The sequence below is a fragment of the Pithys albifrons genome, chromosome Z, assembly GCF_047495875.1.
Source record: "Pithys albifrons albifrons isolate INPA30051 chromosome Z, PitAlb_v1, whole genome shotgun sequence".
Classification (NCBI taxonomy): domain Eukaryota; kingdom Metazoa; phylum Chordata; class Aves; order Passeriformes; family Thamnophilidae; genus Pithys; species Pithys albifrons.
In genome coordinates, this window is record NC_092497.1 from 41267759 (window position 1) to 41389654 (window position 121896).

Below are 121896 nucleotides of genomic sequence, written 5' to 3' on the forward strand. Positions count from 1 at the left end.
GCAGCAGTATAGGTTTAACAGTGATACATTCCCTTCATCAGCAGATGCAAACTATGATAATGAGAATAGAGCCAGGTTGGATGGGGCTGTGAGCAACTTGGGATAGTGGAAGGTGTCCACTGGGGTTGGAACTAGATGATTTTTAGGGTCTCTTCCAACCCAAACCATTCTGTGTTTCTATGAGAATAGTTCAAAAATCAGAAATCATATCTCAAAATAGAATACACTTACTTTAAATGTGTAATCTGAAAAAGCTGTACGAGTGGATGGTCTTTGCTGTATTCTCTGCAAGTTCATATTACAGACTAAGGTGAGCTTTTAGCTTCCTCTGCAGTCATGAGAGAAATCCATGTCTATTTTTTTAACATGGGAGATGACAATCTCATGTACTTGATGTCAAGGGCTGGAACTTCAAAAAGACAGAAGATAAAACATTTTTAAGACTTGCATTTGACATTAGAGTTAGGGGCAAATTCTTGCACCTTCATTAGAACTAGTGACACATTAGCAATGGAGATAATAAAGAACTCAAAATTTTTCTGCATGAAATGAAACAGAAAAAAAAAAAGGTATGCTATGTAGCTGACTTCTTGTAGGAATTGTTTTCTACATACAAATAGAAAACCTCTACTAATTGACAGGAAGCTGAACATGAGCCAACAGTGTGCCCAGGTGGCCAAGAAGGCCAATGGGAACCTGTTGATGCCTAAGAATGTGATTTAATGCAATTTTAGAAAGGTTTAGAATCATAGAGTCTTTGCTGAGTTGCCCTGATCTTAAGTCTGAATATTAAAGTGTCTTTCCCACCAGGTAGCAGGTTTTGTCAAGGCCGAGCTGTTTTTCTGCAGTCACCTGCAAGATCATCATGGCTAGGCTTTGCGAACGAAGATTTGAGAAGGGCGCTACCCACGCTTGCTGCAAGTGTGCTGGTGGCTAAAAAGGTCGATACGGGATAGGCAGGTCCGGTCACAAAAGGCACAGTGGAACGTCTCCCTAGGTGACATTGGCAAGGAACGGTTCTTTCTGCGTTGTCTTTTCTCCTCCAGACTGACTCTCCGTGCATTCTCAAAGGAAGCAGCAGCGTCGTGAACGGTGTGTCTCCATGAATCCCGATTTGAGGCCAGAGTGGACCATTGATAACAGTCAATATGGCCAAGGCTGAGGTGTTGTTTCAGGGAGTCCTTGTATCTCTTCTTCGGGGCTCTTCTCTTGCAGCAGCCGGTGGCGAGTTCACCATAGAGCACAATCTTCGGAAGGCGGTGATCCTCCATCCTGGAGATGTGCCCTGCCCAGCGCAGCTGCGTTCTCATCAGCATGGCCTCGATACTGCTGACCCCTGCCTGTTCAAGAACAGACACATTGGTCATGTAATCAGACCAGTGGATGTTTAGGATTGAACGAAGGCAGCGCTGATGGAAGCATTTGAGAAGCCGCAGGTGGTGGTGGTAGATGACCCAGGATTCAGACCCATATAAAAGAGTAGACAGTACAATGGCTCTGTAGACACTGATCTTTGTACTTTTCTTCAGGTGTTTATTGGACCAGACTCTTTTATGGAGTTTTCTGAAGGCTCTGTATGCCTTTGCCAGCCTGTTGTCTATCTCTTTGTCGATCTTACCGTCTAAGGAAATGATACTTCCCAGATAGGTGAACTGCTGGACTGACTTAAGCTCTGAATTGCCTATGGTGATGTGAGGATGATGGAAGACTTCATGAGGTGCAGGTTGGTAGAGAACTTCCGTCTTCCTCAGTCTGACTTCCAGCCCAAAAAGCTCAGCAGCCTCTGCAAAGCAGGATGTTAAGCGCTGCAGAGCTGCTTCTGTGTGAGCAACGAGGGTGGCATCATCAGCAAAAAGCAGCTTGCGGACAAGGTGATTCAAGGTCTTGGTGTGGGCCTTCAGTCGCCTTAGGTTGAATAGGCTTCCATCAGTACGATATCGGATGTAGGTGCCGTTTTCTTCATCGAGGTCTGCTGTGGCTCTTTGGAGCATCATGCTGAAGAAGATTGTGAATAGAGTTGGTGCAAGAACGCAACCTTGTTTCACACCATTAGTTATTGGAAAGGGCTCAGAGAGTGCATCGCCATATCTGACTTGTCCACGCTGATCCTCATGTAGCAGAATGATCATTTTGAGGAACTTGGGGGGACATCCTAAACGTTCCAAGATCTGCCACAGGCCTTTTCTGCTCACAGTGTCAAAAGCTTTGGTGAGGTCAACAATGGTTACATAGAGACCTTTGTTCTGTTCCCTACACTTCTCTTGCAGTTGTCTGAGAACAAACACCATGTCTGTGGTGCTCCTATTGGCTCTGAAACCACACTGGCTTTCAGGTAGAAGATCTTCTGCAATAGTGGGTACTAATCTGTTCAGAAGTATTCTTGCAAGGATTTTACCAGCAATGGAGAGCAAAGTAATACCTCGGTAATTTGAGCAGTCTGATTTTTCTCCTTTCTTCTTGTACAGGGTGATAATGACTGCATCACGGAGATCTGTGGTAGTTCCCCTTGTTCCCAGCAACGCACAACAAGCTTGTGGAATTTGGCGTGGAGTGCTTGACCTCCATGCTTCCAGATTTCAGGTGGAATTCCATCGACCCCAGCTGCCTTGCCAGTTTTCATCTGTTGTATGGCCTGGAGTATCTCTCCCATAGTAGGGGCTGCATCCAATTCATGTTTCACCGGTTGTTGTGTAATGTGCTGAATTGCTGAGCCTTGGACTACACGGTTGGCACTGAAGAGAGTCTGAAAGTGCTGAGACCATCGGTTCAGGATGGAGGTTTTATCTGTTAGAAGCAGTTGACCCTCTGCACTGAGTAGGGGGCTTTGAACCTGGTGAGCGGGTCCGTACACTGCTTTCAGGGCCTCATAGAATCCTCTTTGGTCACCCAAATCTGTGCATAGTTGTGTCTTTTCTGCTAGGTCGAGCCACCATTTGTTCTGGATGTCTCGAAGTTTCTGTTGGAGCTTACTGCATGCAAGACGAAAGGCGGCTTTTTTTATATGGCAAGATGGCTGAGCAAGGTGTGCTTGGTGAGCAGTTCTCTTCTTCTTCAGCAATTCCTGGATCTCTTGATTGTTCTCATCAAACCAGTCTTTGTTTTTCTTGGAAGAGAACCCTAGGGACTCTTCAGAGGACTGCAAGATGCAACTTTTAATATGCCAAAGCGCTTCAGGAGAGGGATCTATGGGATTATCTTTAAGTCTAGTTTGAAGGTTTCCCTGGAAGCTGTCTCTCACTGTGGCTGCTTGAAGATTGCTGACTTGGAGCTTCCTCCTCGGAATGCCGCCTCTCTTAGGTTTGGGCTTGAAGTGGAGGTTAAGTTTGCAGCGCACAAGGCGGTGGTCTGTTTGACATTCTGCACTCGGCATCACTCGAGTATGACAGACATCACTGACATTTCTCTGTTGTACTAAGATATAGTCAATGAGGTGCCAGTGCTTGGATCGAGGATGCATCCAGGTTGTCTTCAGGCTGTCTTTCTGTTGAAGGATAGCGTTGGTGATGGTGAGCTGCCGTTCTGCACAAAACTCTAGCAGGAGGCGTCCGTTGTTGTTTCAGTTTCCAACGCCATGCTTGCCCAGGACTCCTTTCCAGGCTTCAGAATTCTTACCTACTCTGGTGTTGAAGTCACCAAGGATTATGATCTTATCATCTGCAGGAACATTTTGGGTGAGGCGGCACAGGTCTGTGTAGAATTTGTCATTTTCCACTGGGTCAGCTTGGAGGCTTGGGGCATATACGCTAAAGAGAAGAACATGTTGCTTGTTGTGTAGAGGGAGGCGTAAGGACATAATGCGATCGGAATGACCTGTCGGCAGATTTTCAAGTTTGGAGGCAATGGAGTTTTTAATCATGAAGCCAACTCCTGAAAGGTGTCTTTCGGTTTTGGGTTTGCCTGACCAGTAGAGTGTGTAGCCAGCTCCATGTTCTTTAAGGCTGCCTTCCTCATGAAGACGAACTTCACTGAGAGCAGCAATGTCAATCTTGAGCCATGACAGTTCGTGGGCAATTAGAGCAGAACGACGCTCAGGACGTCCACTATCCCCAGTATCAAGCATGGTTCTGATGTTCCAACATGCGAATGTTAGTTTGAGCACACCTTTGCAGGCAGGTGTATGCCTTTGAAATCTCTTTGTTTTTGTTTGACCGCATGGAAGATGCCGGTTGGCCGCGGTTATCCAACCAGGTGTGGAGATGAGCTTTGTTTAGGCCACCTTTGCTAGGCCCCTCTCTGTGTGGAGCAAGCAGTGCTGTCCCTAGAAAAGGCTGCTTGGTCATTCAGGATGCTGCCACAAGAGACTGTCATCTCCGGGGTCAAGTCTCTAATGGCCAATATCCTGAACCGCCTGCATGCAGGGTTGGGTCTGCGGCTTCCAGCTGCTTCCTATCACCTGCCGTTTTCGACCCTCACCTGTCGCTACAGGGCTTTGCAATGTGGGTGAACCCTTCGAGCCTGCGCAATGGATTTTTTAGGTGAGGCACAGCATGCGCAGAACTGGCCCCACCCTTTACTCCTGAGGTTCATCTAGCAAGCTTGGACGGTGACAGCGAATACCTCAGGACGTAGGTTTGGTTAGAGTATCCTTCTCTTAGATGGATGGCCTTACAGGGCTAAACGAGCTCCATCTGCCCGGGTTTGGGGTTGGAGTTGTCCTTCTCCTAGGATGGTTGCCAGACGGCTAGCGAGCCCATCCTGCCCGTGGACACACTTTGTCTGACCCTTCAGCTGAGACCTGTCTGGCATGGGAGACCCTACCGGCGGCACAAACCACCTCCAGCATAGCTCTCAACCTCATGAGGGCACGCAAGCTTCTCCCCCGCGACAAGGGGGTGTCCCCGGAGAAGCACCTGCAAGATAACAGAAGGCAAACAACAGAAGAAGGCCTAACTGCCCCCCCGCCCCATCACGAAGGGGGTAGATTGGCAGGACTTTTGGGTGGGCATTAGAGAGAAATGGGAACTTCTGATCGGATGTCCGTGAGGGGTAAAAAACCCTGTGACTTCCTGACCATAGGGTCAGACCTGGGGTCAAACCCCCTTGGGTTTGATCGTGGAAGGTCCTTCTAATAAAACCCTATATCTTTCTCCATTAACTTGTCTGCAGTGTGTCTCTGTTCACAGGGATACGCAATCTACAGGCATCAGTTTCCCCCCTTTAGAGACTTGACAAATTTTCTATTTCGTCCAGTCTCTTCTATTTAATCTATCTCATTCTACATCTCTAACAAAATATGTACTAATTGGATTACACACACACTACTACATATTACTATTGATTACACAATTTCTGGAACTTAAACCTTATCTCTTTTCTAGTCTTGGCAATGCGTCTTTGGCCCAACACCATAGAAGAGCATAGCAATGGTAAGCTTAAGTGGTACAGTGGGACCAATCACGACTGGAACTAAAATACACAGCCATTTTAGCCAGATCCAGCTTGGCAACCAGGAAGTAAGTGCATTCAAGATGTTCTCAAGATCCCAGGATTTAGCATCAAGAGTTACCTGGTGTATGATTTGTTTCGAGATTTCTTTTAGGTCTGTATTGACCCTCCCACTCTGGTCTGTGTAGAGCAGCAGTTGCTTCAGCTGCCAAAAATTTGAGTGGTACATGGGTCTGTAGCCTCTACTAAGGCTCATCTCATTCATTAAGACGCCAATTAAAAGCCAATTGTTTTCCCTGTCAACCGTTGGTATTTTGAGTACAAATCCAACAGTGACTCTTGTTGAGGATTGTGGATATATTTTGGACTAAAGCCACATGCAAATTCTGGTCCCAAATTTGGATCCCGGCTACTAGCTGTGTAAGCAGCAAACACAGGAAAAACAATTTACACCACATTTTCATCTGCATGAGTTTCAGTCTCTTTGTCTATTTCAGGCGGAGAGGCTTTCTTGACTCTGGAATAATGGATCCAAGGTCCTTTGTCAGCTACTTTGACTGCAGTGAGGGTAGTCAACAGGACTTGGTAGGGGCCTCTCCACTTAGCTGTAAGGGGGTCTCCATCCCACCATCGGATATAGACCCAGTCTCCGGGTTGGAACAGATGTGCAGGGGTATCCAATCCCTAGGGTCTGGACAACATGACAAATCTCTGGAGTTTCTGCAAAGTAGAACTCAAAGACATTAAGTATTTCTGCAAATCTACTTTTCCTCTCATATGTATGTCTCCCGGAATGTGTGGAATTTGGTATGGCCTGCCGTACAATATTTCATAGGGACTCAAATTGTCTCTCCGTCTGGGTTGTATACAGATTCTCAATAAGGCAATTGGCAAGTCCTGCACCCATGTCGTAGATGTCTCTTGACAGATTTTAGTTATTTGAGTCTTAAGAGTACAGTTCATACGTTCTACTTTACCACTCGCCTGAGGTCTATATGCTGTATGCAAGTCCCATTCAATCCCCAGGATTCGACTGACTTCCCCCACCACTGTGGCCACAAAATGCTGCCCCCTATCCGAGGACATTCCCAATGGAACCCCAAACCTTGGAATGATTATGATTGAGCAAAACTTTTACCACCTCCTTTGGTGTATTGGTGTGACAGGGGAAAGCCTCAGGCCATCCGCTGAAAGTATCAACCAAGACCAGTATATACCGGTACCATTCTTTACGTGGCAACTCAGCATAATCTCTCTGCCAGCAATCTTCCGGAAGGTCTCCAACCTTCGTCACTCCTAGCACTACCCTTTTGGTGGTATCAGGATTGTTTCAGCCACAGATTTCGCATTTTTGTACTATGGATTGTACAATTTCAGTCATTTTTACCCCTATCACTATTTTCTTTAAGAGTTTTACAAGATTTTCAATCCCTAAATGGGTAGTCTCATGTCCTCTCAGAGCTATTTCACGTAGAACTTGGGATGGAACTACAACCTGTCCTATAGGGGTAACAGCCCATCCACTTTCTTTCATTTCAGCCTTAAGAGATTCAATTAACTGATGCTCTTTTCTACTATAATTTGGGATGTACCCTGATAAGTCAACCTCCTTTTGTGGTATTATTGCCAAGATACATTTCTCTGCAATCCCCCTCGCCGTACGATCAGCAAAATGATTTCCCAATTCTGGAGTTGTTTTCTCTTTCTGATGGGCTTTGCAGTGCATAATCGCCACCTCTGCGGGTTTCCAAATGCTTTGCAGGAGAGCAAGTATTTCTTCAGCATGTTTGATCCCACTTCCTTGGGCTGTTAACAGCCCTCTCTCCTTCCAGATAGCTGCATGGGCTTGCACGACGCTGAATACATACTTGGAATCAGTCCAAATATTCACTCTCCGACCTTTGCTTAATTCTAATGCTCTTGTTAATGCAATCAATTCAGCTTTCTGCGATGACACATTTGAAGGGAGGGCCTTTGCTTCAATTACTTTGTCTGTAGTAGTCACTGCATACCCTGTCATTCTTTTGCCATCTCGAAAGAAACTGCTTCCATCGGTATACAGTTTCCAATCTGGATTTTCTAAGGGTTTGTCCTTTAGGTCTGGTCTGCTGGAGAACGTCTCCTCAATGGTCTGCATGCAGTCGTGCTCGAGAGCACGATCAGTTGCAGATATTGAGGACAAAAACATGGCAGAGTTGACTATAGATGTTGTTTTCAGAACAACATCATTCTGTTCTAGCAATATAGCGTGATACTTAAGCATTCTGCTAGGCGACAACCAATGACCCCCCTTTTGTTCAAGGACTGTTAGAACTGCATGGGGTACATACACCACCATCTGTTGTCCCAGGGTGAGTTTTCGGGCCTCTTGGATCAACATAACAGTCGCTGCTACAGCCCTCAAACACCCTGGCCACCCTTGGCTAGCAGTGTCCAGCTGCTTTGAGAAGTACGCGACAGGTCTTCGGTGATTGCCAAGGAATTGTGATAGTACCCCTACAGTGAAAGTCAGTCGCTCATAGGTAAACAACTCAAATGGTTTGGTTAGGTCTGGTAACCCTAGTGCTGGAGCCGTCATAAGAGCATGTTTCAATTGTTTGAATGTTGCTCTGATATTATCTGTCCATACCAGATGTCCTTTCTCTGTGGTTTTGAGCGCTCCATCTAAGGGTCTCGCAAACAACCCATAGTCAGGTATCCAAAGACAACACCAGTTTACCATTCCTAGGAAAGCTTGCATTTCTCTTACTGTGCGTGGCTCTGGAAGATCACAGATGACTTTCTTCCGTTCTGTGCTGAGACGTCTATGTCCACGGAAGATTTCAAGTCCCAAATAGACTACTGTCTCTTTAGTAGTTTGCACTTTCCCTTTTGTGACTCTGTATCCACTCTGTCCTAAGAAGTTCAACAGACTTGTAGTTAGCTGGATTGCTAACTGATCTCCAAATATGGTTGGACTACTTTTGAAGCCCTGGGGTAAAACACTCCAGGTCAGTTGGACTTTGCGTTCAGTATCAGGATTGTCCCATTCAAAAGCAAAAAGCTCTTGACTATCGTTGTGCACAGGGATGCGGGAAAAGGCATCTTTAAGATCTAGTACAGTAAACCACCTTAGATTATCTGTCAGTCTAGTCAGGAGGGTGTAGGGATTGGCCACTACTGGGTAAATATTCTCTGTGATTTTATTGATGGCCCTTAAATCCTGTACTAATCGGTAACTCTTACCATCAGCCTTTTTCATTGACAATATTGGGGTATTATACCTCGATTCACATTCAACCAGTAATACGAATTTGAGGAATTTTTCAATTATAGGTACAAGCCCCATACGACTCTCCAATTTCAGAGGATATTGTTTCAACCTCACGAGTTTTGCACCTGGTTTCAGCACTATGCTTACTGGCTCTGCTTGCTTTGATCTCCTGGGACAATCACTGGCCCACACAGCAGAATCAACAGCTTTCTCTACCTCAATGGGGATTTCACTGCGACTTTCCTGTACAAAGAGGGTAGCTGCCTCCATATATTTAGTTTCTGGAATTATAACTTTTATTTCTCCCCCCTTGGTGAATTTAATTTCGGCTTCCAATTTTTCCAATTGGTCTCTACCTAATAAAGATTTGGGAGAGTTTGGCATATAGAGAAATTGGTGAGTCACCCAGTGTTTGCCCAATTTAAATTTTAGAGGTTGAAAGAAAGGCCTTGTTTCTGTCACTCCTGTAGCACCAACTACCCGTACAGTATCATGACTCAGTTTCCCCTTCAAAGTATTCAATACAGAATATGTTGCCCCTGTGTCCACCAGAAATTCAATATTGTCTTTTCCCAGCTTATCTATAACCAAAGGTTTTCCTGGAGAGATATCCTCTGCTCCCTGACATTCTCCATCCACATGCATCTGGAAAACTAGTTCTGGAAACTTGCTTGGAAGTCTCTCTTTCTTGAGAAAGTCTCTTTCCCCGGTGTCCTTCCTTCTCACGAAAGGCACATTGATGCTGTTCCAAAGATGGGCCCTTCTTAGGTGGGCCTGGGCCTTGAGCACTTGCAGCTTGCTTTAGTGAAGCTTGTGTAGCTGGGTCTGGCTTCTTTTCTGTTTGGAGCTGTACAGCACCTGGAACTTGAGCTACACCTGTTTCTTTAAGAGTAGTTACTCCCTTCTTGGGACATCATAATGCATTGCAGCCTGCGGGCTAGCAGTACTAATTATCCTCACCTCAGCCCCCAATGGTCCAGGGTCCTGAGTGACAGGGGCTACAGGAACTCCTGTTCGTGTGCTATCACCTATACCAAGTGATCTGCTTTGCATAATGGCAGCACCTTGGGAGGGATAGGCAGCTTGATAGCTCTGGCCTATCGTTCCTGTCTCTTTACCCACCACAATGCCTCCTCCAACAGATCCCTGTAGGGAACCAGTAACTGCCTGCACTATGGCAGGGGGCGCTTGGGTAGTAGGGGGCGCTTGGGTAGCACTGGCAGGAGCAGCGCAGGTTGCAGGGCACCCTATTTCCGTCCCCACAGGGCCAGCAGCCGCCTGCCCGGCGCCCGCTAAACCCTCCTCTTGTTTCACGGCCATAGCAGGGGAGTCAGAGGCAGTAACTGAAGCTGCCCCGGCCTCGGGCGCTTCCGCCTTTACACGGACTGCGGCAGGTGCCCCGGGGGGGCAGCAGCGCCGCCGGGGCCGGCGTGGCCGAGCGAACAGCGGCGACCCCTCCTCCCTCCCCAACGGCGCCAGCGGCGCCGGCGGGAGCGGGGGCAACTGCCGCAGGAACGCCCGCGGCAGTCCCGGCCCCGGGACCTCCGGCCCCAGCGGTCCAGTCCGCAGTGGCACCGGCGGCAGCGGGGGCAGAAACGGCTGTGGTGGTTCCGCCCCCGGCCCCGGGATCGCGGGCCATAGCGGCCCCAGCCCCAGCGGGGCCGGCGGCATCCCGCACCGCGGCTGTAATGCCGGCGTTGGTATGGGCAAGGGCAGGAACGGCGACGGCCGCAACAGGGATACCCACAGCCCCGGCTGGGACGACCCCACCCGCTTAGACAGTAGTGGCACCGGCCCCAGCCCCACCCGCCTCTCCTTTAACAAAGGCGGGGGCGGGAACGATGGCCTCAGAGACCCGCCCCTGGGCGTGAGCCTCTCGGGCGGCAGGGGTGGGGACTGGGGTAGCAGGACCCACCCCCTGGGAGGGGCCAGCACCACGACAGAGAGGGGTGTCCCACCCACGGTGGGGGAGGGATCGAGGAGGCAGGACCCATCCCCTGGGAGGGGCCAACGGGGGTCCGAGCGACAGGAGCGGCCCCCCGAGACGCGCCTTGGACTGCCCCCCCCGCAACTCCCCCTAAAGCCGCTCCGCCAGCCGGAGCCGGGAGCTGGGCGGGGCCAGCTGCCACAGCGGGCACAGCGAGGGCCCCTCCCACTCCCCTCGGCCCCCCCGCTCCCATAGCTGGGGAATGTCCCCAGAGCAGACTGGGAGAAATTAATAAATCCAAATCCTCCACAGTTTCTGCAGGAGGGATCTTTGGGATATATATATTTTTCTTCCTTTGCTTCCCACTTCTTCCTAGTGCCATTATTGGCACGTCCCCTGGTGTGGTAAGTGGTTCAGCCACTAAATTAGTTTCAGAACCACCATTTTTCCTTTGATTTTGCCGCTCTATCAGCATCAGAAATAAATCTGCATATCTTGCCTCTGTCCATTTCTGATCTCTGTGTAAGCACGATAACAACTGGAGCACCAAACTGCTCCTCAGAGATCCATATTTTGGCCAATCTATATAATTTTTCTTAGCATAACTTGGCCAAACCTCCGTGCTTAATTCTGTAAGTTCTTGTCTCGTTAGCTCCCTCTGAGAACCAACCAGATCATACCAATTTCTTCAAATATGTCCCAGAGGTGTATCGTCAGGGACTTCACTACGTAAGGAATATAGGACACACATCTTCTGGGCAAGCCCCTGCTATTAAGGGAGAACAGATATCTTCCCCCCCCCCCCCCCCCTTTCCCTTTCCGTAGAACTTTTAACAGTTCTTAGGGCGTTGCCCCTCTGCAAACGGAGTGGTCTTGTTGGGCTCATACTAGTTCTGGACTCTTTCCAGAACTCCTGGGCAAGGCAATTTTGGACAGCTGCCACTTTGTACCAATTACGAGCGACTTGAGAGAAAAAAAGAAGAAGAATGCAGATACAGGAAAGCAAATAGGGGAAGAGAAATTCAATGACCTAGGTCTTTTCGCTGGTTCCACAATCGGGAGGTCCGCCCAACTCAGACCTCCGTCTCTTGCCCCTTACGAGGCTTATATATTTGCCCAGGTGTTTCAATAGCTAGCTATACAAACATCCTCTATCTTACCTCCTATAAACAGTCCGTTGGAGCCGCAGGGGCGGTGCCTCCTGGCCGAGATGGAAAGGAAACCTCCCGATGTTCATGCCGGCAGGTGGGGGGTCCTCCTTTTGGTAGTAATCTATCGATCAGGTGTAAATCGCCCCAGGCGTCTCTCTGTCCCGGCGGAGTCGCCAAAATTGATGCCTGTAGATTGCGTACCCCTGTGAACAGAGACACACTGCAGACAAGTTACTGGAGAAAGATACAGGGTTTTATTAGAAGGACCTTCCACGATCAAACCCAAGGGGGCTTGACCCCAGGTCTGACCCTATGGTCAGGACGTCACAGGGTTTTTTACGCCTCACGGACATCCAATCAGAAGTTCCCATTTCTCTCTAATGCCCACCCAAAAGTCCTGCCAATCTACCCCCTTCGTGATGGGGGGGGGGCAGTTAGGCCTTCTTCTGTTGTTTGTCGTCTGTTATCTTGCAGGTGACTGCTGAAAAACAGCTCGGCCTTGACAAAGCCTGCTAGCTGGTGGGAAAGACACTTTAATATTCAGACTTAAGATCAGGGCAACTCAGCAAAGACTCCATGATTCTAAAAACTTTCTAAAATTACATTAAATCACATCTTAGGCACCACTGTCCTGTATCAAAAATAGCGTGGCCAGCAGGACTAGGGCAGTGATCCTTCCTCTGTACTCTGTATTGGTGAGGCCACACCTTGAGTATTGTGTTCAGTTCTGGGCCCTTCAGTTCAGAAAGAATATTGAGGTGCTGGAGCGGGTCTGGAGCACAAGCCCTATGGGGAGAGGCTGAGGGAGCTGGGGTTGTTTAGCATGGAGAAGAGGAGGCTTAGAGGTGACCTCATCACCATCTATAGCTACCTGAAGGGAAGTTCTAGCCAGGTGGGGGCTGGTCTCTTCTCCCAGGCACTCAGCAATAGGACAAGGGGGCACAGGCTCAAGCTCTGCCAGGGGAAATTTAAGTTGGATATCAGAAAAAAATTCTTTCCAGAGACAGTAATCAGGCATTGGAATGGGCTGCCCAGAGAGGTGGTGGCTTCACCCATCCCTGGAGATTTTTAAATGGAGATTGGACGTGGCATTGAGTGCCATGATCTGGTAAATGGAGTTGGATCAAGGGTTGGACTTGATGATCTCGGAGGTCTTTTCCAACCCAATCAATTCTGTGATTCTGTGATTCTGTGAAATGCATCAACATCTGGGTCATCTGGCTCCAACACCAGGCCCAAGAGGTACAGCCAAAAACTGAGGGAGGAAAGATCCACAGGTCACCTGTAGGAAAACCTATTTACAAATTAAAAGGCAGCACTTGTCTTGTACTGCTCTTCTGATATGGAGTGCCAGTTACTCCAATAACACCACTCAGGATGCTTTTATAATGGCAGATGGCTTTGTAAGTGCTTAGTGTGAGCCCGAAAAGGACTCTCAGTTGTTCATTCACATTCTCTTCATAATGCATCTTCATCTTCTTGTTCAGATAATGAGACATAAAATGGCAATAGGGTTTACAATGAATATCAGGAGGCTAACTTCAGATTGTGTTTATTTACAAGACCAGATGATGTGTAAAACCCTCCTGCTTTTCATCAGCTATTCTATTTAAAGCCTAAATTCTAGGATTCTTCTCTATAGCACAATACAAACAGTGCAAACAACAAGGTAGGCTGAATGACACTACAATCATACTGTCAAGCTTGGCTGGTTTGCCACGTCAAGGTCAGTAAAAGCTTTTTTCCCCCACTGTCAACAGCCTCTCCTCAACCTCTTTATCTTTTCCCTGCTGTGGTCTACCTTGGACAGGATGTTTGTGTCTGTCTGCACATGGGCACATGGAAACTAATATGGAACAAGACCACTCTAGAGGATGTAAAAAAAAATAAAACTCAGCTGCCTTTTGGAAAAGGTCCTTCCTTCCATATACTACTAGAGCTCATGTTTTGTAGTGCAGAGATTGAAGAGGGCAAGCTTTTGACCCAACCTCTTATGCATGCACTCATTGACTCTCTGCAGAGGTGGGATCAGTTTCAAGTCAACACCACACAACACATGACCATTCAAGGACATGTGTATGCTAATGGATAAGCTTTTGTTGCTATCAAAAGCCTTCAAAGCTGTCAGGTTTGATGGGGATGCAGTGAACAAGATTGTGGGAACATAGGGCACTTGTGATAGAAAGCAAAAGTCCATGCCAAATGTCTATCAAAGCAAAAATCAAAAATCCAATCAAGGAGAAAGACTGTAACTATGGATGGATACACTTTCTTTAGACAATCGGATATAAAACTGTAACACAACTAAAATCTTTAACGACTCTTCAAAATGTTCTACTTTGTTTGCATTTGGGGGGTTTTTGTGACAAACCATGACAACAATAAATAGAGAAATAAAAGGCAGTGTTTAGGATGGATCTGTATGAGTAGCTCTGCAAGCTGGAAATAAGAGTGGTATTCTGGAATATCTTGGCTCATGCGAAGGAGACATCCTGCACATACTATATTTGCTGGGGGGGAGGTGGAACAACAAGTAAATCACTATTTTACTTCAGCCTGTGGTGAATAGAACTGCCCGTGGCCATTCTGAATACTGAAATTTATGACGATTCAGTGTCACATCCAATTTAACACAGCTTTTTTAAAATATGAGATACACACCTTCCTCTACTCCAAGATGATAACAGCTAGCCTGAAAAACAGCATTGTATTGCCTCAAGCATGGCCAGAATTGTGAGGCAATGTTCAAAACCAGCCTTTTTAAACTGAAGATTTTGTAATGAGATTACAAGATTTTGTAGTTACAGTATAGATGCTATATTTTATATTTTTTTGTTTGATTATGGTGAACAAGAAGGAGGAATTTCAAGGAAAATGAAAATATTCTGAAACATCCTTTCAAGGGCTACATTTCTTCATGTTTCTGCAGCCCAAGGAAGAAATTAATTGATATTATATTGATACCAAACTCCTCCCAAAGCCAAAGGATCATTTGACTTGAGCCAGGACTATTGCCTTGTGTGCTGCTCTGGTCTTCACTCACAATTCTTCTCAGCAGTTAAGGATAACAAACAAGATGTCTAGATAAAATGGACTGCAGATCACCCAAGAGAGAATAATTAAAAGGGGAAAAAATAGCACATATGACAGTACTCATGGTACAATGAGAAATTACATAATGAAACAAAACAAAAGACAAAAAACAGAAAGAGGGAAGGTGCTCAGTGAACTGTACATGCAAAGAGAATTATTCAAAATAATACTCATATGTGGGAATGGCTGTAATGTTTGCTTTCCACAGTATTAACATGGATTTAAAGCAAACAGAAAACTCCCTGAGATTGTCTGCTGGTTTGAGCACACACCCGCACACACGGTCTGGTTTTACCAGGCCAACAATCCAGACAACTAAATTCTACACCTGGTACATACAAGTTTCCAGACATACATTTGTTCAGATTTACAAATTTCACACTTAGAGAGTCTTTAGTTGGTAGAATAGTGCCTGTCTCACATACTAAAACACACTACGTAAGACAAATTAATCAATTAATAAAGATGCTGACAGGATGTTTATACATTCTGTACACTTTCAGAAACAATTTCTTTCTTCACCATCTAGTATAACTAGCTAAAGCACATCTTAAGAAGTTGTTCATTGCCTTCAACATCTATGTACATACTTGGATGTACAAGCTAATGGACTAGTTCAGCATTTACCACCATGTACACCCTGTGTATGCTCTTATCAATATAAATAATTCCATCATAACTAAACCAACAGTTTTTAATAAGCCCTTTTCCCACTTCACACCTAAAGAGTGATGAAGTTATGGACTTCTAATACTTGATGAAAGAGGAAACAGATGGAATTAAATACCCTGCAGTGTACAGAAGTTTTGACTACCACATCAAATATCAGCCTTGCACAAAAAAGTGTCATTCATTCAGAAATGCCTGTTACATATCCCATCAAAACCTTAGAGATTTAATATGCCTCAGTAAAAGTGTGTCTACGTAGAGCCACTTTGAACTAAGTAATAATGATAATAATAAAGTAACTGATTTCCTGTAAATGATTTCCTGTACTTATCTTTAAATTACATTTTTAAAAAAAGTGTTTAATGAAAAAGTCACAGTTTGCTGTTACAAGACAAAGGCTTATCTTCCAGGTAAAACCAGATCACTCAGTTAAAAATACTCTCTTTTATAAACCTGTTACTTCATGTTTCAGAAGCAAAGCTTGCATTAGTTCCATAAACAAACCTTTCTGAAATTCACCCCCAATATTCCTGCTGTGTTTAAACCCAGACTGTGTGACCTTGATACAAAAAAGATGGGGGGTGTGGGGGCTAGAGGCGCTGGGGTTGCTTAACCTGGACGAGGCTCAGGGGAGAACTGATCACCCTTTACAGCCCCCTGAAAGCAAAGGGGGGGTCGGTCTTTGCTCCCTGGTAACCACCAACAGCGTGAGAGCTTCACCAGGGGACGTTCAGATTGGACATTGGGATGAATTTATTCTCAGAAATTAGTTAAGAAACAACCAAATCCAACAGAATAGAACAAAATCCTTCCTTTTATTCAGCCCTGGGAACACGGGAGGTTAACTCCAACAAAGAAATGCTAAACGAGACATTTCCAGGTTTCTATACTTAGTCACAACTGATAGCCCCTCCCCAGCGTTAAGCAGTATGTTTTGGGTGACATTTAACAGCTCCAATGGGCTTCTCTTATCTCTGCAGCCCTATATTTCCTTTTAACTAAACAATGTTACACCGTCAAGCCTCTAATCTAGACAGGTTTTCTGATTTATTTCTTAAAGTTTAGCCTCCAATCTAAACAAAGTTTTGCTTTATTTTTTAAAGTTCATATTATAGCTACAGGGTTAAATTCCTCTTTATCTAAATCTATGCATAGTTAAGGTAACTGACACACCAAGGTACAAGCTAAAATCCAAAATTAATGTAAAATACAAAGTTAGTACAGGTCTGATTAAAAATTAGTACAGGCCATTACGATTTTATGGAGAAGGGTATCAGATTGGAGTGGGCTGCGCAGGGAGGTGGTGGAGTCCCTGTCCCTTGGGGTGTTTAAGGACAAACTGACAGTGGCACTTGGTGATGAAAGATGGTATTGGGTCAAAGGTCGGGCTCAGTCTCACAGGTCTTTTCGAACCAAACTGATTCTGTGATTTTGTGATTCCTTCCCTTCCACTTGTATTTTTTTCCCGTTTACCAGTGCTGCTGCCTGGAGACCCCGCACTGCGACCGAGGACCAGACCCTCGCACTCGCTCCCATATCCAGGCGGGTTTCCCTGGCAGGAGCCGAGGCTGGAAAGCAGCGCCTAAACGCTGCGAGGACTGCGCCCTCAAGCACGGCCGGGCCCCTCCGCGTCGCTCCGAGCCCTTCCTGGGGAGGTGCCCGGGGAGGGCAGCGGGAGGTACCGGGCGGTGCCGGGGGAGGGCGGCGGGCGGTGCCGGGGGAGGTACCGGGGGGCGTACCGGGCGGTGCCGGGGGAGGGCGGTGGGTGGCACCGTGGGGGCTGCCGGGGAGGTGCCGCGGGAGGTGCCGGGGGAGGTGCCGGGGGAGGTGCCGGGGGAGGTGCCGGGGGAGGTGCCGGGGGAGGTGCCGGGGGAGGTGCCGGGGGAGGTGCCGGGGGAGGTGCCGGGGGAGGTGCCGGGGAGGGCGGGCCCCGTCGCGCAGGGAGCGCGTCAGCCCCACGTGGGATCGGCGCTGGCGGGGGCGGAGGGCGGAGGGCGGAGGGCGGTGCGGAGAAGGGAGCGGAGCGCCGAGCCTCGGGCAGGGCAGGTGGGTGTCGGAGAGCAGATGCCAGGCCGCGGATCGCATCCCCGCCCTCCCGGGGCGGGACGGGACAGGCCGTCCATCCCTTGTGGCCGGGGGAGAGAGCGGCGAGCAGAGGGCCCATTCCCGAGGGGCGTGGGGTGGGCAGGCAGGGCGGGAGTGGGTCAGGCCATCCAGGGCTTTCGGGGAAGCGCGTCCCGCCCGTGTCGCTGCGCTTGGTTAATGCTTTTCTTGGGGTACTTCCCCCCAGGACTGGCCGCTGCCCCGGGGTCCGCAGGTCCATGGCGTCACAGCGCCCTGGTTTCCTGTGGAAGTCTGACTGAGACTCCTGGTTCCGTTTCCCGCAGGATTCAACGCTCCCGTCCCTTCCGCCTGGCTGAGCCGGAGCTCTTCGCCGCCACACTTCCCAGCCGGGCACCTGGATGGAAGCAGAAGTTGGTGGTGGCTCGAGGTGACGTGTGGCTGAGGAACAGGCTCCTTTTTTTGCTTTGCCAGATCTGCAGCCGCCCTCGGCTGGCCTTGTATCTGTATCTGCGTTTTAAATGGCCTCTTTTCAACAAGCTTTTCTTGAGTTAGAGCCTAAACCGTGGTCTTCAAAGGCTTTATTTAGCATTTAAGGACTGCAGTGGTTTCATGTGGTTCTTAGGTGTAGCGTGACATATCTTGACAGGAAGAAGTTCAGTCGAGAAAATGTGTGTGTAACTCCAGAATGACTCTAAAGGTTGTTCTCACTAGAACAGAAATTACTGTTACTACTAATAGAAATTACTAGAATTTGAAGAACTGATCACGACTTGTGGTATTTCAAGCTAAAGATTTTAATCAGAATAATATGAACTGCGTAATAGATTTTAAGCCATGTGCATGCTGTGTTCGGGTTATGCTTTATAACTCTTGCCATGTTTATGAGATCTTTAACAGAATGAAATCCAAGCTCTTCTTTTACAGGAATATATTTAACTTATACTGTACCTGTTTTGCAGATATTTGTGGGGGTTAAAAGATTTGAACTTCCGTTGAATAAAACAAGGGCCGAAAGTTGAAGGATGGCAGCAAATCCTTCAGGACAAGGTAGGTTTTAATTTAAGTAGTCAAGGGAGAAATCTGTGTGCAAAATGTCAGTAAAGTCACCATAGCTTTAAGTTTATTTTATGGAAGGATCAAGACAGAGAAGAGAGGTGGGGCGGAAAGCAGCAGAATGGCAGCAGTCCGTCTGGGAGAAGGCACACACACATTAAATTACTGAAAAAGACCACTGATAGCTGGGAAGCTCTCAATATACCCTCATGCTTGGGTTAGGAAGTATCTGCCATGCCTGTGATGCTGTAATCATTTCCTGATGCTTATTTCAGATGCTTACAATGCTGGGCATGGAACATGCAGTCAACATCAGGGAACAGCCAGAAGTCAAATGTATTCCATGTAATGATGGGAACAGCAAGACTCAGGCAATAATATCTAATATCTCTCAAACACAGACAAAGTGGCCAGGCCTAGGAGGAAAAGCCCATTAAAATCATAATGCTAACTGCGATGAAATGTTTCTGTGTACAGAGATGCATCTGAATTGCATCCTTAAAATTGTGAGAAACACATGTACCCATCTACCCAGCCAAGGCACTTGTGTTAGAGGGAGCTGAGGGTCTGGGGTTTTGCATGGTAGATTGAAGGAGAGTCTTAAATCATCCTCTAGAGGTGTTTTCTGGAAACCTTAGTGGAACTCTGAGGCTTGTCTTCTATGGAAGAGCTGAGGAAGAAGGAACTTATCAGATATGGCTCTCCAGTTATTTGGTTAGAAGAAATGAATTCTGGGTTCAGTATACCAGCAACCAGAGACTTCGTGCACATCTATATGTGAATCCTTATCTCGAAAAGCAGTCCTGTAAAACTAGGTGTTGATGGATGATACTTTGACGGGTACCGGATGACTTGTGTGGGTACAAAAGACACATTTGACTTGCTTCTTGACAAAAAGAAGGTAGTTTTTTGAATCCTTATTTATCTTCTGTGAAGTGGTGGAATAGGAGTACTGCAGATTGCAGACAGATATCTGTTTGCAGATTTTAACTCCAAGAAGTTTTTAGTACATACTGGTAAATCTTGCTTTATTCTGTGAACAAGTCAGTGTCAAGTCACAATCATTGCAAGGAATAGAATGTTGTTACAGATAATTAAAAGCGGCTTTATCTTAAATATGTTGATTTACTGAGAAGTAGGATGGAATTTTAGTCTCAGCATACCTTTGCTTCTCTCCACATTCCACAGTCTTAAAATTTAATGTAGCCTTGGAATCTGTTTTTATATTTGAGATATCCTTTAGAGGCTCACTAAAGGAACTCTGTAATTATCATATGAAAATTGTTTTTACTAAGTAGGTAGGAAGCACTATCGAGTTTAATTACCAAAGAAGCCAAATTATGAAATAGTACAACCAGGAAAATTATAAAGGAACAGGTAAATGTAAACAACAGTTCAGGTCTTCTGTCTTGGCCAGATGCAGTCTAGTAGTAAAAATGATTAATACTAACATGGCATTTTTAGTTTGCTTCATGGCATATATGTTAGCATTGTTCAGGCAATTCATTCTGCCTTTTCTCTCTTCTTGGCCAAAAGGAATAGAGATTTACTGAAACATTCACTGGAAGGGTTATGAATGGAAGCACTTACTCAGGCAGAACTGTAGGGATGAATTAAACATTACCTTTCTGGACAGGTACACTGTGTTGGTAATTTTTTGTGCCAAGTTACTGTTTTCCCTTTAATCAGTACTGGCTGTTTTCTTGGGAGTTACTTTGAGTTTTCTGTTGATTACAGGCTTGGACTATAATGTTTTGTGGACTGGACATTCTTTTATTCATTGTCCTCTTAGGAAAGCATTCTTGAGGAGGGGCTGGATATGAGTGCAGCAAAACCAAGGAGAATGGAATGAAAAACCTTACTTCAGGCCGTTAGTGCCACATGGCACTGATTGCATGAGACTAAGTACAGCATTTGAAAGAAATGGAAAAGTTTCTAGGTTGCTGTGTGCTGTTCAGGCCGGAGCTCATAGACCAGAGTGGTACACTTTGCAGAGTGAAAGTCAGCTTCTAAATTACAGAAATCCCTTGGAGGTGCTCAGGAGTACTCTGCTTCTGCAGCAATACTTTGCAGGATTTGTGCTGTTACATGTCTGTGCCCAAATGATAAATAATGCACCTTAGAGAAAACTTACACATACTGTAAATTTGAAGCAACTAGTAGATCAAGGAAAAGATAAGCAATGAAAAACAAAATAAAGGTGATACTGTTTCTTGCCATGTAGAGTTCCGTTAGTAGAACTAACTGACATAGATATCAGTGAGATAGGGTGGTAAGAGTACGTGTTAGGATTAGGTTAAAGAGTGAAGCTTGTTGTGAGCTCTTAAAGCTGCCGTTATCACTCAGCAGGGCTTCAGCTTCCTGATTTTATGCTGTTTGTGTGCAGAACTTCGGTGCAAGGAATCTTGGCTCCTGTAGAGATCCAAGGCTTGATGTCAGAAATAGAGGTGTCAGAAAGGATTAAATTTTAAAGGACCTGATTTGTTTACCTTAGAAAGTAATTTGGGGATGTAGGGCAGTTTGACGTCTTACACTGCCAGTGTGTCTATTTAGCTGCCTTGAACGGGTCATTTTGTGTCAGGACTCTCGTGTCTGCAAAGCAGAGAAGAATATTGATGAACTGCAATATTGATTAACTGTTCAAACTCAAAATAGTGTGCAACAGAGCCCAGTCAAGGGAAATCAAAACTGGAAGATTTTTTTTAGAAGTTCCTGTGTTTTAAAATCTACACTTCCTTTCATGGATTAGAATCTGGTCTGTACTAGGGATGGATGTTGTTTTTTGCATGTCCACATTTTTAGTACTAGAAAACAGAACAGACATACCAAATCTACACATGAAACATTACTCTGTTTGTAATTGAAGTAGGAAACTTCTGTAGGTGTTTCAAGTTGGTCTTTATGAAAGCACTTTGGGTTCCTGGGAAGGGAAGAATCAAAGTCTTGCTTATATATTGCCCGATATGATGAATTACTTTGTAAGGATGCCAGATTTTCTCTGTTAAATGGCTTTTTCATGTTCGTCCCCTCTGTTGTTAACTTGTAAATCAACAGACTTTGCTTTGCACTTTGAAAAAATTTAAAATACCTGTAGAAACCTGATGTTGCTGACCTGAGAAGCACTAACATGTACATGTTCAATGTGTTTCTCCACTTTCTTAAGCAGGCTTTTTTCTCCCTGCCACTTACAAATTCTTTTAAACAAGTGACTTTTTCAGGACAGCAGGTTGCTGATGGTCACTGTCTGAATTCTAGAGCAAAATACCACTTTAAAAAAAACCCAATCAAATCAAAAAACCCACCACAAAGCTTTCAGTAGAGAGGTTAGGAAAGGAAGAAAACATACACGTGTTTGTTTCTTCTGACTCCCTCTGGAATTTCTGCCATAAGGTATAAGACTTGTATTAAAATAGAAGACAGTGAGAATCTTCTACACTTTCAGATTGCAGTTTAAAAACAGCAATTAAAATATCTCAAGCCTTTCTGAATCATACTATCTGTTTCTTGATAAATTTAAGCACATTTAGCCTTTCTTTTTTTAGCTCACAGCAACTTATATTAAAAAGTTGTCTGCTTTTTCTTTCCTCAGTCGCTATCATCTGAATTTCAACCTTTAGATTCATACAGTTCAGGATAAGCAAGCAGTAGCAGAAGGCTGCTGAGTAGTATGTCAGGTGTTTAGCTTTTTGGTTGAAAACTATGTAGAATGTGCTTATAGACATGATTGCGTCTTTGAGGTGCTTCAGTCATCTTATCAAGGCATTGTCTCCAGAATTTACAAGAAGGTAAAATCTGGGCTAGCTGCAGCTCAGATTGTTGACTCCTAGCTTTTTAGCAAGATTTCTTAGCCTTTTTATGTCTTAGACCACATATTCAGTTGTGTTTTAATGTTTCAGATTTATTGCAAGTGCAACGTGTTCAGAAAGAGACAATGTACAATACCTGAAGAACAGAGAAACACCGAACACCTGAATCAATACACTTAGAAAATAGTTTAAGTGAAGTTAGTGGCATGTGGGAAGGAGAGATTAATGGACAGAAAAAATAGCAATTAATTAAACATAATTAAAAAAATCTATTAACAAATGTAAAGATGATTATGGGTGACCTCGTATAAAACCACTGTAACATGTAATCAAAAGACTACTCCCTTTAAGAACTCTTGAGACCCTGGGGCTCACAGGTGTATGTTAGGCATGGTAAAAGAAAAATGTCAGGGTTTGATTGCAAGGCAGTATGGATGCAAATTGTTATTTAGAGTTAAAGGTTTCTGTGTGGTAAATGTCTCCTTCATTGAGCTATTCAAATGAAAGGAATACTGTGTTATGTAATGGAACAGAAGGTCTCTCAAAGGGAATGAACTTCAAGTGCAGCTACTGAAAATAAATTACCTTGACATGCCAATGCTCTCCTTACGTGTCTGGCCTTCCTAACAGCTTGTGCACTGTTTTAGTGCTGGCCCTAAAACAGTACTCAGGGCAGGGGCACAACACACAGCAGTTTCCAGTGGAAATGACTTTGACTTCTTGTATGGAGAAGATAAAGGACAAAACTTGACTGCAATGCGATCCTTTATTATGTAAGAGTCCTATGTAAGTACAGCAGTTTTGCCATGTTTTAATTTAGAAGGCAACTTTGAAAAATCCATAGATGGCAGCAATTTGGGGCTGTCTTGAATGCTCTACGTCCTGACCCCTTCTGTAGTATACAAGATCCCTTTGGGAGAATGATATAGAAAGTAAATGAAGGTCACATTCTTGTATTGTGTACAGATAGTTTAATTTTGCTTCTTTATTCCAGCATTATGATTGTTCTCAGAAAAAGGGTAGTGTGTATATCAGTATATTTATATTAAAACCTTTCTGCATAGATTGAATGACAGTAACTGTATAAGCACATGTGCAACCTTAGTGATGGGCCCATTCTTACCTGCTGCATACGTAGTATTTGTGTTACAGTTTGAGTTCACTGACATGAGAAATTGGGCCCCATGAGTATGTTACTCCATTGTTATCACTGAGTTGAACATTCAGTGACTGCATTTTAAGTCTAGAACCTGGTAAGTTTACCTTTTTGTGATTGTGTACCTTGATTTTAGCTCCAGATCTGGCTTGGGAAAGGCTAGGATCCACCTTGAGTTAGAAGCCTCTATTTTAAAATGTGTTCATGTGTATGATAGCGTATGGAAGCTATTGCATGTTGAAAATGAGAAAAGAAAAAATGAAGCCATTTTATTAATAACCTTTTCAAAAGGGTACAAAGCTTTGAGGATTAGTGTATTCATCTTGAAGTAATTTTGTAGAGGGGCTTTTAATTCCTCAAGGTTAGAGCTGGGCCACAGAAATAAAATAAATATCTCTAATATTTTTTTGTCATTCCCACCAGGTTTCCAGAATAAAAATAGGGTTGCAATCCTGGCAGAACTAGACAAGGAGAAGAGAAAGTTACTTATGCAAAACCAGTCTTCCACAAATCACCCTGGAGCCAGGTATTTTATGTTCTTAGATCTGCTTGGACATCATTTATTACATCACAGGAAAAGACTCAAACAGCAAGTGAGCTGTAAACTTAGAGAAACACTTATCAGAAGTGTTTTCTGACCATCCTTAATAGAGGGACATCGCTCTTCTTTAGAAACATATTAGTATTTTAAATTGTTTACACTCCCTAAATTGTAGTTTACATAATTTCCATTTGAGAATGGGAGAAGCAGATAGCTTACTCGAGTGTACTAAGGTCTACAATAAAGCAAAATCAGGACGCAAGCACTGAGACAGCATTTAATTATTAAGCTAAAATGCTCTAGGAAATGGAAGTAGCAGATCATTGAGTTCAGTATACTGTGTGTTTAGAGAAGAACAATTACAGCAGGACCGAGTTATTCTTGAAACTCCCTATGTGCAAGACAAAGCCAGTTTATGTTACTGCAGGTAATCTCATAAAGGATGCCATGTTGTAAGGATCATTCTACACCATAAGGTTTATTAATCTAATCCGAGTTTAAAGGATATTACTGGGATTTCTCCCATACAAGGCAAAGAGATCAGATTTTTGTCATAAATCAGTAACTGGAAAATCAGTAATTTATGTAGAGAAATTGAGATACTTCTGGGTGAGCATGAACTGAGTGCAGTGCCCTATTCTAGACACCATGTAATAAGCAACATCTGTGCAAGAATCAAATACTCTGAATACAATCTGAGTGCTACTGTATCTTTTTTTTCTAAAAGTTTCTCAGTCACTTAATTCCTTCATAATGTCAAAAAGAGTGCAGAATACTTGAAATCGCCTCAGTTAGATCTCTTGAGTGAGATAGGCAGTTAATAACTATGTAGTTATTATTCAAGCCAAATTGTTGGTATGAAAGTGGGAATTTCATGCTGTTAGATACAACCTCTCATTCCCGTCAATTGTGTTTCTGTACTTCATTACAAGTCTGACACGGTTTCAGGGAATGCTTGTTTATTTTCTTTTTTCTTTAGGAAAAAATAACATTATATTCTAGTAAGCATAGTTAGAATTTACTAATTTTGAAGGTGGGGATGGGGGGAATCTACAAGGCAGCAGTCAAACTCTATGCTTTGACATGGTGGGCTGATGTGTGATTTTTGAGAAGCTGACAGTTTTTTGATGTTGTGCCAAAAGTTGTCACAAAGTGAGACCATAAAATTTCTGTAGACTTGACTGAAAGAGCTTGATGTACCTAAAGCATCACAGGGGCATGGACAGCATAAGGGTGAATGAATTAATTTGACTTCTGGCCTTGACATGAGAATCCTGTATTCAAGAACAGAAGACCTCTCTTGAAAAGTGTCAACTTATGATGAAGCCTTAAGACTATCTACTGCAATCATATTGAAAAGAGGGTATAGATTAAATGCAAAATAAATACCTTCAAAATAACTGAAAATATTGTTTTAAATAAACTGAGTAGTAGTTTCTTCCATCAGTGAAGCTTATCTTAATATTTGTCATAAGCAATAATCCTCTGAATAGTTTAGCTTTTGTAATGCATTGAGGAGTAGATTTGGCTAAATATCTATTCAAAAACATAGCTGCTTTTCAAAAACTGATTTACTAAATCAGCTGTTGACATTTTTGCTGCTGGGAAAGTTCAGTCGATGAGTTTGCTGGGATCCCTTGTCATTTGTATTTTTTAGTTTATGACTGAGGAGAGCTGGATTTTCAGAACCAGTCTCCAGAGGTAGTTGTGAATTGTCTTACAATAAAGTCTTAATGACAATCCTCACTGATTTCCATCCGTTACTTAAATATAGTTGGGGATGCTTTTTGTGTCTTCTTTATTTGATTAAGAAGGTGGACAGTTCTAAAGATCTAAATTACAAGAAAAGCCATTCATAAATTCAATTTTGAAACTTTATGTATGCTGTGCTGAGATAGGTTAAGCTAAATCAGTGTCAGGTACTCCAAGCTATCATCAGGGGATCATTATTAATGTCAACAGGAAACTCCTTTACCATAAGTAATAAACTGGTGCCCACCTGCTGAAGAGCTACTCTTTTACTCTTTACTGAAGTCTGCTGAACTTTTTTTAGTGCTTCTGTTTATCACAGTTTTTTAGTACAGTCACACAGTGACTGAGTAGTGGTGAAAGCACTGAGGTGTTGTTTTAAAAATTGGTGACATTGTCTAACACTGCGCCCTCGCAGTTTCCCTGACTTAAGTGGGGCTCAAGCCATGAGCAAAGTCCACAATAGGTTTCAGGTGAGTTGTTTATGATGATGCAAATGATACAGATATAGTCACTCCATTTACCTTTTCATCTCTTATATTAACAAATGGTAATTTGAAATAGTAATTAAAAATTTTCAAGCCATGAGTCAAATAAACCAGGAATTGAGGAAGTCATGGCAATCTGTGACTAGAATGTTTTGTTTGTGTTCTGTATCATACCATCTTGTTCTTTTTTGCAGCATTGCACTTGCAAGATCACCTCTAAACAAGGATTTCCGTGACCACGCTGAGCAACAGCACATCGCAGCACAGCAGAAGGCTGCACTGCAGGTAAGCCAATACAGTCAGTTAGGATTTAGCTTGGCTCTGTTTCAAATGTGCAGCCTGGCACCTGGTTATTGAAAAACCCCTTTTAAAGATGAAGTTTCACACATTTCTGTATTTGCCATAAGTGAAGTCTCATTTTTTGTTATGATGACACATCTCCTTGGATACCAAGAACTCCATCCAGCCTCACAGCCGTCTCTTGGTGTCTCTGTTGAACTCCTTCCAGTTTATACCTTAAACTGAACTCAAAAACTTCTCTTGGTCTGCTGGCTGTGCTGTAGCTGATGCAGCCCACTGTGCAGGTTAGCCTTGATCACTGCAAGAGCACACTGCTGGCTAGAGCTAAACTTGATATCCAGTGGGGCTTTTCCCCAGTGGTGGAAGGAAGGAATAGGCAGGCCATTTAACTTGTCCAGCAAACTAGCAAGCTAACTGGAAATGAGTATGTAGAATTTCACAAGGGTTGTCCAGAGCCATACACAGCAGTTGCCTCCTTCAGGTGAACAAGCATATGTGCATCACATGAGCAGAATGCTGCTGTCCCATGTTCTACAGGAGTGTGTCTGGTCACATGTAATTTGTACATGCAGCCTCAGGTTGTAGGATAGTCATGCACAGTTCTGGTAATTTCTGTGGTAGCTGTCACAAACCAAGATATCTAAGCTTATTGTAGATGGGAATTAGAAACATGGGGGCTAGGCAGAAGAGAGAAATCAGGAGTTGATTTTCTGCTTGCCCTATCTCCGTGGGATTTGCTGAAAAAAACAGCAGGGGATGTCCGAGTTAATTGCCTTAATGGGTCCTGTTTAGATCACCTTGATGTGGCTGATCTAAAATGCTGGGTTTGAAATTGACTATCAGAACTGAGGAGCAGACTGGGAGAAATAAATAATTAATGCTGCAGAAGCCATGAAGTTTTAAATTACGTCAGTGCTGCAGGGAGTTATGCATTAACAAATGCTTTTCTCTTTCCAGCATGCACACGCACATTCCTCAGGATACTTCATAACTCAAGACTCTGCATTTGGAAATCTTATTCTTCCTGTCTTACCTCGACTTGAGGCAGAATGAGGAATGTTGTTTTTCAGAACTTCAGGGTCTGATTTTTATTCATAGCAGAAACTGTCTGACCTTTCAATTCCATTTCATATCTTAAAATCTAGTTTTTTTCTGTATTTTTGCAGTTAGCTTTCCAGAGTATGAGGTCTAATGATGGGGAAGTAGTGTTGTTGAACAACAGTTTCTATCCTGTCTTTCTGTTCCTCTGTCAGGTCAAAGTCAAATGTAAGACTTCCTTTGTGTTCGAAGTGCACAGGGCTTGCTCCTCCCTGTTTCAGTGCTTCCTTTAAATAAATGTGCAAACCAGAGTCACCAAGAGATGCACACTTTGTCAGCATTTGTGGTTTTTTTTCATTGTGCACATGTACAATATTTGACTGTAATGAAAGACAAGTTACTTTTGTCTGTCAAAACAGACATGAATTTATCAAATGCATCAGTCAGTCTTCCTTTGCCCCCCCCTCCTGTCATATGCAGGAACATTTCTAGTGTGCTGTTTGCTGTTGTTGTATCATCTAGTCGCAAGTCCTTAGTTACAGTGTGCCTGCGTCTTACCTTGCTTTGTGAAATATGAAGTGGGAAAAAGGCAACTGCTTGAGTCTTTTTGCAGACAAAGTTGTAACATCTCAGATGGAAGGTGTTGTCTTTAAAGACAATTCAGTTTAAAAGGTCAAATTTTTCTAATCATGCCTTTTTCAATGCTTGGTGTGTTTCATTTTTGTTACCTTTTGTTACCTTTTTTCCTTGGTGTTTTTATCTGTTTCAGCTTCCTGCTGAAAGAAAGATGGAAGGTAAATGATTTTGAAATTGTGGTCATACTACCATAACTTAGAGTAAAAATAGTCCTCACATAGATGTTCTTACATGCCTTATATAAGCTTTACTTACACAATTATGTTAGTACTTTAATTACTTTACCTCTCTGGAGGCAAGTTTTAGAAAAAAAAAGAAAAGAAAACTTCTGTGAGAATGAGAAATCAGAAAGTGTCTGTTAAATTGGTGCCCATTTGAAGCAGCTCCAAGCTTTGCAGAAACTTTTCCATGAAGTTTCCAGGGTTATAGTGTACACATTTCCTTAGGGACATCTAGAGTATCCTGTTTCCATTTGTAGGGGGTTGCCTGAACCCAATAAGCACTACTGAACTATGAGCACTGTTACATTTCTATTACTCATGATTACAGAATAAGTACCAAGAGAGGGTGCAGGTATGAGGAAAATGCCACTGTTTTCATATACCACAGCTGAGTTTTATAGACCTTGCAGAAACTGGAGTTTACTGAAGCATTTTAAAGAAGGAGAATCTTGTGGAGCTGGTCTGATAGAGCTTAAAGATGTACAATTTTAATATAAACTGTTCATACCATGTTCTGATGTGGTGAGTTAGGGGAACAGTGATGGGTTTTGTGGGCAGTGGAGAAGGAAGTCCCTGGTTTCAGTGGTTGGCCCTGTGTAGTGTTTTCTTTTTAATTACAAAGAGTAACTACTCTATGAAATCGTCCTGACTACTCATTATTCTGTAGTGTGACCTGAATGTCTTAGATGTTTTGAAGAAAAAGATCTGCAAAGCTCAGTGTAGAAGAGGCAGCTGTGAATCAGTCCAAGCCTGGAAATACAGAAAGGCAAGGAAGTTAAAGCAGATACAGCAGAAAGTTTGGATTTTATATCTTAGTTGAATTTAACATTAAAGGAGCTCTGTGCTAACAATATAAACTGTCGAATCTGTCACTGTTGCTGTACAGACTGCATAGGATCCAGGCAAGGAAATAGTAAAGGCCCTTCTTTGGGAAGTTTTATAGTTGCCCCACTGAAGGAGTTAACACTTGTTGTCTATGTTATTTTCACTTTGGGTATTGAAGGATCTGCTTTTGGAATTCAGGGCCTGGGCTTAAGGATGAAGGAGGGAGAAAATTGACACAGTAGTTATATTTTTCAGTTACAATGCTTGAAATTATGCTGTGTAATTGTGAGGGTGTTGGTGGTACATATAGATATAATTAACTGTCAATTACACAATATATGTATATGGAAGCTTCTATCTGAGAAACTTCAAACTCTAGCCTTTAGTGTCAGATGGATCAATTTGTCTTGCCATTTTTATTTTCTCTTTTCCACTATTAATCAGTATTAAACCCATTAATCTATCCCTATGTAGTAATTCCAGCAAAACTTTTTCTCCTGTTGAAATCAGCTGTTCAAATCATTATTAGTTAGAATATGAGTGAACTAAGAAGGGTCTGGGATGTCTTGCTTTTGGCAGTAACCATTCACTTGATCATGTAAAAACAGAAGGCTTGTGATCTAGTGCTGACCTGTGTACTTAAAGGTATCTTAACACACATGACTCAAGAGTCATTTTAGTTCATTTGATAGAGTAGTAATTGGCCTTTCCACTCAACACAGGTGCTTGGAATAGAGTCTATATGAGAGCTATATCAGAGTAGAGTTTATATCAGGACAGTGGGGTGGGAGCCCATCACAGTCCTAGGCTGTCAGTGAGGTCAGGTTTTCTAAGTGATGGCAGAGTCATTATCTGTCAAGAACAGATGACATGAAGAGGTCAAAGATGTTGCAGTGAAGCACTGAAAGAATGAAACCACAGTTCTCTGTGCTCCCTTTCTTCCAGTAGATAACTTTTCTTTCCCCATCCTTGTTTTTCAAAGTCACATACCATTTCCCCACCACTTAAGGCTCTGGAAAATGCTCTGATTTAACTCTGATTGGCCTTTAGAACCATGTGTGTTTCCCAGCACTACAGGCTTTTAGTCTCCATTTTTCCTTAATCTTTTCATTCTCCAGAGGTAGTTGAAGCACTGGTATGACATTGATCTGATGTAGCATTTGCACTTTACATCAGAACTCAAAACACTCCATGAAACTCACTACTGGAAAGAAATCACACCCCCTGATGTCAGGTACCTAAAACTCTCTAATTGCTTTTATGTGTTCAATCAGTTAAAGTTGATAAATGCTGCTTTTGGCTTCACATACTGTCAGCACTGGACAAGGCAGCTGTAATTTGCACATCGTGGTAACACAGCTGGGTAGCACTGTTCATGGCAAGGATTCCTGTCTGAGGCAGACACTTTGGATGGCTCTAGTCTTTTATTAGATCACCTTTGTCACTTAAAGGCTGCAGGTCATTTATCTTGCTGTGTAGCAGAGAAGTTAGTGCTCTAACTTCAGCCTTGTAGAAATGCATGAAGAGGCTGGGCTTTTCCCAGGGGAAGAAGGGGAAGGTACCGATTATCAACCAGTAATGGAGAACATGAGATTGAACTGATGGATTAAAATTCAAACAACGATATCTTAAGAATGGACAACTTTTTATGGCTTCACTTAAAGAATTTGCAGCATTTCAGGGTCAGAGTGCAAGGGCTGAAGGAAGGCAGTGAGCCTCAAATAGGGTGGCGTGTGCACTCACAGACATGTGAGTAGGCAATGACTCTCTCGAAGCATCCTCTTAAGTGTTAGGATAGTTAAAACAGGCTTGGCATATTCACCAGGAAGAAGTATTGCTAAGAATAGTTGTCTTATGCAGGTGATGTTCTTTCACCTTGAGTCTATTTAAACTTACATTCAGAATCAGGAGGATACTTGAGAAAGCAGCTGGATGATTCCTGTTAGTCAAACCTGCAGCAGTGGTGATTCCCCCTGACAAATCAACTCTAGCAAGTTTTCTTGGACAGTCCATCAGTCCTTTTCTTGAAAGGACTTCTCTGAAACTGAAGCTGTTTGAGGGAATATATGGTAATCAAAAAGACAAATGAATCCTAAGGGAAAAGCTAAGAGAAGGCAGCTACTCTGCTGGGTGATCTGTGTGTACAGACACCTGTCTGGCACCCAGATAGAAGAGTCTGCCCATCCAGAGCTTTACGTGCCTGATTATGTTTTACAAACACACACGGAAAAATCCTATAGCACTTGTTAGTAACACCCATGTGTCTGGAAAGCCTGGTACAGTGTGTTCTGAAACACTTTTGGAGGCTGTAGGGAATTCTTCTTGGGCTCAAGTATGCTGTACTGAGCTTTCTGTAGTGACCAGTAACTTTCAAGACTAGTCAGCAAAGTGGATTTCATGTGCTGTTGTATTAAAAGCTTTTCCTGTGAGTTTCAGCATTTCTTGGAACCACAGAGCTTGGCCCAGGCATTTTACAAGGACAACACCTTCTCATTGTTTCCTAGTTCTTGCTCTTCATAGAAGGAACAAAATGACATATGTTCCTGCAGAAATTGTCTTTACAATTCTTCCTTGAAAACAGGTTTTTCAGAGAGGAAGAGAGGTTAAATGCACTAAACATAGAAAGTTTGATTAGTGGAGTGGAACATAATGAAAAATTATAGTTAAAGACTGGTGAGGAAATTACTCTCCGCAGTTATGCCACTCTGCAAATTTGCTGATGATGGACTCAATCCCCTCATCTAAATCATCAATAAAGATGTTAAACAGGACTGGACCCAACACAGACCCCCTGGGGAACACCACTGGTGACTGGCCGCCAGCTGGATGCAGCTCCGTTCACCAGCACTCTCTGGGCCCGACCCTCCAGCCAGCTCCTAATCCAGGAGAGGGTACACTTTTCCAAGCCATGGGCTACGAGCTTTTCCAGGAGTGTATTATGGAAGACAGTGTCAAAGGCCTTGCTGAAGTCCAGATAGACCACATCCACAGCCTTCCCCTCATCCACCAGGTGGGTCACCTGATCGTAAAAAGAGATCAAGTTGGTCAGACAGGACCTGCCCCTCCTAAACCCATGCTGGCTGGGTCTAATCCCTTGTCCATCCTGAAGGTGCTGTGTGATGGCACTCAGGATGATCTGCTTCATAACTCTCCCAGGCACGGAGGTCAGGCTGACAGGCCTGTAGTTGCCAGGGTCAGCCTAGCAGCCCTTTTTGTGGATTGGGGTGACATTTGCCAACTGCCAATCGCCTGGGACCTCCCCAGAGAGCCAGGACTGTTGGAAGATGATGAAGAGCAGCTTGGCAAGCTCTTTTGCCAGCTCCCTCATCACCCTGGGATGGATCCCGTCTAGTCCCATAGACTTGTGAGGATCCAGCTGGCTCAGTAAGTCACTATTTATTTCCTCCTGAAATACAGGAGGACTATTCAGCTCCGTCTCTTTGTCTACCAGCTCCAGAGGCCAGTTGTCTTGAGGGCCACCTGTCTTACTGGTGAAAACTTTTGGCAAAGTAGGTGTTAAGTACCTCAGCCTTCACCTCATCTTTGGTAACTGTATTTTCCTCCAAGTCCAACAGAGAATGGAGGTTTTCCTTGCCCCTCCTTTTGTTATTAATGTATTTATAAAAGGACTTTTTGTTATCCCTAACTGAATTAGCCAAATTAACTTCAAATTGCACTTTTCTTTCTCTGATTTTTTTTCTGCATGACCTAGCTATCTTCATAAATTCTTCATAAGTAGCCAGCCCTTTTTTCCCCAGTCTGTAAACTTTCTTTTTATCCCTAATTTCCTTCAGAATCTCCCTATTTAACCAAGCTGGCCGTCTTCCCCTCCGGCTGGCCTTTCGGCACACTGGTATAGCCTGTTGTTGTGCACTCAAAATTTCCTGCTTGAAACATGTCCATCCCTCCTGGACCCCCTTGTTTTTAAGGTTCATTTCCCAGGGTATGCTCTGAGTTAGTCTTTTGATTAGGCCAAAATCTGCCCTCTGAAAGTCCAGTGTAGAGGTTTTAATGATGGTTGTCCTTGCATCTCTGAGTATTGAAAATTCTATTATTTCATGGTCACTGTGCCCCATAGCCGAGGTCTTCAGCATGTCTGGAAATCCTGAAAATCCTCTGCCTCCTTCAGCACAGGCTGTCAAGATTTTTCAGGATCAGACTCTTAAATAGAACACTGACTGTATGAAATAATGGCCACAGCCTTTGATGGTTGTAGGTAGCAGCTTTTCCTAGCAGATGTTTCCCCTCCTATTGATGCTACTCAATGTTTTGATATCCAGTTAATTGCTTTTTAAAAATTCAAATAATGCTGGGGAAAATCATTCAAAAGACAGAAGCAATACCACATACAACATACAGAGCCTGCAAATCAAATTAATTTTAAATAAAGAGCCTTCAAGGAAATAGGGAAGGAAAAGCTGTCTTTCAAAAAAAAAGGTACAACTAAATGGCATTATTTCATCTTTGCATTTTCATACCTGTTGGACTGAAGCTGTTATTTCAAGGTATTATACAGTACTAGAAAAATTAATGTATATATAGTGGGCTTGGTAAACCTCATCAATCCTCTCACAGCATTGCAACACAGTAGGAAAAAACAGCGATAACTTCCCATTAGAATAGAAGCTGATGGCACATCATCAAATTTCACATCTCCAACTCTGTTTCAAGTCTTCCAGGTTTTCTTTGTTTGTGGCTTAAAGGCTTGTCACAGCTCCAGATGAAATGAAGTTTTCCTTTAAACAGGAATGAAGCCATAGCTGTAAAATTTGAAGGCAATTATTTTTGCAACTGGTCACTGATTTTTGCAAATTACATAATTTGGGTGCCAGATTTGAGGCACTTTAGAGTGCTTTCATTTTCATAAGATGGCTGAGCAGTTATCTTTTCATATAAGCCCCTTTTAATATATCTCAAAACCTGGTCAGCCCCTAACTGGTGATTTTTGATTTACGTGCTCACCATTTATAAATGTCTGACTGAAAATTGTCCTTTGGGGATGCTATTTGTTAATTAATTTAATCTGTTTATCTGTAAGGCCAATAGTAATTTCTAGCAGTACCTACAGATCCAGTGTAAATGACCAGGTATTGAAAAATACATATATTTACAATACACCAAAGAAGTGGACAAAGCTATGAATCATTAAAAAATATGATTCACAATGAAGGAGCTTTTGTACAGTAGCTCGGAAAGCATAGGCACTTGTGCTTCAGAAGTTCTTTGTCCCCAAAACTTAGTGTCCTTTCTCCTAGCTGTGCTTGCTGAGGAGGAAAATTCATCATATATGTGTTACTGCCTCCAGTGAGAAAAAAGCTCTCCACCACCACTTTACTTGGAAGACTTGGTAGGGGTGAAGCAAACCATTTCCCTGTTGTATTCACTCATAAAATGGGACCACACCATGTTCAGTCCTCCTAAGGAAGTATATAATGTCCCATCACTCTTTGCTCTTGTTTGAAAGCAGCTCAACTTTTTCACATTGTAATAGACTGACTGGACAAAACACTTCTTGGGATGCTGCCCAAGAGAGCAGACAGAGGACAGAGTTGCTCTGTCTTAAATGCTAAGAGGGATGAAAGTCTTGAAAGCCTGAGTGAAGGAAAAGTAAAATTTTCACAATGTTCCAGCTTCACTTCCTTCACCAGCTTGGGGACGTCACCCCTGAGGGTGCAGATCTCCACCCTTCGCTCCTTGTACCAGATGTTCTTGTGCCACTGACCTGCTTCCAAGCCATCAGGTCTAAGGGAGACTTGGCCTCCATTTATGTCAGGGGCCAGTGGATGTACCTGTACTTGTGGAGAAGGCAGTATGGGCACAGCTTGTGCCCTTCCGAGTGTTCATGCCCATGTGTTTCCTTCGTGGTGATGTAAAAATCTTCCAGGAGTTCACTGAGCTTCACTGCCAGGATCTGAAACAAGAGGAAGAGAAAAGGTATGTCAAGGCACTTACTGGAAGGAAGTGTATTCAGATGGGGAAAACACATGCTTCTCCATGCTTGCTCTGAAGAAACCTGCAGTGGCTTGCATGCTTCCCTAGAAGTTTGTTTCTTGGCAGCCTTAGTTTTGGGAAGAGGTGGCATGTTTATCTAAGCAAAAGAGATCCAATGAAACCCCTTGGTGTAAGGGGTGCTCAGACAGACCAGTTGCCTTTTACTTGCTGGCACCGCTTTAGCATCAGCTGTAGAAATCCAGATTCAGAAGAAAGGAGCCAGATTCCTGGCTTTTTGAAGTGAATGAATGTTCCAGTCACACTGAAGTGTGACTGTGTGCAGATGCATTACCTACCACTTGGATGTAATGCTCTGTACCTTCTCGCAGTAACATCATACATGCCAAAATGGATACTTTTCAGGTGAAGAAGTAGGCAAAGGAGGAGTAGGAGAAAAAGTAGAAGCAGTAGCAGCTGCTTCTTTTAGCCATGAGATGTCAGTATTGCAATCAGGCTGGCAATCAGGCTGCTTTTTTGCCAAATCTAACAAAGAAAATGAATAATAAAAATATGAGTGAAGGTTTTATACTTTGGACCTTAGCCATAGTCCTTATTTTTGGGATGGGGTGAGCACTGATGTTTCCAGGAGTTCATTTTTGGAGAAAAGTCCTCAAATGCTCTATAAGCAGAAATCATGCAAACACTATGACCCTTAGAGTAACAGCGGGAAATTTTGTCACATGAAGCGTAACACCAAGTTTGTGCAGAGTGTTATGTACAAGGAAATCTTTGGCATCACCTTGGGCTTCCAAGGTACTGGCTCAACCATAAAGGAACAGGATGTTAATTAGAAAAGGTTACAGCTTTATTAAGAGAAATTTGGAAAGTCCCCAGGACCACAAGGACATAAAGGAGGCTGAAATCCCATCTCTTTTTAAATTTCATTGGACCAGAGAGGCTGACTCCCAGCACTGAAAACCCCAACATTTTGCTAAGTTTTCTGACCTTGGTGATGTCCATGTAATCTTTGAGTCCTTCGGTCATGCACCAGTATCTCTGCACATTGAGAGCGTAGCCAGTGGCCTGGGTGGTGTTGGGGCTCAGAGCACTGATACACAGGAAGCTGAAGCCATCATCAAAATTAAAGACAGGAAACTTGTTTAGTTGAATACTCTAGAAAACAAATAAAGAAGATAAAAATAGCTTGTGCTAATGACAGGTTGCCACCAGTTCTAATAGCAGCTTCTGTGTTTCTCACAAAATATGAAGAACTTAAGGAAGATGAACTTCCCTCATGATTTCTCATGAATTGGTGCTGAAAACTCAGATATAGCTGAAGGGGCACCATCACAAAGTCACCATCAGGTTGCCACAAAGCTAAAAATGTATGGTCACACAGAGCCAGTAATAGAGAGGGAGTAACACAGCGTCTTTTGCCTTGTAGAAACAGTGGGAGGATGGCAAAGGCAAAGGTTTTTCCTTTGTTAATTGACCGGGGCCGGGGTAAAACTCACTCTACACAGCCTGACACGGTGCTGCCAGCACATTTCTCCACTACAAGTGTCTGCATAAGCTGGACAGACAATGCTAGTCAAGTAGGATTTTAAACACTTTCTCTTCCCAGTCAGCCACAACAGAACCAGGCCCTGTTGCTTCAGTGGACCAAAGGCAGGTGCATCTTGATGAATACTGGGAATTAAGTGAAGATATGCAGTGTGCATTTCCTAAAAGGAGAGCTGCAGCCCTGAGGCAGGAACTGAAAGTAGAGGATTGATGGAGCATCTTTTTATAGATGTTCAGACATTTAATATCCTTTTTGAAAGAGTAATGCATTTTTATGATAGCCCTATAATTTTATTGTACCTACTATGCTTTAGGTCTACATTTTACAGGCATAAAGCTAATAGGATTTTGCAGCCCAATGAATTTACTTGTGAAAGGTTGTTTTGAACATCCATGCACTGAGGCAGTGATCCCCTCAGTGACCATTTCAGTGTGGCAGGAAAGGGAAGAGGTGATACACTTGAGAGTCAAGGGAACGGAGATGTTGGATTTCTCCTTGTAACCTTCTATTTTTTAGCCACTGTTGACTGTTACTGCAGCCCCAGAGGTGTAAATCTGAGAAGAAGTGATTTTAAAAAGAAGTTTCTATTATTGCAGATTTTGCCCAGCCCATGGATTAGTAACATTCAGGACCACATTTATCTACAAGCTGCTTGCCATCTCATAACCTCTGTCTGGTTTGACAGTAAGTGGACACAGAGCACATCTCCATGGGAGACATATAAGTGAATCGTTTATTGAAATGCTCATACATACCTGGGGGTGGGGGCATTGACATAGGCAGGAACCCACACAATCCCAACCAGTGATTTCAGAGTTCCTTCCTGGTGCATGCACAGTAGGGCATTCCTTTTGTGGGCTTTTTCATAGAATACAATTCCCAGCAAGCCCCATAGCAGCTATCTCATAAGGAGTTACCCTGTCCCCACATATCCCCCATCTTTATTAATTAACAACAAGGTAATAACCAGACAGAACAATACAATTTGGAACTTGAACCTTTAAACGACCTTATTGCAAATACCTGTTTAGAACCTACTTTTTGAAACCTTTACTAGATCTGCCGACGTTTATGAACGATGAACTCTGAGGGAGCTAGGGTCTATGGTTTCTTAACTTCTATCTGAGGGGTTTTAAGTAACTGGGATACAACATACCAAGCCTTTATTGGAGAGTCATTATGTCAGGGAGGTAGAATGTGTTTAGGTGACTTTATTCAAGGAGAAGTGTGTGGATGAGGTAGCATGGTTGTGTCTTAGTGTGTATAAGTGTGTTTAAAGAAATTGAGGGGTTCTCATTCTCCCTGACTCAAAAACTCACATACATTTTCATTTACCTTGTAGCCACCTCCCTCATGCAGTCATGCAAACAATTTTGAGAACTTTATTTTTTGTGCATCTTAACTGTAGGCAGGGGTTTGCAGCAGTCTTTAGTCTTGTGTTTCTTTAGTCTCGGATGTGCCATTTGGCATGTCTAAGGCAGAGACAACCTAAACAAAGAACTTGCAAAAACATAAACATATCCTTTTTCCCAAGTTCAACCCAAAACTTTAACTTACAAAAACATAAACATTCCTGCAGATTAGAAGTAAACCCAGTCTTCCCTCTTTTTTTTTCATTGCAGAAAAAATAACCTGGTAACTTGTTATAAACCAAGTTTAAACCACTCAAAACCATTCAAAATTGTAACTATACTTATGAAAACAATTTTATTTAACTGCTCTTACTAGAAATGTAAGACTAAGTCAAACTTGAAACCCAAAACACAGAACACCTTCAAAACCTTCTGATACCAAGACTTGCTGGAAAAAACCCCATTTGTTTACATGAGGCAACCCACGGGCTCAGCACCAGCTCTCTCTCTCCGGGCACTGCCACTGCTGCATAGCCAGAGCCGAGCCAGGCTGTTCTTGGCTTTCGGCTTAGCCCCGAGCTCCAGCACACATGGTTCCCATGGCACTCTTTGCTGCTGCTGCTGCTCAGCTTCTGGCACACTCCCACTGTCACATGGGCTGCCAGCCCACAGAGCCCAGCTTGGACCCTGTGCAGTGCCAGCCAGCCCCATCACCACCCCACCATGCCGCACAGAACCCAGTCCAGGACCCGCCCAGCATTCAGGCAGCCCCCATTCATGCCACCAGCTCGCAGAGCTTGTCCTGGACCCTGCCACGCCAGCCTGCATGATGCCTCCCGGCCCTGCCACTGCTCCACTTGTTCACCGGTCCCACAGAGCTCGACCCGGCTCTCACCACTGTCAATGCCACATAGCCATGCACTGCCACCACGGTGCGCCATGGGGTGCCCACCGAACCGCTGCACTTCACCTGCCACACATGCGGTTCCTCAGCTATGGCAGCTTCCCAGCACCTATGGGAGAGGAGCTCCTGGACTGCCACTGCCTTGCCTGCTCCCAAGCTGTGGGCACCGCTCTCACCTTCTTGCACCCACCTGGTACGGCTCATGGGCACTGCCACTATAGCTGCTTCCCCCCATTGGAGCCTCTGCCCCACACCTGCTCGGCTGCCCTCCCGGCACGGTGATGTTTGCTCCTGCTGCTCGCTTGTGCCACATGGGCGCCATCCCAACTGCCTGTGGCTTTACTGGCTTTCACTGCTCGGATCCCAGACCTGACGGAGCTCACCACCTTTCTCCTTGCTGCCACAGCTCCCTGTGTTCCCACCATCACCCCCCATGACAGTGGCCATCTTCCCTGCTTCTGCAACTGAGCACTTGCAAACTGTGGAGTGCCCAGACCCCACTCATTCACAGAGCCTTTGCCTGTCACTCACCAGTGAGGTGGCTTTGGCAGCAGCACCAGCCACGTTTGCCGCCTGCCTGCCCACGTGGCTGCCCTGCCATGTTGTAACTGGCACGACTAGGGGAATCCCCTCAACTCCATGCTTGCTGCACCAGTCTCAGAGCCACTGGATTCCATTTTGTTATACAATTTTTGTCTAAGTCTGTGCCAAACAGTTATTTGGAGAGTCCTGGATTAATTAACTTCTAACAGGCCTGAGTGTGAAAATTATGGTGGGTATTTCTTAAATACAAGTATCACTCAGGCAATTTATTGAACCACAGCAGGTGAGAGAGACTTAGATTGCTTCTGGCTTCCCAAGGCAGTGTTTATCATGTGCTGGGAAAATTAAATAATACTTCTCATTTTCTCCATATTCCAGATTTTCAGAATTGGAGTATCTGATACTTGAGAGTGCTAAAAGTAACAACTTCTTATTAGTGTTACTTCAGTCCTGAACAGGGACAATGGGTGAAGTGCTGCAATGGAACAGAAGATGGATGGCCATTCTGGGATGTAATATGGTGATGCCCATTAAAATCTGTATCACTTTTTCCTTTTCTTACCACTGGATACATTGTCCTCATAAACTACAAAAAATGGCATGAGTTGGTCTAAGACTTGAAAAAAAGTAGCCAAATCAGAAAATGATGGCTGCTGTGAGCAGTGTGCAGCTCAAATACTTGCAGAAAATGATAATAAAAATTAAATAAAATTGTTTTGTGACGGCAGGCAGGTGTCACCTACCATCTGTAAGGGTGTCGCATCACTGGAAGGCTGGAACAAGAAGTATCCTGTGTTCAGCTTCTCCAGAAAATAGAGCATACATGCTTCTGACACACATGGTGGGGGAAGGAATGTCAGGGGCGTAGAGTCCACAGTGGGGCACAGAACTTTCTGATCTCAAAATCATACAGAGAAAACGCAATAACTTTAAACTCCAACAAGTCTCTTGTAGAATTCAGGGTGCCTTTCAGAGCTGTCTTTCTCTGGGGTCTATTTCACAGCACATTGCCAAAAAAGTCATCTTTGTATTCAGTTCACCTGATGCCATACTTATAGCAGAAACCCTGCAAAATCACACAAAACAGCCGTCTGTGCAGGCACAAGCACTCTTGCCAGACTTCTGTCACTGGGATGATACAGGATGAAAACAGTTTTATTTTCTTGCCAAAACATGCACACACCCTACATCTATGCAGACAACTGTGCTATTATCTGAAGGTTTGTGGGCATTCCATGCCAGACCATTTAAGTTGAAATGCACATGGTAAATGTCTAGACACCTAATGCTTTGCTCCATGCTGGTGCTGAGAGTTGCACTGTGTGTGTGTGTTTGGAGAGGAAAGGAGTGTTGTCAGACAAGCTAGTAAGAAGCCATCGAAACTGGTGAGATGTCATCTCTGATGTCTCTTTCCATGTCTGCATGCTTCTCCTAAAGCAAAGACAGTTCCTCACGCAGTGCCTGTTGTTTTAGTGCTGCAAATTAGCAGTCAGCATCTCAGTGGCACTACATTACAAAAGCCAGGGGTCTGTATTCATCCTTCGTCTATGGAAACAAACATACTAATCCCTCCTGCAACTACTCTAAATAAACAGGATAAAGGTATCTGCAATATCTGGATATTCCTAAAATCCCCAGATTCTACTCATCTTTAATTGTGGGTCCCCTCCAACTCAGCATATTCTGTGGTAAGAGTGAGGAAGGCTGTGTGTGTATTCAAACAATACTAGTCTTTTACTCTTTTTTGTGCTACCCCATGCAGTAAAGACACTGATACATAGCAGAGGCCTCTGGTAGGTACCACTGTTGTCCAGAAAGAACAGGAAATTCAGATGCTGTTTAGAGGCCACTCAGCTCTCACAGAGTGAGGCAGGGGATATTCCTGTGCTCCCTACTGGCTTGCAAGCACCAGGTTCATGATATAGCACCAGTGTAGCCTGACTGATTTCTGGTCTGCTGAGTAGTTTGATGACCATGGTTTACAATTTTAAGGGGGCTCCAGACTGAGGAGCTTGAAGGACACAAATGTTGTGAAGAGGTGACCCACAGCAGATGGCATTGCAGAGGAGGATACAGCTTAGCTGTCTGTTTTGTAGAATTGGCAGTGCTTGTCTACTCAGTCATTTCCTTGGGCAACCTTCTGCATATGAGAACATCTGGCCACCCTGAGCCCCCAAGAACATTTCTGAGTGTCCCTCACCAAGGTCCAGACACACAGAAATCTCCTTCCAAATGCAGATGAATGACATCATCTCGTATTACAGGGTTAATGGTTCCATGATGTGTTAGGCTGAGCTGGCAAAATGCCAACTGTCCAACAAAGAATCCGCCTCCCCACCAAGGGAATAGGAGGGAGGAAAAAAAAAGTGAAAAGGAGAGAAAAGAAAAAAAACCCCAAACCCGAAATAGCAAGCTTCTTATATTTATACAAAAGAGAGACAATTAAAAACAAAATATAACATATATGTACAAATGTGGAAAAAACCAAACCAACAACAACCACTGAGCTGCCCACCCAGACAATACAGATCTCCACCACCTCAGCCTACAACAACACTCCAACAAATTTGGCCCAAAGGATGCTCAGCAAGAGAGGAGAAAACCAACAACAAAAGAGAAAAAAGGTACTTCCCAAACCAAACAGCTGTGAAGTAGTGACGTGGCCCAACACCCCCAGCAACAGTGATAGCAGGTCTGCTCAGCACCTGATCATTAGGGGACTGAGCTGGGCATCTCCTACACCTTCTTTTACACTTGATTTAATGTCAAAATGATATTAAATATCTCTTTGGTTTCTTAAGTCAGGTGATGCTTGTCCACTAATCTACGTAGACTCTCTGGGCCTCCTAAACTGAGGCCTAGCTAAAACTAAAGCCAAAACTACCACACATGGTTAGCAGCATCCTATCTCCTCAGCACTCAGTGCTTCTGTCTGCCTTTCCCTGGGTATACATTTGAAGCAGATTTTTTCTCCAGTCCTGTTTTCCATAGGGACAAAAATAAAAGTTATAGCAAGTAAGGAGCTTTGAGGTGAATAATCGTAGTCATAGTTTTTGTTGGAAGGGACCTTAAAGATCCCCTAGTTCCAACAACCCTGCCATGGGCAGGGACATCTTCCACTAGACCAGGTTGCTCAAAGTCCTATTCAACTTGGCCTTGAACACTTCCAGGGATGGGGGAACCACAACTCCTCCAGGCAACCTGTGCCAGCAAGTGAACCCTCACAAATAAAGAATTTCTTCCTCATATCTAACCTAAATCGACCCTCTTTCAGTTTAAAACCATTCACCCTTGTCCGATCACTCCATGTCCTCGTAAAAAGTTCCTCTCCAGCTCTCTTTTAGAACCCCTTCAGGTACTGGAAGGTGCTGTAAGTTCTCCCTGGAGCCTTCTCCTCTCCAGGCTGAATAACCCAACTCTCCTAGCTTGTCCTTGTAAGAGAGGTGCTCCAGCCCTGATCATTGTCACGGCCCTCCTCTGGACTTGCTCCAGGAGGTCCACATCTTTCTTATGTCAGGGGCCTCAGAGCAGTACTCCAGGTAGGATCTCACAAGAGCAGAACAGAGCATTAGAATCACCTCCCTTACCCTGCTGGCCACAATGCTTTTGACCAGCCCAGGATACCACTGACTTTCTGGACTGCAAGTGCACACTGCCTGCTCATGTCGAACATCTCGTCCACCAGCACTCACAAGTTTTTCTCCTTCTCGGCAAGGCGGCTCTCAGTCCATTCTCTGCCCAGTCTGTGTTTATGCTGGGGATTTTCCCAGCCCAGGTGCAGAACTTTGCACTTGGCCTTGTTGACCTTCATGAGGTTCCCACAGGGCCACCTCTCAAGCCTGTCCAGGTTTCTCTGGATGGCATCCCTTCCCTCCAGCATGTCAACTGCATCAAACAGCTCGGTGTCAGCAAACTTGCCGACGGTACATGATCACCGACAAAGATGTTAAAGTGCACTGGTTCTAATGCCAATTCCTGAGGTACTCCACTTCTTTCATGCTGCATGCAGGATTTTGTCTTGGAGCTCCTATAGGTGTCATTTCCTTACAGTTTTTAAAGAAGTAATAAGCATGTCTCATGTGCTGCCAGTCCTGTGTGTGCATTCTCTTCCTGTAGGAATTTGGACCTTAGAACAAAGTGTCCATGTGCAAATAGCTTGTGTCTTCTTATACATACCCATTTTACATAGCTCTCTTTTGTTGTTGTTTCATTCTAATTTGTCTCTGAGAGGCATCAGTAGAGAAAGCTGTAACATAGTAAGCCATCAGGCTACATTAAAAAGAAATATTGTGCATCTTTCTAGGGATAGCTGCCTATTTCCATTTCTCTTTAGCATATATTAAAAAGCAAACCACCAGTGAATTACAGACCCCACTTTGCCACCTTCAAAACCTCCTTGAAAAAGCAGCATGCCATAGTGTTCCTCAGCAACTTTTGTGCAAGTTGCAGTCATGATACTCTTCAGCAATGTCGTGAATGCAATGTCCAGATATATTCAGCTACAACTGAGCTCTGAAGATTCTATCACTTCTGTGAGATCATTCTGGGGAAGCACTCTGGAATGCCTGAGCCAAATTCCTCAGTGCTGTTTGCCAGAAGGCCTGGACAGTGCGAGATGGCACCCAGCATGTACACACTGCTGCTGGCTATCCTTGGTGTGAGAGGAGGAGGAAAGGACATGCAGGCATCTCACAGACTGGGGAAGCACAGCAGTTCTTAAAGTGGCAATCTGAGATAATCAGTGTAGAAAGGGAAAAGTAAAAGCCTCTGAGTTACCAGAACATCACCAATTTGCTTAGCTGAAACTGCATTAAACACATGAACCACCAGCTGTATATTCACTTCTAGACCAAAGGTAAGCTCATTAACTTCAGCCTCTGGGAAGAGAGTTTAATCCAACCTATAGGGTTTAATCCAACAGGTTTACTGTGCATGTGCAACAGACAGTGAAAGCACCTGTCCATCACCTGTCCGTACCTCACTTCTCTGTCTCTCTTCATCCAAAGGCCTCTGATTTTAATTTCCACTTGTCACTAGGACAACAGCAGGATCCTTGACAGGATGCCTTTTACATGTTGCTGTGCTGAGCACAGTCCAGCTGCTAACACCAATCATCAGCAAGGGAACTTTTTTAGCAGAATCTGCCAGGTGATGGAAGTGCAGTCCCAGAATACCTAGGGAAAATCATGTTCCTCTGTAACTCACCCATGGTGTCACTTAGCTTTTAACTTACCCTGCATTATCTGGCACTTACATCACAACAACATCAATCACTGTTCCCTAGATGGCAGTTCCCTGAGGGATTTGGCTTTTTCCCTTTTCTCATGTTCCTTTGGGTTCCAAGACACCCTGACTTTCTCTAACATAATTACCATCCCATGAACAACAGCTTTGTAGAGTTTCTTAAGGCATTTTTTTCATTTGGGATGTTTCACAATGTGGGGGCTTTATTAGCTTTAGTTTTCTGGTCCTTTCATTTTAAAGCTTCTTGAGCAGAGAAAATTCAGACCTGACAAGCAACTGTCTTAGAAGATGCGTGTTTTTGGATGCACATTTCATTATTCCAGATGAACATTAAAACAAAACCATGTGGAGAGCAGACCTTACTGCTGAAATTCTGAGTGCAAAATAAGTAATTTCATGCCAAACTATGCCTTGGAATGGGTACAACCATATGAGGTTTGGAAAAATGACTTCCAAAAGACTCTCCAAAATTGCTCTCAGGATGTAGGCTTTCAGTCCTAGTAAACTGAGGTTAAATTAGCACATGTCAAGCTTGCTTTTAAGTACATTCTTCAGTAGGGAAGGACTTACTTAAGCAACTGCTTAAATGTTTTCCTGAAACACAGCCACAGAAGTTAAAGAGGGTATGACAGCAACTATTTCTTGGTTAGGCTATTGCACTCTGCTAATCAAAATGCACCACAGATCCATGGGAACATCCCAGCTATGCTGATACTCATACTTGAAAAGCATGAGACAGCTTGTGCTTTATTTATAAAACACGCTTCGAAATGCCAAGTAAATTGTTTTTACTTGATTAAAAACAGCAGTCAGTTTTGAAGAAAACAATTTATTAAATTCATGAGACTTGGTTGCTACACGTAATAATAGACAAAATACTGTGAATAAAGCATGCATGTATCACAGACATCAATGACTATTTTGATCAATTTTAAAATGGTCTTTAATTCTGTAGGTTAAGGCTGTACCAATACAAATTTTAAAAATCAAAAATAAGTCACACTACAGTAGTAGCAAACATTGTACAGACACTGAAACTAATCTAATGCAGCAGAACAAGACTTGTTTAAGATTATCATAAAGGGAATAAAAATGGAGGTGAAGTGCAATGAAGAACAGAGCATCTCTGGAATTTACGGATCAGTAACAGTGAATGTCATACTCCAATTAGCACAAACATTCTTTTCAAAAGCCTAATTATCTGACAACTAAGCAAGAAAAGAAACTCATAAACACCATTAAAAAATCTCTTTGTTTTACTTTATTTTTATTGAGGGCACTTCTGTACTCAAACACTAAAAGAACATTTTTCAAGGAGACAATGTGGCAGACAACAGTACAACACACATTTGTTTATTCTATCCCCATTAAAGAACAGTGGAGTGTCCTGAAGAATTAAAATATGTCACAAGAAAAAAAAACAGTTCTCAACTAACACAAGCGACAGACAGCTTTGTTGACCATATTGGTCTTCACCTGCGAAGGACCTTACCCTGTATGAAGCTTTCTTCTTAAAAATACACTGTAGATTTGGCAATATGAAATTTATATGCGTCAAAACTTCTCCAGCTAATGAGTAGAAAAATTAACAGCCCTGGAAACCCACTGGGGATCTGAGACTCAAAGTTGGTTATGAAATCTTCCTTCATTTACAGCAACAAATCCTTTTTGCTTGTTTTTCTCATGTTGTAAATACAGAAAGAGGGTAATTTGAGGACAATGAAGTTGAACAGGTAACTCTGAAAATGGACTAGTTAACAATATTACTCACGTTTTCAGAAAATGATCCAGTAATGTCTCCCTCCTCCTCAGATATTCTAAATTTGCAGAGATAATACATTAAAATGCATCAAAATATTACTTGTCCCTGACAGAGAGGTATATATAATCTGCTGTATATATAATCTCCCAAATGCAGGAGCAAGAGTTCTGTGTAAGAAGGTGCCCTGTGTACAGAACACTGCATTTGGAGTGGAAGATATGTAGCACTTCTCACACTAAATTCTCTGCCTTACATAGCTGATTGCAGCTGGGGCTTGCAAAGGTGTCTAAAAAAATCTAAGTCCCCAGATTCCACTGGGGTTTGTATGGATAATTCTTTCCTGGATCCTTTGAGCAGCAGAGGCTAAGCCATCTAAAAAAAAAAAAAAAAAAAAAAAAAAAAAAGGAAAAAGAAAAGAAAGCTGATCCTGGCATATAACGAACTTCAGACAAAATGCAATTACAAGAGCAGTTACAGGACTGACAATATGGACATTTGCACACTGAAGGAATCACTGTGATTGGAAGGTGGTATCTAAAGCAGCACACCACTGGTATCACCCAGTTTGTGTCTTGAAACTGATGAACTGTGATGAACGGCAAACAAATGCAACTAAAGACTTTGATATGCCACAGGCAGCAGGCAAAATCCTGATGCCAGGTCTGCACCTGTAGAACCGTAACTGCATTTCCTGAATGCCAAGTAAGAATAAAGGCTATTGATGGCTTTTCTGACTTAAATCTAAGCTGAAGATAAAGCAGATATACCTAGATTCACAATGGAAGAGAAGATTGGGAAAAACCAGCTGCTGTGCTGCTGGAATCTGACTTTTTCATAGACTCTTTTCATTGAAGAAGTTAGGAAGATCAATTGGTAAGAATTAGTGCAGTTGGTGGGACTATGGAGACTTGGATCTAGCTATAAATAGAAAAAATGCAGGATAAAACATCATGCCTTGACTATTTAATATTCAAGGGCCACATAGGCAGGAGTTCTGTGGAGTCAAAGCTCTTCACTCATAGTAGTAGCCATGTGTTCACGTGTGAATAGCTACTACACAATCAAAACAATGGAGGACCACATTGTAACTGGTCTCAGCTGTCTTCTGGTCTGGTAAAATGAGCCTGAAGAAGCTTCCAGTTTTTAAAGGACAATAAAGGGACCTAACATTTCTGAAGAGAGCCTTATTCCCTTTAACAGAGGGGAACTGAGGTGCTGCAAAAGGCTTCTAAGCATTCTAATCCTTTGTGGCAGGTTTTAATCTTCAGCTGGGGTTTTCAAGTTCATCGGTTTGTGGGGAACTGGCTTGCAACCTAGGACACAGCATGATTTCCAGTGTGTTCTGTGTGCTTTAATATCACTTTCTATAAGTGTCCTGGGTATCACAAAAAGGAACTATACTGAAAATTTTGGCATACATTTCTTTGGGGGTTTTTGTTTTGTTTTGTTGGGGATTTTTGGTTGTTGTTTTTTTGGTTTTGTTTTCTGTTTTTGTTTTTAAGTATTTTACATCACAAGGGCTGTAAATTTTCTTGCTTGGAGAGAGAGAGATGACTTTAGACCAATACCACTAAGGATGAATTCAATATACTCTTCCCAATCATGCAGTTTTTCTGCTAACACATTACTTTGATTTTAAAACTCTTTTCAAGACATGTATCACTCCAGGCTTTCATCTCTCAGCAGAGACGGAAAACTGATGGTCAGTCTTTCCTTTTTTTCCATACAAACCACTATTTTAAAGACCAGCCTAGATATAGTGAGCCATGACTGGTGGCTGGGAAATGCATCAGAGAAGTGAATATCTCACATTTCCCTCCTGCCTGTTTCTGTTGTATTTTCAGTATGATACAATTTCAGTCTGACAAAATCTGATCAAAATGAACGCATATGCATGTGCATATTTGCTATACTGTCATATTCTAGTCAGAGGGTAGAAGAAGAACTGAAAATGCAATGTCAGAATTTTGATAGATAGGGCTTGTCTGCCGTGGTAGCAGTAAAGAATGGTATCAAAAATCCCAGGCTTGAATTTCACCCAAGTCATATTGGGCAGCAATGTGTGGCTTCAGCAGGGACAGAACAGGCTGGAATCCACCGCTTGACCAGGCTGACTCGTCAGCTTACAACTTCTACAAGAGTTAGCACTTTCTTACGGTAACTAGAGCACTGCTTTCATTAAACAGCACTTCAGCATGCTCTTCAATGACTTGAACAGGCTTGGCTATTCACTGCATCCATTACCAAGAGGAGCATTTGTATGCTACTCATTCTCTCCTACCCCTTACAGCTGGCTGACTGCTGCTGTAGGAGGTACAGCAGGAGATGCCTTCTCTTCCGGTCTGTTAAAGGGGTTTTTTTCCAAATAAAAATCAATGAGAACATACTTTAAAGAAAGAAGGAGAGTTAAATATTACTTTTTTTTTTTTTTTTACTTTTTTTAAGCTCCAGGCTGGTAAGCGATCATCTGTGCAGAACAAGACATTAGAAGTTTGGCACCTCCCAGCTACCACAACATATTGATTCCTTCTACAGAAGGCACTAAATACCGGCATAAAACAAGAAATGACCATCAGAATGCAGAGTTCTCATGACACACAAAAATCCTGCTAATTGGCACAGTTTCACAATACAGTTTTCACTTACCTAAAATAGTGGTGATTATAGCAGCAATGGTTAGGATTTTTACAAGTACCACAAAAAACACACAAATGTCAGAACATCAAGAAAACATGCAAAATTTCAACAGCAACATCACTGAATCACACAATGCATAGAATTATTATTGTTATTATTAGGCAAGACAGTGATTTTTTTTAATAAAACAAAAGATTTAACAAAAATCTACTTTCTTACAAATGATTAAAAAAAAAATGTTGTTAAAGTCAGTGAGTGAGCATTAGCTTTAGAGGTTTTACTCCAAGAATGAATTGGTCACTATGGAAAATTCACATTGTTAGGTGGAAATGTGGTTATGTTTCAGCAAAATATAGTTTTCAACTACTATTTTGAAAGAAACTGTGCTAACCTCACTTTACAAAATGGGAGAAAATACATTCATATTAAAATATTAGAAAGATTAAACACTGTATGCAGGGAAAGATAAAAGCCTTGCTTTAGCTGTTTCTCCTAGCACTGCTCAACATGAGACTAAAGGCTGTCATAGCAAAAATGCTTTTCAAAGGCAGAGTTAAAGACTGTAGATAATTAAAACAAATGGGTAAGATTTTCTAATTCCAGTAAAACAAAGTAGGATACTAAAGGATAATGATTATGCTTGCCCTTTTTAGAAAAAAAAGTCAAAAACTTCCATTGTGTTTGCCAGGCTTTTCCAATGCCTTTCCAATAACTTCACTGCACTAGGACATTCTGCCACTTCTTCTTCCAGTCTAGAACATTTGGTCTACCCCGACAGGTCTCAAGATGACCCTGGGACTGATGGGTCACATGGACAAAAACAGGCACTGAGAACAGAACGATGGCCAAGGGATGTCCTTTCCTGCCTGCCTTGGACCCATTTGTTTCAGTGGGGCTAGTCATGTGCTTGGGGGGAGTGGAGTAACAGCCCGAGTTGGGTGAGAGCAGGGAGCATGGCCATGCACGTCCCACAGTGCTCCACAGAACTGGCTCCATATTCTCTCTGGCAGCACCACCACCCAGCTCGCAGGTACTGCCATAAACATGTGCAAAATCAGGTTTCCAGTACTTCCTCCCCAACAGCTTTCAGACTCAATTAAGATGTTTCATTTCACGTTTTGCCTGCACATCCCTGAATGATCTGGATACTTCTGCACCTGCATTTCACATCCATGCATCCAGCCTTGTGCAGTGGAACCCAACCTTTCAAGTTGCACACAAAAAAAGCTCCTGAAGAAGGCAAAGTTTCCAAGATCTGAACCACAAGCACCAGCTGGAAAACAAAGGTCTCCAGAAAGCAGTTTACACTGCAGTCATTGATCAGTGCACCTTCAGCCTCAGAGTCACTATTCGTCTTCCTACCAAAATCAGTATGAAGCCATTTACTATTGCCTTGCCTTCTATATTGACCACTGAAGATACTCAGCAGTGTGCCCCGCATTGGCTTGTTTTCAATTTGGAAATTTACATATAATAAGTGTATTAAATATTTGATAGTAGAAGAGAAGGAGGAATCCTGGTAGGACCAGCATGGGGCAGTCCAGGGACTACTTAAGGCTACACATGATGTACGCCAGCTGAGAACATGCTATAATGGTAAGGAGGGCAGTTTCAGCAAGATTACAGCCTTCAGAGAGCAGATCAAATCCCAGGCATGAGGAATGTCAGAAAGTTGTGTTTGTTCACACACACACATACACACACACACACACGAAAAAGAAAAAAAAAGGCACCTGAAGAGGCAAACATAGTACCTGTAAAATTAATTTTAAGACTTTAGTTTTCTAGTGTAAGATTAATACAGTATTTTAGTTCCAAACATTTTGCATTTTTTTGATGTTTTTCCCTTCATTTGGCTGTTTTGTTATTTTCTTGACACTTACAGACTGTATAAAACAGTACTAACAAAAAAGAACTCATAGGGGTTTTCCCAAAGGATTGTTAAAAGGAGCTAAACACCTATTCTTATTCACACTGAAACTCTATCCCACTAAATTTCAAAGATAACACCTACCTACAAGTATCTTGCATGCTGTGTAGGAAACCTTTGTTCATTACAACAGATAAACTGAAATCTGAAAAGGTTCTATGTTTTTCAGATACTAGTAACTGCTGTGTAGTGAATGCTGAGCACAAGAATAAAAGAGTAGCCAAAAGCATCCTAATCCCTTAGAAACAGTATGTCCATTTCCAAGCACAGGCAACTCATTTAGTGTCATTCATATAATAAAATAAATAGATTTTTTTCTTCATTACCAACTAACATTAACCAACTCAATGAGAAAACAGATGAAATAAATTAATTGCTTGAGACAGAGATCCATCAGTTCACGTAACTTGAAAATTTTATGCCAAACCGATCTTCCCCCATCAGATTAGGAATTAAAGCTTTAGACATCACCACTGCTTCAAATATGTTCCTGTTAGTGGATACTGTCAAACCTTTCAACAAGCTCACAGGTGTCTCTACGCTGTGGGGCTGTATAGCATTTTGTTGCTGTAAATGCCTCTCTGGTGCTTTCAGGAAGAATCAAGGTGCTGGAGAACAATGTCAGCAGAGCTCTGCAGGGCATCAGCCAGCACACAGTGGGGAGGAACATGCTGCAGCCTGGTTTGCATGAGTAAAGCTGGAAGCAATGCAACTCACTGGGGCCTGAGAGAACCCCAAAATGGCCAGTCGCTTGCCAACTGAAGTTACGCTTCTGTGAAGGAGATGAAGCACTGACGTCCCAGGTGGCTCTTAGCCTTTCAAAACTGTTGAGGAGATACAGCACAGCCTCATGTGTTTGTCATTTGCGGTCCACAGGAAAGCATCAATTTAGTTGTGCTTAGAGCCTTCCCCGTTCTGGGCTTACAGATGCCCCTCTAATAGGGGTGTCCTCGGCAAGCTGCCCACACGCCGTTTTTGGAGAATGGTGCAATGACATTCATGCTGGCTCTGCACAGAGACAGATGTGCTGGTAGACATCAGCTGATGCAGTACTGTCCCCAGCCACCAAGTTGTGACTCAGCACGTGGGGACCATCACCAGAAAGTATAGTATAGTTCAAGTTTTTTGGCTAGGAATATAGCCATACTTCACGCTGGACAACCTCCTCTCTCCACTGTTCCTCAGCACTGAGTGCAGATTCAGCATACACAGGAAAGCACAGAAAGAAAATACGTCCTGTCCCTTACGAACAAAGAGAGCAAAGAAGCCATCTCTTCATGCTGACATTTAGCAAAGAACCGTCATTAAGAAGTGCAGACCCACTTCCTGCCATGTTTCATAGTGAACAGCCGAGTCCTTTTCTTCCCTAAACCCGAGGCATGAACTGGCTCATTTCAGGCAAACAAAATATTTCTGTGTCCTGTAAGCTCTCTTTTTTAATACACATTTGCACTGCCTCTGCATGTTCAGGAAGTTTGGATGCGTCCCAGTGATGAACTCCTCTCCACGACAGAGGCAGCCCAAAAGTTGCATCCTGTCATGGATTCAGTTGTCTCAATTCTATTTAATGATGCCAGTGGAGGGCCAAACAGCACACAGATGTGGGTTGGGTCCTCTACACAGGTGCAAATTTAATCTCATGATATAACTTGAAAGCTCTCTCACAAAAAGCAGAAGAGGGACAGAGAGTCCCTCCAGCATGAGACATGCAAGCCTCCAGAGTGCTCGCATGCAGTATCCCACAAACTCCGTGTACTCAACACAAGGTGGTCCACCCTGAGCGTGTTATCCCCAAAGCACAAGGTCACTTGATAGGCATGGAGGGAGCTCTCTGCCAAGAACCTCCCTCATAAACCTGTCTCCCTGCCCCACGATGCATACACCAGGAAAGGGGAATTAGAGGATCATGAATGGTCAGAGGAGCAGTGATGTTAAGGGTGGGGAAGACCAGTCAGTCAACCACAGTCACTTGTACCTTATTGTCAGAAGGAGTGATCAGCCTATGCACTGCACCTTCTAGTCAGGTCAGTCAGTGCACTTATGGGATGTACTCAGACGTGGTGACAAGAAAGGGTAAGTATGAGCTGGACTGGGAGGAAACCTAGTGCAACTGGAATCTCAGTTTCCTTTAAGGCTGCTTCAGTCCTCAGGGCAGCCTAAGCTCTAGAGTGACACAGCACCTGCTCTTTCTGATCTCCACCTCGCCACTGCACATCACTTGCAAAAACAACAGACCAAGATCCAGTCAAAAACATCTGAGACACAGACACAACACTACAACACTGCTTGTGTCTTAGTCTCTACACAGCTTTCTAAGATGGCAGCAATACTGTAGCCTGAATATCAGTGCACCGCAGCTTCGAAAACCAAAATAGCTTGAAAGTGTTGATATTCACAAAGGAGAATGTGCAACATGGACACTGATTTCGATGTTAGATTGTCAGTAACCCTGATGCTGCTATCACAGCAGCACTATGCAAATGAACAACATATGTGCCATTATTTTAGACATCTCTTGGAATTTAGTTTGCAGTATAGTTCATGACAGTATTTCATTCTCCTGCACTTAAAAACACATTCTGTTGCATAAATACATTTTTGAAAATAAAACCGGCAGTTTGCAACACCCAGATATCAAAGACTTCAGTTTCCACTACCTGCATGAAGACATGTAATATTGTGCAAACCCACAGTATCATAAATACATGCACAAGTGACTAATAAAACAGACTGTAAGCCATCCAAAGTACCCACAGCTCTGCCCATCTACATGTGCAATCACATGAACAGATCCAAATGCATGTATTGTGCACAGCTGCATCCAGATCAATCCAGTGACATCCATGTATAATCCCCATGTTTAATTCTTGTCCCCATGTTTAATTCTTGTTTTAGTGTCCTGAGAAGGCCATGTGAGAAAGCCAGCACTAACACTGATGCAGACTCCCTTGCACTGTGTGCAGACCTGTGCTTTGGCACTTTGCCTCTTTCAGTTCGAGGCCAAATTTTGCTCTTGGTAGCACAGAGCAAATCTCCCAAAAGCTTGCAGATAGTTCTGAAGGCATCCAATACATCTGTAAATGATTCAGAAGAGTCTCAATCTACATCTGTAAATTATTCAGAAGAGTCTCCTTTTGATGGGTTTCCAGTGGGATGCAGTAACTGAGCCAGGCCAATGACTTTGTGATGCTGGTACAGGAACACCATCCTCTGCCTCCCTGACTGGCTCTGCACCTCAGGTTTTTACTAGACTCAACTCAGTATGTTGGCAGGAAATTATCTGACTTCCCCCTTTGCTTGCTGTGTTTTCTGCTGTGCTACTGAGTTGAAATCACTCACTGAAGAGGTCTAACATCAGATCAAAGAAAGAGGAGTGGCAAGAAAAAAAGAAGGGAAAAAGAAAGGAGAAAAAGCAAGCCCCATCTTGGAGCCAGCTACCCCCATCTTAAAGAAATCATAGCCTTACTGTGAGGCAAAAGCTCATCTTTTACATCAGAGTACGATGTAGCCAGGAGCACAGCCATCCACCTGCAGTGCCTCACTGCAGTCAACCACCATCTACTGCCTGTGCTGAATAGGGGCAGGACAGTGTCCTGCCAGCTGACTTTAAATTCATGGTAAAAGGCACTCAGTATCAAGAGCCATGGTAGGAGACCCCAGTAGGAGTTGGCAGCAACAGACCCTGGCCATGCTCTTCTTTTTTAGTACCAGGGAAGCTGCACAACATTGTCATGAGCTTGCACTTTGCTGCTGGAGCAGGTGTGATACCCTCAGCTGGAGTACTGAGAGATCATTACAAGCAACTGAGTTGTCCCTGTCAGCTAAGCTGCCTCAACTAGGACATCTGCCAGTATAAGACAAAACCATGAGAGTGGTTTAAATCCGAAGGCTCCCTCCCATTGAGTTATCAACCTTTCAGGGCCTTAATATAAATGGTAATTAAATAAACTGTGGACACTTAATTCCTTGTAACTCTCCACAAATGAAGACTGAATTCTATGTTGTATTAAAGGCCCTTCAAAGCTAATAAACTTATTTATTTATATACTTGGGTATCATATTCCGGCCATATATATGTTTAACTTCTTCAACAACTAGTCTATGTGGGGTTGCCCCGTCAGAATTTGTCAGGCAATCTGCCATCAGCACTAACTGGAAGTCGGAGTTACCAGAGATACCATAAACCAGGAAAAACTATTCCTATAAGCACTGACTGGGTAAGGTTGGAAGGCACCACCGTGGGTCATTTGGTCCAACCTCTCTGCTCCAGCAGGGTCATCCTAAAGCACATGGCACAGGATTGCATTCAGACAGTTCTTGAATATCTCCAGTGAGGGAGAAACCACAGCCTCTCTGGGCAATCTGTTCCATTGTGTGGTCAGAGAGATACTCTAGCGTCTTAATGATTTTTGTTGACTTCCACTGGTCTCACTTCTGGGTCTTCATGTCTGAGGAGCCTTGTAGCTCCTCCTTGTACCTCCTCCTTGTACTGAGGAGCCTAGAGCTGCACACAGCTCTCTAGATGAGGCATCACCAGGGCTGAGTAGAGGGGCAGGGTCACCTCCTTCAACCTGCTGGCAGTGCTCTTCCTAATGCACCCCATGATACCATTGGCCTACTTGGCCACATGGACACACTGGGTCATGGACAGCTTGTTGTCCACCAGGGCCCCCAGGTCCTTCTCCACAGAGCTGCTTTCCAGCAGGTTGTCCCTCAGCCTGTGCTGGTGCAGGGGGTTCTTCTTTCCCAGGTGCAGGACCTGCACTTGCCTTTGTCTCATTTCAGACAGTTCCTCTCTGCCCATCTCTCCAACCTGCTGATGTCCTTCTGAAAGGCAGCCCAGTCAGCTCTCTCAGCACTTGTGGATATATCTCATCAGGGCCCATGGACTTTGGAATGTCAGGTTTGCTTTGGTGTTGTCTAACCCAATCCTCCTTAACCAAGGGAAAGTCTCTCAACATTCCCTTACCCTGGTCTCCTGGCTGAGAGATTCCTGAAGGCTGGTCTTGTCAGTGAAGACTGAAGCAAAGGTGGCATTCATTAACTTTTCTGTGTCCTCTGTTACCAGGGTGACCTCTCTATTTAGTAACGGGCCCACATTACCCATAGTTTTCCTTTTGTTATTGAGGTATTTGAAGATGCCCTTCTTGCTCTCCTTGTCATCCTTGGCCAGATTTAATTCCAGTTAGGCCTCGGCCCTCCTTGTGGTAATACTGAGGCTATCACAATAAGCACAGATACTCCACAACCTATCTCCCAGCCAGACAGGCAAAGGTTGCTGATGTGACCTGCTAAGTCAAGGGTATCAGAAACACTGCCTCACCCAGTGAGTGTGCTGGACATCACCACAAATCATCCCAATACTCAACATCCTAACAACCAAAAATTTAGGAAGCATGTGGAGTCATGAAGTCATGGTAAATGCTTCTTACAGCCTTTCAGTTCAAAACCCAACAGTGCCAATCTTCTTTCTTCTGAGATTTGTGCTGGGGCTTAATTATAGCAGCACTTCAAAGATGTGCTTGTAGCACAGCCCATGCACAGCCAGTGACCTGCTCCTTGGACTGAAGGGGGGCGGTTGGGCAGGGGAGAAGTGGGAAGCAGAGATTTGCTGCCCCATGAATGCCAGCTGATACCCATCCCTGTACTGCAGAACAGTAAAGGAAACGTAGGGTAGCAGGTCAGATCCTGCAATAGCTGCCACTGGGAAGCATTGAGATGAGTGCGAACAGGGGAGAAAAAGAGACCAAAGACCTTCCTAGAGATTGGCTCCATGATTGAGCTCTCACCTGGCACCATAGAGAGCTCCTTGGCATGGGACTTCCGGCACTCCAGCACATACTAAGAGCAGCTGTGTGAGTCCTCAGTGGAAGACAGGAAAGAAATTCCATAGAAAGCAGCATTGGCCTTGCAAAACTACTTTTATCTCTATCACGTTAAAAGCACTGCTGTGAAAGGCAAGGCAGTACAAACAAAAATCAGATGTCTTGTCTCATCTGGAAACTGGGCAAATGTCTTTCTAGTCTCACCTTAAGTCTTTTTTTGCTTTTGTCTCCTTCATCTTCAAGTCAGATTTGCCATGGCATTGAAAAGTCATGGACACAGCTCGCAATCACTTCAGTAGTGTCACGATTTGGTCTCAAGCTCCAAACCCAAGTTACAAAAGGATGGCTCTGCAATATGAGTGACTGCTTGTGCCCACCAATCCACTGCCTACCCTACAGGCTGAGACAGCTGACAGTAAATGGGAGGCTGTAGAGCTGGAGGTTATGCTGCCATAGGCTCCAAGACCCTGGGACAGCTGGCACATAGGAAACCCGGACTTTATACCAACCTTTTGCTACACGTGGAGAACAAAGAAACAAGAGCCAAGTTGTGTCCTCTGCACAAAGCTTTCTGGGAGGACAGACAATTATTATAGTGGAAATCTCTGCTTTTAGACTTTCCAGTGGCTCATCTGCTAGCTATTTCATCCCCAAGACAGAGCTTCTGTAAGGCTTAAGTAAGGTGCAGATATTCTGCCACCTCTCTCACACACAGGAGCATTTCATCCTAAGCAAAACAGAAAACAGGTTTTAGGTGCCAGGTGGGTTATTTCTATTTCTATTCTGTTTCTACTTCCTACTTTTGTTTCACCTTTTCTTTGGAATTAGTGATGAATGAAGTAGTTGCACAGTTGCAGATCTAAAGAATATGCAGGAATGTGAAGAAATAAAGACAAACAAACATAAAGAAACACAACAACCAAGTATCTCAAGACAAGAAAGAGCCTCAGTAACAGTTTGATCCAACACCAAGGGGAAGTCAGCTGTGTTTGACTCCTTCATTGACTCCAGCAGGCAGATCACTGCAGCAGACTTGTCTAAAGCCTCGCCATAGCCCTAACATATCCTTGTGGAACTTAAACTAAGCTTAATTACTTGAAAAGTACCATTCATAATTTTAAAGGTCAAGAATTATAATCGTTCACTGAAATAGTCAATTTGTTAGTGTTTTCCCCATACTTGGAGAAGAACAATCACATTGCAAAGTCAGATGCTGAAACAGCAGCACTCATTATTTCAAGGCTTTAAGGACAAAATTCTGCCTTCCAATTCACATGCACATTTTCCATTGTTTGCAATGGAAATAAATAGATGATGTGCAGGTAATTTGAATTTGTATTCCAACACTTAAAATTATCCAGCTTTTTAATTTTCTACAGATTTTTATTAAACTTCCATAGAAATTATTTTTCCACTCTCTATTGTTCTGTGGATTTCAAATGATGGCTTAAGATGGATTTGATGCAATTTTTCTGTACAGTTTGGGATAAGACTGGATTTTTCTGCACTGCTGCATTTCCCAGAACACTGAGAGAGTGCTCTGAGTCAGCAGTCTTTACATTACATACACACAGTGACAAAATACTAACAACCTACACCTAAAGAGGTAAAATTGTATGTATGATAGTGTGTTTGCCATTATACTTTTGCATATTTTTGAGAACAATACTTTTTAGTCTAAAGACAAGCAACATCTCTGATCCAAGAAAATCAACAAAACCAAAAGTTAAAAATAGCTTTCAGCTGACTTCAGGATTTTTTAGCATAAATGGGCCTCATGAAACATAATAAAAAACAGACAAAAAATGCTGTAAATGGTTTTGTAAACTTACATTGATGTAGTTCTTACTTCTGGTCTGCTGATCAAGAATAAGCCAGCAGGTAAGAAGCAGCAGCCAGTGTTAAGTTTTTCTCCTCCACTGTGGGAGGTCATGTTAAAATACTAGAGTTGAAAAAATGCTTTAAAATAGAATTGCTATGTAAGCCTCCTGGGGATTTATACTCACTAATGTGTGCATGTTAAAAATGGTATTTTCAGATGGTATTTTCAGTCTATCTTTTGTTGCCTGAGAACCATTTTTATCCTTTTAAAATCTGCATTTATATTATAACCCATAAGTACCTTTCATTTTTGTATTAACACTATAAATACTATGTTAGTAATACTAAACTATTTCTGTTGACTTATTTGCAAAAAGAAAAATATATTATATATTTATATATTCTTATAAAGTGAATTAACACTGGTGAGAGGGCTATGGGGGGCTATAGTGTACAATCACAGTTGACGTGTATTATTGAGCACAAATTCAATGCTTTAAACAAAAAGAAGAAAGTGTTCAGGTGATATCCCTCTTTCAAGCTGTGTCAGATGAAGAGTCATAGGATGCTGATACTATGAAGTTCCCAGTATTGGAGTGGCTTGCCATGGACTGGGCAGCCTGCTGGCTCAAGTTATTGCAGATCAGCACCAGCTGGTTGCTCTGCGCTTCTGAGAGGGTGCTACAGCTCTGGTAGACGCTGAAGTTGGTCTTCCGGCCGGGGATGTTGCCTTTCTCACACATTGTCTTCACCATCTTGGCAAGCTTGTTTTTCCCCAGGGCTTGGCAGTTGTACCAGTGAAGCGCAGCCAAGTTGACGACAGGTTTGATGGACAGGTAGAAAGGTGCATCCTCGTAGCGCATGGCTGGAGGGCGCCTCTGGGCATACTCCTTGTAGTCCTGCACGGGGCAGGTCTGTGGGGAGTGCTGCGTGGCATACACCCGTGAGTCCGTCCCACCCCTCTTGCTCTTGGCACTGACGTCTCCATTGTCTGGCCCCATCCACTCCAGGTACTCCAATCCAGTCTCTGTCACCCGCAGCCGGATGTCTCCCCACTTGAGGGTGGACCCATGGAATCCCGTGCAGTGCCCAAATGCCTTGGTGTTGTTTAGCCACACCAGGTTCAGAAGCCCTTCAGGATTGTACCGGCTCAGTAAGCCTCTCTTGCGCAGGATAAGCTCATCAGCAAAGGTGAGCTTCATGGATTTGTGTGGCTTGTTTCCTTTTCCTTTGCACCTCAGCTCTATCTGCTTTTGCTTTAGAGCTTCCTGGGACCTTTTGAACTCCTTATCCCTCGTAATACTGTATCCATACCTGTGCTCTTTGAGATACCGCTCCAGTCCACACTGATAGTTGGCCAGACTGTTTGGCTCATATTCTGACCCATCCTTTTGTCTGGCATCCACAAAGAAGGAAGCAAGGTAGGCATCAAGCTCTTTGCAGGGAATTACGTAGATCTCACGGGTCTCAGAGGGATACTTGGAGATCAGGAACTCTCGGAAATTGCGGAGCGCTGTCTGCGTGCTGCGAATTGTCTTCTCATTCTGCTCCCTGCTGAGCTCTGCTGCTCTCTCATCCTGGTCTGGAAGAGGAAGAATGGGACAGGCAAAAGCAGTGAGTTTGTGTGATGAGCTTTTCTCTAAAATAAATTTCCTTAAAAAGAAAAAAAAAAATAAAATCAATTTCACAAAGAGCACTGAAAAACACCTTTACATACCTGTCCCATGACTGAAAACCCAAGTTCAGTTTCACAAATGATGTACTAGAGTATAATACAAAACTAAAGTGAGCTCCTTGTAACACTGGGGCACAGTTTCATGCATGGAGATTTGTGGAAAACATTGGGATGAGAGGCAATCTGCCTTTTAGAACAAATGCAAGGTAAAAGAATTTTCTGTGGATTCCAATGCTGTGTGCAGGGCCCAGTCTCAGTAATAAACCCATTCTGAATTGCTTCATTTGTGAAACCAAAGGTTGCACTGGTTCCATTTTTTTCTAAAAAATAACTAGACAATTATATTTATGACAGTAATATTTATCTTTAACCAGGCACATGTTTTAAAGAGCTAAAGAGATATAGTCATAAAAGCACAGTTCAAAATAATTCAACACATTCTAACAAAGGAGTTGACAGGTAAAATTACTACAGGGCAATGTGCAATTTACAAACATACAAGAATTAAAAAAAAATAGTTACTATGTTCACATCAGAAAATGTGGAACAAAATCATGATTATATAGTTTCTCTGTGTAATCAAACTGTACCTCGACAGTGAAAGTACAATCACAACCATTTCTTTTCATTTTGCAGAAAAATCAAATTCTGGAAACAACCTGATATTGCTCCACTCAGCTATACTCAAAGATCCTTATAATCAATAGCATATCAAAACACAATATTCAGGTGCTACCACTATATTACTGACAACTGGTTTTCAGGCTGGTCATAAGATAAGTATAAAAAGGTAAAGCTTTTTACATTTAAGTGTTGTGTGTTCTTAAGGACTGTTTTCTTGGCATATGCAAACTATCTGTTTACACAAGGATGCAGACTACAATCACTTAGGTGGAACTGTCACTCTGAATGTGACAAACCTTAATAGTTTTAGAAAATTAACAGCAGATGCAGAGAAGGAAAAATTCAATTATTCAACTTTTCTCTGTAATTGTGTGTGGAACATCTTTTTTTTTCCTTCTTCCATTTAATAAGCAGAAAAAAGCAAGTTCTTTTTTGTTCTATCTCATTGAAAAACCCAAACATTTTGGTGTCCTGTTAGCAGTGCCATAGTAACACTCACCAGGTATTTCCCATCCATACACACCACAAAATGGTATGAGACCAGATGAAGTTGCCATTGCCTCTCTGTCATTCAGGCCAAGCTTATGACAGGCCGTGTACCACATCCATGGCTTTGGACCAGTGCTCAGATACTTGCTATCCTTCCCTGCAAGTCTATTAACAGTGGAGGAGGCAGCAGTGAAAGGAAGGTAGTCCTATCTCCTTCCTTGGCCCATCTGCAATGTTTCATGTGGTGCAGAAACACTGGTACACCCTGGGCATCTTCTTCCTCTGCCACCCATCTACAGAGTGACTCTCAAGAAAGTTCATCCCATCACCTTCATACCACACCTGCAGAGAGAGTCACTTGTCCCAGGACTTCCCAGCAGGACATAAACAGGACTCATTTCTATAATCCTCAGGACCTGGTCCTGTGTCTTCACTGCAAAGCACCTGCCACAGCCACAGTACTCAGTGAAACCTGCTGAGAGGGGGTCCCCAAATCCTCTGTGATGCAGAGAGAAGTGGACATTGCAGCTGAGGCCTTTGGGGGCTTCTACAGCCATGAAAAAATGCTGCCACAGAGCACTGAGATGTACTTGACCTGTGCTCAAGGGGAAAAAGAAAGGCCACCAGCCTGATTCAGAAACTTGTTTAATACTGATGTCGGTATCTGCAGTGAAGTCTCAGGCTTTAGGCAGTGTACAGAATAGATCCTTCTAGTATGGCTAGATGCAGGCTGGAAACAAAGAGACAAGCCTGTTTAAAGCTCCAAAACAAACATTTACTCTGCTATGTTGTTCACTGCATCCACCACCACCTATTATAGAACTGTGTAAGTAATCAGTGCTTTGACTGGCAGCCCACATCTTTAAGTACTATTTCAATATAAACAGCACATATAATGGCTCAGTTTTATACATGTCATCAATCACTACTTCTTACAGGATGGCCTGTCACAACACAGCAGTGACACCCAGTCAGTCATTTATGTTACAGCATCTTTCCTTAATCTGCAAAGGAAATTGTGCTATCTGCAGCTAACAGTTATAAAACTCAGGCTGAATTAAAGCTCCCATACAAGATACATGAGTGAAACAGTACTCCAGAAACACTGCATTCCCACAGTGCTGTGCTGTGGTGTGTTACTCCACAAGGCAGGTGGGAAACATTAAAAAATAAAAGGTCAGCTTCTCATGCAGCCGCATCAGGAGAACTACCTCTGCTTTCACTGTGAAGCCAGGTTGAAGTGGTTGTAGTGGACTATTCTCTTCCTATGAGACCACTCAAGTAATGATGATACAGCACAGCATGGCACAAATGCAGAGAGTTTCCAATTCAACAGTTCTCAGGTGTTTGCTTTGTCTCGCTTCACTGCATCTTGCTGCATAGAGACCAAAATCCCCTTTGCAGTTTTTTTAAAAAGTGTTTTGTGGACATGGTGGAAGCTACTGAAAACACTGATGGGGATCTACATTAGTTCCTTGACTACTGAAAAAATAAACCTTCATGCTTGTGGACCTCCAGTGCTCATCAGCAACTGCATCATCTTCAGTATGCATGGGTTCCAAAACTGGGTAAAAGCACAGAAAACAAGTCATAAAGTGCTCCTCAGTACAAGGGAACACTTCTGTTTCAGAAAGGCCTGAGCTACAAATTCATGGGGGACATGAGAATGGGGGGGTGTTATGCTTCCATCTTTCTTATAGTCTTCTGTAGGTGTCTGTTGTTGGGCTTTAGGAATACAGAGACTCTCATGTTATGGACTAATTTCTCTTACTAGTAAAACGGTCAGAATCAACCAACCAAAAATTATTGTCATCATTGATCTACTAAGCCAATCTATCCTTAATGCCTTTTCCTTGTCATAATGCAGCCTTTGGAGCTGGTACTCTGATTACCCATTTTACAAACTACAAGCAGAAACATGAGAAAATAAATTAACTTGGAGATGCATTTCCTGAAGTCTTGCCCCCTCGGCTGCATCACTGCACAAAGGAGCTGGTTGGAGGTTTTGTGTTTCCTATCTGACCCCACATCAGAGTTTCATTTCCAAGAAAACCAGAATGTGGCAGAAAAAGCCAGTATAACCCACCCTACTGTGGGATTCAGGATAAACCCCCAAATATGAGTTTCAAAATGTGTCAAGTACTTAAGACGTTCCAGTTTAAATGGAGACAAAGTGACTTGTTAGAGATTAAACAGACAATGTAGTGGGAGCCAAGTGTCCCAGGCTAGTCCACAACCATCAGATTATCTCTCCCATAGAAACAGCAGTTGTCTGTTCTTTTCATAATCTGATCTTAATGCAGCCAAGACTAAACCTTATCAGCAGAGTTAACAAACTTGTTTTAATTTCAGGTCGCACACATATACACACTTGGCCTCCTGGAAAAGGACATAACATCTGTAACTTCATAAGGTAGGGGAAGCACACTTGCTTTCATGACAGACAGATGAAGATTATTAATGTTCAGAGATTTGTAAGATTAGTGGGACTCGCAAACCTGAGTTATTATTACAAACAGTCTTAGATTCTGCATACGGTAAGCACTGAGATCTCAAGACATACATTAAAAGTAAGGTGGGTTTTTTGGTGGTAAGTACACCAGTGGTGACACACCAGCCAAAGTCTTCCCTGCCAAATTTGTGTCCAGACTCACAAAATGCTTCTGCAGCAGGCCTGCTGCCACTGATACACTCTCACTCAAGTGAAAAAGCCTGGTTATCACACACAAAGCACTGTGTATCCCCATGCTGGAGCTAAGTGCTCTCTCGTCACTACTCCCCAGCACTTTACAGGTTGCCTGTTGCCCCTGTTCTGCAATTATGGAAAAGCAGCGATAGCAGCCAAGCTCTGGGCCATGTAGCCCAGTAAAACAGTTCAAGTAAACAACAGCCTGCTCCTGCCTTTCTTTTCTACTGTCCCTCCTCTTTCAAGAAGGTATCTGCAGGCAAACGACAGTCAAGTCACAATTGCAATCAACAGCTGTCCGAGAGGTGTGGTGAAGTCACAGCGGGGAAAAGCTGTGCGACCTCTGACAAGCATGCCCTCCTGGAAGCAGTGATACTGCTTCCCTGTCTGAAGCAACTGAATTCCACTGTCATGCCATAGCATCCTTGAGTACCAGTACTCTTTCTGCATGCAAGACTTAGAAAGGCAACAGCCGGTTTTCACCGTATCACAGGAATAACCCAGTGAAAGTCATTCTCCTGTCCTGCTGCTAAAAATGAGGGTGAGGGCAAGAGCAGAAGTTCTCCCCAGCAAACGTGCCTCCAAGCATCTCCAGAAACACTCTGAGATTAAGAGACAAGGAGAGCTAAACACTTGGAGAATGACATTTTTGGCACTTTTACTGTCTGGTACAGTATAATTTCCTTGGGGCAACTCCTGCATACATGCAGTAGTCAAAGGCTGAAGTCAAAAATACACGTTTTAATATTATTATTTCAAATCCAACAATAATCAATTTAGGAAGTCCTAAGGCCAAATAAAGCACAGTTCCTGTGTAATAATAACCAGACTTATTTAGGCTTGAGCCCAGTGAGCTAGAGTCAAAAGAGGGGGAAAAACCCCATGACTGCCTGGACACTTTCACTGGGTTTTGACATCTAACAGCTTCTAAGCTCTGCAGGATCAAAGGATTACCTTGTTAAATGCAGATTACTGAACTACAAGAAAGCACTTCTGCATTTTTTCTTGAATTTCTGCTCTACCCTTCGATGTCATTAAATTCTGTTTAACTGTTAAATATCCCTGTTTCTACTACATTAAGTCAAACTCTGTGTAGTTTAACATCTTCAGAAAAGGTAGGGTGTAAAATCTGTAAGGTGAGAGAAATTTATTAACTAATATCCACTTAGAAAAATGTTATGTTTTTTGGCAAGAAAAGAATTATATTTCTATGCAGTTGACCTCTTCCAACAAAATTATCAGCAAAATGTTTTATTACTCTAAAATTAACCTTCAGATTCTGTCAAAGAAAGATTTTATCTCCTTGTATGACTGATAGGATCACCCTTTTTGGGCTGTGGATACTGGACACCACTAATGAACAGAGCGAAACAGAAGCACTGCAGGGACTCCAACTTTTTTTACAAGGCTCCCTTCCTTCTCCCACTGACTGTAATGTGACATCTGAGCTATTTCAGTACAAGGCTTCTAAAACAGCATTTTCTAAATAAAAAAATGTTTTCATTTGTTCAGTGTACGATTTCCACTTCATCTAGGTGTCGGGTTTTGGTTTCGTCAGGGACAGCGGAAAAGGGAAGTGCTGCATGCCAGTTTTACCTCTCATTTCACTTCTTCCACTGAACAATTACAGTGGCACCTCTGGGGAAGGAGAGCATAGAATTTCCTGTCTCCTTTTGAAGCTGTTCAGAGATGCACTAGCGTATTTTGCTGCAATGCAAAATAGGATGCATTTCCTCTGTACCCCAACGGTGGGATATTTACCGAGATTCCACCTCTGTTTAGCAGGCAAACAGACCAACTCCAGCAGCCCCAGGCTTGCCTAACACTGCAGCATTGCACAGCAGGACACTACAGCTGCTCCCTCGGGTACACCATGGAGAACAGAAGAAACAAAAGATGTTTTGCAGGAGTACTGAAGAAACCCATATATCTGGTAATTAGGTGATATACAGGCAAAATATACTCAGCTCACAGCTAGACTGGAGTCTGCCATTTTAGCTGCCCCGTTCCAAGTCAGCCATCTGGATTATAACCAAGCCTGCAACCAGCTTCAGGTCTACCTGCCCTGCCTCTGCCTCTCTTATTTCCATAGCTATTACCTTTAAAGGAGAGTTATAAAACCAAATTATTTGGACCCTTATATAATTGACATTCAGGGACTCAAATCTTCATAGATATGCAGGATATAAAAGCCACACTTAGAATTTTCAATATTAGGAAGACAAAAACATCAGAAAACTTTTAAAAAAAAGTGAAACCGCATCCATCCAAAATAATGGACTAAACTTTCTTCAACAACGTTCATTCCAAGATATAACTGCCATTCTTTCAGAGCTCAGGTTAAACAAATCAGGTAGCTTGGTTTAAATTGGAATGCTGCTGGAGTTGGTAAGTGGCAAAACATTACTCAAAATGTGAGGCTAATGTCAGATTTATGCAGAACAGGCATCTTTGTATGCAGCCATATAATGTTTCTGTAATTCCATACAATTCATAGCTAACACCATTAGAAAACTCTGGTTTCAGTACTGGTTTCAGTTCAAGGTTAAAGAAGGGAGACTTCTTTTGCCAATTATTTTCTTTAGGTTAAATATTTAACTCTGAAAAATGTAATTCTTTTTTTATGCAGGATTTTTTTAGCAATATGGAGAAATGTTGCCCTTTCAGAGTATGTTAGTTACTTCATACTCTGTGGCAGAAGAAATTAAAGGAATTACTGTGACTGTCTAATCTACCCTGAGAACTGGAAGCTGGATGATGCATGGCAGAAGCAATGCACTCATTTTCCAAAAGGACTTGGCACCATTCCAGAAAGCGTTGCATACACATCCTCAGCAGAGTATCAGCTTTTCTGCCAAGTAAGTTTCCAATTCAACAAAGCATATTTAAAGTGCATTCTGGACTGGGGGCCCTGCATTTAAGTATATGCTTATGTAGAAGTGTAGAAATCAACTGGACTAAGTCTATATGTTTTGAAGGTGGAAGAGGGGCACAACAGTACAACATTCATATGTACACAATGACTCAATTCAAAAGCTGCTATGAGAAAAAAAAAACAAGAAGAAAAAACAAAAATGAGAGAAAAAAGGGTAAAGACCTGAGACACACATCCTTTGTTGAATTAAATGTATAATTTAAAAATTATACAGATTCTCATGGCAAAATCCCATTTCTTACATCACCAAAATAAGAGCTTAAATTTTCAGAAAGGCACCCACTTTACATATCCATACAGAGGAAGGCAGATTTACAGACGTGTAAACAGATCTCAAAAGCACTCATTGCTCAGCCAGCAATTTGACTAGAGGGCTGGTTTGCACAAAATCACAGGTATAGATTTACATGGCACTTTGGAAAATTTGGCACAGTGGAATTTTGTGCCTCTCTGCAGCTGCAAGCCCTGTGCAAGAAGAATGAGAAACAGGCCCAAGCATGTATCCCCTTACAGTTTAGTCTTTTCTAAGAAGAATGTAAATGCAAAACATGTAAAACATGCCACGCCACATCACCAAAGGCTTAGCATGTTCTCAGATATAGTCTAACACCAGTTTTAATGTAATTGCATGTAAGAAATAACTTCAGAAAGTATTTTTGAGAAAGCAATGCAAGAGGTCTTGAAGTGATGAGCCAGGGCTATACGAAGTTTGCCTGCTTTTGATTCACTTTAGACAGCAGCTGAGATGCAGAGCTGGGAAACACAGGAGGGACATAAAGATGTGGGGGAGTAAATAGATGGTAAGAACAAAAGATGTGAAAAAACATAACGCTGTAGAGAGAGATTAAAACCAGATGGGGATCCTCATCATCTGAAATCTAATTTATATCAGTGTTTCAAAATGAGGCAGTCTAACGGGGGCAGCAAGCAGAGAAACTAGGAAAAGGAGAATGTAATAAATATTTTAGTACATTAATCATAATAAACTGTGCTTTAAGTCTTGGCCAAAGTGTATTCTTAAATCAAGCTGAGAATGTGAGTAGTCTCAGACTTAAGAGCATGAGGCCCACACAACTGTAATTAACATAATAAATCATACTGTGGAACTTTCTACACAGGCTGACAGCACTTGGTTAATATATTGCTTATTAGAGACTGCAGACATTTTCCCCTCCATTTTATTAAAGTGCCATTGGTAGTGAATCAAAAGGTACCCTTCTCTGTTCTGCTGAACTATCTATGGCAGGTGTAAGAGGAAATGTACTGGCAGCTCATTCCATTTTACTTCAGATAACACAGATTGTAGCACATGCATCCCAGAGAACTACATTTCAGTATCTTTTCTCTCATTCCCATCTTCAATCTAGCAAAGGACTTTGACTGCCTTATTACTGCCCCTGCAGTGTTATTTCTGAAATTCTGTTTTGGTGATTTTGCCCAATCAGACCAATTTGCTTTTACCTTTCCTTTTACTGCATAATCTCCAGTATGAGTGAAGCAAGCTATGAAGGGCACAAACTGTATGAAGAGCACATAAATGTACAGTCTTTTGTTAACTCATTTCTGTGCACACTTTTAACATACCTATTTTCTTTGTCTTTCACTGGATCAGAAAGCAATATTTAAGGACCAGCTCTTTACACAGTTCTCCAGGGAGGATTCTAACACTTCAAGTGAAACAGCTTCTAAGGTGGATTTTTACAGTGCTTTTCTGTTTGGAGCCTGTGCTGAGATTCCTCCTCACACTCCAGAAAAATAGTGACAACTTTGAACTTTAACCTTTGCAAACACAGCCCTCATCATACTAGAAAGGGATGGAAATTCAAAGGTGTAAATGTCCTACAAGGCTGGGGGAGACTCAAAAGCTGGACAGAGACATGAATACATTCCATCTTGCAGAAAGACCACAGACCTCAGGCATTAGGCACTCTGCTAGGCAGCTGCTCACAAACACTGGCTGACCAAAGTGCACATACTTTATTCCAGATTGGCCATGGCATGTCCTGGCATTTGCCAGGACAAGGAGTCCCAAGAGGTGCAGGAGCAGCTGGAAATTCTGCACAAAGAGGAGATAAACCTGTACAAAAAGCATATTCATCAGGAACTAGACTGTTGTGCATGTCCTTGAATACACATTTAAACCTAATTTATCATAGTTTTATTGAGTAAATATTTAGTTACATTTTGCAGCTGCAGTTGAATAAAGCCTCTTTAAATAAAATGAGGAGTTTCAAATGTTTCCTAGCTACTCAGAGAGCATACACACATGGCATACCTCTCGGTTGTTAAGAGTATTGTTATTATTTCCCTTCTGTATTTACAATGTCAAATTTTTCCTGCCAGAACAGCATTGCTATTTCCATAAAAATGTTCTTCTACAAAGGATATGAACAATCAGTTCCCCTGCTGAATGAGTTCATATCAAAACTGACACAAAGCAATTAATGTAAGAGGTGATTTGAGGTATAGTTTAACGGATATAATTGTGGATGTATGTTATACATATATATTGTTATTTTATTATGTACTAGCACAATAAACAGTCTGATGTATTTAACAGTTGTGTAAGTGAATAGTAAATGGGACAAGTTATTTGTCTAACTGTAAGTTGCCTGAGGTTTATCTCAAATCATGGGAGAGGAAACAGAGGCAAAAAGTCACTTCTTTACACAGAGTGAAAAAATGAAATGTAAATCCGTGACCAAAAAGCAAAACCTGTATCAGCATACAGGGATGAATGCTGTGTTATAATACCAAGAACAGTCTTCCTGTCTGTTAATTTGTTTTCTTGGATTTATAGCAGTAAGAGAAATCAAGTCCTGAACAACTGGCAGTGCTCCGCTTGCCAAGAGTAAAGGACAGAAAAAACTGTCCATACTCAGGCACATCAACATGACTAAAGGACAGAGCCCATTACCGTAGAAGAGTGTTCCAAGTCGTGGACAAAATTAAATTATCCTCATAAAGAAATAGTGATGCTTCTGTGGCTCATTGATATTGCTATTCTTGATCAGCTACTGTAGTAAAGCAGAGATAAGCACATATCCAGTTAAAAGAAGATTGTAAACAGAAAATTGAAACAAGATATTCAAGGATCAGAGATGAACATCCTTATTTTTCACGGGCTTGATCTTTGCATACAGGTTTCCTGTTTGAAATAATTTAGTAATACAGCACACTCAGCTTTTGCACTGGGATGGTGTGACCTCAAGTAGAATAGCTCAGAGTAAATTTTTTTTTCTCTGAACTGAAAAGGCAGCTAGCTTTTTTCTTTCATTTGCCTGCCCTCAAGTAACAAGCAGCAAGCAATTGATTAAATATTATTAATCCATTGTTTTAAGGTTTCAAGTGATGTTTTCATTATGAAGACTTAGTTAATGAAAAGCTACAACAGACCTCAGTGTCACTGACAGTCATACCGAGTCTGATTAACAGGAAGACATGATATTTCTCTGTGTTTGTGTGCATTTACTGTTCAATTAAAGTTACTGGGATTGACAGGTATACTTTGAAAGTAAGACAGCCAATGCACTTAATGGCCAATACATAATTAAGTACCTAATCAGAAAGTGTTAATCAGACTCATCAAGGTCCTCAGCACCATTTTTCACATGACATGCATGCAGGAATGCCTGTTCCCAACTCCCAGGAAGGGCAGGCTTTGGTGAGAGCCATGATTTGGGAACTGCTCAGTCTGACACATTTGTGTGATCATAGAATCATATAATCATAGAATCGATTGGGTTGGAAAAGACCTCCAAGATCATCGAGTCCAACCCTTGGTCCAACTCTAGTTCATTTACTAGATCATGGCACCCAGCGCCACGTCCAATCTGTGTTTAAAAATCTCCAGGGATGGTGAATCCACCACCTCTCTGGGCAGCCCATTCCAACGCCTGATTACTCTCTCTGTAAAAAATTTTTTTCTGATATCCAACTTAAATTTCCCCTGGCAGAGCTTAAGCCTGTGCCCCCTTGTTCTATTGCTGAGTGCCTGGGGGAAGAGACCAGCCCCCACCTGGCTAGAACTTCCCTTCAGGTAGTTCTAGACAGTGATGAGGTCACCTCTGAGCCTCCTCTTCTCCAGGCTAAACAACACCAGCTCCCTCAGCCTCTCCCCACAGGACTTGTGCTCCAGTCCCTTCACCAGCCTTGCTGCTCTTCTCTGGACCCGCTCCAGCATCTCAATATCCTTTCTGAACTGAGGGTCCCAGAACTGAACACAGTACTCAAGGTGTGGCCTCACCAATGCAGAGTACAGGGGATGGATCACTTCCCTGGTCCTGCTGGTCACACTATTTTTGATACAGGACAGGATCCCATCGGCCTTCTTGGTCACCTGGGCACACTGTTGACTCATGTTGAGCTTCCTGTCAATTAGTACTCCAAGGTCCCTTTCTGCCTGGCTGCTCTCCAGCCACTCTGTGCCCAGCCTGTAGCGCTGCAGGGGGTTGTTGCGGCCAAAGTGCAGGACCCAGCACTTGGCCTTGTTGAACTTCATCCCATTGGAATCAGCCCATCTCTCAAGTCTATCCAGATCCCTCTGCAGAGCCCTCCTGCCTTCCAGCAGGTCGACACTCCCTCCCAACTTGGTGTCATCAGCAAATTTGCTGATGATGGACTCAATCCCCTCATCTAAATCATCAATAAAGATGTTAAACAGGATTGGACCCAACACAGACCCCTGGGGAACACCACTGGTGACTGGCCGCCAGCTGGATGCAGCTCCGTTCACCAGCACTCTCTGGGCCCGACCCTCCAGCCAGCTCCTAATCCAGGAGAGGGTACACTTGTTCAGGCCATGGGCTACCAGCTTTTTCAGGAGTATATTATGGGAGACAGTGTCAAAGACCTTGCTGAAGTCCAGATAGACCACATCCACAGCCTTCCCCTCATCCACCAGGTGGGTCACCTGATCGTAAAAAGAGATCAAGTTGGTCAGACAGGACCTGCCCCTCCTAAACCCATGCTGGCTGGGTCTAATCCCTTGTCCATCCTGAAGGTGCTGTGTGATGGCACTCAGGATGATCTGCTTCATAACTCTGCCAGGCACGGAGGTCAGGCTGACAGGCCTGTAGTTGCCAGGGTCAGCCTAGCAGCCCTTTCTGTGGATTGGGGTGACATTTGCCAACTGCCAATCGCCTGGGACCTCCCCAGAGAGCCAGGACTGTTGGAAGATGATGGAGAGCGGTTTGGCAAGCTCTTCTGCCAGCTCCTTCATCACCCTGGGATGGATCCCATCTGGTCCCATAGACTTGTTAGGATCCAGCTGGCTCAGTAAGTCGGTCACTATTTCCTCCTGGAATACAGGAGGGCTATTCAGCTCCCTCTCCCTGTCCACCAGCTCCAGAGGCCAGTTGTCTTGAGGGCCACCTGTCTTACTGGTGAAAACTGAGGCAAAGTAGGTGCCATTTTTGAAGGGCAGCACTGCTTGGCTCCAGACAAAAGATGAATTATTTGGGAAAGGAAAACACAGCTCTGCTCACCTGTCCCACAGAGGTCACCAGCCACATTCAAGCTGCTCAGAATAGCCAATTCTGAAAGCAGCTTTTCTGTGACCAGTCTGTGGAGTACTGCAGCAAAAAAGATTCATGACGGAAAAAAAGCATTTCCATTTCTCTCTCTTGAGGCTTTGATTTAATAGCCTGGTTCAACATTTCCTGGAAACAGCATGGGCATATGTTTCATTTAAGTATATTTTATCAAAGAAAGATGGATTTCATCATGTTTCAGTGCTTGCAGGATCTGAATGTTTTAGCAAGCACTGCTCTGTGCTGTTCCAGCCAAGATAAAGTCGCAAAAATATCATCATGCTTCTGTTTTAATTTCTGGAAAAATCAAAAGAGAATTTCTGTATTCCAAATGTTGTCTTGCTTAGAGAGACAGAAAATACACTCACAAATTTTTACTGAGCTGTTTCACACTCAAAGTTCTAGGTTCACTGCAAACACAAAAAGATGACATGTCAGAACAAGACTCATTAAGAGGGATATAATTTAGGTATGAAGACAATGGGAAAAATGAATAGCCACTGTGAACTGGCTTCACAGAACAGCTCACACAAAAATGCCATGCTCCCATCACAGAGATAGGTGAAAACAGCCCTTCAAAAGGTACACTGCAGCTGTTAAAATTTTAGATATTGAATACATGTGTGAAACAGTCCTTCTGTAGATATCATTGAATCATAGAATTGTTACAGTTGGAAAAGATGTTAAGGTATCAAGGCTAACCATCAGCCTAGTACAATCACCATGTTTACTACTAAACCATGTCCTCAAGTGCCATATCCACATGGCTTTTGAACAGTTTCAGGGATGGTGAGTCCACCTCTTCCTTGGGCAGCCTATTACTATGCTTTGTAACTGTTTTGACGAAGAAATTTTTCACAATATTCAAACCAACCCACCTCCCCCAGCACAGCTTGAGGCCATTTCCTCTTGTCCTGTCAGTAGCGGCCTGTGAGAAGAGACCAGCGTCACCTGGCTACAAACTCCTTTCAGACAGCTGTAGAGAGTGATAAAGTCTTCTCTCAGACTCCTTTTCTGTAGGCTAAACAATCCCAGCTCCCACAGCTTCAGCCATAAGACTTGTGCTGCAGACCCTTCACCAGCTTTGCTGCACTCCATTGCTTCAGCACCTCAATGTCGTTCTTGGAGTGAGGGACTCAAGACTGAACGCAGGACTCGAGGTGTGGCCTCACCAGCACTGAGTACAGGTGAATGACCACTTTCTTAGGCCTCTTTACTGAAGTACTAAACTCATACAAAGTAGAAAATCACTTTCAGAGAGTACCGCCCTGTCCTGTATTCTTTCTGTTTCAGCATTTCATCTGAAGCACAAAAGGAATGTGCACATCTGAAGCCTTTCCAGGGTCAGCATCTCTTTTGGCTGCTGTGGTGCATCTGCAAAGCAGATCCCAATCTAACCCTGCCTTGCTTTTCTTTCCTTAAAGACATGCAAATCATTAAATGAAATAGTTCCAAAAATAATTACCACGTTCACACAAAGAAGAGATCTCTGATGTTCAATATCTTCTATTTCCTAAAAGCAAAGCAATGTTCAGTACAGACTTGTCCAATTCTGTTTGGTTTTTTTTCACATGTTTTCAGGAGTGCTGGAATCAGCAGAGACCTCATTTTCTCCCTTTAAATATCAGTATCACAAACCACAGCATTTTGCACAGAACAGCAGCCTGTTTAAGACATCTTTAGTTAAAGGGAGATCATAGGATCTCAATAGTGTTTGTCTTGCAAAAATTGTTTTCTACTTCCCCCTTGTGCATGTTATTTTTCACTTTTCTGCCTTTCATGTTTGGGTAGTTACATTTCTAGGTCTGAAATAAGCAGTGATGACCAGAACACAACCATACATTGAAATGGTTTCTCTTCTGGTATGACACACCATCTTATTTAATACTGTTTGTGTTATGGTACTTTGAATGAAAAATATATATTTAAATGAAGCATCAGTAATTCTCAGTGATACAATTCCTCTATGCAAACCCCCAGAGAATATTCCCAACTCACTATCATCTGAACTTGAAATGCTTTACAAAATTAATCCTTAAAAACTGCTGGGACCTGGCTGCAATACAGCTCTCTGAGGCTATGGATTTACCTTCCTTCTAGCTGCAGGCCAACAGGTTTCACAGAACACATGGAAACTATCATTCTTCTACCGTCCTCTGTTACAGAGGATCAATAGGCCTATAGAACATTTATTGCAGGAATACAACTGTAAGCACATCCCCCAATGTCTCCCACATCAACCTACTTTCAGGATGAATACTTATGAAGGGTTTCCTCCAAAATGTGTATATACGTATAACAGATGATACACGCAAATTGACTACTTTGCCAAGGCTGAATCTGTCCTTTTTATGCTACTGTTCTGCTTTCAAACAGATCTACCTTGCAGTATTGTAAAGACAGTAATAGCCTCATTAGCTGGACTTCTAGAATACAGACCTCAAACATTAGATTATAATTTAACTGCATTTGGACACAGATTATTAAGGATAGGAGTGGGCTGGCAAATCCATGCTGCTAGATCAGAAGATGGTTAATCAATTCACTAGCTTCGTGTTTCTGATATTTAAAACTATAAAGATCTCATGTTGTTCTAAACAAGCCAGGCCTTTGCAACTTTAAGAGGAGTACTATACTTTTTGTAATTAGGTATCTCAGTACTTACTATTTTCACTATTTTACTATATTTAGTAAATCTACTAGAGCAGGAAGAGACTGTCTCACCCCTACATATGTTTAAGTGTTTGCCTGACCACACTCAGCAGCACATGTCCCCAGAGGCAGAATTCAACAGAAACTTTAGTCAAAAGTCATCAATCTTTGCATGCAAATTACAAATACAGAGACTGATCAGCAGTTATTTGAGTATTCTTGGAAGAGCTTTATTTAAGTAAAGTTTTGTAACTTCCTTTTAATGTGATAATTTTCCTTGTGTAACTTTCATTCTTGGCACAGTTCCACTGGACTTGAAATAATTACAGAAAGGATTAACTTGGCCTTCCTGTATGTTTTACGTACACCTCTAAAAGGTGCTTATAAGGCATTATTTTTTCTTATTTGCACTTCCTAGGAACGTGTGAGCTGACTTTTTTTATATAACCAGTGGTTTATGGGTTAAAGCTAAATCAGTAAAACTGGCAATTCATCAGGTGCGGGGGACTTCTTTCACCTCAAAGTTTTGTAACATTTTGATGCACATCTAACTGCTCCTTATCTGTAAGTCTTATGAAGACCTTGGTACAAGCCCACACCACTGAAGACATTGCATATGGAAAGAGGGGGAAAGAGAGAAGTCTTAGTTCTTCTGATTGCAGAACAAACACTTGAAATACTCCACCTAAGAGCTCTACATAAATATCATACAACTCCTAGATTCACTGCAATGTATAGTGGCCATGTCCAAACAGAGACTTATATGAACACCTGGAACCAATAGGGATGTCCACATCAAGAGCAGAGCAAGAGTCAGATCACCTCAGATGCCAGTTGTGAAAGGCCACAATCCCTGATCACTAACCTGCCCATGATGAGAGCACAGGAAGAGAATTAGATCTTTGCCCAAGTCACAAGGCTAAGCTGATCACCAGGTACTGATCTGGAGTCCTGACACACCAGTTACAGAAAATAAAAGAATGGAGAGGATCTCAGAGCTGAGACATCAGAGACAGCAAAACTAAGTACTGCCCTCACCAGAGACCAGCATCTATCACAGCACATTCAAACGCTGATACTGCTCCATAGCCACAACGGCAGGACAGTGAGCAGCACACTGACTGAGAGAGCAGAGGTGCTTGTGGACAAGGTGCTTCTTTCCAAACTCCAAAAATGCCTGTATGTGCAAAACATCACCCAGCACTCCAGTGAGTTCAGTGATGGGTATACATGTAATCACTGCAACAGTACCTACAGAATATCATTTGCCACATCTCTGACAAAAGAAACAACCCAAGTTAATTCATTTAGATGATTCTTTATTTTGCACCTCTACTTACTACTCTTTGTGTTCTGTACACTTTGTACATATGGATTTGATATCTCTTTTTTCCTTATTTTTTGCTCATATATTTATAGTGCTGGATTAGTGTAGGACTGGAAATGGCTTGCTGCACTGCCTTGTCAATATAAAGCACATCTTCACCCTCAGTTTTCAGGCAGAAAGTGAGAATTCTTCCTAAATTCTTCAGCAATTCTATTTACAAAGTTCTCTCTCTCTCAGAATCAAAACTTGCCTTCATACAAAATAAGCTCTGTCCTTCTCTGAGCCATAGTCATCCTCCATATCCTTCTGCAACAACCCCAAATCTTTTCCATTCTTGGTTTTAGACACCCAAATGTCACTAATTTCTCTAAGCTGCACTTACTGCAAGCTAAAGCATCACGTTTCTTACTCACCTTCCATCCACTCTGATGTGATCTACCTTGCCCTTGCTGGTCCTGAGACAGGAACACCAGACCAATTATTAGCAAAAGCAAAGGACAAAAAAGGCTGTTTGGGAAGCAGAAATTGCAGAAATTCCTTGCTTTCCACCATTGCAATAAAATTCTCACCTAACAGATGCAGGTCCTTGTTGGGATTTCATATGCTTTTAGATCTAAAGTGTGAGTTGTGTATTGAACTTGTTTCTGTACTTAGCGTGTTGTAGCTTCAAGGACTAGTTAATGAAGTCAGCAGCTCCTGCCACCCTCTCAACAGATGTGTGTAATCGGCCAATTAGAGCAAGCTTTCTCATGCAAACAGCATTGTTAACCAATTATCAGTGCCAAGGTGGCGGAGCTGCGGAGGAATTCAGCTTTTGAAGTGTATAAGAGTTTTGTGAGCGGATGAATAAAGTTGCCTGTTGCAGTAACTTCTGTGAAGTCGTCTCAGCAGGTCACAAACCCGTTTTCCTCGGTTACAGGTCCTCTCAGTTTTTTCCAGAGCAAGAAAAGGACTAACTGTATACCTACATGTATTCTTGAAGGCTTTACTAATAAAATTGTAACGAAAGACCTGAAAATTCACAGATGAACATCCACTTACTGACAGTGAAATATAACAAAAAATAATCTATTATATTCCACAATGCTTAGATAGACACCTAAACCCAACAGAAATCAGTGTCTAACCTTAGTGAATCTTCCGTGGGATGCCACTTCTCTTTTGAGACACAAACTTTCATCTTTGCAAGGCTCTTGCTTACATATTCAGTTGCCCTGCCCTAATTAAAACCTTTGCTCTTAAAAGAGAGTAAAAGAGGAAAAAAACCCCACCTTTGAAAGAGAGACTAGTCCAAAGGCATAATATTGCTTAAACTGGCCTAAGGTAACATATATCATCAAGATTTTGGTTCTGTGAAAAATCTCACTCAAACTTTCTTGATTTGTGAGATTACCATGCATGGAAATATCAACTGTGTCTGATACAAATGTAAGCATATATCATTTCAGCTAAAACTCAGTATTTCTTGCTGGTTAGATTGCAGCCTTTAATCACAACTTACTTAAAGTCTTAGTCCTGCAGACCTCAGACCTTACACTACCAGTTCACTTCTTAGACCTTATACTACCAGTTCTAATGGGGCCAGGAGCAAGGTTTCACATATTATAATTACATAACACTATGGAGGGGACAAGGCAGAATTTAAATTCCCTGCTTACTTTCAACTGAACCTTTGTTTGTTTGTCAAGCAGGCACTGAGTATATAAAATATTAAAGGCTCTAGGCTCTTCAATGCAATTCATTCCTGCCTTTTTTTTACAGTGCTCTTTGTCAGCAGACAACCTAATGAAATGATTGTACATGAGCAATCACCCTAATCTAATCTTTAATCAAAGCTCCACATTTTATCAAAAATCTGCCGTGCAGAATTATGCATCTGTAATAAATTTATGCACCAACATTGCTCACTTTTCTGCAACTTGAAGATTTAATAATGCCAGCACTAGTCTCCCAAAGGAGCATGCTCTGCGGAAAGGGGAGACTTCACTCATGTATCAAGTTTTAGTCAAATGTCAATCACTTTACCCTCGTTAAAATGCCACTATGTCCCAGTAAAGTAACAGCATATAACAACACTACACCAGGCTGAGGAGAGGAACTGAGTGACACCTTTTTGGAACAACACAAGAAATTTAACCACTGAGAATCCAACTGATTGAACTGCAATTTGGACAGCATTCTGTGGATCAGATAACTGCCTAGGCAAAAAAGCACTAGAAGGGCTGATTTACACAGTGGGTGTAATCCAGGTGCAATCTCACTTTGTCCTCACAGTGAGACACTAGACATGGACCAACCCTGCTCTTGAAACTACATAAACATGAAAATGTGGTGCTGCATGCATTCCTGTAGGGTTTAACCCTAAACAGTGATAACTGCTGACCTTGTTTGGTTTCTGAGGATCTGGTACATACAGTTTGGATTTTTTAATGGATCTGTTGAAAGTAAATCACTCTCCTAGACAATACACACTTAACATGGAAAAATTCTGCCTATGTTTGTATTCTGTAGTCCCAGATTGCAAGTTTGAGACTGAGCAAGTTGCAGGGCAGGTTGGTAGAAACCTGCATATATAACAGTGATAGCTTATAAATTGAGGAAGGCAGAGTAAGTAGATTTACCACACAATTTGGATGAGTGGCATCAGGCATCCCAGCTCTCATTTAGCTGAGCAGAGTCAGTTCTAAACCAGATGAAGATTTTTAAGGGAATTTCCACAAAGGATGCTACATGACAGAACCAATACAAAATAACATCTCAAAATGCAGAAATGGGTCCCAAAGAAGAATTTGTTTTGCTGTAACTAGCACAGTTATCATCCTTTCTAATTTCTAATGCTTAGCAGGGTTTTACTTAGCAAAACTGGGTATCTAACTGTGTCTGTTGTTTTATCTGGCAACAAGATCTGCAGGCTCTTGCCAATTAATAGATTTACTAGCATTCAATCAGATTTCAGGATGATCAGGTGGAAGGATCATCCAGTCTGCTACAGTCAGTGTTTTTAATGCTTACAGCACCTGCCACAAGGACTGCATATAAGCAGGCTTTTTCCCCTTCATGGTTTGGTTATACTCTGACTGACCAGCCCGAGGCTAAACCAGTAAAGGAGCAGATGGAGAACTGACGCCTGCCGTCATCTCTTTTTGGGATGTCACCACGGACCAGCTGGAAGAACAAAGAGAGCACTGTCTGCACTCATGCCCAGAGAGAGCTGGCAAGTCTGCTCAAGAAAGAAGATTTCCACTCTCTTGAAGACCTATGGTTAACATTTAGTTTTTCTGCACATCTGATAATCATTCAACCAAAGTAAGATGTTTTAACATGCCCTTTATCTGATAATGTTGACCTGTTTGTGCCAATTCTAAGTGCTTTGGCAGCAACTAGGGATGAAAAAGATGATGGGCATGAGTACTCTCACCAAGAAAGGGAAAAAAAATCATAGAATCATAGAATCGATTGGGTTGGAAAAGACCTCCGAGATCATCAAGTCCAACCCTTGGTCCAACTCCAGTCCATTTACTAGATCATGGCACTCAGTGCCATGTCCAATAAATCTCCAGGGATGGTGAATCCACCACCTCTCTGGGCAGCCCATTCCAATGCCTGATTACTCTCTCTGGAAAGAATTTTTTTCTGATATTCAACTTAAATTTCCCCTGGCAGAGCTTAAGCCCGTGCCCCCTTGTCCTATTGCTGAGTGCCTGGGACCAGCCCCCACCTAGCTAGAACTTCCCTTCAGGTAATTATAGACAGTGATGAGGTCATCTCTGAGCCTCCTCTTCTCCAGGCTAAACAACACCAGCTCCCTCAGCCTCTCCCCATAGGGCTTGTGCTCCAGTCCCTTCACCAGCCTTGTTGCTCTTCTCTGGACCCGCTCCAGCATCTCAATATCCTTTCTGAACTGAGGGTCCCAGAACTGAACACAATACTCAAGGTGTGGCCTCACCAATACAGAGTACAGAGGAAGGATCACTTCCCTGGTCCTGCTGGCCATGCTATTTTTGATACAGGACAGGATCCTATCGGCCTTCTTGGCCACCTGGGCACACTGTTGGCTCATGTTGAGCCTCCTGTCAATTAGTACCCCCGGGTCCCTTTCTGCCTGGCTGCTCTCCAGCCATTCTGTGCCCAGCCTGTAGCGCTGCAGGGGGTTGTTGTGGCCAAGGTGCAGGATCTGGCACTTTATTATGGATTAAAATGTTATTAATGTCATGGTGAAGACTACAGTTATATTTCTCATCTCTGCAGATTGCTCTGATTTACAAGCAAGGGAAAGTTTAACAATTTGTAGAAGTGCAATCCTCTCTCCTGCTTTTCTGCTACTCTGACTCTTCATGTGCAATGTCACTCTTCTGACAAGGTGAAGGCAACAACCAACCCCCCAACTCCAGGCTACACAGGCTGATTCCATTTCTTTCTGGTTCATCAAAAGAGTGCATGGTGGCATGGTTTCATGTCCTTCCTGACCCACACACTCAGCAAGGTGGCTGCATGCTCTCTCCCCCAACACAACTGTAACCAAACTGGACCTAAAAAGCATAGTCCCTACAGCTGCAGTATGCTTTCTTATGGGGTGTTCCTGGCCTTTGCTCAGTCAGGTCTTTCAAATCCTTTTCCAAGTGGCTTCTCTACCTACTGACTTACGTGCCAGCAGGACCCTGATGCAATGCAGCACATGTCCCTAGGCCATCCCCTCACTGAGCCATGCCTGGTGGCCAACCCCAAAATGCTGCCCCCCCTCAGCTCCCGCTCAGTGTCCTACCTGGCACCAACTGCGCCACTGCCTCGGGAGTGGTGGTGGGCATGGCATGGGGCTGCTGCTGGCTGGAGCTGACCTCAGGCTCGGCGTTCACCGAGGGAGAACCGGCCACCTCGCCCTCCGGAGGCAGCTGCGGGACGGACAGGAGGGTCTCCTCAGTGGCCGGTGGTTCCTCCTGACCGGGCAGCTGCAGGGCTGAGAGGGGGATGCTGATGGGTTTCCCGGTGGTGGTGGTGGCATTGGAGCTCGTGGCTGGCACCTGCAGGGCGGCCACAGGGCCGCCCCCTGCGCCCCGCGCCGGGGAGGCGAGGGGTCCCCGGGTCGGGCGCTGTGCGGCCATCCGGGGGGGGCCGGACGGCGAGGAGCAGAGGCGCTGCGGGTCCGGGTCGGGACCCGTGGCCGGCTGCGGCACAGCCCTGGTGGGGCCCAGGCAGGAGGGTCCGGCCGGAGGCTGCGGCTTGGGCTTGGACACCTGCGTCAGGGCCAGGGCTGGCCCGTCGGCGCCCGCCGTCAGCTCGGCATTGGCCACTATGTAGTAGTCCTCGGGGAGCTCCTGCTTGATTTTCTTGAGGAGCACGTCTCCGCCGCCCTCGTCGGGGGGCTGTGCGGGGGCGGCCGCGGGCAGCCCGGCAGCCGCACGCTTGCGGGGGCCGGCGGGGGCGCGGTGTGGGTGAGGCTCGAAGTCACTGTCCTCGTCCGTGACCGAAGACTCACAGACCATGTCGAAGAGGGTGGCCTCGTCCTCGTATTCCTCTACAGGCTCACCCAGCTCCGACGGCTCGCTGCAGTAGGAGAAGTCGCAGGAGTCGCGAGTGCGGGTGCAATCCAGCTTAGCCTTCCCCGGCCGGCTCGGGTAGCGCTCCAGGGGACTGGCCTGCGCCTCCGATGGCACACCCAGCATGCTGGGGCTGTCTGAGTTGAAGCTGCGGCTGTCCTGGAAGCAGACGCGCTCCTGGGAGCCAGCGCGGCAGGTGGCGGCCAGCGGCCAATGGTAAGCATGTCCAGCGCTGCAGCCCCACATGGCCGTCAGGTTGCCATGGGCCCCCTCGGACAGCAGGTGCTTTAGGTTGGGGATGAGGCTGCAGATGGTCCCATGGCTGTGGGCCCAGCTCACGAGCTTAGAGAGGTTTTCGGAGGAGGTGTGAAGGCAGTCCTCCATGGCACAGGATCGACAGCACCTTGCCAGTCGAAGTCAGCTGAAGACACGGTTCAGATCACAGAGTCCTGGCACTCATGGCCACATGTTGCCAAGCTCATGCTTGCTGCTAACCTGTAAACAGAGAGCAAAATCCCATTCTTCAGCACTCCAAAGCACAACCACATTTGCACAAGCAAGCAAAACATTTGTAAGCTTAGCTAAACCCATTTCACTCTCATTTCTTGCCCTTCAAAACATGTTTCTCCAAACATTGCCTGCATTTAAGCAGCCTCATTCCTCGTTCTGCTGGCAAAAAGCCTGCCTTTAAACCCAAAGGAAGGGACATCCTTGCAATGTACAACTAAACATAAAACTGCTTTTCAAACAAGCCAGTTCAGTATCAGTGGCAACATGATTTGAAGCTTAAATTTCCTACAAAATAGCACTGCCGCCCAAAAGATGTTGATTGTGTCTTCATATCCAGGAAATGAAAATTAAAATCTTAAAACATACAATTAATCTTGAACACGAGGGTGGCTACCAAGCACCAACTCAAACACACCAGATCTGAAGAAACTATGAAATTTTACATTATTTATAAACGTTTCTCAAATGAATCAAATATCTCCTTTCCAACTGTATTTGAAAGGCATCAAAATGAATGCCTGAAACTTGAGTTTTCAATATAAGGGATAATCAAGCAAGCTCAAGTGATAATCATCAGCTGTCCAAAGGTTTAAGAGAAGCTTAAAGGACCTGCTAGAGTTAAGCCATAACCTTCCTTACACCCCATGAGTTAACATTTTGCTTTTTTTATCATAGTATATTTTCCAAGATCTAAATCATGATTCAATTCAAGAAAAAACATTTGCCATTTTCGTCAAAACTACTTATAAATTTGCATTACAAGATGATGGCAAAGTCTAAGCATCTTTCTTTGTATACACCTAATGCCAGAGAAGTCATCTCAGAGATCTCAGACAGCTAAAGTACCTGGGAACTTCTGCTCATTTCTGCAAGTCTGTTTGGAGGTTCTCCTTAACTTTCTCTCTCCTGTCCTTTGTGAACAGGACCTGCAATCTTGGAGCTCCTGTTGTTCTCACTTCAATTCTACTCTCATATAAATAGAAAAGTGCTTTATATTTTCTCCTGCTGAAATGCAGCATTCATGACAGCATTACACCTCATTTTGTTCCCTATCCTCTTCTACACAAGCCCTTTTAGATGCAAAATGAACTGCATAATGACTCAAAAAGACAGCCCCCGGAGAATGCTTTCCCTAAAATCAACACAAATTACTACCTGCCTGCCTGGCTGCTCTTCAATGTCATCTGCCAGTTAGCTGCAGATATCCATGTTTGATCTGAGCCAAAGGAGGTGAGGAGGCTGTGTTTCAATGGTTTTGCAGCCTGCACATCCCATTCACTAGGCAACGGTTGGCCTACGCACACCAAAACTGGAAACAAAATGGACAAACACTGCCTATGATTTTCTTCACAAGGCTGCTCTTCATGGGTCTTTCCATCCCACTTAGGGGCAGAAGAATGAAGCAAGCATGGGAATTTCTGGATAGTTTAAAAACTTCTAAGTATTTTCCCAATATCTTTGAAATTAAGCATGACATGGAGAGAATGGATGAACAGGAAGAAGCACATCTTTAGGAAATCGAGTTAAAATTGTGTAAAATTCAAGCTTGTTGTTGCAGTAGCTCAAGCCAGAGCGCAGCAGAGAACTGCTGCAATAACTCAAATTGCAGTCTCTTCTACAGCCTACACAATACCACAGGAATAGTACAGCATCACCTGCCACACAAAGCATCTTGCATGATTAATCCCTCTGTGCAGTATAACAAATGCAGAACATCCTGTGCTGGTTTAAAGGTAAACTGGCAGGAATAATGAACCCAACACAGAAGATACTATAAATCAGAATTACAATTTAATAAAAATAGTACAATGAATGCAGTGATACAAAGAGAAATTGGTTTTAACCCACAAAACCCAGAAGTATAACCCAGCGCCTTGGGGCACAAACAGAATGGGGTTTGTTAGCTCCTTTGCTGAGCCCCACGTGGTTCTCCCAAGTCCAAAGTAAAAGGAAGGGAAAAACCCGTTGGTGCAGATGATGGTCGCAGTCTGATCAAGAGTGGTAGTCTCCTCCTGTTGAGAGTCTGGTCCTCCTCTGGATCCGACAAACAGTACCAAGTCCCCAAACTCCAACATTATATACCCTCTGGTTCAGGTAGAAACACCCAGTACCTCCTCCAGTGCAGAGTTCCACAATGGGTGATCTGACTCTGTGAGTCATGGGGTATTTTTGGAATCATTGGTGACCAATTAGCAGAGATGCCCCCCTCAGGCTGGGTTTGAAGGTGCTACCGACTCACCAGAGGGGAGTTATCACAGCTCCCATCTCACAGGTGTCTTTCATACCCAGCTCACACCTGAGGGATCAGGTGTGCCCTGGGCAGCTGCTGCAAATGGTCCATTGTTAACAGTTCATGAGGAATTATATAGAGGCTTTAGAATACACAGCTTTGGTCACACCCACACAGTGATAAACTGCTCCCAGCTTGCTGAACTAGGACACATCCCCAACTTGTTAAGACTTTTAGGCACTGGAGAAGGCTCCCCTTCACAAACATACAACTTCTAACTATCTAAAACTTCCTTTGTGTTATATTTTGTTATTTATTTTATACCTTCTAAAGATCTGCTGTCAGTCTTGACAGTAGTCAAAATCCCCAAGGCATGCACATTTTATCTGGGAGACACATTTAAAGATATGTACTTGCAGTGCACACTGTCACAGAAGAAACACCAAAGGATGGGAAGGGTTATACCACACTCATTCAATCCAAAGAAGAAAATCTGGAAGATGAACAGGGGAATGGACAGAGAGCTATAGTCAGTGATATAGTTAGAAGCTGCATCAGTGTAAACCCATGGGATATCATGGAGCTGATCAATTGCTCCATGACCAGATAGGTATCTTGGGAAGAGAGAAAGTCCAGTTCAGCTGAAGAACCGTTTTCCTCTCAGGGAAATAAGATCAGCTGCCATGGTCAAGATTGTTTGTGCAGGGCTGAAAATCCAAAGGCAACAGTTACTCAGAAGCATTATGTCTTCAGTTTGCCAACTGCAGCAGAAGTTGCCAATGGCACTTTGGCAGAAAGCGACTCAGGCTGTAGAAAGCACAGCAAATTCATCATTACCTACCTGGTTTCCTGAAGCAGGAATTCGTCTGCTCAGACATCATGATGCTGTCTAACAGTCTGCTCTTGTTTGCTAAATCACACTTTAGAGATTATGTAAGTCCTTCATTCAGACTGCCAAGATCTGATGACGCATGCTTAATAACCTGATAACATGATAACTCTGAAGGCATACAGTAACTAGCAAAAATATGTTGTAGCTTCAATGTGAATTACACTGATATTTTAACTGCATTACAGAAGCCTGCTACAGCAGTTTTCTGCAGTTCAGAGCCTACAAATATCTAATTCAGAACGAAGCATGTGTAGACACTGGAAATTCACTGTAGCTATCTCGATCCTAAAGTAAGAGCTCAATTTTAAGGCTGTTTCAGCTTTTACGACCTCATTTACAACATGTCTATATAATAACTAATGTGTACAGAAAATGTGCTATGTGAGAAAGCATTATTGTTGCAAAACCATTCCCTGAGATCTCTCAACGCATTAAGGCAAACACCTTTTGATTTGGAAAGGGAGTATTTTCTGCCTCCAAAACCATGGTTTTCCATAGTAAGTCTACTTGGGCAATGAAGAGTAGCAAACTTTTGAGTGGCCCTCTTCCATGTTCTAGGATGGGACTTGGCTTAGGTGGCTTGATGCAAACAAAATTCTTCCTGATTTTACATACAGCAGTAGGAAAAGGCCCTTTGTTAGGATGCAAAGGAGAGGCACTGACACAGGCAAGTCTCATGAGCAACACCAGCTGGTAGCACTCCAACATGAACCCTTTGCTTTATCACATGAAGAGAATGAACACTGCTGGGGAAGAAAGATCTGGCTACATCAACTACCTGTTCTCCTTTGGCTTCTTGCACATGAGAGTGGTAGAGTGGAGTTTTGAGTAGGACTTCGTGGGAAATTCTTCAGGACAAACATGGAAATCTGTGATGTGCCTCCCTCAAAATGCTGGCAGTAGAGGTGAGGATTCAGTGGAGGAGCTGAATGGAAAAAATTGCAATGATGCAGAAGTGTACAGTGGGAAGTGGCTGTCCTCCAGCAGGGTCTGGAATGTGCATTTGGTGGACCTACAGCTCAGGGAGGGCAGTGGGTGCATTTTAGTGTAAAGAAGGAAAGAAATCTTGTTAGGATCCTGTCCCCTTACAAATGCACAGGTGGTTAGCAATGGATTTCCTTCCTGGGGTAATCTTAGACAAGTTGATTCAGACTAACTTGCATCACACACATGTATGTTTAAAATTTTATTACCACTCTTGATTATAAGCAATTCCATGCTGATTTTTTTCAAGGGAACAGTATAGCCAGACTACATTAACAAACTTCTAGAGACATGATGCCAAGACTGATACTTCTGAGAATTTTCCAGAAGTCCAGAGTTCTTAACTAAGACTACAATGCAAAAATTACTTTTGTTAAAAATAAAAAATAATCTTTCCAATCATACAGATGTATAAAAATTATAAAACCTGAATACAATGATATTAAAAGGCAGGTGTAAAAAACCCCCGCCTTTATTAATTTTAAACAGCATGGATTCCAAAACAATCTTACCATAGCTGAAACCTGACTTTAAAATGTTTTATATAGAGAAGCAATTCATTCATCAATATAGCTTCTACATTCAGAAAAACTTTGAAAGCAATTGGGCTCTGCTTTCTCATACTAGTGAAAAAAGCTCAGAATATTTTAAATCCTCTCTGTCTTTAGCCTCCACCCTGTCCAAACTTACCAGGCTGCTACTCCCCCACCACCTGAAGGGGAAGCACTGCTTCATTTTCTGAAAGACCGAACTTTTCCTACTTAAAAGTAAGAAAACACAATTGATAGCTAACAGATTGAGAGCACTGGGTATTAAAAAGTTGAACCACCATGGGGTGAGTATCTGTCTCAAGATTTTATCTAAAGGACAATATTAGCCCTTTTCTCATTACTAGCGTTTAAGCACAATGCTTAGCTGATAAATCACTGAGGTCAACAGCAGAAATCTATGCGTCAATTCATCAGGGCAGGCAGAGTAGTACTGAGGTCTCCACAAGGTCCTGCTGCAGTCCCACAGGCCCTGCTAGCCACCAGTCCAGGATCAACTGCAGTATTTCTCTTTCACAAAGGAAGATGCTGAAATAAACTCTACAGGAGCTGCAGTCTCGTCCATAGAGCACTCTGCAAATGCTGGGATCCCCAGCCTTGCAATACAGTACCCAAAATCATGCCACTACTAATCACCTTCTCTGCTATCTCCTATGAGGGGAACCCAACTCACAGTGGAGTTAAAGATCAGTCTCTTTGCCTATGGTTATTATTTCTTCACTGATACCACTAAGGATATCATCAACTTGTCAAAGGACTAGAATGGATAACCACTCAATCAAAACAGGCCAGCAAACTGGAAGGACTCTGCATTTTCTCTAGTCATGGACTTAAAAGAGTACAAAACTTCTATGCCAACTCAAATAATTTTCAGTTTACTTTTCTCTTGAAAGAAAGACTATGAAACAAAAGAAAGTGGAGAGGAAGAGAAAGCAAGCATGTAGAAAATAATGACAACTTTTATAGGTAGGTCTTCCAGTTTACCATGGGGGAAAGGGGTAGACTTCCCTCTCTGATGCAAACTGCACATGGCTCCTTTTAGATATGAAAACATGTTTTTAATTGAGTGTCTCTCCAGGAAACAAAAGGGTATACATTACAGGGGAAAGGCTTATAAATTCTGGCAACTTCTGCAAGCCTGTGAGGTAGTTTGGCAATGTTATGTATCCTTAAACTAGTGAGTAATTCCTCTAGCTATGCTCATTTGTCACTGTTCCTTATCACTTTTGTACAGTCTCCAGCTGGCGTTTTTAAGGGGAAAGCAACCTTTCACCTCAGCAAGGTCACTATTTCCAAATTATGTAAGCTTATTCTATTTGTCTATGTTTTTATCTCTGTAAGAAATTATTTAAAAATGAATAGGAATGTACAGTAGGAACAAGCCAAAATTTTCATGCTAATTTTTCACCTCCACAATTCTAGGCTCATCTGACATTTTACAAAAATCCAGTCATTTAAATGTACCCTTCCCTTTTGGGTGTTCCAGAGCTTTTGTGCTTGTATCTTGGGCCTTCTGAAGTCACTAGGTGCTCTGCTACTGAATGAGCAGGCCAGGGTTTTACCCCAAATGAACCACAATTGTGATTCCTATTAACAATTAGCAGCACCAATAATGCTTTCCTGAGAGAGGGATGCAGGGGGTAGTAGGAAGACAAAATAATACACATGTTTCTGGGCAAGTAATGCTGTTTTCCATTCAGAAAAATGTCATGGTTGTCTGTCACATTTGCTCCACAAAGCTGCAACTCCTTCTAAGTTGATTGTTAGTCTTCAGGAAAGATGCCTTCCTTGCCAAGTGTGGCACTCCTTCAGCTGCAGCTGTCATCACAGCAAGCCAGAGGAAAGTGGCAAAACCTGTTTGCTAATAAAATGCCTTCAGCTGGCTGAGAAAGAAAAGGATTTGGCTGGGACAGCATTTGTGAGTTTCCTTGCCTCTTCAAGAGGAAGACTATCACAGGATTAAGAGTCTCCCAAGGGCCTTCCTCATTCACAAGATAATGTGAATTATCTTGTGGATAATTCTTGAGGAGAAGCAGGTGAAAATGGAGTAGAACAGAAAATGCAGCAAACCTGATCAGTCTGATGAGTATCTTGTCACCTAAGACCTTCCCCTATTACTCCAGATGCCAAGGTCTCAACTTAAACTTCCTAAGACTGACGTGTTCCTCACACTGTTCCCTCAGCTCACTGTGATTCTCTTGGTAACTCCTCAGACACATCAAGTCCTTATCATGAATCCCCTACCAAGCAACCAACACCCTGGGCTGCTGCGTGCTAGTCCTGAGGTTCAGTCCTCAGGAATATAGGCCTGATTTGGTTGTTCTCATTTGCAGAACATAGGATTGTAATAGATGAATTAATTAATTTGCTAGAAACCAAATCAAATAGTATTTTTAATTTTGTTTTAAATGTAAAATTAAATATGCCTGAAAACTTGGAGGATTGTAAAAACCAGAAAGACAGCTTCCCGGCAGAAAGAACAATGCCTTATCGGAGAATGGCTCAGTGCTTAACAAGGAATGTAGGGTACTCACTGTGGAGAAAAGGAAAGATTCCCCAGTTTCGATACCTCTCAGCCCGGTGCCTTCCCCCCTCCTTCCCCTACAGGTTTTTCTAGCCCCAAACAGTTTCGCCCTGCTAAGAAAAATACCTCCTTGCCTTTTTTTCGTTTCTAGCCCTAAGAATTCCCTTCTTCTCCTCAGCCACATTGTCACACCGGGACCCTGCTAGCCAAAACCCCCCCCCACTGAATCTCCGGGGAAGACCCGTGCCCTGCAAACCCCCCCGGTTCGTCCCGTTCCCCTCCTAAGCCAGCACCCGGGAAAAACCCCCACTTCCTCTCAGCCTCTCCATCTTTCCCGGTACAAGCCTTTCCTGGCCATACATGCCCGGTTTCACTCCCAAAACACCCAAAACTCAGAGCCACCAGTTTTTCTCTTTTCCCCTACGGCCCCGGTCAATCCCGACTCCCACGCCAGCCGTGCTGGAAAGCCCTGGCTGTCTCCATATTCTGCCAAGGTGCCTGCCAGCCATGTCGCTGGAAACCAAGTCCCACAGAGCACCCCCAAAAGTCCCAGTACCACGGTCACCCACAGCGCAAGCCCTGCCAAGCTCCCCGCCAGTCCCCCCCCAAAGGAAGGCTGTGCAGCCCCCACACCTGGCCCCAGCTACCCCATGCCAAGGCAGGAACACAGTGGAGATGGATCAGCAGAGATAGCCGCCACCCTGGAGAGCTTCTCCAGCTAGCCACGCTGCCGGACAAAAAGCAGCCCCACCGGGGAAGTCCCGCCGCCCATGCTAAAAGCTGAACCAGCGTGGGGAGCCTGCGACCAAGCATGCCAGCGGGCGCCGGCTCGGCACGAGCCGACCCCCGTCTGAACGTACAGCATTGCAACCCTTCCTGCTGTGTACGACCGAACAGGACATCATGCCAAAGCCTGCAGTTTGTCCCTTGCCAAGTACCCCGGACTGTACAGCCACATGGAAACCCCCCCCACTCCTGGGCACCATGAGGCAAAAGTATTGCGAAACACGGCCGGACCTGGTTGAGGACTGCAACTGTTACAACGCACAGAACTGAGCCTGCGCAAACGAGAAGCGATTGCGAAACTGTTATGTAACACATGGAAACTGCGCCTGCGCAAAGGGGGCGTGGCCTACGCCAGAAAAAGTGAATATAAGCAGAGCCCTGGATGAGAGCCAGATGTGAACCTTTGGGAGCTGGTCTCCTGGGTCACCCGGTGCTCTGCTATCCTGCAAGCACTGTGTTGCTCCTCTCCTTGCCTTCACAAAGAGCTGTAATCACTGAGGCTAAGGCCTACAGAGCTGGATGCTGAAATCACTTAATAAAATCACTACCTTTTTTTATTTAATAAATGCTATTAACCTTTTTTTCTTATAAAATAAAATAAACGTTGATTTATCTAGCCAACGCCTCGGTGCCTATAACAGGATTGATCATCAGACGATGGTACAGATACGTATGGAACTGCTTCTTTCCAAGGAAAATCTTTCTTCCAAGGAACATGTCAGAAAGAAAAGTTCATTAATATATCTGCAAAGTTGCTGAGTACCTTCAGCTCCAGAGTAGTCAAACCACTTGACAGTGCTCTGCTTCATCTTTTTTACCGTTTCTTTCTTATATATCCCATAAAGGACATGTTCTGCCATGCTCTTCACAGAAGCTCTGCAGCACTAATGTAATCCTGTAAAATATTAACATTCCACACTGCTTACAGCTGAGCAGCGAACAGCTGAACCCAGAAGAGATTTTCGGATTTTGAAAGCACAGAGGAGTGTAAACAGTGTTGGTCTTTAACTAGTGTAAACATGGAAGACAGAGAAATCCTCTTGCTCTGTTCAGTGTTTAGCAGGTGCACCCCTGAAACTTTCTTTCAAAGCCTCAATGAAACCTAATTAATTTTGTTAATGCAGACACTTCTCAGCATGGTCTGCAGTGAAGAGCTGAGAGACAAAATGGATTCTGTGCCCTGGGTTGAAAGCTGTGTTTCTTCAGACTGACAAATGAAAACAAGTTTTAGGACTAGCAGTTCTGTGGACGTATAGACTGTTGGATGAACTATCCGATGACTATTATGTGCTCCCTGGTTAGTGACATAGGCTGAGGGGAACTGAACGGTTTTACCATGGAAATAATTTGCCCTTCTACACAGACACTGAGCTGCATTCAGATTCAGTGTTTCACCTCATCAACATGTAATTCTGGGCAGCACTTGTAGCTGCTTGCATCACTGAGGAAATCTAGCTTGCTTGTGTCATCTCTGCCTCACAACTCCAGTTCAAGTTGCATCTCCATGTCAGACTTTAATGAATAAGCACACTCTTGAAAAACTGTTTTGGGTTTTTGTTTTTTGGGGGTTTTCTGCATATAGATGTACCCTTGAATGAACGTGCCTCTGTGCTAAGTACATATGTGTGGATTTATTTCTGGCTATGCCTCAAATTCTAAGCCTTGAGAGGAAAAAGAAGTAGAAAGGAACTATCAAGTCTTCATCACATCATGTCACTGGACAGTTTTCAGAAGGCTGCTCCCACAAAAGTATTTTCAATGCACTTTTAAAAATAGCAGAGTTCTGATGCAGGGTAAATACAATTAGTTTTATATGGCCTTGAACTGAACACAGAAACCAAGTCCTGCATAACTGAACTGCTAAAGAACCAAACTCCCCCTAAAGTTAGCTTTGCCTCTCTTTGAGCTCCTATCAAATGTACATTTATATTTCAGAATGCCGCCTGCTGCAATGGCTAAAAATGACCAAATGTACGTGTGATCCAACACATATATACTAGGAATGCTTCTATATAAAATAAAACTTTTAAAATAAAAATAATCCAGCTGGGCCAACTCAAATCCTGCTTTTAAAAATATGAATGCTCCATCATCCTACAAGAAACAAAGGTATACTTACTGTTCACTCTAGCATTTGTTCTTACAATGGTATAAAGTTCTCCAGAGTAAAAGTGTAGCAAGAGCAAACATTTGCAGTTGTATTCATAGCTTTCTCACTTGGAACAGTGGAGATGATGTAGCAAGAATGACATGTGTAGCAAGATATGAGTGAAAAATTCACCCTGGATATAAGCCATTGGAAAACTGTGCAACTACCACTTGTTTGAATATGGCTCTGCTTTCTATCAAGGTTATAATGGGTCTGACACAGAACTTTTCCATACCTTCAGACCCATTCCACTGTTTTCATAAAATGTCTTTATACAGCAAAGTCAAAATGGACATTTCCAGCTCAGATATATTTATCACTGCACTGTTGCCCATTCCTTGAATACAGGTAGGACAAATGTTGCACAGAAAGAAATAGGTATTGTAATGCAGCCAACCTATCCACCATCAAACTTGTGTAAAAGAGCTTGATCTAATTAATATCCACCAAGGTGAAGACACCATTGAGCACAGTGATCACTGAACCAGATCCAAATGTCTATTTTATGAGCTTGAACTTGGCCAAGGAATATTGCCACTGCAGCCACTTCCCCGGATGGGTGAATTTTGAACAGGCTGGATAGATGGGCCAAGGTCAACTGTATGGAGTTCAACTAGACCAAGTGCTGGGTCACAACACTCCCAGGCAACGCTACAGACTGGGGGAAGAGTGGCTGGAAAGCTGCCTGGCAGAAAAGGAGCTGGGGTTTTGCTAGACAGCAGCTGAACATGAGCTAGCATGTGCTCAGAGGGCCAAGAAGGCTAATGGCATCCTAGCTTGTACCTGCAATGGTGTGTCCAGCAGGGCCAAGGCAGTGACTGTCCCCCTGTACTTGGTCCTGGTGAGGCCATACCTTGAGTCTGGTGTTCAGTTCTGGGCCTCTTAATTTAAGAAAGACATGGAGTTGCTGGAGTGTGATCAGAAAAGGACAAGGGACATGGGGATGGCTCTAGAGAGTAGGAGGAGCAGCTGAGAAAGCTACAGTTATTTAGCCTGGAGAGGAGGAGGCTCAGGGGAGACCTTATCACCCTTTACAGCCACCTGAAAGGAGGATGTAGCTGGGTGGAGGTTCGTCTCTTCCCCATGTCAGCTGGCAATAGGACAAGAGGACATAGTCTCAACCTGAATATCTCAAGAGGTTCATGTTGGACATTAGGAGGATTTTCTTCACAGAAGGGGTGATTAAACATTGGAATAGACTAGCCAAGGAGGTGGTGGAGTCCTTGTCCCTTGAGGTGTTTAAGGAAAGCCTGGACACTGCCATGGTCTAGGTGGCATGGTGGTTTTTGGTCATAGGTTGGACTCAATGATCTCAGAGGTGTTTTCCAAACTTAACTGATTCTGTGGTTCTGTAATTTTGATCTCTGCTTTTTGAAGAACCCAATGTGATTCAAATATGCCTCCACATTCACATAATCCTTGTATCATTATCTTTGATAGATGGCATTTTTTAGCTGAGTGACCACTACTGCGATTCCTTTAGTAATCCTGAAAATCTTGCTTTGAGTTCACATTTTGTCTACCAAAATATAATATAAAAATACAAATCAAAACAAAGAAGCAGCAGGATAAGTTACTTACTGAGCTCTATTTCTACCATCTGCTAAGGAACTCAGCATGACTGGTAACCCCATATGCAGCAAGTGTCTCTCTAAAAGCTCCTTCCAGACCTTTGCAAGTCATATGTAAATATGCAGACTGTGCTTAAACACAGCTATAAGAGTGTATTACAGCTCTGGGAAACAGCATCTTTGGAGCTGTTTGATTTCTGGTCCAGGCTCTGAATTTACCCAGGAATTTCCAACTGTTCATGAGAGTGCCAAAGTCACAGCTGTAGTCCTCAGAGAAGGGCTGAGGGGTGAAAAGGGACAGAGGAATAAAACCTTTTGCTCCATTTTTCTCAATCCAGTATCTCTTCTAAGTGCTAGAAATTCTTATCTCTTTTAATGACTGCAAGGTATGTTTTATACAAGAGCTGGCATCATCACTCAGAGCAAACTGAACAGGGAGCCAGAGTAACAACAGGAACACGACTTTCCAGAGCAAACACAACATGTCCCTGGTTTTACTTTTACCAGAACCAAGCACTTGATGCAGAGCCTCTGGGATAAAACCTGCTCTGTGAAGAGGCAAAAATTATAATGACAGGGAACTGTGCATGCAGCCAACACTTTAATAGTTAAACAGCTCTGCTGAAGCAGTGCCAGAGGAAAGACCTGGTAATCACAGTGCCTCCATGAGCTTTGTCAATGCCAGTGTCCATGGCAACATCAGCATAAATGTGATGGTGACACCAATGTACATTGCTACACCATGCAACCAATGGGACAGCACAGAGGAGTAGTTGAGAAGGTAAATTAAGATTAGCAAAACATGGCAGGGAGTTTTACTCTAGCCTCAAGTCAATCTTGTCCATCTCTAATACTTTACTAGCTCTGTATTCAGCAAACGATACTTTGAAAGAAAGAACACATTTTCTGGATAATAATTTCTGAAAAGTATATCAACAAGAAGATTTTAAGGCACTGAACAACTGTAAAAAAAGGTCTCCATTTTGCTTAAGTTACCAGGGAGCTTATGGTTATGGACCAGTTATTTTGTGTTGTTTATTAAAATTTGTTCCAAAATTTCATCTGTCTTCACATCATTTCTTATAACGACCTGGATATAAAACTTCATTATGTCAGACACACTAGCATTTGTCTCAGTTTGCAGGTCACAATTATTCTTTAATACAGAAATTGCACCACATATTTGGAAAATCTTCAAAATATATAATTACCTGAGTTTACAACAAAGCGTGTGTGCCCTCTTTACTTTTAGAATTACAATGAGAAGAATGAAACATGTTCAGCCTGAAGGCCCCTTCATTTTCCTAAAAATTCTATTAAGGGAAAGTCTGCACATAATTTACTGAAAAGAAAACAGGAATATTAACACTGACTTGCACAAAAATCATGAAGACTGAACTCTCCCACGTCCTTAGAGGGAAACCAATGCCTCCAGTTCCAGCCCATACAACTAAACTATTCCATGTTATTTTGTGCAGGTAAGCACAAGCAGCTTCTGTGGATGAAAGACTTTACTGTGCCACATTTGGTTTATATTTTTCATTTGTAGGATTTGTTTTATTTTAAGGCTTTTCTAAATCAAAGAGAAATTGGAATGTGCAACTGTGGCCATATTGAAAGCATGCATTACTTGCCTAAATAGTTCTTGTGAAACCACACTATTAACCATCTCCAAAAAACAAGGGAGTTTTTTCCTACAGAAAATTAGAACAACTGCAGAAACAGCATTTCTATGTGAGGACAAAATTCTACTTTCTATACTTGACTTTAATGGTTTAGGTTTTCCCTTTTCTTAACATAGAAATGGTTTTGGATGTTAAATGATTTTCCAAGGACTTAATTTTCAGCAAGAAAAACACTTTAAAACTGTCTTTACACTGTGCTTTGTGAAGTATCAACAAATATTGTTACCATTAAACCACTGGTATCAGACTGCCATCCTGTCCTGCAGTTGCTTTTTAACATCTTTAAAAAAACCCCACTCAGTCATGAAGAACAGTTGTTCTTGGAGAACAGACTTGAAAAAAAGGACAAGCAACATAAAGACAGCATATTATTCCATGTGCAGGCTTGTATCCAACTGTGCATAACAGATCCCATGCAATGACTCCCTAATAAAGTTCCTGGACCTGACTTGGACATGACATAGAAAAATGAGTAATATGAGAAATGCCCTAGAAATGAGCCAGCAAGAATTTGTATTCAAATGTAAGCCAGTCAGAAGTACTGGGTAACAACTTGTAGCTGATGAACAGAGGAGAAAACATTAAAATGCTCCATCCAGCTATGTTCCAAGTTTTCTGTTATCTCTGGAAACATATCTAGCTGTGTGCCTCTAATATCTGATCAACTCAGATTAAAATTAAACAAAGGTTTAAAACAGATTACATGTTAAGATTACTGAGGTGGGTTCCCTGAAAATACACCAGGAGACTAGTGCCTCATGATGCTTACCCACATACAGGTGAGGAGTTGGTGATAATCCCACAGGACAAACAGCCTGATTTACTGTTCTCTTGATGGAGAAAGCAGGGAGTGGGCCACAATGCAGCACAGAGGTCTGATGGACTGAGCCTCCCCAGGCCATTCTGCATGGCACTTTGAGAGTTTGCTGGTCTGAGTCCAGTGGTACTGGAGCTGCAGAGGCTTAAACAGCTGCATGTGGACAAGGTCCTTTTGACTGCAGCTGGCTCAGTCAACTCAGACCCCAGTTCTAAGAAGCATTTATGTAATCAAAAGGATGGACAAGCACCAAATGGGATCTTCAGAGGTCCGTGTACATATGTAAAATAAACATCTATAAAATCTGACCCTATGTGTCTAAAAACCTGACAAAGCTTTAGCTGTGCAAGTTTGAAAGCTTTGTCCAAAAGAGCTAAATGTGTGTTCTCAAGCAGGCACATTTCTTATTAACATCAGTGCAAGATTTGACATGACTACATGTAGATTTAGGAATGGTGCCTGATTAAGAAACAGAGAAACCCCAGAATATTCATGCTTTACGTACAGAGGCACTGGCAGCTGGCATGAAAAAGATTTTCTGTCATGGAGGACTCTTGAGTCTCAAGAACCCTCACTTATCTCCTTTTGGAGATTCAGAACCCGAACTGTAGCCTTCAGACAACCAGAGTTCAGAACAATATGCTACCTACACTTCTCAATATTTGGCAAAGCAAGTGAAAAGATTTACAAAATCTTGATTGGTAAAATGGAAAAGGGTGTGTAAGACAAAAAGGATTATATTGTTGCATATGTTGTCACATTGTGGCACTGCATGTCTTCAGTAACATCTAGGCGTGCTATGCCTGGAAGTGTTCAAGACCAGGCAGGATGGAGCTCTGAGTAACTTGATTTAGTGGGTAGCATCCCTGCCCATGGCAAGAGAGTTGAAACTAGATGATTTTTAAGTCCTTTCTACTCAAACTGTTCTGATTCTGTGATTCATTGAAGTTTGGTTTTGCTACGCTTTATTAGCACTGGATCCATCACACTAAAAATAGATGAGGAAATTCTTTACAAAATTACCCATTTCTGCGCATGCTCAGTCATTTCATTAGACTGAGAAATGGCCATGGACAAAATGCATGCTAGTGAAAATAGATGAATAAAAGTAATTACAAGCAGCTTAGTAATTTATTCTAAGTTATACATCTCCAAAGCACACTACTAACCTCCTTCAGGAAATGCATCCAGACAAACTTCTTAGCCTCTCCAAAGATAATACAACCTAAAAAGCCCCTTAGAATACATTTTTTCCATCTGTGATACTCTACACTTTATATCCTCTCTTCTCTCCTCAATTAAATGACAGATGATAAACCAATATATTTCTTAAAACACAGTAGGTTTCAGAGATACCAGAAAATATTTTACTATATTGACTTCACAGTGTTTCCAACTAGTTCTTTCTTGTACTTGCATTTAGTCCAGCCTTTGAATGGATTAGTAGAAAATATACAGACTTTGCTCATTAAAAAAAACCTCAACAAACAAAAAGCCCCACACCTTTGTCTCACAAATTTGAGCTGAAGTGTAACGCCCTACAGGCATTCAGGGGGATTGATATCAATATCTAATTTCTTCTAGCTCAGTACAGATATGAATAACCCATAATTACTGACAGTGAAAAACAAGTGAAGAATAACTAAGCATCACAACCTAGGTAACAAAGAGCTTTCTAACACATGTAATTACTAATCTAATATTTGAAAACATTTTTGCAAGGACATACACACATTAGATACCCATTCATCCAGCTGTGTCATGGAGTGTATCTACATTTGAAGCCGGTCAGGTCTGTCACACTTAACTGTTCCTTCACATCCAGCAAATATCTGGATATGTCTTGTTTGGAGAAATAAAACAGAACCTAGGAGGGCTATTTTGGATACTGAGGAATGACACAGGCTCTTATTTAGAAAATAGAAACCCAACAAAAAGGAAAAAGGGTGAAAAAGAACATGCTGACATTTATACAGGGGCTAAGTGTATCAAACTGCCCTGACCAGTTTTCTTTATTTCCTGCTAACATTTTTCCAAGAGGATTTTTTTGGGAGTGTGCTTGAACAGCTTCACCTCCTCCCAGAAAAAGCTGCCTCAGTCAGGGCTGCTATTTACTAGTATGTTGAGTCCAAAACAGAAAAATCTGTATTTTGTATTCTCGTATTAGTGCTTTGCACCATTCTTTAGGTGCCCAGTAACAGGGTTGGTTGGTTCCATTGCAAACTGTTACCAGTGAGGGTTGGGAGGGGAGCAGTGAGAATTACTACCACCAAACTCAGCAGTGATGTTGTTGTCACATCTCTCTAGACACCACTTCTTCTGACTTTGCCAAGGCAAGATGTCCTTTCACCCTGCTGCAAATTGCAATATCCATATGCAAGGGTGGAGCAACCTCAGAAAGAAGCCAGAGGGTCAATTACCCCTTGCCTTACACCACATCTAAACCTTGAGCTAATTTTTGACCCCTGCTTTGCAGTGACGGCATTTCACCTTGATCTTCAGGCACCTCAATAGTCACTTGCTATGTGCAAGCAGAGAGAAAAGAAGATCCTCCAGATTGGAAGGGCAGTTCTTCTTGTACATTCACACACACACACTTCCACGTGCCCAATTGCTAGTAAAAGGTGTGTGTTCACACCAAAGAGAACGATAGGAGTGCTGGTCAAATATTACCACCACAAGCACTGAAAGAGACACAGAATCCGTCCTATGTTCAACTTCCTAACCCTTCTGATGCTGCCAGTCCAGTCTAAGGTCTCAACAGCCTTTGTCTACTGAGATTATATTGAAGGGTCAGAGCAAGCTGGCACCTCCAGCTGCAGTCCCATAACATGTACAAAGCCAAAGACAATGCTCTGAACCAACCCTTAGCAAAGTAACCCTCTATATGAGGTCTTTGCTTGTGCACCAAATGGAAGGGCACATTTCACTTACTGTCCTGAGAGGCTCAGCATGCCCCTGTCTAGACAAAAGGCTGGAAACAATTTCTGACCCACAATTTCCTGTAACGCTAGAGAAAGGAATTCTGCCACACCCAAGAGATGAAAACTCTGAAGTCTTGCAGGACTGACATACCTGTTTTTCCTTAGGCCATCTAAAATATCAACAAGCTGATCTCTCTGCAGTCACCTTTTAAAATTTAACCATTTGACTAGACTGGAAACACGGGTACTGAAATGTTGCTTCTGAAGGGGCATTTCTCTAACTGTGTTCTTTGTAGCCAAATTACAACCACCAATGTCCACAGACACAATGACATTGAAACAAAGCACTGAAATGCTTTACAAAATACAGGACGTTTGAGAAGTTCAAGCAATCCAAATTATATTTGCTAAGGGCAAACTCCACATTACCAACTTCATTAAAGCCCAACAGCAGCAGGAGACAAAAATGAACAGCTCTGTTCCCCCTTTAAATGTCTTTTAAGAAACTACTTTTAGATCAGTTAAAAACAAAGGACGTTCTTCAGTTTGGCCTTGGAGATGAAGGTGCATCCACCTTTCTTAAAATCAGCTTTCCTTTCAAGCTGCACCAACAACACACTAGAGAGGAGTCTATCCCTGTGGTTGCTAAAGCAAGCAGAACACTCATGGATGTGAGGAGAAATTTAGCCTACTTGCTGTCTGCCAGATTGGAACAAATGGATGTAGGAATACCTCTAAAAGAGATACAAACAATAATAAGGCCTCTCAAAGCATTTAAAAAGGCTTATGTTTAGAACAGCTGTAAAGCACAAAGATAAAGCTGCCAAAGACACAAAGGCAAGAAATTAAAATCTCTTGGCTGTACACTTTAGAAAGATGGTAATAGGGAAAGGGCAGTCAAAAGATTTCTCTCTCTGCAGCACAGCTGCACAAGTTAAACATTTCATAGCTAAGAGCACTGTGTTTGGTAAATAGCCATTGCAAACTTCTTTTAAAGGTAAAGTTTCTGGTTGTTCACATTCAGAGTCCAAACCAACAGAGTGAGCAAGAAGGGTAGCATGGGGCAAGGGGAAGGACAGCCGCCTCTGGAACAAATACCACATTTACCAGGCAGCATTGGTGCTGTGCCAGCAACTTGAAGTGATACTTGAGCCAACCATGTGAAAATACAAACATGCAGAAGAAACTCTCTCTGCCATTGTCCTCCAATCCATGGAGACCACTAAAAGCAGCGGCAAGGGGTGAGAGAGGGGGACAGCATTAAACATACCCTGTCACTAAGCAGGTGGTGCTCTTGATGAGACAGACCTGCTCACTTGGGTGGCTGAAAATGTTTATCACTCAAAAATAGTGCAAATCTGAACCACAACTATAGCTGTGCAACACCCAAGGTTGGGCTTGGCTAGAGCAGTAACATTCAGGGCTCCCTGTTTTGGTGTTGTACTGCATTTGTTAGTTTCTTGCTTTAAAAACAAACAGCTCACTTCTGTTACCTATGGAATATTTTTGATGTCAGTAAAGTACAATGTCTATAGCACCACCAGGGAACATTAGGAAAAAACAGACTTAGGAAATGAGTGTCAGCAAAAAGCCCACTAAAAAAACCAAAACACAGATATATATTTAAATGGATGTCCCTGTGATGAGTGGGCTGTGAGTGGGAAGTTTCAGACTGTTGAGTAGAACAGTTTTTCAGGAACTGCTGCTGTGGCCTGTCTGGTTGCCAGCTGCTTCTTTGCATTTAAGAGAAGGTTGTCTAGAGACTGCCATAAAGGGCAGTCCGTGATTTTCTGTGGCAAGGGTGGTTTGAGAAGATTTACAAGGATTATGAATTTAACTTCACAGGCATCTGTGCATGGTGGGCTCACTAAGAATGCTCTAAACTGCTCTCTCTCTTCTGTGTAGAATGGGGAACACACACTGGTCCAGGTCTTGGATCTGACCAAAATCTCCCCTGATTTCAAGAGTGTGCAGACTATGACACTGGTAAGTTACATCCTGTTATGTTAACCTCAGTAACAAAAGAGTTTAGTGTGGCATTAATGGGAAGGTGCAAGGAAAATCCAGGGAGTGCCCTTGTTGTACATCACTTAGGATCTGGCATAAGACTTGACAGTGACGTACATGGCAGCAGCATGTGTGATGAAGATGCAGGGGCTTGAGGGAATTGATGAAGTTGAACCAAGCTGGAAACGTTCACATTACCTTCTACCAGTCCCTCTGGGCAAACTTAGATGTCTCACATACTTCTCCATGCCTTTTTGCCTAATGGTAGAACTATTAGAAATGTTGAGTCAGTCAGATGCCATGAGGAAGCATTAAGAAAGTTACAGGCACATCCAAGCCTTGCTGAAACTGAAAGTGAGTATTTGAGTTAAACATTTGGATAGAGAGTGAATTTCTTAATAGTAATTATTAAAATTGATCTTTAACTTTCTGTGGAAGCACTTGTTAAAGCAGAAGCACGTGACAGTGTTGCTCTGTTTCACTGAGCAGTTGAGTCCGGTGATAACATCACAGGGACATCCATAAGCACACTTTATGAACACAAGCAATGCAACCCATAAGAAAGCAATAAAACCTGTCAGCAGAATGCAGGCATGTTGCTTTGCATGGGCAAGCTTGGTGGATCACATGCTGCAGGTGCATAGAGTGCACAAGGTCCACATGCACCACACAGCAAGCTGCACCTCCCGGCAAGCACTGGGCAGCACCAAGTAGCCCTTCCAACTGCCCTTTTTTGTCTTTTTGCTGTTTAGTTGTAGTCCTCCTCTCCTCAAGGTACCATGGACCCAAAAATAAACAGTTGGATATTGTTTCCTCTTCCTACTTAAAAAAAATTATTGCCTTAACCTTCTCTGTGGGGAAGAGTATTTTATGTCTCCCTGCTACCACAAGTTCAGCTGGATGGAGAGTGGACAGAACCAAGGCAGACTACTGCAAACTGCATCATTTCAGAGGGACTAGTCTCCTGATTCAAAACTTGGTTTTCCACTGAGAGATTTATACAAAAATAGAGTAAACTCCTTCTGGAAGCACCAGTCCTGAGCCATGAGACCTTTGAGGAAAACTCAAGTTTGAGAGTGCCACATCATCTTCCCACATAAATACTACTGTGGAATGTAATCATCAGATTATCTGGTCCACTAGATACATTCTTCCATCAGCTTATTTCTGACTTCAACTGGTGGAAACTTCTTTGTATTTCTGTGTTGTTTTCATCCTTCTCTCATTCTTCGTCTAATGATACTACCGACACCTATCTCTTCAGAGCACTCAAGTAAAGGGCACTTTCAAAACTTGAGGCTTTTTTCTCCTCCACAGGATACTCTGATAATGAACTATCCCAAAATTTGAGTCAATAGTGTGCCCTGGCAGCCAGGAGGGCCAACCATGTCCTGAGGGGCATCAGGCACAGCATCACCAGCCGGTCAAGGGAGGGCTTGTCCCACACTGCTCTGCACTAGGGCAGCCTCACCTTGAGTCCTGACTGCAGTTCTGGGCACCACAATACAAAAAAGACATGAAGCTCCTAGAGCGTCCAAAGGAGAGCAATCAAGATGGTGAAAGGTCTTTAGGGGGAAGCCATACGAGAAACAGCTGAGGTCACTTTTTCAGTTCTGCCTAAAGAAGAAGAGACTGATGTGAGACCTCATTTCTGTCTTCAGCATGCTCACAAGGACAAGCAGAGGGCAGGTACAAATCTCTTCACTCTTGTGACCAGTGGCAGGACTCAGGGGAATGGCATCAAGCTGAGTTGGGGGAGGTTTACGTTGGATATCAGGAAGGTTTTTCACCCAGAGGGTGGTTGAGCACTGGAACAGGCTCTCCAGAGAAGCAGTCACAGCACCAAGCCTGCCTGAGTTCAAGACACGTTTGGTCTCAAGCACATGGTGTGACTCTTGGGGTGTTCTGCGCAGGGATGGGAGTTGGACTTGGTGATCCTGATGGGTCCCTTCCAACTCAGCATATCCTCTGATTCTATGGTTCTATGAAAACTGTCTTCCTGCCGTTTACCTGCCCTCAGAGCACAGAAATATTGGTTTCTTACAGCATTTGATCATAACTGCTGCTTTTCACTCTTAATATAAAATACTGGGACCATTGCAGACTAGCAGTCAACTGCTAATCAAAGCCTTGACTTCTAATGCCAGAACTACAGTCTTAGCAAAGATAGCAAACTGCCCTGAAAAACATTGGCAAAGCAGTGGCGTACAAAATAAAAGCTTTTCTGAGGCAACTCTTACACAGAAAGTCCAGACAGCATCACCCTACTCTTTTGATACCAGGCAAATGGTGTTATTGTCAGGTGTGGCTCTACACTTCTATCAGACATAATAAATAATACAGGACTAATGCAAAATATCAGTTTCATTCTCTTTCTACTTCCTTGAGACTGCACTGTGTGCATTATCTTATCTCTAGCTGAATGCAAAAGGTCTGCCCAAACCCATCACTAAAGACTGAATTAAATTTCCTTGGCAATAATATTATTATATGTGCAGCATGTTTATCTAGTGCTGTCCTTTCTATTTTCTATCTTAAGTGTCTTGGAAATGTAAAAGCAAATCAATTTGTCGCCTACTCAAATCCTTTCTACCAAATAATGTAATGGGTCAAACCATGTGCAAAATGGTAATGCCACTTCCTTTTGTAAGTCTCCTGACACAAACCAGAAAAAAAAAATACATCCCACACAACAAAACCAAGACATTGTTGCTCAAATAGCATCAGCAGAATTTTTTTTTACATCCTTCTGAATTCTTTATAGTATAATTATAAATTCAGCAAAAGTTATACACTTCTATTATTTTTGAGAAAGTATCTTGCAGAGGCAGAGTGTTGCCGACCAGGCTCTAGTGAGATCGCACACACCAATATGATGTTCAGGCAAATCCCAAGTTAATTCAAAAGCACAGGTATATATCACCTCAAGTGACCCCGCCCCAGGTAGAATGGTCTGACTCCAACTGGTTGAGGCTGGAAACATGTCCTTTTAAGGTGAAAATGAAACTTGTAAGGTGGTCATTCAGACCCACCAAAATCAGGGCTGCAACATCTCCCCCTTTTGTTTCAAAGAACAAAGCAAAAATGCAAACAACATAATAACACTGTAATTTTAAATCTTAGCTCCTTAGCTAACTTATCCAACGGGGAAATTGTTACCATTAGGATACTATCCAGATTCATGCATATTGCAACTTGAACAGAAAGGCTGAAAATTTGAAAATTGAGAAATAACATTTTGAAAGTCTTAAATTTTGCTAATTCAAGACTTAACAGGGTATTTTGCAGGTTACACATCCCTACCTCCCCCTCTCTTTTCAAAATAGACCTTTGGAAGGAGGTACAGTAACCTTTGTAAACTAACACAAACCAATACATGACTAAGATATGTATGTTTGGAATTTGCAAACTTACAACTAGTGCAAAACAAGAAACTTTCACGCGTGAAATTGTGGTCCTTCCTGTGCAGTCGTCACCGCACAAACCACTGTAAACAAACTACAAATTTTATTAAATTTTGTGCAAAGTGTCCAAGAGTGCAGAGTGACTTCACTTAGCAAAGAAGCAAGTTCAGTCCAGCTGATCTAAATCTCCTTATGCTATAGTTCAAGGTCCATTCTCAGAACTTCTGTGTGGCCACTACTGAGATTTGAGAATAGCCTCAAGTCTCAGTCACTTTATACATTCTTGGTAAAGCAGGAAACAAGTGTGAATTCACAGAGAAAATTCACAAAGGCTAAACATAACCACTTACATTCTGCAGAAAATGTTCAGCAGCTGAGGGGACAGGTGTCTTTACCCTTACAGCCTGCTGGGCAACTTGGCAGTGCAATAAGCTCAAAACTGCACTTTAACTGAAAGTTAACAGAATTTCAAAATACAGGCTAAACAACATGCTCTTGAACTGGACTGTTCTTGTTTGATTGGACAGTTAATGACTAGTCCTGCAAATAAGAAATCATAATCAAACAAATCATAATAACAACCAGGATCAATACTCCTTGTATCAGCGCTGCTTCTTGCCAACTTATTAGGCTCAGGGAATGAACCCATTTCTTTAAAGGAGGAATGTTAACTGTTAGCTTGTCAGGATTATTTTTCACTGCTTGTGCTTCTTTGGAGTGTTTGCTTAATTCTGTGGAACATATTCCTTTAAACTCATCACATTGGTAACCATGAATCATCAGCAAGAATCTTAGGGCTTCTCTGTTTTGTAATACTGCTTGTTCTATCTTATTAGCATCTGTTGAGAAATCATTAAGCATTTTGGCAATGATGTTTAGTTGTTCCTGCACCCAGTAGTTAAGCATTTGCACTAAACCTAATGCTCTGTCTACACCAACTGGGGAAAGAACTGCTGCTAGCAAATTTCCTGTATCACTCCAATGTTCTATGGTGTTTTCCTCAGCTTGAGGACTAGACCACTTAACATGCTCTTGTATTGATTGTGTAAATTTGGTCAGCTTGCCTAAATAACAAGGTCCACTTTTTACCTGGGCAGGTCTTCCAGGCCATGCTCTATTACCACAAATTAAGAAATATCCAGGAGGCAATGCTCTTCTCTGGTTACCTTTTGTGTGAACCAATCTTGTTTTTGGGTAACTTGTATTTTGTGAGCCAACAACATTCCAACACCAACTGCTATTGGTGTAACTCTTATTATGAGGAGTGACATCTGTGCTTCCCACAGGAAAATATTGCTGTGACCAGAGTTTGTTTGACCATTCAGATACACTGGAATGCACAGGGTGAAATTCAACACATGACTCATTTCCAGGGAGAGCTCCTATTAGCTTTAGCTCTTGCGGATCTCTCTCTAAGGAAGTATTCAATTGCCATATGATATCTGCTATGGTTTCTCCAGTACTACGATAGGACACTTTTGCTTCCTCAATACCAAAAGGAATGAAATCTTTGATGTTATGATAAGGTATTCCTATAAGGCACACTTTGTTTGGTTCTCCTGCTTTAACCATGTTATCTGAGCAGAAATTTTCTAGATTTGCCTGTTGAGAAAGCATTATCCATACATTTTGATTAGTAACAGCAACAAGACAAGTCACAAATGCAAGAGATACACTTAGATACTCTGGATTTAACTACCCTTTGAATTATGGTGGCTAGATGCTTTTCATCTGGCTTGACCATAGCTGTGAAGGCTTCTGAAATGGTCTTTTGAGTTACCAGAGGCTTCCCTGTTCTAGGAAGGTTAGAAAAAACAGCTAAAGCAGCATTCTTGGATCTTTCAAATCCCTTTTTTACTACATCAGGATTCCCAGCTCCCCCCAGCATGTCCCAAACAGAGGCTTCTTTTTCTTTCGGTGCCGTGCCTTTAAACGGCTGTGATGTTGCTCTCCATTCTGGAATGCAGCTGGTGGGTGTAGCTGTCGGTGATGAAGGCTGCAGGTACCAGGTTGCCGGCGCAGGGAAAGTCCCTGCCAGCGCTGGGGGTTCCAGTGCCGGGGTTTGCGGCTGCAGGCAGCGCGGGGCTATTGAGGAGGGTGTCTCCGCCAGCGCTACAGAGCTTGGGTCTTGCGCACCCGGCGCTGTGGGAACTCGCTCCCGGGACGCATGCGCTGTGGAGGGTGCACAGTGAAGGGAACGCCCAGGGGCGGCTTTGCTGGCTCCACTCCACTGGGGAGGAGTCTCTCCCCTCTCCATGACGCAGTCAATGGGCGTATCCATCCATGCAGGAGGTCGTGGGAGTGGCGCGGGAACTGATCCGCCCCAGGGACGGGTGAATTCGGAGCCGACCCCGGCCCCTGCGGGCTGCAGGGAACCCGCGCCTGGCGCATGCGCCTTGATTGGCAGGCAGTAGGGAGGGGGGTTGGGCGGTCCTGGCGCCTCGTGGTAAGGGCGCACAGCCTCTTTGTTTGGCTCAGCTGCGTGGTGACTTTTTGCGGGCTTTTCAATCACGTGGTCTCTTAGTTTTCCTGGCCATGCGGTTATGACGGGCAGCTGTAGCCCTGTTGGAATGTCTCCCGCGGCAGTCTCCTGCCGCAATGGAACGACTCTGGCGTACCCGTGGGGCGGCGGGGAACGCGGCGGCGGGGAGACCCCAGCCCTGAGGTACCCGCAGGGCATTGCCACCGGCGGCATTGGCGCCGAAGGTGGACGGACAGGAGTAAAGCTGTTTTCCCTCATCTCTCTCTCAGCTGAGGGCACTCTCCATCGTGTTTTCTCGGATTCAGGGTATAAATAAAAGTCACTCACAGTTTGGAATGGCTGGATGTTTTCTGCGGCGTGTCTCGTGGGGTTCCAGGGTTGCTGTTGAGGTCCGGCCTCTCCTACAGCAGCAGCCAGTGGTACAGGCAGGTAAAAGGTGGGCTCTGGGCTCCTTTGCTCTGCATAGGCTGTTTCTTGGTAGTTATAAGGCAGTGCAAAGACGACTTCTTGGCTTTTTGCGGCGACGAACGGCGTGGAAAAGCCTTGATTCCATGGTTGCTGTGATTCTGTCGGGTTTTCCGGAGCGGGAGCAGGCGGTGCCGCTTGTGGGTACGGGAACGGCACGGCGCTGGCTCCGCGGCTTGGCTCCGGGCTCCGCGCTTGTGGATAGGGTGGCTGCAATGCTGAAGGGAACAGCAGCAGGGGTCCGACGGGCAGCACGGGCGATGCCGAAGGGTACCGCGGCGGCGTTTCCACGGGCAGCATGGGCGGCAGTGGTGTGGCAGAGGGGTACCGCGGCGGGGGTCCCGCGGGCGGCGGTGCCCACAGCGGTGCAGAAGGATGCTTAGGGGAAAAACTGCCCTGCAAAAGCAGGCTTTTTTCCCTTCTCTCAGGCAGCTCGAGGTTTTTACAGGCTCGTTCTGCCTCTAACAGCATTTTCCTTATAGTTGCATATGACAGAATAAGCAGCAAAAATTCTTTGGGCGCAGTTTGCGCTAAATTCCACAAATCTGCCCCAATGTTATCACATAAGTCTATGGAAAACGTGGAGCTGGCATCGGTTAAGTGCCCCCGACTAAGGCACCAGTCCAAAAATTCCTGTAATGCTTGTCTTTCAATGTTTGTTTTTGTAACGCAAGCTAATTTTTCAAATTTATCAAGCAATAAGTTCATTTTAGTCGAATTGGAATTTCCCATGTTTCTTTAACTCACCGGTTTGAAGGTCGTGGTTCTTTCAGTGCACGTTCTTCCAGTAGCTCTGAAGGCCACTAAAACAAACTCCCAAGTTTACGGGAGACAGAAGCTCTCGGAGGCTTCTTCACAAAGCACCCAAAAAAATTTGGGGCACAGCAGCTCTCGGGGGCTACCACTTAAAGTTCTAGGCAGGTCTGCAGATGGCTTCCATGTCCTCAAATCACGTCGAGGTCCACCAGTTGTTGCCAACCAGGCTCTAGTGAGATCGCACACACCAATGTGATGTTCAAGCAAATCCCAAGTTTATTCAAAAACACACGTATATATCACCTTAAGTGACCCCGCCCCAGGTAGAATGGTCTGACTCCACTTGGTTGAGGCTGGAAACATGTCCTTTTAAGGTGAAAATGAAACTTGTAAGGTGGTCATTCAGACCCACCAAAATCAGGGCTGCAAGAGCAGAGCATAATTAAAAGTAGTGCAGCATTTAAAACAAATGCAACCAGAGAGGATCCCACTTGTACAGTCATGAGGGGTATTATGGGTTTAGCCAGGTGGGCCTAAATTTAGGTTTTAAAGTTCAGCTAGGCCTAGGATTGTCAGCTGATTTAAGCTGGGCTGAGCGAGCTAACAGCTGACTTCTTCCAGCCAATAATATTGTATTCCGTACCATACTACATCATATCAAAGGGTGTAAAATCCAGTGTGTGGGAGTGGCTTGGTTAGTTCCATCGTGGCTGCACTAAGAGGAGGACATCTAGCAGCTCCTCTACTATGCTAGGCCTGCTTCTGTTGCCTCTGCTTGCATTTTGTTTGCATTCAGGGAAGTAGAAATATTTTGTTGTTATACTTTCTCTTTCTTGCTGAGTGTCTTTTGGAGTGCTTATGAATTTAGAGTAATGGGCTTTGTATTAATTGGGGAGTGGGAGGTTATTCTTTGTTATATATAACTTGTGTAAGTGTGTGTTATACTGTAGTTTCCTCTTAATTTTCTCTTTTCTGTATAAATACATGTAGTTAGTTGCAGCATAAACCTGGTTTTGACGGTTTTTCTTTTCTCTCCCTCTTCTTTTCCCTTAGCTGGTTGGGGGGAGGAGGAACCCTCTTCACTCTGTCCTGGACAGTTGGCGTTTTGCCAGCTCAACCCAGAACAAGGGGAAACTGCCAGACCATTGATGGCTGTGACAATCTTTCAGAGTGGTCATTTAGTAGGGAGGAAAGGTGAATCAAGCAGATAAATATAACATATATAACTTAGTTCACTTACCTTCATTAAAACTTCAACAATATACCTCATGCCTTAAGGAGAAGGCATTAATTCACACAAAAGTATTCTGCAATGGGAAAAGTGGACCTTCCTAATGTGTGAGCAGAATCTTCCTGACAGAGGGCTCTGGCATTAGTCATGGGGGTTGTGTTGGTTTTGCTGGGATAGAGTTAATTTTCTTTGCAGTGGCTGATATGATGCTGTGATAACAATGATGTACATGGGATGTTGGGAGGAGACACAGCTTGGACCGGTGACTTCAGTTGACCAAAGAGATATTCCATACCATATGGCATCATGCCCAGTATATGTAGTAGGGAGAAGAAGGAGGATGGGGGGATGCTTTGAGTGATGGTGTTTGTCTTCTGTCCTAGTTCAGCAGGAGGGACCAGCTAACACTGTGTGGGGGTGATCAAAGCTGTATATTCTACCCCCTCTATTCATTCCCCAAGGTCAATGGGCCATTAGCAGCAGCTGCCCAGGGAGCCATTATCACCTTCACACCCAGCCTGAGGGGGGCGGAGCTGCTAATGGGCCATCAACAGCTCAACACCCCCTGGCTCCCAGAGTTAATCACCCATTGTGTGAGTCCCCGCCCAGGGGGAGGGACTGAGTGCTCCCTGAGGGTACATAAGTGGTGGGTAAGAAGACCTCGGGAACTTCTCGTCGGATCCAGAGCAGCAGCAGGACCTTGACAGGAGGAGATCCCCGCTCTTGCCCAGACCACAGCCCTTGCCTGCACCAACAGGTTTTTTCTTTTCCTTTTGCTGTGGACTTGGGGGAGCCACAGGGGGTCTCAGCACAAGGGCAAACAAACCCCCTTGGGTTTGTGCCCCAGGACACTGGATTATACTGCTGGGGTTTTGTGAGTTGAAAGCAATTTCCCTTGTGTGTCAGTGTTGTTATTGTAATATTATTATTAAATTTTAGCTCTGACTTATAATCTTTCTCGTGGTGAGTTCATTTCCCCTGCTGGTTCACCTTTAAACCAGCACATCTTCTCAAGTCACTGTTGCATGTGATAGGGCCCTACTCTCCTGGAGATGACTGAATTCCTTCCTGCCCCTGGAAAGCAATCAATTTCTTGTTTTGCTTTGCTTGTGTGCACAGCTTTTGCTTTCCCTATCAAACTTTTTTTATCTCAACCCATGAGTTTTCTGGCTTTTACCCTCTCAGTTCTCTCCCCAACCCCAGTGGTGGGGCAGTGAGTGGGCAGCTGCAGGGGTCTTGATGGCTGGCTGTGGTTAAACCATGACAGGGACCTCTCCAGTTGCTGACTGGCTGTGAGGAGACTTATACACCACTCAGCATTGCGGGCCTCTGTTCAACCCAGTCCGAGAAGCACTTTTCATGGGACACCAGCCCTGGACAAAAAGCCCGTGCAAGACTACAGGAATCTCACTGTGCCTCCAAACTGCAGCATACAAGATCAACAACCCACACAAAACCCAGAAGAACATTAGGTTCATTCATACAAAAGTTCTGGTCCCTCTACACAACCGGGATGTTCCCACCTATAGTCCCCCAAAACTGAGGCTACCAAAGGCTGCCTTAATTATGAGGGAAGATTTGTTCAGTGCCATCAAGGCAACCACATATGTCCTGCAAGCCTTCCTACTGATTTATCAACCCAGTTCCCAAACCCTGACCATGGTATCTGTGGGGGCTAGGGCAGAACTTCATTTACACAAAGATTCCAGCTCCTTCCTCCTCACAGTAGTCTGAAGAGCCACATGGAGATGGCTCCTCCACCTCCTTACTGAAAGGAACAATGAAGTCCTTCCTGAAGCATAACCTTAGCAGGAAAAGAAATATGTGCTGATCACCCCAATACTTCTGATAAGCTACAGTCTACAAAACAAACATGCTAAGAAAAGCAAGAAAGATAAAAAAGACTGGCAACTCCCTTAGAACACATTATTTGATGAAAAGTACAAACAATGTTACAAATTTTTGCCAGAGGGAACAAGCAAAACTATCTTCCAACACAGCACAGTGTAGAAATGTAGTGAAATTCACAGGGTAGGCCGACAAGGAAAGACTCAGAACAGCTGTCTAGATGTACACACTCAGACTTTCTCCTTTTTAATTGTGCTAGTATAATGAAATAAAACATACAGCAATAGGTCTTACCTAGCTCTTATCTTGTTAAAAAGCATATTCCTCATGCCCGGTGTGGATCTCACAGCCATGGGCAGGCCACAACAAGGTAGAGCCACAAGGGGAATAGTTGCCCTTTACTAAAGGAACAATTTCTCCTTCAGAGGAAAAAATAAATCACTAAGGCCAAGGGGCAAGTCCTGAGATTTTAAAATGCACACATACATGCTGGATTTATATCTCTGTTTCATAAAACCTGCTGAAGTGGTTCCATGTTTTTACGTCCCCCATCTTAATGTGCATAGTATTATCCCATGTAAATACTTCTGCACCAGTTAAATGGTCTGTAAACTGAGCTAATCAAACACAGCCAAATGGTTTAATCACTATCTAGGAAGTCAGCAGAGGTGAAGACAGTTTTAGGGATGCTTGACTGGAAAGAGCTTAGCTTAACTACGCAACAGGAAAACACTAAATGTTAACATACACACACACACACAAAATTAAATTGCAATGGTTAATAGCACATATCTTTGCTATATGGCTCCAAGCTGCTTTTTCTCCTTGACTCCTGGCTAGATCAAAACAAATTCTGACCACCTTTATGAGTCTGTTCAAATGCATACAGCAAACACAGTGTGTTAAAGCAGATGCAGCATACTGAAGAGAGCTCAATTTAAGTGCAGTGTGTTTCTTGTAAATAAAAGGCTGAGTGAATAACCACTCTCCACATAAATTGCCTGATGCTGTGTTTCAGTAATGCTGCGCTATCTTGCGGAGCTGTTCCAAAACATGACTTATGTGCGATGCTCAGTACAATGTATTCTCTTGTGGTCCAAAAGAAATGGTAAATCCAAATTTACAAATTTTTTTTTTCTCTGCCAGATGGCCTTTTTTCTCTATACATATGAATGCATTACTAAGAAAGGCTCCTGTGTATTTCCACACTGAAATCAGTCTCATTATTTCAGAATAGATTATCTAACCAGAGAAAAAGATAGCTGAGAGGAAAACAAATTCACAATCTCTTTGGAAAAAAAAATACAGGAAAAAATGGAACTCAATTATCTACCAAAATTTGCAAGCATTAATTGACTTGTGCTTCTGTTTCTGGGAAGATAACTCACCTGTACTTTGCTGGATTGTACCATAATATCTAATATGTTACAGAACTGAGGCCCCAGACTATTTGTGGTAATACAAAAGGAAAAAAAATCTACTTAGTGTGTGTTTATATATATTGCATATATAATTTTCTGGCTTCCTCCACTCACACACACAATTAAATATCTTCTCTTCCTCAAATCAATTCAGATTTGTAAAATCAGAATATGTGACCCAGCTCTCCACAACCAAAAAATCTTTGTCACCAGTATTTCAATCTCATCACACTGCCTGTTCAGCAGACGCTCAGCACTGTGCCTGATTTTTAGGCTGATGCCAGGCACTACGGCAGATGAAGTGGGTGGAGTCCTACGTTGCTTGTTTAATTCATAATATTGAGTACAGAAAAAATCTGCCATTTATGGGGTTTTTAGCTGTACACTGCTATGAAGCAAAGCTGTGTGAAGAAAAGAGGATTTAACTGAAAGAGCTTTTGGACACAAGTTATTGCATGAAGTTGTTTCACATGCCTTGGCTTGGGGGCACAAGTTTTAAACTTGTAAGGAGAATCTACGCTGAATTGTAACTTGAAATCCAGGAGATCTGGAAAGGATCCACCTGACAATGGGTCATTATAAACACAACGTTTCTTTTTAACCAGTTTATTTCCACAATAGTTACCTGTATTTTTGGAAATCAGAGATGGAAATGATAAACTTCAGTGGTTTGAAATTAAGTAATCAGCACTCATCAAGTCTGGTAAAATTGCTAGGATACACACATCTGGCACAGATTACGCCAACCACTTAACAGAACAGTTTCAATTGCAATTTACTGGTTACACAATAAATGTTTGCCTCCTGGGTTTAGAAAATGTAACACTGGCTCTGTAAGAGCTCAGTTTTTGAAAACACACTCCTGTTTTTATAGTTACAGATAAGGTTAAAAAAAAAAGAAACCAGACATTATTCTTTCCCCTAACAGCACTAAGAAAAAGCAGTATGAAATCAAAACTTTGAATGGTAACTACTCATTTTCCTAGTTAAATATATAAAAAAAAATACTATAAAAAGCTCTCAGGTACAACAAAATATTTAACCTCACAGTGTAGAGTGGATGACCTGGTTTGACTATGGACTGCTTTAGGGGGATGATCCATGTGATGGAGAACAGAAAACATTACATTGAATGAGTAGTTCGGTGTCTTCTGTGCAAAGCTGGGTGAACAGCAAGGATCAAAACCTCACAGATCAAAAAAGTGTCAGCTTTTACATTTTGAGAATAGTTCATTAATTCTTTTTCATCCTGTAATATTTTGCAAATTCTAAGCTATGACATTTGGAGTGTTACCAGCTAAAATATGCTGGCTCCTTATGGTGCATTGCAGCAGATTTTGCAAACTATCACAGGGTGATGAGGGTTTTCTCTACAGTTTCGGGGGAACACCTAGCAGAGAACATAAATACATCCTCTCCCCTCCATACTTAGACTGCAGAGATACCAAAAGTATAGCAATTACACTCTATGACTTCAGGTTTAAGGAGACAAACAGAAAAGTTAAGAAAACACTGCAACTGCATACCAAAAGGTAATCTTTCCTTAATTTTGGCTGTCATTCTACGAACTTGCAGTGCACAACTGGATAGAAATACCCTGACTGTAGTTCAGATAAGGTGTAAATACCATACCAGTGTGCTGGGCAAAAAGTAGAGGAGGTTTCTAATTGTTCTAGCACTTTACTGCACTAAGATGACTTCTAGACAGATTTCAGCACCTTGACAAAGACAAAGCTGAAGATGTGCCAATTGAGAAGTGTTTTCATTTCACCACGGTGTTTTTCTCCTCATGCCACTGACGTTCCTCTGCACACCTATTCTCACATCACACTGGGTCATACATATGCTCTGATGCCTAGCCCTTACCCTCCCTCGTTTCCTGTCCCATCCACCATGACCATGGGGCAAAGTTACTTCCTTCCCTTTGCAGAACATTTTTTCCTTAAAAAAGAAACAAAAACAAAAATCCCCCAACTAAATAACACAAAAAACATTGTTACCTAGCTTGGGATTCCAGCATTTTCTTCACCTTCCATGGAGAATCCTATGTTTTACAACTCACACCATGTCATCTCCAGCCTAGATCTCCAACCTGTTGAGATGATTTTGAAATTTGCATCTTTGTGTCTCTTTCTGGCCTCGTGCTCTGCACAGGTGCAATACAGGGGGAGGTGTGTTATTTCTTGAACTGGAAAATCACTGGATAGGACTGGGAGCAGGACAGATTCCAGCAGAACCACTGCTCCCTCACCCTGTAAGTCAGATACCTTCTCTATGAGACCTATCTTTTCTCTCTCATTTGACTACAGAACATTATTATTATTATTATTATTATTATTATTATTATTATTGAAATAGAATTATTATGATTATACTAAAACACAGTGATAAAGCATATATACTATACTAATAGACTATACTCTGTAAGAGGGAGATAACAACATCCAACAGGGTAGCAGTCAAGCTGCCCTTTCCCATGAAGCTGTTGTCTTGGCACTGCTCAAACCTCTCCTGGCTTATAGCTCAGAGGTTACTTCCCAGCTCTCCCTCCCCACTTCTGGGTAGACCATCGGTATCCCTTAGGACTTTCCAACACAAGAGGGACAGTAAAGTGACCCAGATTCGAAAATACCTTTGGCTAGAGATGCAGTGAAACAACACTGGTGGTCCTTTAACAAATAACAATTTTTAGTTGAAGGAAAACTCACAATGGTTGAATCTGTTACTCCCAATACTCTTCATTACATATAAATTGTCCCGTTCCGCCCCCCCCACCCAACCTCCCCCCTCCCCCGACCCTGGCCCACTTACGCACGGAGGTGAGGTTGCCCGAAGCAAGAAGAAGAATATTGGGAGTAACAGAGAGATTACAAGGACTGTGGGTCTTGCATAAAGACGGAACAGGACCAGGGACACCTTAACATCACTCCTTCAACCAAGCTGATAGCAAGCATCAGGGTCATCCGGCCCCTCAGCGCGACACCCACATATCTCACCGCGTCTCATGGACATCCCTTAGCCACATATCTCATGGCATATCTTACGATGTGGCTCCAGTTACTTCATTTAAGAGTGTTTGAGACAATTCTCCAAAGGGGCTTTCACCCTGTGTCCTTCCTTTGTCTTAAGGAGGTTTTCTTTTCTGTTAGCCCCAGTATAAACCTACCAGATCATCAGCAGCTTTTCTTTTATCCAGTCTTAACCCATGCCAGGATAGTAGTGAAATTTGAAATTATTAAATTCAGTTAATGCTATCTTTACACATATTCTGGAAAAAAAAACTGCTACAGAAGATAATTATTTGATGGATACGTTTCTTGCCTATTTCTTTCATTAAAATGCAGTTGTTCAGAGATGAAGGGACTGCAAAATAAAGCTTACAAACTATAGCACTGATAAGTCAAGAAAGCTTTGTCAACTGGACTAGATGAGCAGTAAATTATCATGTGCATTTGGTTGTTCGACCACTGTTATATGTTTCTGTTCCTGTTTTCAAAAAACATCAGTGGAGGGTTTTTTTGCCTGATTGTCCACAGTGACCAAAGATACTTTACTGAAGACCACAGAGGAAAATTTTAGGGTTGATCATACAAAAAAGAATGATGAAAAATATCGATGAAATAAAGCTGGTGAGAAAAAAAGCAAAAAAGTATCTTTTCTCCCCTTATCTCTCCCAGTTATCTTAAGTACTATTTGTAAACCACATATGCAAAATAATTAAGGTACAATGACTGCTTTTAGAAAGTAACTACCTTGAACAACAGAAATAAAAACGTGCAGAATGACACAGTGCTCACTCAATGAATACCATTAATCTAATCCTGTGATTCTGCACTTAAACGAAAACTTTTGTACCTGTAACTTTTCACAGGACTAAAATCCTATGGTACCTGGGTCCAACAGAATTCATGTGATGTCTCTGAGCTAACATCAGTTAAGTGAACAAAACTTGCAGATCCTGCCTGTTGCTAAAAGATAAATAAGAAAAGGGCAATATGAACGAACTCTCTGGTGATCCAAGGGCTGTGATAAAAACTGATTGCCCATAAAATGTGGAAAACACCTGTAACTGAGAATAGCCCCCACATCATGCAAAGAAACTTCTTTCACATGTATCAGTCAGCCACAAAAGCTGCTTTACAAAGATGAAACTAAGCCCAGGATCCTGGATTGGTCCTTTTCACCATACTCTTCTCAGAAGAAAACACAATACTGAATGCTATCTGCTTACATCCTAACCACACACGTACTACTGAGGTTAAGCTACAACATATTCTCACCATGCTGAAGGCACCCATTATTTTATTTCTGTTTTCATTTTGAATGCTTGAGCTTGGACAGTCATATGAAAAACACCACCTATTTACTTCAGGCCCCAGAATTGCTAAACCAGAAAAATGCAGACAATCAGTGGTCAGCCAAGGATCTCCTTACGGAACCTGTGAGGTGACTCGTTACCAGAGAAACAAGTGAGGGCTGACACGCTACAATTTCTGTCTTGCAACAGAATTCACCAACCCGGACAGTAAATAAAGTTAATAAATCAATAAATCAGAACCAAGGTCATGTACGTGAAGACGAAGCAGTTAGGCTCCACAGGTCTTCTTCATCATTAATAGTACTAAGGTATAAGTCTTTCAGGTTCCTTGGAGTTACTATGCAGATCCATCAAGGTAACATCTGACTCAAACTAACACTCATTTTAGAATATTTTTCACAGAAAACGACGAGAAAGACAATGAAAATGTGCTCTACTTTTAAGTCACTAATCTTCATCTCAGCCTGATTTACTTTGCAAAAAGGTATGCAGTGATAACCTTTGGAAGCAGAGCATTATGTTCAGCCAGTTACACTTGAATTACCAGATGCATAACAATCCTCAAGAGAACTAATTGCCACACACAATTCTGGGAAAGTGCCTAACAAACAGTAGTTAATTTTCACACCACCTCTGTGAGCCCTGCATGGATGGATTATCCCTCCCAGAGTGCAGATGTGGAAAGCAGTGGCACTGTGGAAGTGAGTGCCAAGGCTAGGATTAGACGTTTGTTTCCATTTAAAACCTTCACACCTCTTCTGTCTGCATTTTATAACTAACAGGGAAGGGAGGCAGAGAGGCATAAAGCTGGGAGACTAAAAATACGGAAAGATGTTATTGCTGAAACTCTGAGGTGCAGTGGAGCTGCAGTGCGTGGACACACGACAGCCCAAAGCAGCACCAAGGCGAGGTTCGGTGGCCACTTAAGGGAGGTGCTCCTGGTGAGTTCCAGTTGTGAGCTACTAAGGCAGCAAACTGCTGCTGCTTTAGGAACGCGTGACTACAAACCCATCATCACTGCGTGAATGAAATTCACAGGAATTATACTGTGCTTTTGAAAGTTTCATTAAGTTCAATTATAGGAAACTTCCTGCTGTAACACCAACTACCAGTGTATCAGTACAGGAGCAACATCAATATATATTTGCTTAAAAAAACCCCAACCAACAAACAACAAGCCAAAGTAGAACACCAGCTCTCTAACAATGGCTGGAGAAATACTTGAGCTGCTACAGTTTTTCTGCAAGTTTTTGGCAAGTTTTCCTGGAAACCTAGCTATTTTACTGGAATGTAAGGAAGATATCTGCTACACTCTGGAAATGCATTACTGACAACAGCAGAAATAGTAACTCCTTAATGTATCACTCTCACAACAAGTTTTACATTGCATGTAAGACTACCTATTATCTCTTCTACATTTTCTGTTAATACTTAGATCACACAGGATCTTTTTGCCAATTCGTATCTCTCTTACTCCTTTTTAAACTATCAGGTTTGTTTGTTAGTTTACCTATAAAGGATTTCAAGGCACTGATAAATTTGAGCATAAGGTTGAAAAACATTTTTTCTGAAAACCACAGAAAACGGAAGAGGGGGGATCTGGGCATCACTTATAGGGAGGTTGAGCACCAGGCTGAACACAGGACTTCAGGTGAGTGCAAAAACTACAGGTCTTCTGACTTTTCTGTGGCTTTAGAAGTGCGCAAAAACCAGTTTAGCCAAGCCTGAAGTGATGTTTGAAAAATCAGCCTGAGACAAGTGGCAGATCTGACCCCCAGGGCAATTTTACCTCACCCTGGTAATGCCAGTCAGTTGGAAGCAGTCTGAAACGATGCACATGTGCTGTGGGGCAGGTGTGCAGGCCCAGCGTGATGCTGGCTGAGGTTATTGGGTTAATTGCACTACCACATGAGTACAGCCCTGTCAGCCTGAGCTCTGAACCATGCTGAGAACAGAAGCCGCCATGAGGGAAACAGGAACTAGTCGCTCCTGACCTGAAAAGGCCTTTCGGGCTTACTCTGTTTAAAGAAGAAAAAAGATTAAGCAAAACAAGCCTAGTTCCCAACCTGAAAAGTTGTCATCCAGAACACAGAAAGGGGATGACACAATCTCAGTACTGCTATCAAGCACACCAAGCACTTGGTCCCATTTCTCTTCAAATCAACATCAAAATGAAAACCATTACAGTCTGTGCCAGTTTACACCTAAGCTTTAGCATCTACCACAGTTTTAGCACTGCAACACTACTGGCAGAGTTTGTCTTTCTGAGAAGGACTGTGAGGGAATGGCAGAGAAGGCAGGCAAAAGCAAACTCATGGATTAACAATTCAAGTGTTGAAAGCCAGCCATACAAAGGGACATCATTTTTATCAGGTGTATTATTCTGTTTCTATGACACATCTTCATACACTTGAATGGAAATAGCCTTACTCTACATCTAGTACTACTGAACTGCCAGCTGCATTTAGGGGATATTTATAACCATTAATACTGTAGATGGAAGGTGAGTTTTAATATGTGTCAATTACTCCTTTAGCTGGAGTGTGGCTCCGTTTCTGACAGCTGGAATTGAATTGCAGAAGTCTCAGTGTATCTCTCCATCGTTTTCACTCTTTTTCTTTGCACTTAACCATTCTTTCTGAGCTTACTGTTCCGTTTTCTGGCTTTCCTTACTCCTGCATCTTGTCTGTGGCACATCAAGTTTGTGAAGAGCTGCTTTTCCCAGCGCTCACCCCCACTCCTGCTCGGACTGGGGACAAGAGAGACCGATCCGTGCTCCCATACGGCAGGTGCTGGAGAGCTCAAACCTCGCGTGGGGCCAAACCATCCCGCCAGGCACTGGCCCTCTGCCCCTCTGTCAGTGCAGCTGCCAGACCCCTGGGTCCCCAAACCGCGGTCCGCCGAGGCTGTCCACCTCTATTTCAGCCGGGAGGGGGAGTGGGGGCAGGGGCAGTAAGGGGCGCTTTTCTGTTTGCAAGAGGATGCAGTGTGGGTTGGAGAGGTCTCCCCGCTCCATCTGTCCTGCCAAACCATGACCCCTCGGGCAATCCTGCTCCCCCCACAACTTTGCACCCCCTGTGCAGCTCAGGGGGGCACACCGACCCCTGCCACCGCACAGAGCTCCGCGACAAGGCCGGGGGTGCCGTGCCTGTGCCCAGCGAACATTCCCGGAGAGCCCGTGGCTGCGCACAAAGAGAGATACGGGGAATATCGCCCGCCCCTGCGGTGCGCCTCGCTGGATACACACACGCACCCCCATCCTCGCACACACATCCACACACACGGTGCGGGTCACGTACCTGCAGGTGCCTGTCCGGGCAGCGCGGGGCGGGGAGGGTGAGCTACACCGCCCGCGTCGCATGGGGGGATTACCGCGATATTGCTCGGGGCTGCGGCGGGGGGGCTGCTGCGCTCCCTCCGCCCTCCTCCTCGTCCTCCCCGCGGTGTGTATGTGCGGGGGTGTGTGGTACTCCGCGCCAGAGGAGGCAGCGGCGGGCTCCAGCTCCTGTCAGACACCGGAAACCAGCTCCCGGTGCCCCGCACCGCAGGAAGTGTGCAATGCACACCCGCACACCGGCCCCGCACACGCCCCGCACCGCGGAGCCGCCGGGAGGGGCGGCAGGGCCGGAGCCGGGCGGGGGGCACAGCCCTCCCTGTGTGCAGCACAGCCGGCACAGAGCCCAGGGGCAGGCAGTGGACAGCCGTGCCCTCTGCGTGGCGAAGGGAGCTGCGATCTCTGCGGTGCCTGGGCAGGAGTGCTTCCTTCCGAAAACAAGGAGAAATACGTGCACGTGAAACGGGGGCTGTCCCACTAAGAAACATGGTCTCGACTGACATGAAATAACGTAATTCTTACTATTCTGGTGAAGGTCTGTTGAGTTACAGCGGCTCTTACTCAAAGTAGCTGTGTTTAAGCAGCTGCTCCTCGGTTGTTGCGTGGAGATACCGAGATACACGATTTACTGTTACTTCACCTTTTTTCTTTTTTTTTTTTCCTTTTTCCTTTCATTTTTTTAATGCAGT

The 121896-nt window shown here is 43.2% G+C and overlaps 2 protein-coding genes across 3 annotated transcripts; one reads left to right on the forward strand and one right to left on the reverse strand.

Moving 5' to 3' along the window:
- Nucleotides 1-17420: 17420 nt before the first annotated feature.
- INIP (INTS3 and NABP interacting protein) lies at nucleotides 17421-27996 on the forward strand. Of its 2 annotated transcripts, XM_071581141.1 has the most exons (6): nucleotides 17421-17524; nucleotides 17866-17969; nucleotides 18502-18589; nucleotides 23981-24083; nucleotides 26530-26620; nucleotides 27593-27996. In XM_071581141.1, the coding sequence occupies exons 3-6, from the start codon at nucleotides 18565-18567 to the stop codon at nucleotides 27686-27688; spliced, it is 315 nt and encodes a 104-aa protein (XP_071437242.1). In that variant the 5' UTR covers nucleotides 17421-17524; nucleotides 17866-17969; nucleotides 18502-18564; the 3' UTR covers nucleotides 27689-27996. The 2 variants fall into 2 exon arrangements, with proteins under 2 accessions (XP_071437242.1, XP_071437243.1); XM_071581142.1 differs by lacking the exons at nucleotides 17421-17524; nucleotides 17866-17969 and adding an exon at nucleotides 23032-23187 and having other exon boundaries at nucleotides 18500-18589.
- Nucleotides 27997-45712: 17716 nt separating this feature from the next.
- KIAA1958 (KIAA1958 ortholog) lies at nucleotides 45713-121377 on the reverse strand. Its single transcript, XM_071579948.1, has 3 exons — nucleotides 121173-121377; nucleotides 81550-82816; nucleotides 45713-60450 (listed from the first exon to the last, which is right to left on the reverse strand). The coding sequence occupies exons 2-3, from the start codon at nucleotides 82703-82705 to the stop codon at nucleotides 59405-59407; spliced, it is 2202 nt and encodes a 733-aa protein (XP_071436049.1). The 5' UTR covers nucleotides 82706-82816; nucleotides 121173-121377; the 3' UTR covers nucleotides 45713-59404.
- Nucleotides 121378-121896: the final 519 nt, after the last annotated feature.

Excerpts from the sequence above, each read along its gene's own strand:
- INIP (XM_071581141.1), top strand. The coding sequence starts at position 18,565 with ATGGCAGCAAATCCTTCAGGACAAG. Across the intron at positions 24,084-26,529 it reads ACAAATCACCCTGGAGCCAG|CATTGCACTTGCAAGATCAC; the intron begins GTATTTTATGTT and ends TCTTTTTTGCAG. Across the intron at positions 26,621-27,592 it reads AGCAGAAGGCTGCACTGCAG|CATGCACACGCACATTCCTC; the intron begins GTAAGCCAATAC and ends TTCTCTTTCCAG.
- KIAA1958 (XM_071579948.1), bottom strand. The coding sequence starts at position 82,705 with ATGGAGGACTGCCTTCACACCTCCTCCGAAAACCTCTCTAAGCTCGTG. Across the intron at positions 60,451-81,549 it reads AGTGGCGCAGTTGGTGCCAG|ACCAGGATGAGAGAGCAGCA; the intron begins GTAGGACACTGA and ends TTCCTCTTCCAG.